General features: G+C 45.1%; 4 protein-coding genes across 5 annotated transcripts in view; 3 read left to right on the forward strand and 1 right to left on the reverse strand.

Annotated features, from left to right (window-relative positions):
• The first annotated feature begins 7862 nt into the window (after positions 1–7862).
• On the forward strand, positions 7863–13675 carry lrit2 (leucine-rich repeat, immunoglobulin-like and transmembrane domains 2). The gene is made up of 3 exons (XM_078199305.1): positions 7863–7900; positions 7978–8759; positions 12870–13675. Exons 2-3 carry the CDS (start codon positions 7991–7993, stop codon positions 13673–13675), a joined length of 1575 nt encoding a protein of 524 aa, XP_078055431.1. The 5' UTR covers positions 7863–7900; positions 7978–7990.
• Positions 13676–28704: 15029 nt separating this feature from the next.
• cdhr1a (cadherin-related family member 1a) lies at positions 28705–66693 on the reverse strand. The gene is made up of 17 exons (XM_078199306.1): positions 66633–66693; positions 65889–65984; positions 60756–60901; positions 59453–59503; positions 57003–57092; positions 56801–56887; positions 55702–55818; positions 53970–54113; positions 51826–51904; positions 50297–50397; positions 47182–47385; positions 42933–43085; positions 42679–42843; positions 38246–38313; positions 35368–35596; positions 32335–32589; positions 28705–29265 (listed from the first exon to the last, which is right to left on the reverse strand). Exons 1-17 carry the CDS (start codon positions 66691–66693, stop codon positions 28705–28707), a joined length of 2607 nt encoding a protein of 868 aa, XP_078055432.1.
• A 19587-nt stretch (positions 66694–86280) lies between these two features.
• LOC144480249 (ferroptosis suppressor protein 1-like) lies at positions 86281–121080 on the forward strand. Its single transcript, XM_078199519.1, has 8 exons — positions 86281–86455; positions 91954–92069; positions 92507–92626; positions 95786–95878; positions 106207–106315; positions 108787–108939; positions 115136–115336; positions 118895–121080. The coding sequence occupies exons 1-8, from the start codon at positions 86281–86283 to the stop codon at positions 119047–119049; spliced, it is 1122 nt and encodes a 373-aa protein (XP_078055645.1). The 3' UTR covers positions 119050–121080.
• A 3637-nt stretch (positions 121081–124717) lies between these two features.
• aifm2 (AIF family member 2) overlaps positions 124718–144179 on the forward strand; it is a 22734-nt gene continuing 3272 nt past the window's right edge. Inside the window, exons 1-8 of one of the 2 annotated variants that reach the window (XM_078199307.1) lie at positions 124718–124881; positions 129025–129219; positions 135875–135990; positions 136073–136192; positions 136325–136417; positions 138950–139058; positions 140159–140311; positions 144025–144179. The exon at positions 144025–144179 is cut by the window's right edge and continues 46 nt beyond it. In XM_078199307.1, the coding sequence (XP_078055433.1) occupies positions 129045–129219; positions 135875–135990; positions 136073–136192; positions 136325–136417; positions 138950–139058; positions 140159–140311; positions 144025–144179 (921 nt within the window). In that variant the 5' untranslated portion in view covers positions 124718–124881; positions 129025–129044. Of the gene's footprint in view, positions 125070–129024; positions 129220–135874; positions 135991–136072; positions 136193–136324; positions 136418–138949; positions 139059–140158; positions 140312–144024 lie in introns of both variants that reach the window. The other variant, XM_078199308.1, reaches the window with a different exon arrangement.

Below are 144179 nucleotides of genomic sequence, written 5' to 3' on the forward strand. Positions count from 1 at the left end.
TACAGACAAAGCATACCGTTCATAGAGAAGGAAAGGACAGAGTGCAGAATGTAGTGTTACAGTCATAGCTAGGGTGTAGAGAAAGATCAACTTAATGCAAGGTAAGTCCATTCAAAAGTCTGACAGCAGCAGGAAAGAAGCTGTTCTTGAGTCAGTTGGTACGTGACCTCAGACTTTTATATCTTTTTCCCAAAGGAAGAAGGTGGAAGAGAGAATATCGGGGGTGCGTGGGGTCCTTAATTATGCTGGCCGCTTTGCCGAGGCAGCGGGAAGCATAGACAGAGTCAATGAATGGGAGGCAGCCCAATTGGATGACTCTTGACTGAAAACAAATTAGTGCAGATGCTGGAATTTGAAACCAAAAGAGAAATTGCTGGAAAATCTCAGCAGGTCTGGCAGCGTCTGTAAGGAGAGAAAAGAGCTGATGTTTCGAGTCCAGATGACCCTTTGTCAAAGCTAAAAGGCATAGAAGGTGGGAGATATTTATACTGCAGGGTGAGGGAATGAAAGATGAGTCAAAGCCACAAAACCAAGGGGAAAGGCTGCTAAAGGCAGTGCACAGAAAGAATAGAAGGTGTGAATGGCCAAACGACAGAGAAGCTGAAATCAGAGGGTAAGCTGTGACAGATGAAGATGTGGGGGGAAGGGGGAGATGGGTGGGACAGTTTACCCTCTGAGGAACACCCAGAGGAAACCCACGCAGACAACGTGCAAACTCCATACAGACAGTGACCCGAGGCAGGAATTGAACCAGTGCTATCCACTGTGCCATCTGTACTTTGATCCATTGCTCAGTACAGTTGGATGTTTTCCTAAATTCAGTGAGAAATAAGTTCCTTGCAACAAGAGTTTCAAAAAATAGATACCATCCTTTCTTCATTTTTTTTGTATCATGCTATGATGTTGTTTCTGTGTCATTCTCCTCACGTTGTGCTTTAGATGAATGACAGACGCTTTATGTAACATTATGATCAACATCGTTTTTAATGTGACCTTTGTACTTCTGTTGAATGACACTCGTGTATCTTACTTATGTTGTGTATCTCTGAGATAAGTCTGTGGGTATTTTTACCACCAGCACTTACTGTTTATCTTCTGTGCTGTGATCTACAGTTTAGTGTTGTCTTGATGACTTAAGAAGAGTTTTGAAGATGTGTGTTGCATTTGGCTCAGGACTTTTGAACATTTGCCACTCAGGCAACACACACGTATCATCCGTGCAATAAATGTTCAAATCCCAGCAGCGTCTGAAAGCAGTGTTCCTCCTGATTGAAATGTTTATTGCCATGTGGAAAATGGTGATTATGGTCTTCAGACAGCTTTGTGAAAAACTAATGCCAGCTTGGTTAAAGCATTAACTATTTATCATCTGCACATCCAACTAACTCAAACCATGCTTGCTACATGTTGCACCATGTTGCAAGAAGTTATCTACCCTGAAGTTAGGCTCAAACAGCACCTTACACTTTGAGAGCAAACTGAAGCCAGTACAACTGGGGGGGAGGGCGGGGGCAGTACGGTGGCACAGTGGTTAGCACTGCTGTCTCACAGCGCCAGGGACCCGGGTTCGATTCCCAGCTTGGGTCACTGTCTGTGCGGAGTTTGCACTTTCTGCCCGTGTCTGTGTGGGTTTCCTCCACGCACTCCTGCTTCCTCCCACAGTCCGAAAGACGTGCGCGTTAGGTACATTGGCCATGCTAAATTCTCCCTCAGTGTACCCAAACAGACACCGGAATGTGGCGACTAGGGGATTTTCACAGTAACTTCATTGCAGTGTTAATGTAAACCTACTTGTGACACTAATAAATAAAATTAAACTTTAAACATATTAACATTGGAACAGGAGGAAGCCAATTGGGCCTGTCCTGTCATTCAGTGAGTTCATGGCTGATCTGTGACCCAACTCTATATACCCACCTTTGCCCCTGCATCCCTTAGGACCTTTGGTTAACAAAAATCTATCCATCTCAGATTTAAAACTACCCATTGATCTGACATTAATTGCCATTCATGAAACAGAATTCCAAAATTTACTATCCTTTCTGCGTCAAGGTTTTTTCTGAATTTCACTTTAAACAGGACTTGCTTTAACTTTAGACTATGCCCCCAATTCTTCATCTCCCCAACCAGCAGAAATGGTTTCTCAATCTCTCCTAACCCATTGCTCTTAGTATTTTGAAAACTTCAAGTAAACCACCCCTTAATCTTCGAGCTATCAGAAAATGCAGCCTGATAACAAAGTAGGACAATTTGTATCAGGTGTGCATTCATGTATGTAGAGGCAATGGTGAAACTGGAGCAAATCAAGCCTTCTACCTGATGAAAAGGATAGAAAACAACAAGTAACTGGCATAGTGGTATTGTCGCTGGACTAGTAACCCAGAGACCCAGGGTAATCCACTGGGGGTCCAGGATCAAATCTCACTACAGCAGATTTTGGAATTTAAGCTCAATAAAACATCTAATGATGACTGTTAAACCATTATCGATTGTCGTTAAAAACTCAACTCATTCACCATTGTTGTTTGGGGAAGGAAATCTGCCATTCTTACACGGTCTGCCCTACATGTGACTCCAGACCCACAGAAATGTGGTTGACTCTTAAATGCCCCCCCGAAATGGCCCAGCAACTCAGATAAAAGCAAAATACTACAGATGCTGGAATCTGAAACAAAAACAGAAAATGCTGGAAAATCTCAGCAGGTCTGACAGCATCTGTGGGGAGAGAATAGAGCCAACGTTTCAAGTCTAGATGACCCTTCGCCAGAGCTGTAATTGTCAGACTCAGCTCTGACGAAGGGTCATCGGGACTCTAAACGTTGGTTCTATTCTCTCCCCACAGATGCTGTCAGACCTGCTGAGATTTTCCAGCATTTTCTGCTATTGTTGCAGCAACTCACTCAGTTGTATTCAACCTCTACAAAGAAAATATGTCCCTAACAGCACTGTGAGTGTACCTACACCTCGGTGACTGCAACAATACAAGAAAGCAGCTCAGCACCATCTTCTGAAGGGCAACTAGGGATGGGCAATAAATATTAGCCTGGTTAGCAATGCCTACATACTGTAAAACCAATTTTTAAAAACATTTCCAGAAGACCTGAGGGGAGTGGCTTTTACCAAATCCTAAACGGTCTGTATGGTGTGTTGGGTGATGGTATAAATTTTTGTTTTGCTAAATTTGATTAATACATCCAGCTTGACTTTTACCTCTTTCTGTGAATCACTGGGCAGAACTCATACTTCTCACCGACAAACCTGGACTATCACTGCAGGCACTCTTGATTGAAGAAGGAGGCATATCTATGGAAGCTGCACTGTAAGTGTAGCTTGTAAAAGATTAAAACAACTTCCACCCGCTATCTGTAAGCTTTCCTCTGTGTATGTACGGACATGAGATAGTCAGGATTCGAGTTTGTGCCTTGGTTTCTTTTCTAACACCTTCCAATGAGTAGTTACATTCTCGAATCCATACATGCGAGGGAGATTATTTTCAAAGAAGCTGAATATAGGGTAATATTTTCCTATATGAAAAGAAATATTATGAACAATTATTAGTTGTAATACAAAATATTCAGCACTGCTAGATCCAGCCATCAGCCATGGACCAATGTTAAAAATGTTGGTGGAACATATGTATTGGGAATCATCACTGCACTCTACTCAATGCATTTCCCCATAATTTCCCCAATGAGTACTTCATCTTTTTAAGGCATTTCATTATCCACCGACATGTTCTGTCTCAGTTACCCACAACCTTGAGCTTGCGTAGCAGTCTTTCATGTGGAACTTTTCCAATGGTTTTCTGCAGGCTACCTTTTATCGCCAAGTCAGTGGGGTATAAATCTGAGGTTATCATGTTGAAACTCTCTAATGTTTCTGTAAGGCCACACATTGAATACGACCTTTGGATTGAACAAGGGGGCAAGCAAAGTCAAGGGGTGCAGAGAGGAGCAATGTAGCTGATCCAAAGTGTAGGACTGAGCCAAGGAGAGAATATAGAGCTTGATCCCTGCAGCCTAAAAGATAAGTGAATAAGAGGCGTGGAATGGAATGGCATGGAATGTAGTTAGTTCTAAGCAATGTTGCAAATTGAATTAAGGATACAGGACAAACAGACATAGGTACAATCTGGTATATAGAAAACTCAACTAAGGACCAAGTCCAGGGAGAATTTCTTTACATAGAGTGATCAATAGCTGGTATGGTTGAGTAGTGGAATCAAAGCTTCTGCAATCTTCAAAAGGCATTTAGATGTGGTCTTTGGGGGTGGGGGCGTGGGGAGGGGGTTGGGGTGTGAGAAGGGGAGGGGGCATGGAAGGGAGATATTAATTTCCTAAGGAAAGATGAGATAGAAGAACCAAATGACAGCTTTCATTATTGTGACCCAACATCTTCAAGAACAGACTAACTGCCTGATGATACCATGCCGTTTGTGGAATCTTCTGTGCTGCTGAGCATCACAAAACAATTCAATATGTGTTAAGTGCTTTGAGACATGGTTAGAGGCACGATAAAGTAGTATATAAATCCAAATCTTTCCTTATATTAAAGATTCAGAATTCATACTGGCCTGTGATTTTGGGTCCCTAGCAGAATGAGACATTTTAGCGTTGGGGACTGATACTCCTTGGTCATTTTCAGGCCCAGTCAAATCCTTCAAATTCACATCTGGATTGGTTCAATGCAGAATGAAGATTACTGTCCTTTCTCTACCCCATACTGTATCACAGAAAGTGCTCCGGTTTGAGATGTCTATGTTTCACATCAACTGCCTCCTTTCTTGGTCATTGACACTTTTATGTACAATTACATGTTGGAATTCTGGATTTATGCCACAGAATGTGGATTTGACCGTCCAACTAACTTCAATCAGGATTCTCACAGAAAACACCACCATAGAAGTTGCATTGGCCTGGATTTGAAGCCCTGACCTCAGATGTGAAAGTGTTGTTATTCATTTTAACCACCTTCTAACTCTCCTAAATTTCACGAAGCAATTGCTAGCTGACACTCAAGTCAGAGGGTTCCTTTAATGATCGCTGACTTCCAAGGTAAGCTTTTTATATCCTTTTGGGGTTAGGTTTGCCATTCTTAAAGAGTTTCAATGGCAGGTAGATCCAGCCATCCAGCCTGTTCAACAAGGAGTTCTGAACAAGTAGTTTAAATAGGTGGAGATGGTAGATCATAGAATCCCTACAGTGCAGAAGAAGGCATTCGGCCCATCAATTCTGTACCGACCACAATCCCACCCAGGCTCTATTCCCGTAACCCCACACATTTACCCTGCTAATCCCCCTGACACTAGGGTCAATTTAGCATGGCCAATCCACCTAACCCACACATCTTTAGACTGTGGGAGGAAACCAGAGCACCCAGACACAGGGAGAAAGTGCAAACTCCACACAGACAGTGACCCGAGGCCCTGGATCCCTGGCGCTGTGAGGTAGCAGTGCTAACAACTATGCCACTCTGCCACCGTGCCACCCCTAAACGGTGAAGCAAGGGAGGGCATAACAAAAGTAACTTTCCCCAGGTCAATTCAATTGACAACAATTTATTCCACGTAACACTGTGCACTTGTCAAACACAATTTTGTCTGTATATACAAGGTGGCAATGAAGAAATTGTCTCCCTCAGCAATACCCCTCTGATCCACAAAGCCACATGGATTAACCTTTATTGGAAAGGGTCAATAATCTATTGGGAGTTTGTCACTGTGGCTTTCATTCATTTTCGACCAGAGGTTGTTGAGTTTCATCCATTTAAAGCCCTTATAAACAGCAATACAATGACAGTGCTCCACTGGATGCTGCTTCGAATCCCATTTCCTGGCATTGCTTCCCATTGATTATTCCGCATGTTGTAGACTTGAGCCATAATAGTGATGAATTAACTGCATAAATTGGCCTGGTGGATTAATTTCAGTGTGATTTCCTGGGCAAAGTACAAAGTTCTTTAGAGGAGTCCTCACTGGAGGGAGCTATCTGACCTGTAAATAAATAAAAGTATGACCTTCTCCTTCCTACTCCATGTCCCTGTACCGGGACCTGTGCACCGCTATCCCAGATTGGACAATTCCAGCCAGTTAGGGGCCAGCAGGATTGATCCTACCGAGCGTGGTTGCTGTGCATAAATACATCCTAACGTGGCGTGACCGCCCTTTCATCCCCTTGTGTTTTTGCCATAGTTTCCGCAGTGATATAGACAAATGAAGCAGCAAATTTAAGAACAGCAAGGTGTCACAAATCACAATGAGACAGATGACTAGTTATTCTATTTTCATCCTGTCAATGTAGACAAGAGTATATCAGGATACCACAAAATTCTTCTTGTCCGGTTGCGCTGACAGACAGTGCTTCTGTTTAACACCTTATCAGAGAGATGGCATCTCAGACAGTGCAACATTACTTCAGCATTACAATGAAGTGTCGGCCTCGAGGGTCCGTGCAAGTCCTGGATTCGGGTTTGAACACAAGATTTACTGACTCAGAGGTGACTGCGACAAAACAATACGGCACGGTGGCACAGTGGTTAGCACTGCTGCCTCACAACGCCAGGGACCCGGGTTCGATTCCTGGCTTGGGTCACTGTCTGTGTGGAGTTTGCATGTTCTCCCTGCGTCTGTGTGGATTTCCTCCGGGTGCTCCGGTTTCCCCCCACAGTCCAAAGATGTGTGGGTTAGGTGAATTGGCCATAGTAAATTGCCCCTTACTGTCAGGGGGACTAGCAGACTAAATATTTGGGGCTATGGGGATAGGGGCTGGGTGGGAGTGTGGTCAGAGCAGACTTGATGGGCTGAATGGCCTCCTTCTGGACTGTAGGGATTCAATGCTTTGTGGGTTCTATGAGTACAAACTGATGCCTTATTTTGTAGAATGCACAAAGGTCACAGCTTATTTCCCTCTGGTTCACACAAAGGGAATACAGGTGGAGGTCAAAGGGTGAGATGCCCTCTGGAGAGGGTCTGACAGCACCATTCATACGTTTGAAAGTCAGATTGAGACCCAGTCTTCTAGTTTTATTGGCATTTTTAATGCGTTGAACCAGCTGGGCAGAATGTAGTGGCATGAGGCCCATAGATGTTTGGACCTAAAATTTCAGCATTAACCTCTTCAAGAGCAACTGGTGTAGTGTGTACATGGCAGCAGTGACTGCCCTCCAAGAGTAATCCATTGGTTGTTAAGCGCTCCCAGATCTGAGGTGGTGAATAACGCCATACAAGCAGCCATAGAGACTTATCCCAGTTACCTTTTGCAGGAATTCCTAAATATTTTCCCAGAAAGAGCTAACCTTAAAGATTTTAAGCTGCAAACAATATGTTGTATAGTTAGCAAAAGGCTCTTGTAATTTGCAAGTTCAAGCCCTGGTAGAACGAGTATTATATCAACAAAACAGCAGAGGAGTTAATCAGGGACTTTTACTGCTGTCTATAAATTGTATTTGAGGATTTGGGAGCAGCAGATAAAGGTGATTATACATTTTAGTTTAAATCTCGCATGCTGGACTTTATTTCGTTTGTGAATTGAATTCAGTAGAGATTTGCTAATCGATTCAAAGATGTACTGCTATATTTCAGAACACTATGCAATACTTTTACATATCGAATCCAATCGATTCCAATCGAATGCGGCTGCATGCTGTTTTCTCTGTAGAATTATCTTTCAGTTTCTTCGCCCACACATCTTGCCTCCAAGCGCTACGTCAGATGAAGATTACTCTTAATGAGATTGGATATAATCTCAAATTGCGTCTGGTGCAAACACAAACGCCTTGCCTCCATTTAAGGGAGAATGGATACGATTTGGAACATTTTCTACCTTCTCCTCGCCTGTGGCACTGAAGGAACAGTTATGTCCTGTGTTCCAGAGTGTTCCTGCAGGAATGATAGTTTCGGAAGGTGAGTGAGACTCATTGCATTGTTAGCTGAATAATGTGGGGACAGATATATTTCAAGTTGGTTTTTTTTGTTTGCAGAAGTTTGATTTGCATGTCGCCCGCCTTGCGAAGGATACCGGGGGATATCCCACTGGATGTTAAAAAGATCAGGATAGAGAATTCCCAGTTGGCAGAATTACCAGGCGGTGTTTTCTCCGCGGCCCGTGCCTTGGAATACCTGTGGCTCAATTTTAACTCCATCACACTCATGCATGCGAAGAGTCTGCAGCATTTGCATAATCTGTCCGAGTTGCGGCTGCAGGGGAACAAGTTGCTTTCAGTACCTTGGACAGCTTTCCAGGACTGCCCCGCTCTCAGGATCCTGGATCTCAAGCACAACAGACTGGATGTCCTTCCAGAGCACGCCCTGCGGTATCTGACCAACCTCACCTACCTGGACCTCTCGTCCAACCAGCTGACCGTGATCTCTGCGGATGTGTTCTTAAACTGGCCGGTCTACCAGAGTACACAGCAGCCTGGGGGGGCAGGGAGACATGTCCCCAATGCTGTGCTAGCTCTGCATGACAACCCCTGGTTCTGTGACTGCCGCCTCAAGGGTTTCGTCCACTTGGTCAAATCCATCAGCCCCCCCATCATCCTGATGAACTCTTATCTCTCCTGCTCGGGCCCCGAATCCAGGGCGGGGAAATATTTCTACGACGTGGAGCTAAAAACTTGTTTCAAACCGTCGGCAACGGCTGACAACACGAACCTTACTGTCCCCTTCGGAGAGAAGGTGCATCTGACCTGTGAGGCGACAGGAAATCCTACCCCCACAGTCTGGTGGACAAATGGTGTGAAAATCATTCGGAAATTTAACGGTATGGCCAATAATCAATTGTCAGTGTCTGAAAGTTAGCCATTCTTGTGAAATGTTATAATCTTTTAATGAGATGGATTTGGATCTAACAGAAGTTTAATTGACAGGAAAAAAATGCATCACTGGATGTAGAAAGGAATATCATTGTGGTTATTGACAAATAATATTGCAATGATTTTCATTGAATCTCACTTCCTGCAAGAAACATAGAAACTAGAAGCAGGAGTAGGCCATTCAGCCCTTCGAGCCTGCTCCGCCATTCATTTTGATCACGGTTGATCATCAAATTCAATATCCTGATCCCCCCCTTTCCCCATATCCCTTGACCCCTTTAGCCCCAAATGCCATGTTTATTTCCTGTTACACTTGCATAGAATCATACAACCCCTACAGTACAGGACATGGTCATGGTTTGGCATGGTCAATCCACCTAACCCGCACATCTTTCCCTGACCCATTTTTATAGAATCATAGGATCCTACAGTGCAGAAGGGGGCCATTCAGCCCATCGAGTCTGCACCACCCATAATCCCAACCAGGCCCTATCCCCTTAACCCCATGCACTTACCCTACCAAGTCCCCCTGACACTACGGGGCAATTTAGCATGGCCAATCCACCTAACCTGCACATCTTTGGACTGTGGGAGGAAACCGGAGCACCCGAAGGAAACCCATGCAAACACGGGGCAGAATGTGCAAACTCTGCACAGATAGTGACCCAAGCCGGGAATTGAACCCAGGTCTCTGACGCTGTGAGGCAGCAATGCGAAGCACGGTGCCACCGTGACACCCACAAATTCTGTTGATAACAGCCATATTGTTATAAAACAGCAGACCCAAAGCTCATCAGGAGGAAAGCTTTGAGATCTGTAGATGTATGAATGTAAATTTCATACAATACATAATTGCAAACTGTTCTCTCAGGATCGGTAGTGGGCTGTTTGATAGAAATTTATAGGGATTGATTGCAACAATAGGTCAACAACTTTAACTGTATCGTGTGACTACTGTGGGTTGATAGAAAGTGAACTAGATAGGCCTTAGACTTACTTGTTCCTCTGTTCCTAAACAATATACTGATTTGTCAGAACATGCAGTTCGCTATTCAGTAATTCTGCTGCTCTGACCTCAGAATCAATAACATCACAAGCCAGTGATAATCGAACTGGTCCAGTTACCCGCAGCAATGTAATATTTCATGAAGGCAGTTGAGAAAGGTAGAGCTTGTTCTTTTTGGATTTAATTTACCATCGTGTCAGTGGACATCATTCTCTCTCTCTCTTTGCTGTCCGTTGTGCTACTGCTTTTGTGTCACTGCAAAGTGAGCTCAGATGCACAAAACAACAATTTCACCATTTTCACTCGGGATTCAGAATTCCTTCAAATTTCTGAGCACAGTTAAAGTGAGAGCTATGAGATCAGCTTGACTATTTAATTATGGCTCATGTGGGTTTTTGACCCAATGTGGTTTAGTTCCAACCCAGGACATAGTCATAGTTGAAAAGTAACCAAATAGCCCATAGGAGGACTTGGGCAATTGAAACAAACACAGCAAGTTTGGAGAGGCCCCATTAACCAATCTGCTCCCTCATTAATTCCAAATTAGTTACAGGCGATATGGTGGCACAGTGGTTACCGCCGCTGCCTCATAGCACCAGGGACCCGGGTTCAATTCCGGCCTCGGGTCACTGTCAGTGTGGAGTTTGCACATTCTCCTCGTGTCTGCGTGGGTTTCCTCCGGGTGCTCCGGTTTCCTCCCACAGTCCAAAGATGTGCTGGTTAGGTGCATTGGCCATGCTAAATTGGCTCTAGTGTCAGGGTTATTAGCAGGGTAAGTATGTAGGGTCACGGGAATAGGGCTTGGGTGGAATTGTGGTCGATGCAGACTCGATGGGCCGAATGGCCTCCTTCTGCACTGTAAGGATTGTATGAGGAAAGGCTCAGTCTGTAAAATCACCCTCAGTAAAAGACCCCTTTTTCTTGCAGTCAATGTGACCCGCAGTACAAAGCAGTGAAGACTTTGATTTATAAATGCTTGAATTCTACTGCTCCACCCACCACCGAATCGGAGCGGGTGAGGGGCGGAGAACGGAAATGTCCGTTGACCTCAGGCAGGAATTTCCGGTCTCGCTTGAGCAAGGCCGTTAAATCCCGATAGTGTCTTTTACAATCACAGAACACCCCAAGCACTTTACAGACAATTAGACACTTTTGAAATGTAGTCATTGTTGAAATGTAAGAAATGTTGTGCCCAATTTACACAAAGCAAGCTCCCACAGACAGCAATCTGATAATGCGAGAGGATCTGTTTTTATCATGTTGATTAGGGAATAAATATTGACCAGGACCCTGAGGGATAACTCCCCCATTGTTTGTCAATGTAGTACCAAGGATCTTGTACATCTACTTGAGGGGGCAGACAGGATCTTGTGTTTTACATCTTATTTGAAAGACAGCACCTCAGGCAGTGCAGCACCCCTTCAGTTTGGCATGTATTGGAATGCCAGGTTAGATATTCGTGTTCAAGTCTCTGAAGTGGGATTTGGACCTGACACTGAGGCAAGATTGCTACCAACTGAGCCATAGAGGATATAACAAATGCACTTCAATGGATGTCCTAACTAACTAATCAATAAACTGAGTAAAACTTATTTGAAAAGGAATGCAAAGATGTTGGAATGCAGAAAAAGACAATCAATTTCTCCCATCTCACTCTGTCAAACTTCTGTACCTGAACTGATTATAATTCATCTCCTTCCTCTACTTATTAATGAATCATTGAACTAAATGTATTTCAGTTACCTAATCTGAGCAATTTACCATAACTAGATAAATGTCAATACAAAAGAAGGTAGTGAGAATTGGAAGAATGACCCATGGATAGGCAAGAGCAGTATTAATGGAAGCCTTGTATTTCTTTTATATTTGTGTCTGAAATTTGCACGGCTATGATTCTATGACACTGATAAAGCCGTTTTTATTGCCCACCTGCAATTGCCCTTGGAGTTTGGTGGTTCTTTTTTCTGATGCAGCAGAATTGTTTTGACTTCAAGGAAAGAAAGGAGGGACAGAAGTCATAGAATCCCTACAGTGCGGAAGGAGACCATTCAGCACATCGAGTCTGCACCGACTACAATCTCACCCAGGCCCTATCCCCATAACCACATACATTTACCCTAGTTAGTCCCCCTGATACTAAAGGGCAATTTAACATGGCGAATCCACCTAATCCGCACATCTTTGGGCAGTGGAAGGAAACCGGAGCACCCGGAGGAAACCCACGCAGACACGGGAGAATGTGCAAACTCCAAACAGACAGTGACCCAAGCCGGGAATTGAACCCGGGTCCCTAGTGTTGTAAGACAGCAGTGCTAACCACTGTGCTACCATGCCGACCCATGTATGTGATTGTTGTACATGGCCCAATTGATAAGTCTCCGCACTATTTTCTATCTCTGAATGGCACCACTTTCTTAATCCCTCCCAGAGAGATTGAACAGATGACATAGAAAATATGGACTAGGAATGTTAAAGTAGTGCAGCAGTGACACCTAGTAAGAGTAACACTTCAGTAAGACTAAGCTACCACTCAGTGTACTGATGCACCATTGTTTCTGTCAGTCATGAGCTTGAAGTGGCTCAGTCTCAGAATGGATGCAAAGCAAGTGGGAGATGTTCACTTTTGTACAACTGTCACCCATGCCTTCAACGGCAAACTCTTGCGCTGAATAAAGTGGCTAAAATAATTTAAATAATCACTGGGAAAATGCTATTGTGTCAGGTAAAGCTCCATTTTGAGCTATTTCTTACAAGGTGTGTTTTAGTTACCCAAAGCAAATGGACATCCTGATTGGGAAATAAATAAAAAGTTGGTTTTCCTTACGGAAGGAATCTTCATTTGTCCTACCTGAAAGCTTTTTTGTGAGGGGAAAAAGACAGGCCAAAAGATAAACCTACTGTGGCTGGAGTTCAAATCTTTATTATTGTACTTTATGATTATGGTGGGGGCCTTGGCAATATTTATGCAGTCTATATAAAAATAATGTGTGTGTTTTTGCATGATCAATTATGGAAATTGTGTAAATAAAACACACCTTTACATTAATTACAGTGTCTGTCACAAATATCGATGAAGAAAGAGTGAAGTCGGAGCTAGTCATTCCATCAGTCCACAGTACACATGAGGGGAGTTACCTGTGTATTACTGCTAACTACCTTGGGAACTCATCTGTCCGGATTCTGGTGAATGTTTTAACTCCGGAAACTTTGCCGGCAGCAGCGTCCTTATCCCCTTCGTCCTCGGAAGAGGAGAATGTCTATGTGGATGTCAGGATTGCAAAGCAGACGGTGTATGGCATTACGCTGGAGTGGCAAGCTGCAACTGTGAACCCTGCTGAAACCTGGTACACATTGCACTTTGGCAAGTTTGAGGACACCGAGAAAGAAATGATTTATATTGGACCAGGAGTGAACACCTACTCAGTCAATGATCTGTCTCCAGCAACAAAGTACCAGGTGTGTGTGACCTTGAGGAACCAGCTTCCAAAGAGAAGTCAGTGCATTATATTTATCACGGGCAACGATATCAGTGAATTGGAGCAACGGGAGAAGCTCATTCACATCATAGTTATAGTGTGTGCCATGGTGTTGGCAGTCCCGGCTGGAATGTACGCCTGCACCACAGAGAACCACTTCAGCTGCTTCGACAAGTGTGGCAAGTTTTGCCGAAGACACAGACGGGGAGAGAAAGTCCTGAAGAGGGGGACGCAAGATGTCACTTTTGACAGCTTGCAGACAGGCAGCGATGCTGAACTCTGCAACAGAAGCTCCAAGGAGGACAGGAAGAGGCGCAAAAAATCCGATGACAAAACCCACAAGGCCAAAACAGAGCACAAGAATAGTGACGAATTGTATTAGGCAAGATCCGCTTGTTTTAGGCTACAGCATTTTTTTTATTCGCCAGTGGATATTTTATCATCAGGGCTCCATGCCCTGACTGTACTGTACATCTGTTCACAATATGGCACAGTAATTGTGCTCTGTGTTAAAGCACACCCATCTGTTCCTGTCAATTATAGACACACACTTGGCATTTAGGTTAATTGCCATTGACAAGTAGAGCAAAAATCTTATACAGGCAAGCTGATCTCCTGCAACATTGTACAAGCAAAGGTTTTGTGTCCAGGTGGCGTGGGGTTAGAGGCTAGGATACAGTTTGACCAGGGTACACGGGCATAATTCAGTCCCGACACTTTAAATTTTTGTATCTAACATTTGTACTGTTTATGGGCGGCACGGTGGCACAGTGGTTAGCACAGGTGCCTTGCAGTGCCAGGGATCCGGGTTCGATTCCCAAATTGGGTCACTATCTGTGCAGTCTCCTACCAATGATGGGATTGATTAACTCATGTTCATCTGTGTGGGTTTCCTCCGGGTGCTCCAGTTTCCTCCAAAAGACATGCTGGTTAGGTGCACTGGCCACGCTAAATTCTCCCTCAGTGTACCCGAACAGGCACTGGAGTGTGGCGACTAGAGGATTTTCACAGTAACTTCATTGCAGTGTTAATGTAAGCCTACTTGTGACACTAATAAATATTTTTTAAAACTTATAAATAGTGACACTCCTAATGAGTTGGAAAGCAGAAAAGTTGAAGGCTGAGTGCAGGCTGAGGAACAGGGAGATTAGAACTAGCGGTCTATAACATCATGACTAGTATAATAAGTTTACATAGGTGATTTCAATTATAAGCATGGGCATAGAAATTAGAGTCATAGAGTCATAGAGGTTTACAGCATGGAAACAGGCCTTTTGGCCCAACTTGTCCATGCCGCTCATTTTTTTAAACCCCCAAGCTCGTCCCAATTGCCCACATTTGGCCCATATCCCTCTATACACATCTTACCCATGTAACTAAATTAATAATGGAATGAACGTAGATGTAGGATTCTCCATATGATTTCTAGATATATTCATTATACTTTACTCATTTCCTATCAAGGAATTTATTTTATTCCTGTCAGTGGATCATTTTTAGCTCTATTCTGCTTTGTTGCAAAGGTATTTGATCAAAAACATTAATTCAAGACATGGTCTCTTACTTTTCCCACTCAGTGTAAAACAGGAAGATTAGGGTGTGCTGACTAATGTATGGTTGTTCAGGTGAGTCCTGTAAAACAACTACCAAAAAGAGGTTGACAGTGGTATAGCTTGCAAACTTTCAAAAGTACTAATAAAGACACTTGGATTAAAAAAACGTTTTTTAAGTTGCCCATTACACCCTGAATAGAATTTTTTCATCAACCCAATTTTTGATTAAGTTAATGCTATTAAATCAACCCTCGACATAAATCCTTTCAAAGGGAGAGATATTCCAAGCCAGCAATACAGCAGAGAAACAAAAACACTTGAGGAGTCAGAGACGGAGCGTGTAGGTACAGCACAGCAAAGGGATTGATCTGCATCACTGCTCACCCAAACAGCATAAAGTAGCAGGTGGGCAAGATGGTAGAAGTTTAGTTAAGAAAGTAAAAATGATGGGATTGATGAACTCATGTTCATCTGGGATCAAATCAAGGAAGCAGTCAAGCTAAACAAACATTAAGTCAAAAAAGCAAAGCAAGGGAATACTTTGCCCTTTTGGTGAAATGGATGGAAGTTCAGCTGCTTGGTTTATTGGCATTGAGGTAATCAAGGTACATGAATTTGTATTTTACCATCATTTAAAAAGACATGAAGTACTAACCTGGGTGAAGGGGTTATAAGGAAATGATTGAGATGGAATAATGTTTATTCACTTTAGGTCCAGTTGGAAAAAATGAAAAGAAAAAAAATATATATATAAAGTAAATGGAAGCCAACATTTTATGGAAATAAAATTTATTCACGAACAGGCGACTAGGGGATTTTCACAGTAATTTCATTGCAGTGTTAATGTAAGCCTACTTGTGACATTAATAAACTTTAACGGTAAAGGACGGATAATAATGAGTTATTCAGAGTTGAATTTTAAGGACAGTACGGTGACACAGTGGTTAGCACTGCTGTCTCACAGCAGCAGGGACTCAGGTTCGATTCTCGGCTTGGGTCACTGTCTGTGTGGAGTTTGCACATTCTCCCCAGGCCTGTGTGGGCTTCCTCTGGGTGCTCCGGTTTCCACGAACACTCCAAAGATGTGTGGGTTAGGCGGATTGGCCATGCTAAATTGCCCCTTAATGTCAGGGGGACTAGCTAGGGTAAATACGTGGGATTATGGGGGATAAGGACCTAGATCGGATTGTGGTTGGTGCAGACTTGATGGGCCAAATGGCCTCCTTCTGCACTGTCGGGATTCTATGATTCTATAACATCATGTTTAATTGGTTAAAAATACTGAGAGGAAAATATGGACTACAAACTCTTAGATTAACAATCTGGTTATTGAACAAGATAAGATGCACTGGAGTGTCTGTACAATAGGATTAGATGGGATAAGTTGGGAGAAAGCACATGTGGAGCATAAACAGCAACACATTGCATATATTAATTGTGTGCAGTTTTGGTCTCCTATTTTGGTGTCCTCACCTGAGGAAGGATGTCCTTGCTATAGAGGGAGCACAGTGAAGGTTTACCTGTCTGATTCCTGGGATGGCAGGTATGTCATATGAGGAGAGACTAAGTCGGCTAGAATTATATTCATTGGAGTTTAGAAGGGTGAGAGGGGATCCCATGGAAACTTATAAAATTCTAACAGGGTTAGACAGGGTAGATTTAGAAAGAATGTTCCCAATGGTGGGGGAGTCCAGAACTAGTGGTTATAGTTTGAGGATAAGGGATAGACCTCTTAGGATTGAGGTGAGGAGAAATTTCTTCACCCAGAGGGTGCTGAATGTGTGGAATTCACTACCGCAGAATGTAGTTGAGGCCAAAACGTTGTCTGATTTCAAGAAGAAATTAGATATAGCTCTTGGGGCGAAAGGGATCAAGGGATATGGGGGAAAAGGGGGGCATCAGGATATTGAATTTGGTAATCAGCCGTGATCAAGATGAATGGTGGAGCAGGGTCGAAGGGCCGAATGGCCTCCTCCTGCTTCAGGTTTCTATATTTCTATATCATTCTATTAATAGCTTTGTGCCCAATAAAAGTTAAGAGCACAATATCACCAATGTGAAAAAGTATAAAAAAGTGCTGTCAAGAATGAATATATTTAACAATTTTCTATGATCATTCAATAAAAGTAACATGTGTGGAGCTTGACAGGGATCCAATACATTTATTAATTATACTCAATCTACTTCCTAAATACTCTCAAATGTAAAAAAAAACTTTAATATACACCCCGACTCAATAACTCAGATGCCCATCTATTATCGTCCAAAATTAAAAACAGCTCCTTCTGTTTTGTCTCTTTAAACATTTAGGAAATATGGAATTAATTTTCATAGAATCATAGAAATCCTACAGTGCAGAAGGAGGCCATTCGGCCCATCGAGTCTGCACCGACCACAATCCCACCCAGGCCCTACCCCCACATGTTTACCCGCTAAGCTCTCTAACCTACGCATCTCACGATTCTAAGGGGCAATTTTTAACCTGGCCAATCAACCTAACTCGCACATCTTTGGACTGTGGGAGGAAACCGGAGCACCTGGAGGAAACCCACGCAGACACGAGGAGAATGTGCAAACTCCACACAGACAGTGACCCGAGCCGGGAATCGAACCCAGAACCCTGGAGCTGTGAAGCAGTAGTGCTAACCACTGTGCTATCGTGCCGCCCTATTTTAAGACATCATTAATATCTGGCTTTTCTTTGCCTTGGGAAATGGCTATTTTCTATGGGTTTGTTTGGCCAGTCTTTGTAGTATAATAAATTTGATGAAATTACTATGAATTTCACAGCACGGAAATATGCCATTTGGCCCATCTGGTGTGTGCTGTTGTCCACATGTGCCTCCTCCTCCTAACTTATCCCACCTAACCCTATCAACATATTATAGAATCATTGGACTCACTCATGCAGCAAATGAAATCTGTTTTTGGCCAAGTTTTGCTGTCTTTTGTTTCCAATTATGGAATGGTAGACAGAGAGAGACAGAAACTGGGTTATAGGCGGCACAGTGGCACAATGGTTAGCACTGCTGCCTCACAGCTCCAGGGACTTGAATTCGATTCTCGGCTTGGGTCACTGTCTGTGCGAAGTCTGCATGTTCTCCCCATGTCTGCGTGGGTTTCCTCCGGGTGGTGCTCCAGTTTCCTCCCACAGTCCAAACGACGTGCTGGTTAGGTGCATTGACCATGCTAAATTCGCCCTCTGCGTACCCGAATAGGCGACTAGGGGATTTTCATTGCAGTGTTAATGTAAGCCTACTTGTGACATTAATAAACTTTAACGGTAAAGGACGGATAATAAGTGCTGAAACCCAATATCCATTGGAAATAGCTACATTCATCCTTGGAGGTTTAAACATCTGATTGCCCATTTGGCAGTAGTTCCTGGGGAGAAGGCCAGTGTTACCTTATCTGCAGCTGGATCATAATTTCACTGCCAGCGGTACCAGCCTGTCAAAGAGAAAATCCTCAACCATTCAGATTTTTACAGCCTCCAGTCACTTTGTTGGCCATTCAAAAACTATAGAATCCTACAGTGCAGAAGGAGGCTATTCAGCCCATCAAGTCTGCACTGACCACAATCCCACCCAGGCCCTATCCCCATACGTTTACTCTAGCTAGTCCCCCTGACACTAAGGGGCAATTTAGCATGGCCAATCCACCTAACCTGCACATCTCTGGACTGTGGGAGGAAACCTGAACACCCGGAGGGAACCCACGCAGACCCGGGGAGAATGTGCAAACTCCACACAGACAGTGACCCAAGCCAGGAATCAAACCCGGTCCCTGGCGCTGTGAGGCAGCAGTGCTAACCACTGTGCCACCGTGCTGTCCTGATCCGCTTACAACTTCTTCCACCATTCTTCTAATGGAAGGAGAATCGTCCACAGTTCCTCCTCCTGATCACAATCCACAAACTTCTGATCTGAGTGCATCTTTGGACGTCAAAGCTCATAGTCAGACGTGGTTGTGATGTCCGCAATGATGGAATAGCTGAGCAAAATGCTTTGGCAAAGCTTTACAGGCAGGGTTAGATAGCCCATGGAAGCAGGTACTTGTGACAAATCAACTCCTTTAAGAGATAGTAGAGGAATAATTGACATGCAAAAAAACATAAATGCACAAATAAATACACAAATTTTCACAGTACCTTCATTGCAGTGTTGATATAAGCCTACTTGTGACACTAATAAATAAACTTTAAATATATAAGAGGAAGAAGTCAAAGTGTGAATAAAATAAATTTAAATAATAATAAAACCTAAGATATTAAACTGAGAATGAAACACAAATGATAATAATTCTGAGCACAGTTTGTTGGTGAAACCATGTTGTATTTAAAGGTATGTGGTTTCACTTGAACAAAGTTATGTGGGTCAGGTGGGATTGGCCATGCTAAACTGTCAGGGGGGACTAGTTAGGGTAAATGCATGGTGTTATGGGGATAGGGCCTGGGTGGGATTGTGGTCGGTGTAGACTCGATGGGCTGAATGGGCTCCTTCTGCACTGTATGATTCCATGATTCTCTGAAATGAGAATGCTTTCCTTTGGAGAAATTTGGCTCAAAATTGATCATTAAAATATCAACCGCTTTGACGTGAAGATTGGATTTTTCTGAAATGCTATGGTAGAGTAAATGTAGTTTGACTAAAATCAATCTGCCTCAAAGGGAAGATGATGGCTTTGTATAAGAGCATATTGAAATAAAAGGACATAGAAGCTGCTTACACAGTCTCATCTCACTGATCCACCATCAACTAAAATGTAGGTTACGTCCGGATTAAAGTTCTGCCATTTGTCAGGCTTGCCTCCTCAGGATATAGTGACTGAAGCATTTTAGTATAACATGAGCCTGTTATGAACTGCAACATAGAACAGTACAGCCCTGGAACAGGCTCTTCGGCCTACAATGTTGTGCTGAACGTGACACCAAATTAAACTAATCCCTTTTGCCTTGGTCCATATCCCTCTGTTCCTTGCATATTCCTGTGCTTATCTAAAAGCCCCTTAAACACCCCTATCGTATTTGCCTCCACCACCACCCCCGGCAGCGCGTACCCGACACCTACCACTCTCTGTGTTAAAAACTTGCCCCTCACATCTCCTTTGAACTTTCCCCCCTCTCACTTTAAGTGTATGCACCCCCGAGTATTAGACATTTCAACTCTGGAAAAAAGATTCTGACTCTCAACCCTATCTATACCTCTCATAATTTTATTCTAATTTAAATTCTATCAGGTCTCCCCTCAGCCTCCGCCGCTCCAGAGAAAACAACCCTAATTTGTCCAGCCTTTCCTTATAGTTCATACCCTCTAATCCAGGCAGCAACCTGGTAAACCTCTTCTGCACCCTCTCCAAAGCCGCCTCATCCTTCCTGTAATGCGGTGACCAGAATTGAACGCAATACTCTTAAGTGCGGCTGAACCAAGGCTGTTAGTTGAAGGTAGGGTTTGCTTAACACACTGAACCAGCCCTCGTAGGTTCATAATAACCATCTGCTTGCTATATCTTGTGTAAACTGCATAGACTGCATTAGGTCTGATCTATTGCAGATTTAAAGATGCAAATAATTTAAAACAAATGAAGCATATCTGCTGATTATTTTCTGTAAGATTTTGTCATTACCTTATGGAATCATAGAATCCTACAGTGCAGAAGGAGTCTGCACCGACCACAATCCCACCCAGGCCCAATCCCCATAACCCCATGCATTTACCTTAGCTAGCCCCCCCCCCCCCCCCGACACTAAGGGGCAATTTCGCATGGTCAATCCATCTAACCCACACATCTTTGGACTGTGGGAGGAACCCGGAGCACCCAGAGGAAACCCACGCAGACACAGGGAGAATGTGCAAACTCCACACAGACAGTGACCCAAGCCGGGATCCGAACCAGGGTCCCTGGCACTGTGAGGCAGCACTGATAACCACTTCACTACTGTGCCGCCCATAGCTGATTCATAATTAGAAATAGAGATCTACACTCTCCCCATTCCCTAGGAATTCTGCTGTTCATTTTGGATTAGTTCTTAAATGTCTGAATACTTACTAACTAGTTACAATTCTTTTGTTTCTGACTGTAATTCTAAATGCTCACTAACAGATGATCTAATGATGTACCCTACTCGCTACCTGCTGCATGGCAAAGTGAGTCGTAAATCTAACATACCATCAGAAGACAGGTATGCATAAATTCAATAACTTCCACCATGATACCACACACTAATCACTCCCAGTGATATTGCATCGTTACTTCGAACACCATTAAAATCTTAATATTGATTTCAAATCATGGAAAGCATCACAGTAAAATCAAACATTGTCCTGCTTATAACCTCAAGGTAGGTTTTCCATTCAGTTCTTTATTTGGCATTCAGAGGGTTTATCATATTGCACAATGATACAGAAATGAGATGCACCTACATATATGCAACAACAATGGGAACTAGCACTTACATAATGCCTTTGAAATGTCCCAAAGTGCTATCAAACAGAATTTAACAACCAGCCACATATATGATGTTATGGCAAGTTTGGTTAAGGAGCTCGGTCTTAAGATGCATCTTAAGGAGAAGGGAAAAGTAGAACCAGAGAGGTGGATGGAGCGAATTCTAGAGCTTAGGTTCCACTACATGCAAAAAATGCACTTTGCAAAAGGCTCCAGGATAATGGGTTCTAACTCAAAGAAGAAGGGGCCAAAGCGGGATGATTGAGAACTTGGACAGACAGATACATTTGATGGAGATCCAATGGTCTTTGGCCTTTGGCCGGAACTCTACCACCTCGCCCGCCCAGAATCGGAGCGGGCAAGGGTCCAACAATGGAAATCTCTGTTGACCTTGAGCAGGAATTTCCGGTCTCGCCCGAGCAAGGCTGTAGAATCCCACCCTAAATTTAAAATCTAGTGAGGCAGAGGTCTTTATGAGGCAATTCCAAAAATTAGAATCCAGGCTGCTGGGTGGGTCAAAAGGAAGGGGGGATGTACCAGGGACTGGAGACAGAGATACAGAGTGGAGAGAGGTGGGATTGTAGGGTTAGAAGTGATTATGGTGATAAAGTGGGAAAGGGCATAAAGAGATTTAGAAAACAAATAGCAATCTGGGACAAAAAAAAACCTCTGAGATGAAATCAGTCAGGGTCTCAGTGGGATTACAGAGCTATTTTCCCGATTCCTTCTTTTTTGCAATTATTCGGCAAACTCTGTCACATTAACCACGGTGAGCATGCTGTAAACAAAAAGGTGATAATAGATTTGGAACATGGGTCCACTGAAAGTGAATGGAGTTAATCTTCAGGATGCTAAATAGAAATTAATCTGCTCCTGTCTGCAGATTGGAATCAGCACAGATTAATGAAACAAGAACCTTTCTGACTGCTACCTGAAATGATTTTCACAGTCTCAACTTTTCTTACTAATATGAGGCAACAAAGCTGTCAGTATCAAGGTATAAATTAGGAATTATTTGACAGCAAAGATAACTTCTGCATTGGAATTATGCCTGCCAAGTGATAGGCGATTTTTAAAAATTCATTCATGGGTCATGACCGTGACTGGCTGGCCAGCCAGCATTTATTGCCCATCCCTAGTTGCCCAAGGGCAGTTGAGCATCAACCACATTGCTGTGGAGTCACATGTAGACCAGACCAGGTAAGGGTGGCAGATTTCCCTCCCTAAAGGACATTAGTGAACCAGATGGCTTGTTCCAACAATCAATGATGGTTTCATGGTCATCAGTAGATTCTTAATTCCAGATATTTTTAATTGAGTTCAAATTCCACCATCTAGCCGTGGCAGGATTTGAACCTGGGTCCACAGAGCATTAGTTGAGTTTCTGGATTAACGGTCTAGCGATAATGCCACTAGGCCATCGCCTCCCCTAGTCTGTGGCTTACTCCTGGGTGACTAACTTAAAATGAGTCGAAAGGCCTCCCTCAACTGTAATTATCTTGCAAAACAATAGACTTAAAATCAGAAACACAGATCCTAAAGGTCAGTGACAAACGGCCCAAATTCCCAGGAAATTTATTCTGCCTAGTGACCCATGAGTATCCAAATGATTTAAAGATAGGATATTGTGGATGCTGGAAAAGTTGAAATGAAAACAGAAAATGCTGGAAATTCTCAGCAGGTCTGGCAGCTTCTGTGAAGAGAGAAACAGAGTTAACTCTGTGACCCCCACATTCTGATCTGAAATGTTTCTCTCTCTACAGGTGCTGCTTGACTGCTGATTACTACCAGAATTTTCTGTTTTTATTTAATATTCTTACTTATATATTTCTAAAGAATTGATTAGGCTTCAAAGGTCAAATCCATATTGAGGAAAATTAAATTCATTCTTTACTATTCTCAATCCAGTGGACAAACACCTTCATATATTTTGATGGCCCATAGGTCAAGCCTTAAAAATGGATAACATCGAGAGATAAATCTAGGGGAAGGTTTCTCTAGTCTCATCTCAGGTGGGACCCGTCACGAATGACGATGGAAAATTTCAACCCAGTGTTTATTCTGACTGAAGATAAATATTTTATGGAAATACCATGTTTTCTTTACCTTGCCTCCTGCAACCCCACTATCCCTTGCTTCCACTCCAAAAAAACAGACTTAAACGTGGTAAAATTTGGACATTCACCAGTAAAGTATGATGAGACTAAAGTTGACTTGTAGATTTAGATGTCAAAGTGTAATCTGCACAGTTGGGTGGCATGTCATTAACAGAGTCTGTGTTCTCATCCGAGGCATCTTGGCTATTGACAACAGAAATCCAGCACCCATTGCCCCCATGTTTTGTGCCATGCCTGGCTGAATGAGATATTGGGTGCAGGGTGTGGCGCTATGTTGCATTTTCAGTACGAACAACCTTCATCTTGATGCCTGCAAATTACACCCCAAAATCTCTTTCAAGTATAAATTGATTTGATTTGATTTATTATTGTCACATGTATTAGTGTACAGTGAAAAGTATTGTTTCTTACGGGCTATACAGACAAAACGTACCATTCATAGAGAAGGAAAGGAGAGAGTGCAGAATGTAGTGTTACAGTCATAGCTAGGCTGTAGAGAAAGATCAACTTAATATATGGTAGGTCCATTCAAAATGGCAGCAGGGAAGAAGCTGTTCTTGAGTCGATTGATATGTGACCTCAGGTTTTTGTATCTATTTCCCGATGGAAGACGGTGGAAGAGAGAATGTCCAGGGTGCGTGAGGTCCTTGATTATGCTGGCTGCTTTTCCGAGGCAGCGGGAAGTGCAGACAGAGTCAATGGATGGGAGGCTGGTTTGTGTGATGGACTGGGCTAGGTTCATGTTGATTTGTAATATGTTATTGATAAGATATGTTCTATCCCTTTCCAAGAAACACATTCCCATAAACAAGTGCATAGGTCTCAAAGGTGGCACTTGTAGCACTCTTGTCTCGGAAACAGAAGGTCACAGGTTCAAACCCCACCACAAAGTCTTCAGAACATATTCCAGATAGCACGGTGGCACAGTGGTTAGCACTGCTGCCTCACAGCACCAGGGTCCTGGGTTCAAATCCGGCCTAGGTGCACTGCCTGTGCGGAGTTTGCACATTCTCCCTGTGTTTGCGTGGGTTTCCTCCGGGTGCTCCAGTTTCCTCCCACAGTCCAAGGACGTGTGGGTTAGGTTGAGTGGCCATGCTAAATTGCCCTTTAGTGTCAGGACTAGCAAGGTAAGTACATGGGATTGCAGGAATAGGGCCTGAAATTGTGGTCGGTGCCGACTCGATGGGCCAAATGGCCTCCTTCTGCACTGTAGAGATTCTATGTTCTAAAATAAACGGGGTGGTATAGTGGTTAGCACTGCTGCCTCACATTGCCAGGGACCCGGGTGCGATTCCTGGCTTGGGTCACCTTCTGTATGGAGTCTGCACCTTGTCCCCATCTCTGCATGGGTTTCCTCCAGGTGCTCCGGTCTCCTCCCACAGTCTGAAAGGTTAGGTGCTGGTTAGGTGTATTGGCCGTGCTAAATTCTCCCTCAGTGTACCCAAACAGGCGCTGGAGTGTGGCGACTAGGGTATTTTCACAGTAACTTCATTGCAGTGTTAATGTGAGCCTACTTGTGACACCAATAAATAAAACTGCAACTAACATTCATCTGAAACAAACACATATATATGCAATACCACATGGACTGCACCAGTTCTGGAAAGTGGATCATTAACACTTTCTCAAGGGCAATTAGGAATGGGAAATAAATGCTAGCATGGTCAGCGATGCCCACATCCCATGAATGAATAAAAACAGTCATTGCCAGATCAGAATTTATCAAGATGTAGAGTTTATTTATCAAAAGGATGTCAAATACAAATCAACATGTTTAACACTGGGAAGGTTAAAGTTATGTGCTCACGAGATCCGTACTGTATATCCCATTGCTACTCTCTCACTATCTCAGCTTCATTGGTCATGTTGTTTGGTAATGTTTTAAACAAGCTGGAGAGAAGGAGGGAGTTGGACTGAGATCTCTATATCTGCCACTGAAGACTGTTTGAGGTGAATTGGTTGCACAAATCCATCATCGTTCCAATTTCAAGACAAGACAAAAGCATTATTCCATCTGCTGGCCACTAGTTGAGTCCAAAAACTTAGTTCTTTTACCATCTCCCCTACAACATTGATTACAGGCAAGTTAGAAAGTATCAAACTTCCTCAGCATTACCTTCTCCCCCTTCCCCTTTTCATTCTACCCACACTGGCCACTGGATAAAGGATTAAAAGGAATTTCCTCCAATCTCCCACCAACTTCTATCATTGTTCCTAATGGTGGGGAGTCCAGAACTAGGGTTTGAGGATAAGAGGTAAACCTTTTGGAACTGAGGTGAGGAGAAATCTCTTCACCCAGAGGGTGGTGAATGTGTGGAATTCACTGCCACAGAAAGTAGTTCCAGCCAAAATGTTGTGTGATTTCGAGAAGGAATTAGATATAGCTCTAGGGGCTAAAGGGGGTCAAGGGATATGGGAGGAAGGGGGGAATCAGGATATTGAATTCGGTGATCAGCCATGATCAAAATGAATGGTGGAGCACAAAATCACCACGGGCACAAATCACCAAATCTATCAAATCACGGTGGCACAATGGGTTAGCACTGCTGCCTCACATCGCCAGGGACCCGGGTTCAATTCCGGCCCCAGGTCACCCGTCTGTGTGGAGTTTGCACGTTCTCCCTGTGTCTTCGTGGGTTTCCTCCCACAGTCTGAAAGACATGCTGGTTAGGTCCATTGGCCATGCTAAATTGACCCTCAGTGTAGCCGAACAGGCGCTGGAGTGTGGCGACTAGGGGATTTTCACAGTAACTTCATTGCAGTGTTAATGTAAGCCTACTTGTGACTAATAAATAAACTTTAACTTTACCACATATTCACTGCTGCCTCACAGCGCCGGGGACCCGGGTTTGAATCCCGACTTGGGTCACTGTCTGTGCAGAGTCTGCACGTTCTCCCCATGTCTGCGTGGGTTTCCTCCATGCTAAATTGCTCCTTAGTGTCTCAAGATATGCGGGTTTGATTGTTAAATTGCCCCTGAGTATCAGGAGGACTAGCAGCATAAATATGTGGGATTACAAGGAGAGAGCCTGGGTGGGATTGTTGTCAGTACAGACTCGATGGGCCAAATGGCCTCCTTCTGCACCGTAGGGATTCGATGTTTATATGTTTCTGTTTCTCTCCCCGCAGATGCTGACATTTCCCAGCATTTTTTGTTTTATTTCAGATTTCCAGCATCCGCAGTATTTTGCTTTTAGTTTCTATCGTGGAGACTTTATTCTAACAGACAAGAGAAACATAAGAACTGGAGAAGGTCTTTTAGCCTCTTTTAGTACCAATTCCACCATTCAATGAGATCATGTCTGATCTGTAACCTAACTCCACATACCCACCTTCATCCCATTACCCTGAATGCATCATATGATATCCACAGAATATGGTCAAGTTAACAGAATGTATTTAAACAGAACACCATCAGGCATTAGATCAATATTACCAATGGGAGGTAGGTTTCTATAATTGAAACATAGGGCGGAATGTTACCGGCACGTTCGCCCGAGTTCCGTACGAGAATGCCGTTCTCCAAGCCTCGCCCGACCCCGGAATCAGGACAGGCGTGTCGGTAAAATTCCAGACATACTGCATATCTTATTCAGCCCAAAAATATTATAATCCTCTTTCTTTAAGGATGTGCTGGAATATTTTCCGGCAGCAATCTTCAGGAGTGGGATTCGTTTGCCTCTTGACAAATTGGATTGGTTCAAATTAAAATGTAGGTCACTTCAGATGCTGCTGTCTGCTTTTGATCATTGATGCCAGGACTTTTAGCAAATTGATCTCTGAAAATTATTTTGTATGCATTCATGTAGAAGATTGGAAACATTCCGGGGTTGAAAGGAGGGAATTTGATTTGATTCATTATTGTCACATGTTTAAGTATACAGTGAAAAGTATTGGTTCTTGCGCGCTATACAAAGCATACCGTTCATAGAGAAGGAAAGGGTGGAGAATGTGGTGTTGCAGTCATAGCTAGGGTGTAGAGGAAGATCAACTTAATACAAGGTCGGTCCATTCAAAAGTCTGACAGCAGCAGGGAAGAAACTGTTCTTGAGTTGGTTGGTACGTGACCTCAGACTTTGGTATCTTTTTCCTGATGGAGGAAGGTGGAAGAGAGAATGTCCGGGGTGCGTGGGGGTCACTGATTATGCTGGCTGCTTTGCCGAGGCAGCAGGAAGTGTATTCAGAGTCAATGGACGGGAGGCTGGTTTGAGCGATGGAGTCGATGGAGGGTATTGTCCGATATGTAAGTCAACTTGGTGGTAGTGCAGTTGAGCAGTGCGTTCATTCACTTCTGACGCAATCTCACTTTAACAGACTATTCAGGACAAGTCAGTTTCCCACTCCCCTCTGCGCCCTTTGCTTTTCCACTCACTCCAGCTCCCAATCTCCCGCTCACTATTCCGTGCATTTGTTATGGCAGCATGCAGAACAGTCCGCACATTTTGAAAGTTGATTTTCCTGTTCTGGGGGAAGCTGCAGTAACTGATGTTTCAGTGTAGGCATCACTATTAGATGGAAACTAGAGGATGTCATCCTATAGATAGGTCTACTTATATTCAGGTATATTTACTTATTAGTGTCACAAGTAGGCTTACATTAACACTGCAATGAAGTTAGTGTGAAAATCCCCGAGTCGTGCCTGTTCAGGTACACTGCGGGAGAATTTAGCATGGCCAATGCACTTAACCAGCACATCTTTACGGACTCTGGGAGGAAACCGGAGGACCCGGAGGAAACCCACGCAGACAGGGGGAGAACGTGCAGACTCCGCACAGACAGTGACCCAAGCTGGAAATCGAACCCAGGTCCCCGGCGCTGTGAGGCAGCAGTGAATATGTGGTAAAGTTAAAGCTTATTTATTAGTCACAAATAGGCTTACATTCACATTGCAATGAAGTTACTGTGAAAATCTCCCAGTCACCACACTCCGGCACCCAATTGGGTACACTGAGGGAGAATTTAGCATGGCCAATGCACCTAACCAACACGTGTTTGGGACTGTGGGAGGAAACTGGAGCACTCGGAGGAAACCCACGCAGATACGGGGAGAACGTGCAGACTCCGCACAGACAGTGACCCAAGCCGGGAATCGAACCTGGGTCCCTAGCGCTGTTAGACAGCTGTGCTAACCACTGTGTCACCGCGCCGCCCCGGTGTACATGACGTTGTGCCTTTATAACCTGTGGAACCTTTGAACTTTGTACAATATATTTTTTAAAATATGTTTCTGACAGGATTAGAAATCATCCATGTAATCGCATCACATACTTTATTTGATAGTGGCAAAACATTTTTCATAAGTACAATTTGGAAGCATCTTCATTCATTTTCTTTTCCAGGCGTTGTTTCAGCTCTGATACCAGGGCATTGCTGATGTTTGATGTCCTGCCTTTGGACTGATGTGTGCTATGACGCGGGGGATTGAGCGATTCCGACACTGTAGGCAGACTCCAATCCGGCTTGCTGAAAGTGGTCGGGAGCGTAGATACTTGGGGAGGAGGCAGTGGTGCACATGGCAATGCCAGCGGGAGTGGTGGGTGGCTACCTTTAACGCTCACGTTCTGAAAATGGTGGTTGGCTTCGGAAACGGTGAGAGTGGTTGATCTTTTGCCAGATTTCTTACTCTGGAACCACCCAGACTTGCGAGTCTTTGATTTATGGTGTGGTCTTTTCTTTATCACGCGCCTCACTGGGCCGACGCGATTGGAATTTTTATTCCGCCAAAACATAATGGTTGAAATTAAGATTGTAAGAATCACGAAAAAGCAAACTATCCCTGCCACTACTCCTAGGGCTTTCATGGGATTATCTTTAGATTGTAACAAAAAGTCTGCCATGTGCCCTTTGCCTGAAGTCTGTAAAAGAGTACAAAGAAAACAATTGATTTAGTCCCTGGGACTAGGTTCTTCATTTGTACAACACATCTGTACGGTTCATTAGATATTCAGGTATCATTTTCTCAAGTGTATAAAAGTCACACTCGTTCTTGGTTCCCTAGAGCAGCATTAGTCACACTCAATCCGTCTACACTGGGGTGCCAAGTTCAATCGTTTGAGAATTAAGTTTAACTTTGCTTCTCAGCGAAAAGAGAATCCAGTTCATAAGATTCTCAGCTAGTGTGGAATGTTGTTTAATTTACCTATTGCTCCTTTAGTGCATTTTAGAAGTTTTTTTTTCCCTTCCGGCTTATAAGGCTGTCCCTGACCTGGATTATCCCGCTGAGTGTTCGAGAAACCATCTGCTCCTTGGCCGCTGGCCAATGCCAGCTTTAAGTCACTCGTTAAAGACACGTGCCAGCTATCCAGGGTGGCTCACGCTGTGAGGCGATCGGGTGATGAGAGGTTTTCCATATGGGAAAGCCCTGCTGCATATTGAGAAGGCGTCCACATTGCGCTTGGTGACACAGCACAGCTTCTCTGCCCTGCCTCCTGATATCCACCCAGTGCAAGGTTAATGGGCAGAGATCATCATAATGCAAAGGTCGGAGATTCCACCCACTAAAGGGGAGGCGTAGTGGTATTGTCACTGGATCTGTAATCCAGTGACCCAGGGTAATGCTCTGGATACTTGGGTTCAAATGACAGATGATGAAATTTGTTTCAATAGAAATCTGGAATTATGGGTGGGATTTTCCAGCCATGCTGGCCCCGAAACCGGAAAATCCCGCCCGAGGTCAACAGACCTTCCCATGGTCCGCCCCTCGCCCGCTGCGATTCGCGTGGCGGGCGGAACGGGAAAATTCCCCCCTAAGAGTCTAATGATGACCATGAAACCAGTGTGGATTTCATTAAAACCCATCTGGTTCATTAATGTCCTTTAGGGAAGGAAATCTGTTACCCTTACCTGGTCTGGCCTACATGTGAGTCCAGACCCACAGCAATGTGGTTGACTCTTAAATGCCCTCAGTGATGGACAATAAATGCTGGCCCAGCCAGCGATGCCTACATTCCATGAACGAATATAAAAAAACATCGATACTTTCCATTGGCTTGTGTTCCTTTGCATTACTCTGAGTGATTTCACTGCACAGGAAGCCATCACATTTCCATTTATTACTTCTGTACTCTTTTACAGACCTGCACAGTATTTAGTATTGGTAGAGGGAAGGAAAGTTTTGTTTTTGTGTCTCCTCTGGCTTTTGTGGAGGTACAGTCCTTTCCCATCAAAGGAAGGACATTAATCAGTCGCTTTTCTCTGTCCCGTTCTCTTGACAATCTTTCGGAGCTTGCTGCGTGGGTGTATTCTAGACCTTTTCACAGTTTTCCAGAACATCAGACCAGATATAATTACAGTGAGAGAAACGATGAAGGTGACTGTGCTCACACAAATCCTAAATATTCGCCATGGCTGGTTCCTTAGGCCCAAAATATAAGAGTTTAGCCTTGATTTAATCTGGAAGTGTTAAAACATTGGATTTCAGTGACAAAGATCCAAGTGTTTAGTCAAATTGGTGTACTGAAATCAACTTGTATAACTGAATGACACTCAGCCCAATGCTTATGTTTTAAAGTAGCCTGGTTAACCTTGGACCAGTAAAATAGTATCAACAGAGTATCAGGTTAAAGGTTTCACTTTGGGTTTCTATCTTAATTTCATTTGTTTAAAGTTCGGGTTAAGAACACAAGAGTAAAAGTTAATTTGAAAGGTTATTGCCTGGGTTTAATATTTACCCCACTGAGTTTGGGATTAGGGCTTGCTGCTTGCCAGCCCAGATTTGCCTCCCATTTACTGGCAAGGGCAGAAGAGGAAAAAACATGGCCAATAAGGAGAACTTCCAATCATCACAAACACTTCCGGGCGGCACATCAGGTGGCACGGTGGCACAGCGGTTAACATTGCTGTCTCACAGCGCCAGGAACCCGGGTTCGATTCCCGGCTTGGGTCACTGTCTGTGCGGAGTTTGCACATTCTCCCCGTGTCTTTGCGTGGGTTTCCTCCCACACTCCGAAGATGTGTGGGTTAGGTGGATTGGCCACGCTAAATCGCCCCTTAGTGTCAGGGGGACTAGCTAGGGTAAATGCATGGGGTTATGGGGATATGGCCTGGATGGGATTGTGGTTGGTGCAGACTCGATGGGCTGAATGACCTGCCTGTGCACGGCAGGATTCTATGACTCTAAAAAGCTGCTGTCAAAAGGGCTTAAAATTCCATCTCTCAAGGTGTAAGTTTCACCCAATTCAATGAACATTTCTTTAATTCTGTAACAACAACATTTATTATAATTGGCTGTATATTGTGGAATGAAATGCAAACCATAACTGCTCATGACAAATCGTTAATAAAAAGAAAGATTTGCATTTATAGAGTGCTTTTCATGAACAAAGCACTTTACGGCCAATTAAGTACTTTTGAAGTCATTGTTATGATGTGGGAAATTAACAAGTGATGGGAACCATGTAACTCCATGATAGGGTGACATACTTCATGGCATGTCTTTGGCCTGACCAATAAATATTTCACATGTGGCTTCTTATGTGAATTTGGAGGCAAGCTTAACACTGCGGCCTTCTTGCAGAACTGTTTCTATTTACGCCTGGAGAAAAAAAATGGTGGCTTCATCTTTGACTCACAGGTAGCCTGAATAACTCTGGGCTGGTATGAGAGCGGAAAGTAAAACTTCCTGCTGGCACTTTCCACCTAATTCTCCTTTGTCAAGACCCACATTGCAGAAGAAGGTACCCTTAGATCTGCATTGGCACCACAAAGTGGGCACATGAGTTGCCCTAATATGGAGTCAGGCCATGTCAAATCTATCTAGGGGCATGGATTGATAACCAAGAGGTGCAAAATTTGATGGCAATGTTCTGTTATTCTGAATTACTGATCACTGGTTAGCGAATTATTCAAACCTGTCAGATTGTGGCATTTCATTTTTTGCATTCTCGCATAGTTTACATGGATACCTTCCGGGAACAGATACTTACCTCCTCTGTAATATCGATCCTCACCACAGCGGTCGTGCTGAATGAAGGAGAACCTCTGTCCTTAGCTTGCACCACCAGTGACCAGTGACATTCCTTGTTTCTGGTGATGTTGTGAATGACCGCCAGGGATTTGATGTAGGACTTCAGCGCAATCTCTCCCGTGGCTTGGTTAATGTCAAAGACGTTTGCAGGATCAGCCTGCATGATCGAGTAATCGACAATGTTGTTCGGCTCTTCTGCGTCTTCGTCTATGGCCTGAAATAAAAGTTTAATACGTGTGATGCAATTCATCAGAACTCTCCAAACACTCACATCAAGTGCAAGATAGAAACATAGAAACATAGAAGATAGGAGCAGGAGGAGGCCATTCGGCCCTTCGAGCCTGCTCCGCCATTCATCACAATCATGGTTGATCATCCAACTCAATGGCCTAATTCTGCTTTCTCCCCATAACCTTTGATCCCATTCGCCCCAAGTGCTATATCCAGCCGCCTCTTGAATACGTTCAATATTTTGGCATCAACTACTTCCTGTGGTAATGAATTCCACAGGCTCACCACTCTTTGGATGAAGAAATGTCTCCTCATCACCGTCCTAAATAGTCTACCCCGAATCCTCAGACTGTGAGCCCTGATTCTGGACACCCCCACCATCGGGAACATCCTCCCTGCATCCACCCTGTCTAGTCCTGTTAGAATTTTATAAGTCTCCTCATTCATCTGAACTCCAGTGAAAACAATCCTAACCTAGTCAATCTCTCCTCGTGCATCAGTCCCACCATCCCCGGAATCAGCCTGGTAAGATATTGTCACCAGCATTACACGTTACATAACTGAATTGCAAATCTTTTTCCTCTGTGCAGTTTGAAAAAACAATTTACCCCTCGATTGCTACTTGTTAATTCTAATAAGATTCAGATAAGACATCAAGGATTTCTCCTCCGTCTCAGCTTCTGTCGCTGCCAACCAGCATTAGGACAATTGGTCATAGAACTCTTGGAAGGCACCATCTTCACATTTTATTGCTTGTAAATAATCATGCTCTTGTTTTGTAGGAGGTAGACCTGTAATGTACTTAAACTTCACTATGGTCTGTTCTCAGTTTGGTAATTTTGTGATATTTGGGCTCCGTCTCTGAGCGCATCCTCCACACTTTCACAAGTTGGGGGTTTGATTCCTCTCGCATGTTCTTTAGCGGTCTTGTGAACGAAACATGAAGAACACAGCCACACACATTCTGTCCCGTGCTAAACCGCAAACACTACTGCTCCTGTCGTGACTATCTCTGCTGCTTTAACCTGGTGTTGTTAAAACTCTTACTGTGCTTGTACACCCACCAGCGCAGAACACGTTAACACAACATCGAGGGCCAAAGGGCCTGTACTGTGCTGTACTGTTCTATGTTTCTATGTTTCTTCTTGTTTTCAAATCACTTTATGGACTTACTCCAAATCCAATGTCGCATTATATGCCCTCTGTTCTTCCAACTGTCCTCTATATGTGTGACCTTTCTATTCTTTGTGCCAGATCTTTCAGCTAGCATTGCACATCTCTACACACTTTCTGCACCTTTCCATCTTCATATTTCTTGCTGCTCTCAAATATGCCTTAAAACCTCTCCCTGTGTTAAAACTTTCTCTTCTCAGTTAAACCTCTCACTCTCACAGTTAAACCTCTCACTCTCTCAGTTAAACCTCTCTCTCTCTGTTAAACCTTTTTCTCACACACAGTAAAACCTCTCTTGCAGTTAAACCTCTCTCTTTGTCTCTCACAATTAAACCTCTTTCTCTCTCTCTCTCAGTAAAACCTCTCTCTCTCTTGCAGTTAAACTTCTCTCTCTCTCATTTAAAGCTTTCTCTTACACAGTTAAACCTCTCTCTCTCTCAGTTAAACCTCTCTCTCCCTCAGTTAAATCTCTCTCTCAGTTAAATCTCTCTCTTTCCCTCTCTCTAAATCTCTCTCTCACAGTTAAATCTCTCTCTCTCACTCTCTTTCACAGTTAAATCTGTCTCTCTCACTCTCTCTCACAGTTAAGTCTCTCTCGCTCTCTTTCTCACAGTTAAACCTCACTCTCTCTCACACATTAAATATCTCTCACAGTTAAACCTCTCTCTCTCGCTCTCTCTCTCACAGTTAAACCTCTCTCTCTCTCACAGTTAAACCTCTCTCTCAAAGTTAAACCTCTCTCTCACGCAGTTAAATCTCTCTCTATTGCACTCTCTCTCACAGTTAAACCTCTCTCTCTCATTTTTAAGTCTCTCTCTCTCACAGTTATGAGCCTCTCTATCATGTTTTCTCTCATGGTTAAACCTCTCTCTCATGGTTAAATCTCTCTCTCAGTTATGTCTCTCTCACTCTCTCACACAGTTAAATTTCTCTCTATCGCACTCTCGCTCATAGTTAAACATCTCCCTCACACAATTAAATCTCTTTCTCTCTCTCTCTCTCAGTTAAATCTTTCTCCCTCTCTCTCTTTCATAGCCTCTCTTTCTCAGTACTGTGAACATTCTCCCTCACCTCCTGATTAGTGCAATCCAATGCTAAAAGGCATGTTGCAATTTCAATGTGCAATGTCATTCGTGATTTGGAAAACCATTGACGATAACCTTCTGGTCTGGTGGGCTATATTCAAAAACTATTCGTAGACACCATTGTTAACAATAAATAGCCTACTTTTAGGAATGATTGTACTTGTTGCACCGTGCATTGTGGACCTGCAGTCAAGTGGGTGATTTGCCAATGTGGCTTTGTACTGGCCACAGGAGGTGGGAGATGGAAGTTTGTGGTGAATCTTCTTTCAAACCTTCCCCTATTGTGTTGGAACTCTGGCGGAGGTTAAAAGCACACTGCCTTAGCTGCAAGTCCAGAGCCCATTGTTCAGTAATATTGCATTTCGATGTCAGACAAGCATCTTTCAGTCAAAACTTCAATGGAAGAACTGTAATCTCCGCAAATGTTGATGTTATTGGACTACCCACATAACTGTACATTGGGAGGCAACAACATATTACATTCTTCAGATCTCGTTTCTTACCTCAACTTTGACAGGCGACCCAATGATCATAACTTTCTCCAAAATATTCTCATTAAATTCTGGGTAGTGGTCATTTATATCCAGAACTGTTACAAAGACCTCTGCCAAGCTGTGTTTCCCTTCCCCATCATCAGCTTTGATGTAAAAGTTGAATTTAGACTGGACTTCTGCATCCAGGACTGCCCAGGGCTGGGTGTATATAATGCCCGTGGTGGGGTGAATCAGAAATCTGAAAAATAAGAATTTGGAGTGAAGTTAGAGGCTGGGCTATAACTGCACACGGACAGTGAAATGTACTGAGCGTTGTGGGAAGTCACTGTTTTATTTTAGTTTTTATTTTACCATTTTTAGGTCTAACATTCGCATAATATTTTTTATTTTTATTAACATTCTCACACTGGATAAACCCTGTGAAAACCTATCATGTTACATGTGCTGCTCTGCTTGTCAGAGTGTGTGATTTAGCTAACCTTGGCAGAGTCTTACTTCGTTAACATTGCATGATCAGAGGTTAGAACCAATTAGTGTCCTTTGCAAAACCTTTGCAGATGTGTTTAATTAAGCAGTGAATGTAAATAGGCGTTCTCTAGAGTAATGAATAATAATAGTGTCAGAACAATAGAAAGGGAGAGAGACTGGAAGAGAATCATCTGGTGGAAGGAAGATTGGCAACATCTTGACTGTAAGACTGAGAGAGAAAGAGAGAAAGAGAGAGAGGGTGAAAGAAACTGAAAAGCTGGTGTACATTTTGAATGAACTCCTAATAAACTCTTACAATTTACCACGAGGTATCAGTGAATTCTTGAACCTAACACCATCTACCTTGTCACATTGTTGGATAAAACCAAAAGTTTGTAACAGTTAACAGACCATTACACTGGTGTCCCGCACGTATCCACAGTCCTCTCCTATTTCTCATCTACATGCTGCCCCGGGCAACCTCATCCAAAGGCACAGCGTTAGTTTTCATATCTACGTTGGAAATCTCACCAGCTCCTCTCTCGACTCCTCCACTGGTGCCAAATCATCGGAGTGGAGGAGCAGAAATCCCCTCTAATCAAATATCGGGAAGACTGAAGCCATTGCTTACAGTCTCTGCTGCAAACTCTGTTCCCTAGTTAATCTACCAACCCCATCCTTCTGTCTGGTCAGCAGTTTGAGATTAAGTCAGTCCGTTTGCAACCTTGGTGTCACATCTGATTCCAAGATAAACTTACGACCTCACCACTAATGCCATTGTTAAAACTGCCTAATCCTACCCTCTGGTACGTTGTCCGACTTTATCCATCTCAACTCATCTGCTGCTGAAACCCTCCCTCGCGCCTTCATTATCCTTGGACTCAATTATTCCAGTAAACCTCTGGCTGACTTCCCTCATTCTACACTGTCAGTAAGCTTGAGCTCAACCAAAACTGTGCAGCCTGTTATCTTAATTCACAAATCTCCCATTCCCTATCGCCCCAATGCACATTGTCTCCTAATCAAGCAACACCCTGATTTTCAATTTCTCATCCTTGTTTTCAAAGCCCTGCATGGCCTCACTCCTCCCTATCTCGGCAGCCTCCTCCAGTTGCACAACCTTCCTAAATGTCCAATCCTACATTGCTTGGGAGGATGGTGGAGGCGGGATGCCTCACATCCTTTAAAAAGTACCTGGATGAGTACTTGGCACGCCATAACATTCAAGGCCATGGGCCAAGTGCTGGCAAGTGAGGTTAGGTGGGCAGGTCAGGGCATTGCATGTGTCAGTGCAGACTCGATGGGCCGAAGGGCCTCTTCTGCACTATAATATTCTGTGACTCTCTTGTGCATCCCCAATTTTAATTGTTTTAATTGATTGTCAATGACTTCAGTTGCCCAGGCCCCAAGCTCTGGATTAATTTATTCTTTCATGGCGTGTGGGTGTGCAGTGCACATCCTTAACTGCCCTTGAAATGAGTGGCTTGATGGGCCATTTCAGAGGGCAGTTAAGAGTTCCCCACATTGCTGTGGATCTAGAGTCACACATAGGCCAGATCAGGCAAGGATGGCAGATTTCCTTTCCTTCGGGGGATTAGTGAACCAGATGGGTTCTTATGACAATCAATCATAGTTTCATGGTCAGCATTACTGAGACAAGCACTGGCAGCATCTGTAAGTATGTCACAAGTAGGCTTACATTCACACTGCAATGAAGTTACTGTGAAAATTCCCTAGTCGACACACTCCGGTGCCTGTTCGGGTACACTGAGGGAGAATTTAGCATGGCCAATGCACCTAACCAGCACGTCTTTTGGACCATGGGAGGGCAAAAGAAGCACCCGGAGGAAACCCATGCAGATACGGGGAGAACGCGCAGACTCCGCACAGACAGTGACCCAAGCCGGGAATTGAACCCGCCTCCCTGGAGCTGTGAGGCAGCAGTGCTAACCACTGTGCCACTCTGTGGACACAGTAAGAAGTTTAACACTCCTTACTGTGTTTACCCCAGTCCAACGCCGGCATCTCCACATCATGACCACCCTGTGGAGCCAGGATTACTGTGTTAATCATGACATCACATAAAAAAGTGATGCATTTTGAGGCAATTTAAGTTAGACTGGGAAATAAGTGAAAAACATACAGACTTGCCGGGTACGTTTGCCGGAAGCCAGTGCATCCGTCAAGAGAAGAGCTACTGAAACCCAACCAAAGGTTCATGCAATTTTGACCTTCATTTCATTCAATTTTGGCAAGAATTATCTTGGGCGGGGCTGGAAAATTTGGAGAGAAGCCGAAAGTCGGTTGACTTTGGATGGGGATTTCTCATCCCATCACTTAGTTCTGATTGCAATGACCACATGACTTAACCTTCCAACTACCCCTTTGGAATTAAAGGCAAATCAGAAATGCGACTTACAGATCAGCCTCTGTTCCATACATTGAATATTTGACTTCTCCCCACATTTCTGAGTCGGCATCATTTGCCTGTGAAGACAATCAAAGATTAGAATAATGGCAAGGCAGATGTTATTCATATAATTATTCCCCTCCAAGCCACTCACTGCCCTGATTTGGAAATATATCGACTGTTCCTCGCAGTCGCCGGGTCAAAACCCTGGAATTCCCTCCCTAGCGGCATTGTGGGTCAACCCACAGCACGTGGACTGCAGCGATTCAAGAAGGCAGCTCACCACCACCTTCTCAAGGGCAACTAGGGATGGGCAATAAATGCTGGCCTAGCCAGCGACACCCATGTCCCACGAATGAATAAAGAAAATAATGATCCATTTCGTAGCTAAAGACAAACCTGCTGCAAAAAATAAAGAAAATCGCACCTGGCAGTTGTTAGAATGTAGCCGGTGACAACATTGTCTTGGAAGTAATGTGACCAATGGTAACAAGCTGTAAGGGTCAGCTGACCCAGTAAACCAATTACAGAATGATGTGATGGTCAGCTGACTCACTATAAATAAGAACCTGTTGGGAATTGCGGGGAACTTGGATTGGCCCAGGGCGAGGCTCCAAGTTTGGAGTAATGAAGTTTCTCTATTAAACCCTTTCTTTGATTTATAAGTTGGAGTAAGTTTTGTTTTATTTTTATTGTCTGCATTTGAAGAGTTCCTTCCGAAGAAACAGCAGTCACTGACACCATCCATCATGTGGTGTGGTTATCTGAGTTATCGCCTTACCATCTATCTCTCCCGTCCATATTCCATTGGTTTGGTTTGTAACATTTAAAACATTATATCAGAGCACTCGTGGGCGTTGGACTTAATTTGAGAATATATCAATCGATATAAAAGTGAACAAGAATTAGAGTGAGGGAGGAGATTTATATTGCAGTCTGACCATTTCAATAGGTTGTTGGGTACGATTGTTACCCGGATAGACTAACAAACCATGGGTCACAAGTTCAAACTCCACCAGAAACATTTGTGAGTAAGCACCAGACGATGGCAATAATACCCCTGGACAATAAATAAAGATCTGTGGAAGAAAATAGAGGCCCTCAAAATGTGGTTGCTAAAAATTCCATATCGAGACCACATGACAAATGAAGAGGGGCTTTGATGTAACGAGAACAAAAATAACTCTTAAAAAGTGACATCCCAAAATGAAAATGTCAGGATTTTGACCATTTGATCAGAGCTGAAAAACGACAACGATTATTTCTGGAGGGTAAAATGGAGGGCAGCACATTGAGGGGTCGGCCGAGGTGTAGTTGGATGATGGACGTCACAGAGCGGTTACAGATGAACTACAGTGGGCGTGTGAAGATGGAGCAAGACAGATGGGTGTGACACACCATGACAGTAGATCTCCTGGCAGGAGTCGCGACAAGCAGCAACAGGAAGATTGCTAAATGTCTTCAGACTATTTAAGTATAAAGGGCAACGCAATAGAGACCCAACCCTGTCTTCATCTGATATCCACCATACATCTACTTGGGAAGAGCAGTTTCTGGATAGGAGTCGGGAGTTGTACACTGGCTCAAAGAACAAAGAACAAAGAACAGTACAGCACAGGAAACAGGCCCTTCGGCCCTCCAAGCCTGTGCCGCTCCTTGGTCCAACTAGACCAATCGTTTGTATCCCTCCATTCCCAGGCTGCTCATGTGACTATCCAGGTAAGTCTTAAACGATGTCAGCGTGTCTGCCTCCACCACCCTACTTGGCAGCGCATTCTAGGCCCCCACCACCCTCTGTGTAAAAAACATCCCTCTAATATCTGAGTTATACTCCGCCCCTCTCACCTTGAGCCCGTAACCCCTCGTGATCGTCACTTCTGATCTGGGAAAAAGCTTCCCACCGTTTACCCTAGCTATCCCCTTCATAATCTTGTACACCTCTATTAGATCTCCCCTCATTCTCCATCTTTCCAGGGAGAACAACCCCAGTTTACCCAATCTCTCCTCATAGCTAAGACTCTCCCTACCAGGCAACATCCTGGTAAACCTTCTCTGCACTCTCTCTAATGCCTCCACGTCCTTCTGGTAGTGCGGCGACCAGAACTGGACGCAGTACTCCAAATGTGGCCTAACCAGCATTCTATACAGCTGCATCATCAGACTCCAGCTTTTATACTTTATACCCCGTCCTATAAAGGCAAGCATACCATATGCCTTCTTCACCACCTTCTCCACCTGTATTGCCACCTTCAAGGATTTGTGGACTTGCACACCTAGGTCCCTCTGTGTCTCTATACCCTTGATGGCTCTGCCATTTATTGTATAACTCCTCCCTACATTATTTCTTCCAAAATGCATTACTTCGCATTTTCCAGCCTATCTATATCCTGCTGTATTGCCCGACAATGCTCATCGCTATCCACAAGTCCAGCCATCTTCGTGTCATCCGCAAACTTGCTGATAACACCTTCTTCCAAATCATTTATATATATTTTCCCTTCCCTCATAGCTTTGCAAACAATCATAGCACACCCTAAGATCTGCTAACTCACCACCACAGAATTTTCATAGGCTGATGAAAGAGTAAAGCTAAAGTTGATTAGTCACAAGTAGGCTTACATTAACACTGCAATGAAGTTATTGTGAAAATGCTCTAGCCGCCACAGTCCGGCGCCTGTTCGGGTACACTGAGGGAGAATTTAGCAAGGCCAATTCACCTTTGGACTGTGGGAGGAAACCGGAGCGCCCGGAGGAAACCCACACAGACATGGGGAGAATGTGCAAACTCCACACAGACAGTGACCCAATCCGGGAATCGAACCCTGGTCCCTAGCATTGTGAGGTAGCAGTGCTAACCACTGTGCCACTGTGCCACCAGAGATGGGTGGGTTAAGTGCCGTTGGTCAGTGTGGTCGGTTTGCCAGAACTTTTCCACCCCTTAGCTATTTTTTAGAATTGTGGTAGTTAAGGCGATCTAATCAGGCTCCTCTCCCATGCCGACTGAAATTTCTCTTGTCTACAGGTCTGCCCCTCATTGCAACTGACATATGGGCAATGAAATGAGGCAGCCTCCAGTGAGAGGGGACAGCCTCCAGTGGGAGGGGACAGCCTCCAGTGAGAGGAGGGCAGCCTCCAGTGAGAGGGGACAGCCTCCAGTGAGAGGGCACAGCCTCCAGTGAGAGGAGGGCAGCCTCCAGTGAGAGGGGACAGCCTCCAGTGAGAGGGCACAGCCTCCAGTGAGAGGAGGGCAGCCTCCAGTGAGAAGGGACAGCCTCCAGTGAGAGGAGGGCAGCCTCCAGTAAGAGGGAACAGCCTCTCGTGAGGTGAGATAGCCTCCAAGTGGGAGATGAGGGGCTGTGGTGGGAGGCAGCACTCACCCCACTTGGGACCATGCTGGGGTTGCCAACCCTCTAGAACACTGCTGTGCGCAACTCGGGAAAAAAATCATCGGGACATTAAAGAAGATTGTTTTTATTTGTCATTTTCTTTGACCATTTCTCTTTGCCAGATATAGAATAGTGAAAATGGGTGGTGGAGGGTGGGGGGTGGAAGGAGGCTGTTTGTCCGACAATCAAGCATCATCTAATTGGGTAATGAGTAATTTAGCTTTCCAAGTAGCGTAGGAAGGCAGTGCATTACTTGGATGTGTTGGCCGACTAATGGCTGAAGCAGGGCAGTGGGGGAGGGGGGGGAAATAATGTGATGGAACCTGCAGAAACACATTTAATTATAATTAATTAGTACCAAGATGCTCCCCATGTTGACTGTCAGGCCATTGGCGCAGACACGCTCACAGCTTGGCAGGTATTGCCAGTTTTCAATCAAATTTAATTTACTCAGAGTTCTGAGGGTGCCCATATTGTGAGATGCACCCTCTCAGTAATGGCACAGCAGCACCCCCCGCACCCTCTCCTATTGGCCCTGCAGCCTCGGGAGCCCACCAGTACCATCCTTAATTGGCTGGTGAATGGCGCCCTCTGGCCACTAAAATTGGTCAGTTTCTCATAAATCGGTTTCCAACACAACACAGTGTCAGCATCCATATTTGATCCCAACATTGAGGATCTCAACCTGTAATGACTTCAGTTAGGCCACTGAGGTTGGCCTATTGGAGTATGAGCTCCCTGATTAAGGATCCAATTGATGGGCCAATCAGGGAGTCTTTTCCTTGTATTTAACCGGAAATGTCAGTTCCTCTGACACTCCCGGAGATGGACTGCTGACTGATAGCACTCTGCGAGTTTGGAAATAAAGGGATTTTGGTGAACGGACCTCTGCCTCTAAAGACTTATTGCACAACTCCAAACAGAAAGTCCAGCTTTGGGTGCCAAACCTGGGACTGGCTGATCCAAAAGGTTAGTTTGCCTTTGCCAGCCGATTCACCAGGGCTGCAACTTACGAGAAATATTTGCAAGATTATCACATACGTGTCCTCCACTTACAGTAACACATATAATGGGAGTGCCCCCGGGGGAGTTCTCAGGGATCCGTGCAACATAGAAGTCGGAAGTAAATTTCGGAACGTTGTCATTGGTGTCCACCAGTTGAATGATAATGTCAGCTGTGGAACTGAACTTCTCTGGAGTGTCCGATTCAACTGCAAGGAGCTGGAGGGAAGAGCAATGGTATCTTATTGAAGTTGCAAAATCTCCATATAAAAACAAATTTGACAAATCCTACTTCATATCTTACATACCTTAAAATTAAACACTTGGAACTTTTCATAGTCAATAGCAGTCGAGTTCTCCACTATTATCGTGACTTGCGCTTCATTGAGGACAGTTTGGGGAATAACTCGGAATATACCTTCAGGGCCCAGAAGCCTGAGATTAAATTGTGCGTTTGTTCCCTAAAGTAAAAAAGACACAATGTTGAGGGATCATAGAATCCTACAGTGCAGAAATAGGCCATTTGGCCCTTCGAGTCTAAACCCATCTCCATAACCCCATGCATTTTATCCTAACTAGTGCCCCCTCCCCAACACTAAAGGGCAATTTAGCATGGTCAATCCACCTAACCTGCACATCTTTGGACTGTGGGAGGAAACCGGAGCACCCGGAGGAAACCCACGCCAACAAGGGGAGAATGTGCAGACTCCGCACAGACAGTAACTCAAGTCAGGAATCGAGCCTGGGTCCCTGGCGCTGTGAGGCAGCATAGAGTCATAGAGGTTTACAGCATGGAAACAGGCCTTTTGGCCCAACTTGTCAATGTCGTCCCTTTTTAAAAAAACTTCTAAGCTAGTCTCAATTGCCCGCATTTGGCCCATATCCCTTGATATTCATCTTACCCACTAACTGTCTAAACGCTCTTTAAAAGACAAAATTGCACCCGCCTCTACTACTACCTCTGGCAGCTTGTTCCAGACACTCACTACCCTCTGTGTGAAACAATTGCCACTCTGGACCCTTTTGTATCTCTCCCCTCTCACCTAAACCTATGCCCTCTAGTTTTAGACTCCCCTACCTTTGGGAAAAGATATTGACTATCTAGCTGATCTATGCCCCTCATTATTTTATAGACCTCTATAAGATCACCCCTCAGCCTCCTACACTCCAGAGAAAAAAGTCCCAGTCTATTCAGCCTCTCCTTATAACTCAAATCATCAAGTCCCAGTAGCATCCTAGTAAATCTCTTCTGCACTCTTTCTAGTTTAATAATATTCTTTCTATAATAGGGTGACCAGAACTGTACACAGTATTCCAAGTGTGGCCTTACCAATGTCTTGTATAACTTCAGCAAGATGTCCCAACTCCTGTATTCAATGTTCTGACCAATGAAACCAAGCATGCCGAATGCTTCCTTCACCACTCTATCCACCTGTGGCTCCACTTTCAAGGAGCTATGAACCTGTACCCCTAGGTCTCTTTGTTCTGTAACTCTCCCCAATGCCCTACCATTAACTGAGTAAGTCCTGCCGTGGTTCGATCTACCAAAATGCATCACCTCGCATTTATCTAAATTAAACTCCATCCGCCATTCGTCAGCCCACCGGCCCAATTGATCAAGATCCCTTTGCAATCCGAGATAACCTTCTTCGCTGTCCACTATGCCATCAGTCTTGGTGTCATCTGCAAACTTACTAACCATGCCTCCCAAATTCTCATCCACGGTGGACCCAGCACCGATCCCTGAGGCACACCGCTGGTCACAGGTCTTCAGTTTGAAAAACAACCCTTTACAACCACCCTCTGGCTTCTGTCATCAAGGAAAATTTTGTATCCATTTAGCTACCTCACCCTGGATCCCGTGAGATTTAACCTTATGCAACAACCTACCATGCAGTACCTTGTCAAAGGCCTTGCTAAAAGGCTAACCACTGTGCCACTGTGCCGCCCCTATGTTCACTGATGCCAGCATATTAAGCATATTCTCAGGAAAATATTTTGAAAGCCTTTCCTTCCCCTGTCGCTTGGGATGGAGGAAGTCCTGAAGATTCCTGGGCAGTTTTCGGAATAGCGTACGGTGATGGTGTCAATGGTACACTTTGACACTTTGAGAAATGATTTAACAAAATGGTTTTGTTAGTCGGTGCAGCTTTCCCTTTTAGTATTTAATGCAGAGAGGTTTTTATTCATGAAACCTCTGAGTGATTACTGACTTTTTAAAAATATAAAACCAGGTTTACTTGACGTCTAAACTTGGCTCAGTCAGCGAAATTCAGAGTGGCAAACCCAAGCCAAAAACCGACTATCTATTGAGTTGGTTTTAACCTCGCCATACGGCTGGCAAACAGCCTCCAGTCTTCCAACAGAACGTCAAGGCGAATGAGGACACCCTAATACCACAAGGCCTTACTACCAAATGAACAGGCACTGCACACTCACTGCCGGGCCATTGGGCAGCACGGTGGCACAGTGGTTAGCACTGCTGCCTCACAACACCAGGGACCTGGGTTCGATTCCCGGCTTGGGTCACCTTCTGTGCAGAGTCTGCACGCTCTCCCCGTGTCTGCGTGGGTTTCCTCCAGGGGCTCCAATTTCCTCCCACAGTCCGAAAGACGTGCTGGTTAGGTGCATTGGCCATGCTAAATTCTCCCTCAGTGTACCCGAACAGGCACCGGAGTGTGGCGACTAGGGGTTTTTCCACAGTAACTACATTGCAGTGTTAATGTAAGCCTACTTCATAGAATCCCTGCAATACAGAAGGAGGCCATCTGACCCATCAAGTCTGCACCAACAACAATCCCACCCAGGCCCTATTCTTGTAACCCCACACATTTACCCTGCTAATCCCCCTGACACTAGAGTCAATTTAGCACGGCCAATCAACCTAACCCGCACATTTTTGGAGTGTGGGAGGAAACCAGAGCACCCGAAGGGAAACCCACGCAGACACGGGGAGAACATGCAAACTCCACACAGACAGTCACCCGAGGCCGGAATTGAACCTGGGTCCCTGGCGCTGTGAGGCAGCAGCGCTAACCATTGTGCCACCGTGCCTTACACTTGTGACATTAATAAATAAATTTTAAAACTTTTAACACCATGGCACAGAAAGGGTAGTAGAGGTTTGGTAATTAAATAGTTAATATTAATTTGGAGACTAAATGACTTTTGTTAAGAAAAGGTGTTAAGGATCATTGCTGGTGTATGGAGTTAGGTTACACATTAACAAAACAGGCTTGAGGGGCTAAATGTTTTCATTCTGTTCCCATGTTCCTCGATATTTTTGGTTTGACTTTCATGTAATCTTTCAAGCATATTGTAAGTCCAGTCATAAATGTCCATTGCAACCTTTCTAACTGTTAATTACAATGGGGAAACCAATTGCAAAAAGCACAGGTACTTTATCCCAGTACACTTACACCCTGCTATATTTTAAAGGGATGTACCATCTCCAAAACAGAAAGAGTACATGTTCTCCAAAATTAGGTGATTTGTAGAGAAATTTGTAGGGTGGCACGGTGGGACAGTGGTTAGCACTGCTGCCTCACAGCGCCAGGGACCCGGGTTCAATTCCCGGCTTGGGTCACTGTCTGTGTGGAGTTTGCACGTTCTCCCCGTGTCTGCGTGGGTTCCCTCCCAGTGCTCTGGTTTCCTCCCACAGTCTGAAAGACGTGCTGGTCAGGCGGATTGACCCGAACAGGTGCCAGACTGTGGCGGCTAGGGGAATTTCACAGTAACTTCATTGCAGTGTTAATGTAAGCCTTACTTGTGACTAATAAATAAACTTTAAAAAAAAAGAAATAATCCAGTACGGATTGAATAGATCCAGTTTCCAATGTCATGTAGGTCTGTCTGACAGCAACCCATGTAATCCAAGTAGATCAGCGGAGAATACTCTGGTAATAGCAAGTATTGGGTACAAAACACTCACCATGATTTATGTAATAAATTGGCTGATATGAATAAAAGCCAAGACTCCACTGCAGATATTTTAATGCTACCCAAGTAACAAACGTTTTAAAGTATGTTTTGAACCAGTAGATGGCAATACATTCATGAAATAATTTCAAAGAGGTGCTAGCAGACTATTTTGCAATTCCATCTAAAATGGGATTCCTATCCAAAATGTTGCCCTCTCTAATATAATCTGTGATTCACTGTAATTTTTAGACTAGTCCCACTATTCTTCAGCTCCCCAAATAGCAGAAATAGTATTTCAAACACTCTTATAAAGTTTATTAGTCACAAGTAAGGCTCGCATTAACACTGCAAAGAAGTTACTGTGAAATTCCCCCCGTCTCCACGGTCCGCCGCCTATTCGGGTCAATGCACCTAACCAGCCCATCTTGCAGTATGCGGGAGGAAACTGGAAACCCACGCAGACACGGGGAGAACGTGCAAACTCCGCACAGACAGTGACCCAAGCCAGGAATCGAACCTGGGTCCCTGGCGCTGTGAGGCAGCAGTGCTAACCCACTGTGCCACCGTGCCGCCCCAAAGTTGAAAACTTGAATCAAACCACCCTGTATACTTTGACTGCAAAACACGCAGACCCACCTGATCGGAGTCATTTACTGTTATCTTCAGCCCGCGCAGTATCTCTCCTGCAGCTGGGTGTTCATACATTGTGATCTCAAACTGTGACTGCGGACCGTTTTCACTGTAAAAGGTGGGCCGATGGTTGTTGAGGTCCACCACTTGGATTGTTACCATCGCTGTCATAAACACCGGTACGTCAGCATCAGCATTCATTTCGGACGCCTACGGACAAACCACAGCAGAAGGGTCAGCGTGAGTTGTGTCTGTATGGTCATGTTTCACTTTGTATAGAACTTGAAATAAGGTGCGATTGGTGTGATGGCCCAGGGCTCAGGGTTGCTCCGTGAAATAGAACCAAAGAAAGCCTACAGTGCAGAAGGAGGTCATTTGACCCATCGAGTCAACAATCCCACCTAGGCCCTATCCCCATAACCCCACATATTTACCCCGCTAATCCCTCTAACCTATGCATCCTGGGACACTAAGGGGCAATTTAGCATGGCCAATGCACCTAACCCGCACATCTTTGGATTGTGGGAGGAAACCGGAGCACCTGGAGGAAACCCACGCAGACACGGGGAGAATGTGCAGACTCCACACAGACAGTGACCCAAGCCGGGAATCGAACCCAGCTCTCTGGAGCTGTGAGGCAGCAGCGATAACCACTGTGCCACCGTGCCACCACTGTGTCACCCGAATAGGGTGACGTGTCTCCTCAAAGTGGCCCAGCTCTCACTGAGTTTACCATTTCAGTTGCTTTTCTGTGGAAGTCCCAAGTGAAGTCAGGACGTTTCTCCATTAGAAACGTCACTCTGAACTACTCTGAGGTAGCAGGCAGCATCAGAGTATCCTGGAGGAGTCTGCCACCTTGGCTGCTTATAGTGTAAGGCGTGGAGACACGCTTCAAGGAGATTTTAATCTTTTTTGCCTCTTAGTGATTTCTTTGGAGATCGAAGACCATCACAATTCACACTTCCACCTTTTTAACAATTATCATTCATATGGGATGTTAAACCATGGCACTAGATCAATGAAAAGCAGAGGAGGCCTGCCCACTGGCCTGGTCACTGTGTTCCCCTTAACCAATAGCAGGGAGACAAATTATCTGGTCACTATCACAGTTTACTGTGCACAATTTATTTGCGCTTAATTGACTAAAAAACATCTTGGGACATCCTGAGATTGTGAAAGGTGCTATATAAATGCAAGTCTTTCTTTCCACACCCTCTTAGTCTTTGCACAAGTTTCCAACTAAGAGCAGGAACTTTCTTCAGTCCTCAGCCGATACTGAGCCAAGGGTGGGAGGGTGGGGGGTGTGGGAGGGGGTGTACGACAATGATCCACTCATAGAGTCATAGAATCTACAGTGCAGAAGGAGGCCATTCGGCCCATCAAGTCTGCACCGACAACAATCCCACCCAGGCCCCATCCCCGTAACCCCACATATTTACAACCCTCCCAACCCCCCTGTCACAAAGGGGCGACCTATCATGGCCAATCAACCTAACCCGCACATCTTTGGAATGCACCCACTCACTACATCTGCTTTTCTCCCTCTGGGAAAGTCCGTCACCTCTGCCTGAAACCTCAGCAGTTGCAGAATCACAGGGATGCTATTTTCTTCACTATGGGGCAGTGTGCTGAATTGTTAGCAGACTTCCTTCTCTCTTAACAAAGTAGTCAGTCACCAATATTGCTAAGTTACTTTAGTTATATTTTGATGCAATTAACAGAACTTATAATCCTTGATTATTCTGCAATCATCTTCACAAGATTTCTTCACTAATACCATGGGTGCAAACACTTTGTTATATTCTATATATATGTAGATTTAAGTTTCATTTCAGACAGGAAGGATCATTAAATTATACTTCAAATAGCACTGTTTGAGACATTAAGACACTCAGACTTTTACACTTGTATGAAATGTAAAGGTGTGTGCGTCTTAATGTCTCAAACATTAATATGCAGTGATGCGCGATAAATCACACAGGAGGCAGGATGTACCCGGGAGATAAAGGCTTTTATTGCCAACAATAACAGAGCTACTATATACAATATACAATCCCAGACTAAAGGGTCACCAGGCAGAGCAGTGACCTTTATACCTCTCCCAGAAGGCGGAGCCAACTGGGGTGTACCATAGGACTATATTAACAGGTAGAACAGCCCAACCCTAACCCCAACAGTAACATATCTACAGACTCATAGTACTGGCCAAACCATGGCTCAGCACTACCTGGTGGTAACCAACAATGGTTCACCACATGCAGCTCATTCCATGATGAGACACACTCTGGAAGGAGAGTTTGCTGAAAAATCATAGGCCCCAATACACTCTAATTCTTGCATTTGTTAATTTAGATGCACAATGTGATAACCTCCCCGCCCCCCCATGACTTGCTTGGGGAATCACTGATTGACCTCCCTGTAGAACTTGTTGAATATGAGCTCTCTGAGGATCGGTAAATAATTAACCAGGTGGAGTTCGTATACCGAGCCCCTTATAAACAATGGACTCCTGAGTGGGTCCATTATTCCTTCGTCCCGGATGGGACCTGTTTGTGTTCACCACAGACTTGTGGTCTTTGCTTCACTTTATTTTGTGCAATAAAGCGCTGTTCCTTTGCAGCCGACTCCTGGATACAACACATGGGTGGCGCAGTGGGCAGCACGGTGGCACAGTGGTTAGCACTGCTGCCTCACCGTGCCAGGGACCCGGGTTCAATTCCCGGCTTGGGTCACTGTCTGTGTGGAGTTTGCACATTCTCCCCGTGTCTGCATGGGTTTCCTCCGGGTGCTCTGGTTTTCTCGCACAGTCCAAAGATATGTGGGTTAGGTTGATTGGCCGTGATAAATTGACCTTAGTGTCAGTGGAATTAGCAGGGTAAAATATGTGGGGTTACGGGAATAGGGTCTGGGCGGGATTGTGGTCAGTGCAGACTCGATGGGCCAAATGGCCTCCTTCTGCATTGTGCTGGCAAAACCCACTCCTGCAATCAGTTCAACAATGCCTTCATGCCTCTGTTAAAATAGTGACACCAAACATTCCATCCAACCACACTAAGTATTCATGCACCTGGATTTATAAAGTAACTCCTATGTTAAAATGCCAGGTTTTATTACGGCCTACCCGAATAAGAAGTTTGTAAACATCCTTCTGGAGGAGTTTTGTAGTTTGTAGAAGGGTAATAACTCCACTGGTGCTATTTATGTCAAAAGATCCATCATTTCCTGTTAAGAAAATGCAAGGTATTGATAAATGTGGACAATACTCATATCATACTTGTCTTTTACAAGCTGAATTTTACCGAACTAATCACATGAATTGCCTCCCTCATCCCTCATTCCTTCAAGTGTGCCATTTAACCAAGGACACCTCACTTTCAGCAGCAAGAAAGATGCTTGTTCCATCTGCACATCCTGTTCAAGGAGTCATCTTTTCACATGCTTTCATTTCTCTGACTTGACAATGAGAGCAAGAGAGAAAGAAGGTCAGAAGGGAAGTTGGACTCAAGCCCTGAGATTGACTGAATAGCTGAGGAGCGAGTGCAAGTTCCTGGGTGAGATTTTCCAGCCACGCTCGCCCCAAAACCGGAAAATCCCACCCGAGGTCAACGGACATTTGCTCGGTCTGAGTCCCGCCCGCTACGATTCCTGTTGCAGGCATGATGGGAAAATTCTGCCCCCTGATTTGGAAGTTCGCGGCAGTTGAGGTTCAACCAGTGTGTTTACTAATTAAGGACCAGGACCAGGGGCCATGCCACAGATCAGGTGGACAATTCCACGCTCTGCAAAGACTTTTGTATTTATTTAGTGTTTTCACAACTGCCAGATGTCTCAAAGCTTTCCACGGCCAATCAAGTACTGTTGAAGGGTAGTCACCTAAGACCAACACTGTGGACGGGATTGTATGGCCTCGCTCGAGCCGAGACTGGAAAATCCCCACCCGAGCTAACGGACATTACCATTGCCCACCCCTCACCCGCTCCGATTCCGTGGCAGGCGGGCCAGTAGAATTCCGGCACATTTGGAAAAGGCGACTGTGAGAAACCCCAGGGTCGGGCAGTCCTGTTGGTTTCCCTTTTATTTCTTACACACTGTCCGCAGAAAAAGATGGGAGCAGCAGAAAGGGCCGGGACATCTCTGCTTCAAGAACTGAATATTTCTTTGTCGCTCCAACAATACAGAAAACTGACCTCATGATATAAGATTTCAAGCAACTAACTTTGTGACCTGCAGAAAGTTCATTCTTCAAGAGAATCCTGAAAACCACTTGATTCTGACAGTGCGACTTATCTAAACTGCACTACAGGCGTGAAGATAACTTTCCCATCAGACCTGCAAGGACAATCACGTGTGTTATGAACAGCCCCTTTTGTCAATAACTTGTAAAAGTGCACTATTCTCTTCAACCGTATTTTCTTCGAGTGTGTTTTTGTGTGCTGTAGTGTTAGACTTCCGGACAAGTTCATGAATAAACAATCCTCTTTATTCGAACCCACAAAAACTTGCTGCTGACTATTCAAATTGTCCACACACTCTCAGGCTTAAGGAACACACACATCTTCCTTTCAAAAGATTACTGGTTATGGACAATGGGAAAGGAAACAGAGATTTGAGCAGTTCTCTCTCACCCGATCATTGTGCAATTTCACTTACCATGTGCAATGGTGTAATGGATTGGATTGGGGTTCCCAAGATCCCCATCAGAGGCCATCACGCTAAATACTTCCGAACCCTAACAAGGAAGTAAAAATAGTATGTATAGTTTAGTATGTAGTATATATGAAACTTCAAAATGCTTTTTTTGTTGACCTGCATGATCAACTTGCTTCTTTTTCCTCAAAGTTCTGATTACTTCATTCAATTTAATTTCTCTGGGTTTCCTGTCCACATTTTATCCATTACACTAAATATCAGCCTCATGGAGCCTTCTTAGCAGATTCTACCCTCCTCTTGGCACCTCTAAACTACAGGTACTCACAGGTACAAATGTGTTTTTCCATACCATAGTTCAGTCCACAAGCGATAACTATCACATCATTATTTATTTACTAGTGTCACAAGTAGGCTTACATTAACACCGCAGTGAAGTCACTGTGAAAATCCCCTAGTCGCCACACTCCGGCGCCTGTTCGGGTACACTGAGGGAGAATTTAGCACGGCCAATGCACCCTAACCAGCACATCTTTCAGACTGTGGGAGGAAACCAGAGCATCCAGAGGAAACCCACGCAGACACGGGGAGGACATGCAGACTCTACACAGACAGTGGCCCAAGGCCAGAATTGAACCTGGGTCTCTGGCGCTGTGAGGCAGCAGTGCTAACCACTGTGCCACCCATCCTAAGCATCAAGCTTTTCCAAGTCAGTGATTATTTCCCTTTAAAATGTCTCTGCAGCACAGTCAACAAATTCACCTAGAGTTGTTGCTAAGTTATCTTATCTATTGTTTGCTCTTCTTTGAGTTATGCTACATAAAAGAGGACTTGCCACTTTCTGACCTGCCACATAACCAAAGCAATAATGCAGGTGTTAGCCACAGCTCAATAGTAGCAGTGTCAGCTCTAGAGCAGAAGGTTGTGGGTTCAAGTCTGACTTTAGGGTCAAGGCATAACCTAACCTGATGAACCTAACCTGATGAACCTAACCTGATGCCTCAGCATGAGACTTAGGGGCTGTTGATTTTTAGATGTTTAAACCAAAGCCTGTCCATTGTACAGGGGCTCCATCTGAAATCAAAAGACAGATTCGAGAAAAACATAAGGGACCACAGTAATAACATTTCGGAACCGGTGTTTCCTGGGATACATATATATGATTGTATTAATACAACAGCAGTAAAGCAGCACTACTCCAGCATTACTGCTGTAATTTTAAAGAATTCTTGGGTTCCAGGGTGTTGAAGCAAAGTGACACAGTGGTTAGCACCGCTGCCTCACAGTGCCAGGGACCTGGGTTCGATTCCCGGCTTGGGTCACTGTCTGTGTGGAGCTTTAACATTCTCCCCATGTCTGTGCAGGTTTCCTCTGGGTTTCCGGTTTCCTCCCACAGTCCAGGTTGACTTACCATGCTAAATTGCCCCTTAGTGTCCCAGAATGCATATATTAGAGGGATTAGCAGGGCTAATATGTGGGTCTATGGGTGGTATTGTGGTCAGTGCAGATTCGATGGGCTGAATGGCCTCCTTCTGCACTGTAGGGTGTTCTATCATTCTATGCATTAGTCCAAGTGTTAATTCTTAACACTAGTGTTTGAATAAACTCTAATTATTTATTAGTGTGTTTTCTCGCTTATTCATTCCAATTTTCTACTCTCTGTTCTTTATGAACCTGCAAGAATGCAGAATCTGCCTGCCATCCAATGCACGTACATGGTTTAATGATTGTGTAAGAACAGGAGAAGGCCAACCAATCCCTAAAGCTTGTCTTACCATTCAGTTTCGTCATGACTGCTCTGTATCTTAAACTTTTACCCAAACACCTTGATTCTGTAACGCTTAATATTCCTGCCTAACAAAAATCTGTCAATCCCCATTTTGCAAGTTTTTTAATCGGCAGAGATTCAAAACCTTTTTGGAGAAGGGAATTTCAGATTTCCATCACTCGTTGACCAAGTCATGAAAGGAATGATTGGTAAATTCTTCTCACTGGCTCGTCAGCTGGAGCTAATCTTCATCTTACCGAGGCTTTGCATTTCTCACAAGAGAAACTCAACCTTCTCAACCGAGACCTGAACAGCTGTCAAATGTACCGATGGCCACTTACAATAATGGACGTGCGACGGGTTACAATCCACTACTTACAGGCTTTGTATTCTCATACACGTGTCCAAAATAGGGTGTGCCGGAGAATATGGGCGGAGTGTCCTGAATATCCGCAACGTTGATCGTAACGGTGGCTGTGGAAGAGCAAATTCGATACTTTCCTCTCAGCTTCCCGCCTCCGTCCTGAGGTAAATGTAAAATCACATTTTCATTTCTTACAGAAACAACGGACTCGCTCAGCATGTTCCCCCCTCGATTCACACACACACACGCGCGCACACACACGCACACGCGCACACACACACACGCACACGCACATAAAGAACAAAGAACAAAGAACAGTACAGCACAGGAAACAGGCCCTTCGGCCCTCCAAGCCTGTGCCGCTCCTTGGTCCAACTAGACCAATCGTTTGTATCTCTCCATTCCCAGGCTGCTCATGTGACTATCCAGGTAAGTCTTAAACGATGTCAGCGTGCCTGCCTCCACCACCCTACTTGGCAGCGCATTCCAGGCCCCCACCACCCTCTGTGTAAAAAACATCCCTCTAATATCTGAGTTATACTTCACCCCTCTCACCTTGAGCCCATGACCCCTCATGAACGTCACTTCTGATCTGGGAAAAAGCTTCCCACCGTTCACCCTAACTATCCCCTTCATAATCTTGTACACCTCTATTAGATCTCCCCTCATTCTCCGTCTTTCCAGGGAGAACAACCCCAGTTTACCCAATCTCTCCTCATAGCTAAGACCCTCCATACCAGGCAACATCCTGGTAAACCTTCTCTGCACTCTCTCCAATGCCTCCACGTCCTTCTGGTAGTGCGGCGACCAGAACTGGACGCAGTACTCCAAATGTGGCCTAACCAGCGTTCTATACAGCTGCATCATCAGACTCCAGCTTTTATACTCTATACCCCGTCCTATAAAGGCAAGCATACCATATGCCTTCTTCACCACCTTCTCCACCTGTGTTGCCAACTTCAAGGATTTGTGGACTTGCACACCTAGGTCCCTCTGTGTTTCTATACTCCTGATGACTCTGCCATTTATTGTATAACTCCTCCCTACATTATTTCTTCCAAAATGCATCACTTCGCATTTATCCGGATTAAACTCCATCTGCCACCTCTCCGCCCAATTTTCCAGCCTATCTATATCCTGCTGTATTGCCCGACAATGCTCTTCGCTATCCGCAAGTCCAGCCATCTTCGTGTCATCCGCAAACTTGCTGATTTCACCAGTTACACCTTCTTCCAAATCATTTATATATATCACAAATAGCAGAGGTCCCAGTACAGAGCCCTGCGGAACACCACTGGTCACAGACCTCCAGCCGGAAAAAGACCCTTCGACCACTACCCTCTGTCTCCTATGGCCAAGCCAGTTCTCCACCCATCTAGCCACTTCTCCTTGTATCCCATGAGCCTTAACCTTCTTAACCAACCTGCCATGTGGGACTTTGTCAAATGCCTTACTGAAATCCATATAGACGACATCCACGGCCCTTCCTTCATCAACCGTTTTTGTCACTTCCTCAAAAAACTCCACCAAATTTGTAAGGCACGACCTCCCTCTTATAAAACCATGCTGTCTGTCACTAATGAGATTGTTCCGTTCTAAATGCACATACATCCTGTCTCTAAGAATCCTCTCCAACAACTTCCCTACCACGGACGTCAAGCTCACCGGCCTATAATTTCCTGGGTTATCCCTGCTACCCTTCATACACACACACATACACACACACACTGTAAAAATGTCAGTTTACCTTGGCTATAATGGTAACAAAATGAGCCCTGGACTTCTCAAAATCCAGAGTCACACTTGGCTTTATCCGGAGGACCCCACTGTACCGATCCAAAGAAAACTTGCTTTTACGCATGTTCTAGAAGAGATGAAGCAGAAGGTGCGTCAATTCAGGGACAAATGATATTCTTTCAGGGGATGTGGGCATCACTGAGAAGGCCAGTATTTGTTGCCTATCCCTAATTGCCCTTGAACTGAATAGCTTGCTAGGTCATCCCAGAGGGCAGTTAATATTCAACCACATTGCTGCGTGTCTGGATTCACATGCAGGCCAGATCGGGTAAGGATATAACTCCTAATTCTATGAATTGAATTTAGCTACTAGGGTGGGATTTGAACCCATGCTAGCAGAGCATAATCCGAGGCCTCTGAATTAATACCCTCATGACATTTCCACTCTGCCACTATCATCCTTTATTGTGCCAAACAAAATCTAAGCAGTAAAAAATTGTTCAGTCATGAAACCAGAAGTGATTTTTATTTAACAAAAGCTAAGTTCCAACTCAAAAATTCAAAAATAGACAACTATATTTTTTTATTCATTCACGGGACATGGGCATCGCTGGCTGGGCCAGCATTTATTGCCCATCCCTGGTTGCCCGAGGGCAGTTGAGCGTCAACCACATTGCTGTGGCTCTGGAGTCACATGTAGGCCAGACTAGGTGAGGATGGCAGATTTCCTTCCCTAGAGGGCAGTAGTGAACCAGATGGGTTTTTCCGACAATCAACAATGGTTTCATGGTCATCAGTAGATTCTTAATTCCAGATTTTTCTTTTATTGAATTCAAATTCCACCATCTGCTGTGGCAGCATTCGAACCCGGAATTTAGCACGGCCAATGCAGTTAACCAGCACATCATTCGGACTGTGGGACGAAACCCGTGCAGACATGGGGAGAACGTGCAGACTCCGCACAGACAGTGACCCAGGCCGGGAATTGAACCTGGATCCCTGACACTGTGAGACAGCAGTGCCAACCATTGTGCCACTGTGCCACACTGTGTAAGTGTGAGGATATTTTCACAAGAAAAGTCAGAAATTGTGCATTGGAGGAAGAATACCTGTAGGAAGTAGGTGACACTGCCTCCGGATCCATTGTCCTTGTCCACTGCATATACCTTGAAGATGCTGCTACCTGAAGGTGTGTTCTGGCAGAGCCCAGCCCAAGGCAAAAAAACATTGGTCAACACAAGCTTTGCATTGAATATTTGTCAGTCACCAATTAATTCTATAAGGAAACTACAGTTCTTAAAAGCAACGTACCTCAGGTACATTAATGATGTAGGGTGTATTAATGAATTCTGGGCTCTCGTCATTAGCATCTGTTACAAGTATTCGAACCTTTTCGACAACCTGTGAACGCAAAAGGCTCATTGACTACCATTCTTCACTAAAAGAAGATGTTACCCAAAATCCCACTTGGAAAGAATTACAGAACAAAACCATCATGCAAATTCTATGCTTCACAGATGCTAAAAACGATAACTGGCGCAAGTGTTTTCCCTTGAGGATAATTTTGACAAGAATTCCACCAGTGATCATATAATCCCTACAGTGCAGATGGAGGCTATTCAGCCCATCGAAGCAGCACTGACCACAATCCCACGCAGGTCCTATTCCCGTAACCCCTCATATTTACCCTGCTAATCCCCCTGACACTAGGGTCAATTTAGCATGGCCAATCAACCTAACCCCGCACATCTTTGGATTGTGGGAGGAAACCAGAGCACCCGGAGGAAACCCACATAGACATGGGGAGAACATGCAAACCTGAGGCCGGGAATTGAACCCAGGTCCCTGGCGCTGTGCAGTGCTAACCACTGTGTCACCGTGCCACCCGCAATGATGCTGAATGTGCCTGAATAGTTTAGTTCTGGGGAATAATACCATGCAATTACATTGTTTCTCGGGCAAGGTTTCTCAGTACAAAGCAAGTACTTCGAAATGAGAGAGAATTATACTGCAGGTGTAGTTCTCACATCAGCTCATGGGCTGAATGTATTTGAATGATTTTGAGAACCGGAGTGTCTATACTGGCCACCTCTCGCTATGGTCTGTCAAAGAAATTGTAATGAACCACAACATTACTTCGAATCAATTTTAAATGTTACAAATCACTGAAACTTCTACCCAAAGCCATATCAAAAAGAAAAGAAATGTAAAGCAGCTGAAATACTTTAAATTTTGCTTTCTAAAGGATATTGCAGACTCATAATGGTTGCTGTTTTTTTGCTTGTAAGAGTATTATCCTCTTCCAGTACTTAACGTATATGCTACCCATCTGTGCAAGCTCGCAAGATTAGAATGCAGAAAGCTAGCAGTGGAAAAGCCTCGGATGAGATTACTGAGACCCTGTATTTAATACAGGTCGCTTCCGTGTCAAACCACGCAAATGAGTGGCAGAAATTGTCAACTGCTATTCCGGCTAGAACATCTGCTACCTAGAGTTTTGCCTCTTTCCCACCCTGACTGCTTCACGTATCTCCTGGATCTTGTGTATCTCCTCGTACACGACATCCATTTTCTCCATGCACTTACCCCACTCTCTTTTAGCCTCACTCTCTCGGTACAACAGAGAGAAACGTGGCAGAGAATGGACATCTTATCCGCTCATTCTGTAGCTTTCCTCGGGATGAGTGACAATGAGAGAGTGGTTGCCAGGATAGTGATCCTGGTATGAAGCAGATAGTTAGATGCAGACACAAAAAACAGAAAATGCTGGAAACTCTCAGCAGGTCTGACAGCAGCTGTGGAGAAAGAATAGAGCCAACGTTTTGAGTCTGGATGACTCCTCTTCAGAGCTCTTTTATCCACGCGGGTTCTGACGTTGACTCCAAACGTTAGAAATATAGAAGCATAGGAGTTAGGAGCAGAAGAAGGCCATTCGGCCCTTCGAGCCTGTTCCGCCCATTCGTTACGATCATGGCTGACCATCCAACTCAATAGCCTAATCTTGCTTTCTCCCCATAACTTTTGATCCTAAGTATTATATCTAGCCACCTCTTTAATACATTCAATGTTTTGGCATCAACTACTTCCTGTGGTAATGAATTCCACAGGCTCTTTGGGTGAAGAAATGTCTCCTCATCTCCGTCCTAAATGGTCTACCCCGAATCCTCAGACTGTGATCCCTGGTTCTGGACTCCCCCCACCATTGGGAACATCCTCCCTGCATCTACCCTGTCTAGTCCTGTTAGAATTTTATAATCGCCATGAGCTCCCCCCTCATTCGTCTGAACTCCAGCGAAAACAATCCTAACCTGGTCAATCTCTCCTCATACATCAGTTCTCTCTCCACAGATACCTTCAGACCTGCCGAGATTTTTCCGCATTTTCTGTTTCTGTTTCAGATTCCAGCAGCCGCAGTTTTTTGCTTTTATCTTAGAGCAGTTAGATGCAGTCATTGAGTTGGAGGCAGGATTTCAGGTGAAGATGGAGTGGTGTACGTGGCGATTGAAGCAATCACATTTAAGGTGAGCAGAAGATTAAATGAGGAAATGAAAAGCACTGGGATCTGTTAAATAATTATTTGGTCACCAACACCTTCATCCAGCTGAAGGTCAGTTACCAGCTGACAATTGGTTATGGTAATGTTTCAATGAATGAGCATTATATCTGTAGCTATTAGGGTCCTCATTAAGAATTACTGTGCTTGTTGCACAGACAATGTCCCAGACCATTGCTTAAGTACAAGATTCTTTGTAATGTCTTACTTTATTCACACTGTCTGAAATGCTGACCAGTACTTCAATCTCATCTTCTTCCTGCAAAACAAAATCAAACACACTGAGATGTTATTGAATAAAATTAATGGTTAATCTTCCCAATGTGTCCCCTCAGGATGGACCTTCGATCACCAAGACCGTACTTTGGGATATCACCCCCTTGATCTGAAGACTGTGTATGTGATCCGGAAATAGGCCTTTCCCTTTGGGATTGTGTGTTCTGTTACAATCAGATTAACTGGAGCCCCGCTGTTGGTCCCCAATTTGTTCCAACAAAGGCTTAGGTTTCTTCTTCAAGAGGATATGCCTTTTCCAAATCCAAATGTGTTTAACTAAGTTTAAGTTTATTTTATTAGTGTCACAAGTAGGCTTACACTAACACTGAAATGAAGTTACTGTGAAAATCCCCCAGTCACCACACTCCGACGCCTGTTTAGATACACTGAGGGAGAATTTAGCATGGCCAATGCACCTAACCAGCACGTCTTTTGGACTGTGGGAGGAAACCGGAGCACCCGGAGGAATCCCACACAGAGAACGTGCAAACTCCACACAGACAGTGACTCAAGCCGGGAATGGAACCCGGGACCCTGGTGCTGTGAGGGAGCAGTGCTAACCACTGTGTCACCGTGCCAGTAAAAGCACCTGCTTCTATCTTATCTATTTCCTCATAATTTTATATATTTCTGTAAGCAGGGAGGTTGTTTCCACTGGTGGGTGAAATTAGAAGTAGGGGGCATAGCCTCAAAATACGGGGGAGCAGATTTAGGACTGAGTTGGGGAGGAACTTCTTCACCCAAAGGGTTGCGAATCTGTGGAATTCTCTGCCCAGTGAAGAAGTTGAGGCTACCTCATTGAATGTTCTTAAGACAAAGGTAGATAGATTTTTGAACAGTAAAGGAATTAAGGGTAATGGTGAGGGGGCGGGTAAGTGGAGCTGGGTCCATGAAAAGATCAGCCATTATCTTATTGAAAGGCAGAGCAGGTTTGAGGGGCCAGATGCTCCTAGTTCTTATGTCCTTATGTTCTTATGTTTCCAGGAACTCTCACCCCTCTTGTCCCTTTGCACTCTTGCTATCCCAGTCCATAGTTGGATAATTGAAGCCCCCCATTATAATGATTGCACCATTCTGTGATTTCTTTGCAACTCTGGTTCTCTACATTCCTTCCACTAGTTGGTGGTTTATGTAGGATAGCAACCAATGATTCATTGATTCTATGATAAAAATCAATGCCTACCAGCATTGAATTGAAAAAATTGATAACAAAATGAAACAGCAAACAGCCTGACCTCTCTGTCCAGCTCCTCCAGCAAAGTGACATTCCCAGTTCGTGGTTCCACTGCAAAATAGCGCTTCCCTCCGGGTTCAAAGGTCATGCCATAAGTGACCGCATTCCCCTCTGGATCTGTGCCATTTAGCGTGTACAGATGTGATCCTAGGGAGGAATTCAAAAATTATAGAGTGTATACCAGCAGAGCAACATTTTGGAGATCGATTTCCAATTGGGGTGTGTTAATTCGGAGTTAAGCTTTAGTCCTCTTATTTAATATGTGTGAAGGAACAAACATGTTTAGTCAGTGCACAAACTTATCCTTTTTGCTTCAAAATCTAACCTTTAAATATCAGATTCAGCTTGTTTATTCCAAATGGTTCAGATCCTGGATGCAGTTCCAGTTCTGTTATGGAGAGGAGGCCTGCGAGTGAATTGAAACCATTGGGGCAGCAAGATTCATTATCTGTAGCCAGTTTCGGTAATGTGATCACATGATCAGTACTTCCACTGAATATCATAGAGTCATAGAAACCCTACAGTGCAGAAAGAGGCCATCTGGTCCATCGAGTCTTCACCGACCACAATCCCACCCAGGCCCTACCCCCTTATCCCTACACATTTACCCGCTAATCCCTCTAACCTACGCATCTCAGGACACTGAGGGACAATTTTAGCATGGCCAATCAACCTGACCAGCACATCTTTAGACTGTGGGAGGAAACTGGAGCACCCGGGAGGAAACCCACGCAGACACGAGGAGAATGTGCAAACTCTTAATGTGCACAGTGGTTAGCACTGCTGCTTCACAGCTCCAGGGACCTGGGTTCGATTCCCGGCTTGGGTCACTGTTGGTGTGGAGTTTGCACATGCTAAAATTGCCCCTTAATGTGCACCTTAAAAAGTTTATTAGTCACAAGTAAGGCTTACATTAACATTGCAATGAAGTTACTGTGAAATTCCCCTCGTCGCCACATTCCGGTGCCTGTTTGGGTCAATGCACCTAACCAGCACGTCTTTCAGACTGTGGGAGGAAATCCACACAGACACAGGGAAAATGTGCAAATTCCACACAATGACCCGCACTGGGAATTGAACCCATGTCCCTGGCACTGTGAGGCAGCAGTGAAAACCACTGTGCCACACCTGTTGATCAGGTGAGTAATAGATAATGAGAAACCAAGCATTGTACACCTACAAGAAAGAGGTTAAATTTAAGCAATTTGAAAACAAATTGCAAGCTGAGGCAAAGGTGGGTTGCAAAATTGACCATGCTGTGTTATATCCATAACCCTAATCCACATTCCTCTTTTGTGAGCTTCCATTGAGTCCCATTTATTATCCGTTAAAATAATGTGCTGCATAGCAATGCAGCTATGGGGAATGCAAATTTGAGTGCAACATCATCTGAGGCAGGTACCAGCTGGGTGTTAAACCCACTGTTATATTGGGGCGGCATGATGGCACAGTGGTTAGCACTGCTGCTTCACAGCTCCAGGGACCTGGGGTTCGATTCCCGGCTTGGGTCACTGTTTGTGTGGAGTTTGCACATTCTCCTCATGTCTGCATGGATTTCCTCCGGGTGCTCCGGTTTCCTCCCACAGTCTAAAGATGTGCTGGTTAGGTTGATTGGCCATGCTAAAATTGCCCCTTAGTGTCCTGAGATGCATAGGTTAGAGGGATTAGCAGGTAAATGTGTGGGGGTAGGGCCTGGGTGGGATTGTGCTCGGCGCAGACTCGATGGGCCAGATGGCCTCTTTCTGCACTGTAGGGTTTCTATGATTTTATGATATTCAGAACATTAAACGTGGACTGTATTCAGTATATAATTATCTGGAACTGTCTTTCCTTCTAAAAATGGACACTAAAAGGCTGCTGAGATGACTGCCAAGGTGAGGTGACTTTCTGTAGACACAGAAGTACCTCAAGTCTCTGGTAACTTTCTAATTAACTGGCCATGGATGGAGTACCCCCTTGAATAGACATACCAAGATGAAAACCATTTGTGGGATCCACACCTCCCATTGTTTTTGGACAAAACTCAAACTCAATGGACTCTCAGATCCACTGCCTCCAAGCTCGATATCAGGGATATCCATTGCCTGCTGAAGTCCAGGTCTGAGGCGTTGAAGTCACCAACTAGCCCTGACCTATACAAGAAAGCCAGATATGATCAAGGGAGATTTATCAAAGATGCCAAAAGACAATACCGGATTAGGCTAGAATCTCAAGCGAGCCACATGGACCCCCGCTGACTATGGCAAGGTCTGCAAGGCGTAACAGGCTACAAGATGAAGGCATGTAAAATCAGCAACACCAATGCACCCCTCCCCGATGAGCTCAAAGCATTCTATGTCCGTTTTGAGCAAGAGGTCAGCGAGAGCACACCCTCCATCCCGGAAGCCTCGGACGAATCTGCATCCAAGGTCACTATTGCCGATGTCAGAGTAGCCTTCTCAAAAGTCAACCCACGGAAAGCAACTGGCCCAGGTAGGGTAGCCGGACGAGCACTCAGATCCGCCACAGACCAGCTGGCGGGGGTATTTGCAGACATCTTCAACCTCTCTTTACACCAATCTGAGGTCCCTATCTGCTTCAGGAAGATGACAATCATCCCGGTACCAAAGAAAAGCCAGGCAGCGTGCCTTAATGACTATTGGCCGGTGGCTCTGACATCCATCATTATGAAGTGCTTCGAAAGGTTAGTCATGGCACAAATCAATTCCTGCCTATCAGCGAGCCTGGATCCACTACAGTTCACCTACCGCCGCAACAGGTCCACAGCAGACGCAATCTCCCTGGTCCTACATTCAACCCTGCAACACCTAGATAACAAAGGCACTTATGTCAGACTCCTATTCATAGACTACAACTCAGCCTTTAACACCATTATTCCTATGAGACTTAATTCCAAACTTTGTGGCCTGAGGCTCAGCTCCTCCCTCTGCAACTGGATCCTAGACTTCCTGTCCTTCCGTGCAGACACTATAGTTAAGGAAGCCCACCAACGCCTCTACTTTCTCAGGAGACTAAGGAAATTTGGCAGCTACGACTCTCACCAACTTCTGCAGATGCACCATAGAAAGTAGTCTTTCTGGTTGCATCACAGCTTGGTATGGCTCCTGCTCTGCCCAAGACCACACGAAACTACAAAGATTCGTGAATGAAGCCCAGTCCATCACTCAAACCAGCCTCTAATCCATTGACACTGTCTATACTTTCTGCTGCCTCAGAAAAACAGCCAGCATAATCAGGTTCCCCATGCACTCCGGACATACTCTCTTCCATCTTCTCCCATCGGGAAAAAGATACAAAAGTCTGAGGTCACGTACCAACCGACTCAAGAACAGCTTCTTCCCTGCTGCCATCAGACTTTTGAATGGACCTACCTCGCATTAAGTTGATCTTTCTCTACACCCTAGCTATGACTGTAACACTATATTCTGCACTCTCTCGTTTTCTTCTCTATGAACGGTATGCTTTGTCTGTATAGCACGCAAGGAACAATACTTTTCACTGTATACTAATACCTGTGACAGGCTGCGGCTACACTTATTCAGGATTCAGAGCACCCCAATTTGGTGAGCTGAGATTTGCGTGGCTGCTTGTATTCTAGATGTAGACTTACCCATTGACAGCACCTTATGCCGATGGAGCAGGAACTCATACAGATCTGCGAGAGCTGCAGCTCTGAGATTGGCCGCTGACCTTGGGACCCTCTGATTGCTGTAAATCAGCATCCAAAAGGCCATCCACTCGAAGAGAATAAGGTGTGAACATGTTCATCATGAGGTGATAAATAAGTAGTGAGCTCTAAGCACATTAGCGCTTTCATACAGAGAGTGTGGACTGACACTCTCCCACTTACTACCTAAGTGCCTCTCTAATTGGGTCCATTGGAAGTGTGCATGTTACTCCCACAAATGCCCTTTGCTACCAACAGTAGGAACCAGAGAATTGTGCACAGACACTCTTGACTTCCCAAAATCTGTCATAATACCCGGAAAATTGGGAGTGTTGTGAATCATTTCCAAACTCCATGGCCTAGGGCTCGGCTCCTCCCTCTGCGACTGGATTCTAGACTTCCTAACCCACAGACCGCAATCAGTAGGGATAGCCAATGACACCTCCTCCATGATTATACTCAACAATGGTGCTCCGCATGGCTGTGTCCTCAGCCCCTTACTATACTCCTTACACACCTATGACTGTATGGCCAAATTCCCCTCCAACTCAATTTTCAAGTTTGCTGATGACACCACCGCAGTGGATCGGATCTCAAACAATGACAAGACAGAGTACAGGAAAGAGAGAGAGAATCTGGTGAACTGATGCGACAACAATAATCTCTCCCTCAAAATGAAGGAGATAGTCATCAACTTCAGGAAGCGTGGTGGAGAACATGTCCCTATCTACATCAATGGAGGTGAAGTGGAAATGGCCGAGGACTTCAAGTTTCTAGGTGTCTTGATCACCAACAATTTGTCCTGGTCCCCCCATGCTGACACTATAGTTAAAAAATCCCACCAACCCCTCTACTTTCTCAGGAGGCCAAGGATATTCAGCATGTCCGCTACAACTGTCACCATTTTTTACAGATCCCTTTCTGGGATGCTACAACTTGATATGGCTTCCGCTCTGACCAAGAAAGCAAAAAACTACAAAGAATTGTGAATGTATCCCAGTCCATCACACAAACCAACCTCCCATCCATTGACTCTGTTTACACTTCCTGGTGCCTTGGAAAAGCAGCCAGCATAATCGAGGACCCCATATTCTCTTGCACCTTCTTCCATCGGGAAAAAGATGCAAGAATCAGAGATCTTAAGAACAGTTTCTTCCCTGCTGCCATCAGACTTTTGAATGGACCTACCTTATATTAATTTGATCTTTCTCTACACCTTAGCTATGACTGTAACACTACATTCTGCACTCTCTCCTTTCCTTCTCCCCTCTGTACTCTATGAACAGTATGTTTTGTCTGTATAGCACGCAAGATGTTCATTGTGTCCCAATACATGTGACAATAATAAATCAAATCAAATCAAATCAGGAATGTTCACACATGTGTGCAGTTTAACATGTCATCCTCCTGTCAGTGATTACTGGGAACAAGCTTTACAAAGTTTACCTGTGAATCTCGAACACATACCTATAGGCGTGTCCTCGGGAATGCTCAACATGGCCATGTTTCCATTGGTGCTGTTTGGTGCATTGTCATGGAAGTAAGGAGCGTAGTCTGCTTGAACTGAGGGGAAATTCAACTCCATGTTAACCACCGGCTTGTCCAAGACTTTTAAATCATCAAACGCGACGCAAGCATGTGGATCTCTGGAGGCCACCTAGCACAATCTTCTCATTCAACATGACGATTCAAAATCATTCCTAAACATGGTCGCAAAATCTAGTGGCTACCAAATTTTGTTCAGAAGTAACAAGAATAATACGGCCACCAACGTCTTCATCTAGAAGCTGTAGATAACTCAGTCAGTGTAATGAAATATAAACACTTATAAATTGTTGCAAAATGTTGTTATTTTAAATAGGTTTTCTTCCAATTTCTTAGGCTTTCCAAGTATTTACTGAGAAAAATGGTGAATGGAGTGGCAATGAGGAGGCAAAACGAAATGGAGAGATATCACCCAATGGTCAGGCAATGTTAAATGTGATAATCTACTGAACAGTCATCTTACAAAAAGCTAAACCACATTCAGCGTTAAACGTTAATATAATTTAGTTAGAAGAAATTGATACTATTGCTTGAAATAAACATTTGGATGATGCACTCCCGAATGTACGTGGTAATTACTCTGAGGATTATTGGGGATTATGCAACTTTGGTCATTGCAATTCAGACTTCATTTCAAATATATAAATGTAGATAAGATGTACTTACGGAGAGAGATGTATGTCACAGCGAAGAGGATGGGTTGGTACTGAAACTCCGCATGCTTCATTATAGCAAAGCAACAAGAGTTGATCTTTCTGTAAGTAATATTGATGTTATTCCGGAGGCAGCATCCTGGCAGCTGGTTGTCAGGAGCTGCAGCTGGACAGAAGGAGCAGCAGCTAAGATTTTAATCTGATGACTCAATGTTCCGAGCAGACTCGAAGCTGCTTTCTTGGATAAATCCTTCATGCAACTGACAACAGACTTAATCCCACCATTTACATGATTGGGAATCATACAAACTAGCAGCTGGAGGAGGCCATTCGGCCCTTCGAACCTGCTCCGCCATTCATTACGATCGTAGCTGATACCCCGATCTCAATGCCATGATCCCGTTTTCGCCCCATACCCCTTGATGCCATTAAAATCTTTTTTTAAATTATCTATCCCCTTTCTTGAATGTATTCAGTGTTTAAAGTTTATTTATTAGTGTCACAAGTAGGCTTGCATTGACACTGCAATGAAGTTACTGTGAAAATCCCCTAGTCGCCACACTCCGGTGCCTGTTCGGGTACCCTGAGGGAGAATTTAGCATGGCCAATGCATCTAATCAGCATGTCTTTCGGACTGTGGGAGGAACCTGGAGGAAACGCACGCAGGCACAGGGAGAACATGCAGCCTCCGCACAGACAGTGACCCAAGTTGGGAATCGAACCTGGGTCTCTGGTGCTGTGAGGCAGCAGTGGCCTCCACAGTCTTCTGTGTTAGAGAATTGCAAGGTTCACCATCCTTTGTGTCAAGACATTTTTCCCCATCGCAGTCCTAAATGGTCTACCTTGTTTCTGAAACTGTATCCCCTGGTTCAAGATTCCCCAAACCAAGGAGAACATCCTCCCTGCATGTAGTCTGCATTCTTGCTCTTCCCAAAACAAATTCCCAAAAATGTGTGGAGTCACCACACTAACTTCTCCCATTTTGGCCAGATTACGGGACACTGCTGGATTTTCATGAGGCATCCTCCAAGTAAGCAATGCAAAATAATGACAAATAGAAAATAGCAATAACAGATACATGTTTTATTATGTGAAGGAAAAGTTTCTGGAACGCGATTCTTTAATTCTTTGGATATCTTTTGTTTCTGTGTTTGAAGGAATCTGATTGAGATTTTGGCGTTAGAAACAGAGACATGAGTCAAAATCTTCCTTCCAGGGATGGGAGTGCAAAGTTGGGACAATTCCCAGCCCTGAAATCCCGACCCAGGGGAAAGTGACCCAGAAGGTTGGATTTTCAATCCCATTGGAAATTGGAATTATGGCAGGCAACCCCCAGGAGGAGTGCGAAGGCCGCTAGGTGTGGTGGTGAGCTGGGTGGAATTCCTGCACTGGCACCATGTCAATGTCTTTTTAAAAAGACAATGTAACATAGAACAGACCTCCAGCCCTCAAACCCCCTCACCGCCCTCCCAACGTACTCCCCTTACCCAATCCAGACCAACCCATGCCACATCATTCCCCACCCAGTTCCATTCCCTACCCTCCATGCTAACCTATGACCTTCTACTCACCCCCGACCCTTCATACCCTCCATGCCAACCCATTTGCCATGGGCCTTTATAGCGCCAATGTCAACTTCATGCCAATTCATGTCCCCCAACCATTACCTTTTGCTCTGCCATACCTTCTCATCCAGCATCCACAATGTGATAATGGTAAATTGTGAAATCAGTCACGCAGCACTAATCCAGTAATGATAACCTTCAGGCTTGTATCAACAGTCAGAGTGAAATAGCAAGCATTGATTTTAAAAACACTGCAGACAAGTTTTTTTACTCAAATATTTAAATGGCAGAAGTTTCAAATGCCTTAACAGCTTGACAACCGTTTGACAGTTCCTTTTGACATCTCCAGTTACCTTGATAGTTCCAAAAACAGTTCCAGTGAGTGAATGAACTTCTTTCACATTCATACCCACTTTTAACAATTCCAAAAGTCACCTTATCTCTGCCAAAGGGCAGCTTACTTCTCCATAAGGCCACCTGTCCTCCCCAAAAGGATGGCCTAGGACCATATCTGAAAGCGTACATTACCTCTCCAAAAGTGTACCCACTGATTGAAGCAACTCTACAAATTTTAGACGTGCTCCTATCACGTCATGTCATATTTCCCACCTGTGGCAGATCGTAGGACCCATGCTGAGAGAAGGTAAAATAACATTCTTGAGTGTCAACTGATGAGGACGGCACGGTAGCACAGTGGTTAGCACTGCTGCTTCACAGCTCCAGGGACCTGGGTTCAATTCCCGGCTTGGGTCACTGTCTGTGTGGAGTCTGCACATTCTCCTCGTGTCTCCGTGGGTTTCCTCCGGGTGCTCCGGTTTCCTCCCACAGTCCAAAGATGTGCAGGTTAGGTTGATTGGCCATGCTAAAAATTGCCCCTTAGAGTCCTGAGATGCGTAGGTTAGAGGGATTGGTGGGTAAATATGTAGGGATATGGGGGTAGGGCCTGGGTGGGATTGTGGTCGGTGCAGACTCGATGGGCCAAATGGCCTCTTTCTGCACTGTAGGGTTTCTATGATTCTATGATTCTATGAATTCACTGTTTCAATAAAACCCCACTCAGGTTAATAAATATCCAATCATTACATTTATCTTCCTTTAATCCCTTATAAAATCAAACTTTGGAATTCATAGTCCCAGTTCAAAGGCTCCATCAAGACTACTTGGAGCTGTCAATCAAACTGTGAATTGAGACGCACCACACTGTGACAATGGAAAATTGTGAAGCACTAATCCAGTAATGATAACCCTCAGGCTTGTGCCAACAGTCAGAGTGAAATAGCAAACGCTGATTTTTAAATCACTGCAGGCAGGTTTTTTTAATCAAATATTTAAAGGGCAGGAGATTCAAATGCCTTAACAGCTTGACAACTCTTGACAGTCCCTTTTGAAAGTTCCAGTTATCTTGACAGTTCCAGTAAGCTTAACAGTTCCAGTGAGTGCATGCACTTCATATGCACACTCATGCCTACTTTGAACAATCCCAAAAGGCCACTTACCTCTCCCAAAGGGCATCGCACCTCCCCAAATGTATGTCCTAGGACCATATCTGAAAGGGTACATTACCTCTCCAAAAGGATATCCACTTATTGAAGCGACCCTACAAATTTTAGACCTGCTTCTACCACATCACGTTTCATTTCCCACTCGTAGCTGATGAAAATCCTACATGACTGGAGGCATCTCCTGTATTTATATAGGGAGCTGCCCCTGTGCACAACAGATGTGCTATTTGGAACCCACCCTCATTCCCCAACCCCACCCTGTGAAACGGGACTTCCAGATCTGCACCTCCACAACCGTAGTTGCAATGATGGAGAACTACCCCCTCAGAATAAAAATTCATGCCATCTTCTTTCTCTCTGGCGCATCATTTGCTATTAGTTTTACACCTAAAGGGATGCGATCTTCATTGAAAAAGAAGCGAAGTAAATGTGTGCTGAGTGAAGGCGGGATGGATGTCACGGTGGAGGAGGTCACCGACGGGCGGTGGAGAAAGGGAAGGTGGATGACTGTCAGCTGGAGCCCACCCTCCCCGAGTCCCTCGATCAGACACCAAATGCCCTTGAACGAGGGACCTCCCCCGGAACTCTGCAAGGAGGTTTGCTTGTCAGCCTTCCCGCATGCTGGGTTCCCCTCCCGCCACTGGTTGAATATCTGCCGTGGCAGGAATGAGGCCTTAGATGGGTAATAATTACACACTCGAGAGCCTCAATTAGTGTCCGGACACCAAGGACATCTACAAGCCTTCTAATAGCTGACAGCTATTAGCAGTCTTTTCCCCTGGTTACTGTGGCTATGACTCATCTTTTATTCCCTCCCCCTGCAGTATAAATATCATGATGTGGAGATGCCGGCGTTGGACTGGGGTAAGCACAGTAAGAGGTCTCACAACACCAGGTTAAAGTCCAACAGGTTTATTTGGTAGCAAATACCATAAGCTTTCGGAGCACTGCTCCTTCGTCAGATGGAGTGGATATCTGCTATGGAGTGGATACAGATATCCACTCCATCTGACGAAGGAGCAGTGCTCCGAAAGCTTATGGTATTTGCTACCAAATAAACCTGTTGGACTTTAACCTGGTGTTGTTAAAACTCTTACTGTATAAATATCACCCACTTTCTATGCCTTTTAGCTTTGGCAAAGGGTCACCTGGACTCTAAACATCAGTTCTTTTCTCTCCTTACAGATGCTGCCAGACCTGCTGAGATTTTCCAGCATTTTCTCTTTTGGTTTCAGATTTCAGCATCGGGAGTAATTTGCTTTTATTATTCCTGCCTTCCTGCCCCAGATTTAATCACGTGGAGTCAGGAAGGTTGCTGGATAACCACTCTATCCCCTCCCACCCACTAAATCCCCACCTACCTCTAATCCTGGGCATTCAATCCCAACAAACATTCCAGGACTGTGACTTTTCATCAGAGCAGAACTTATAAGCGTTCCATGGGACAGTGTAATCATTTGTAAGGCATTCACAAGACAAATACAAATTTTAAAAAGTTTTTTTATTACTATCACAAGTAGGCTTACATTAACACTGCAGTGAAGTTACTGTGAAAATCCCCTAGTCGCCACACTCCGGCGCCTGTTCGGGTACACGGAGGGAGAATTTAGCATGGCCAATACACCAAACCAGCACTCCGACAGTCTTTTGGACTGTAAGAGGAAACCGGGGCACCCGGAGAAAACCCATGCAGATACGGGGAGAACGTGCAAACTCCACACAGACAGTCACCCAAGCCAGGAATTGAACCCGGCTCCCCGGCGCTGTGAGGCAGCAGTGCTAACCACTGTGCCTCTATGCCAGTTAGGATCAATTGATCAATGACCAATAATAGGGTCTCTGTTCCAGCACTAACAGAAACATGCATTAACCTTTGCTCTGGCTCTTGATGAGCAGAGTGTATTCGAATAACGTTTAATTAACCTGGCGACAAATTTGGATTATATCAGAGTCTTAGCTCAGTTCACCTTTCGATGACCTTGTTGGTGAGCGTTAAGCAGCCAATAAGGTAAATGTTTTTGTTGAAGCCGTTTGCTTTTTAAGTTATCCCGAGATAAAGATCAGACTAATCTTCTCTTCAATTAAATCCTGGACCGTCATTTTGTTACAGTTTGTTCACCAATCCCTTCAAAGCCAGCTAAAAATGGGGGCGGCACGGTAGCACAGTGGTTAGTACTGCTGCCTCACAGCGCCAGGGACCTGGGTTCAATTCCTGGCTTGGGTCACTGCCTGTGTGGAGTTTGCATGTCCTCCCCGTGTCTGTGTGGGTTTCCTCCGGGTGCTACGATTTCCTCCCACGGTCCAAAGATGTGTTGGTTAGGTGCATTGGCCGTGCTAAATTCTCCCTCAGTGTACCCGAGTAGGCGCCGGAGTGTGGCGACTAGGGGATTTTCACAGTAACTTCATTGCAGTGTTAATGTAAGCCTACTTGTGACACTAATAAATAAACTTTAAATGTGGAAATACTTCATAGTATCCCTATAGTGCAGAAGAGGCCATTCAGCCCATCCAGTCTTCACTGACTCTCTGACACAATATTTTACCCAGGCCTTCTCTCCTGCCCTATTCCCGTAACACTGCACATTTAGCATGGCAACACGTGCTAAGCATACACATCTTAGGACACTAAGAAGCAATATAGAATGGCCAATCCATCTAATCTGCACATCCTTCTACTGTGGGAAGACACTGGAGCATCCGAAGGAAACCCACGCAGAAATGGGGAGAAAGCTCAAACTCCACAGTGACTCAAGGCCGGAATTGAACCTGGGTCCCTGGCGCTGTGAGCCAGCAGTGCTGACCACTGTGCCACCATGCCGCCCCGAGTCAATGACAATTCTATGGATCTGCAGTCACGTGTAGATCAGACCAGCTAAAGATGGCAGATATCATTCGTGAAGCAGCTGGGTTGTTACAACAATCAGTGATAGTTGTTGCGGTCGATATTACTGAGGCGAGCTTTATATTCCAGTTGAAATCATGATGACAATTTTAGTTTTAAAACTATTGCAGCTTATAACAGTGTCAGTTCTCTGCATATTGCAATGCCTGACAACAATGTACAGATACGGCTGTTACCTTCTTGTGTCTGTGCATACAAAGGCAGTCGGATTTTGGGATTCTTTGATCATTTTTCCACAGTGAGAGATTGGGAAAAATATATATATATTGGTGTTCTGATGCCAAGTTTTTAAAAAATGCAGTTGAGCTAGATTTCGAAATCAGCTTGCGAAATGGCATCTCCCGATTTAAATCATGTTTTTTATTGTTCAGCTTTGTCATCCCATTTGTACAGATTTTTTGCCATGATGCAACCAGTGAATTTATTCCAAAAAGAATTGCTTAATTCCTTGTCACCTTGATGGGACCGAAGATGCCTTGTTAAAGCTTTGATGAATGGTAATACGGTCTGATTGCTACACCTCAGATAATCTCACGTGTCATCTTTTTTTCTCTTCAAATCGCAAAGAAGAAGACAGCAGAGGGCGGCCATTTTCCCCAGGTGACTGCCGTTTCCATGGTAACCTCCAGCCACATTGTTCTAATGATGCATGCAATAATTATTAATGGGAACAGATGGTGGGTGCGTTATATTGAAAATAAAGTCAGATGAGTGACTATTCTTGGAAGGAAAATCTGGAAAATCCATGCATTATTGCGATGTCCTGCACAAGAGACAGAAATTGCTTTATAACGTCAAACAGATTGCATTGTTGCATTTTCTTCTCGATCCGAACAGCACAACCTCAGCATCAATGTGTTTGGTTTCCTATCCAACAGTGGGGCAGATTGACGGACTGACCCACTTACCTGTTGGGTGAATAGACACTAGAAGGCCACGGGTGGTGGCCCTTGAGGACAGGCTACAGCACTCAGGAAGAGGGAAGGCCGAATATTGGAGCTTGAGGGGAGGAGAGAGACAATGGCAGGGGAAATGGCTGAAGTTGGAGGCTTCAGGAGAAGTTTTTTTTTAATTCTTTCATGGGATGTGAGGGTCACTGGCAAGACCAGGTTCTGTAGTCCATCCCTAATTGTCCTTGAGATGGTGATGGTGAACCACCTTGTTAAACCACTGCAGTCCATATCATCGAATTCCTCCAGTGCAGGAAGAGGCCATTCAGCCCATCGTGTCTGCACCAACTACAATCCTACCCCATCCCCGTAACCTCACATATTTACCCTGCTAATCTCTCCAACCTACGCATCCTGGGACACTAAGGGTCAATTTAGCATGGCCAATCAACCTCACCTGCACACCTTTAGATTGTGAGAGGAAACCGGAGAACCCGGAGGAAACCCACGCAGACACGGGGAGAATTACCCAAGCCCGGAATTGAACCCGGGTCACTGGCGCTGTGAGGCAGCAGTGCTAACCATTGTGCCACCGTATATGTGAAAGTAAATGATATAGTTTAATATACATCTGGAGCGCTGCTTCAAACTAATTCATGACATAACATCAACCTGGTAAAGGAGGGAAAAAGAGAATTTTCTTTCATACAGCGCTTTTCATGAACTCAGGATGTCGATGTGCCTCACAGCCAATGGAATACTTTTGAAGTGTAATACAGTTGCAGTGTTGGGAAATGTGGTAGTCAAATGCGCACAGCAAGCTCCCACAAACAGCAATGAGATAAATGGCCAGGAAATCTGTGTGAGGGCTGTTGGTTGAGGGGAATGGTTAACGCTGTTGTTCTTCAGATGGTGCCATGGAATTTTGTCCATCTGCCTGCAAGGAGGTCAGAGCCAAGAGTTAGCGCCTTCAACATGGCAGCAATGCTCCTTCAGCAATCCACTCAACTGTCAGCCTGGATGATGTGCTCAAATGTCTGGGGTTGATCTTGAACTCACAGGGTGCAATCTTACTGGTTTGCCACGCTGGTCGCTTGGCCTAGTGAGCTGGTAAGATTGGGCGAGAAGCGAAAAATCAGGTTCGTGCCAGTTTCTCGTCTCTCACTATCTTACCGGCCCTGTTTTGCTGGCGAAATATTAATAACAAGATTTATATGTCATTAATACGTCCCAGACGCTATTGCCTCGTCATTTACCTTAACCCCCTCGCCAGTCAAGGTCCTCACCAGCGAGAATCACAGATGGTCCCCAACAACAGGGACCTGATGTGGTGGCTTTGCTGGTGGGAGCAGAGGCCATTGAAGTCTGGGGCAGGTAGTGCGCATTAGGAAGTGCCAGTCTGGCACTGCCAGCCTGGCACCCTGGCCCTGCCCACCCGGCGCCCTGGCAGACAGGGTGCAGGACCTGAGGGGTGGGGCCTGGGGGGTTGAGCATGAGAAAGGGAAGATCCTGATGGGGGAGGCAGGGGGGGTCTCCATAGGGGGAGATGGAAGGGAGAAACTCTGCAGGCGGGGGAGGTTGATCGATTGGGGTGGAAATTGAGGGGGGGGGGCTGACTGGCCGGGGGCTGGGGGGGGGGGGGGGGTGATCAGCCAGGGTGGCAACTGGTGTGGGGGGGGAGAGGCGATCAGTCGGGGCAGCCTTCAGGGGGGAGGTGGGTTGAACTCTGCAGGGGTGGCGATCGGGAGTGGGGGGAGGGTGAATGACTTGGACTGCGTCCGGGGGGGTTAGGGGCATGGGGGGGGACAATATCCGAGGCTACAATCAGGCAGTGCGGCGATTGAGGGGGGGGCAATCGGTCGAGGTGGTGATCGGGGGAGGTGGGGGGGAGGTGGCTTGAACTCTGCAGGGGTGACAATCGGGAACGGAGGAGGTGGGATAATGGCTTGGGCAGAGTCCGGGAGGAGGGTGGGGGTGTGATGTCCGGGGCGGCGATCAGGCAGGGCAGCGATGTCCATGGCGGGGGTGAGGGGGAGTGACAGGACTTCTCCCGGTGCACTGCATGTGCACAGTATTCTGGGAGATCGGGGCGCCTGCGCAATGGCGCCCCTAGTGCTCAGCAGCTGGCTTCGCAGGCAGGCTGTGGCTCCACCACCCCCACACTCCCACCCCACAAGAATCACATGATGGTTCCTGTTTTGCACAGGAGTGCCACAATCCCCGTTACTCACCTCGCTGAAAAAGCTGGCGAGAAAACCTACCACTTCCCCGCCCGTATGACACTTCGAAATGTGTTGAGAAAATTCTGCCCACAATCTCTCTAAATTAGAAAGGCGAAAAGTCCCACTGAGCCACAGCTGGCATCAAAGACAGATGTAGAACTGGCGTCAGGAAGAACACAGGGATCTGACTTGTGGGGCAAAGACTGGAGAACTGTTTCAGAGGCAGTTGGATCCTGCGGTTGGGGCAGCTAAGTGGCTGAAAGCAAATAGGTCAACTAGACTCCCTCATCTGCATTCTATTCTTGTCAAATTTACAAACAAACCTGTAGCAAGAACAGTATCCATAAACTCTTCCCAAAATATATATGAAGGTCTTCCTTTCATAGAATCATCGAATCCTTACAGTGCAGAAGGAGGCCATTCAGCCCATCGAGTCTGCACCGACCACAATCCGACCCAGGCCCTATTCCCCCAACCCCACATATTTATCCTGCTAACCCCCCTGACACTAGGTTCAATTTAGCATGACCAATAAACCTAACCCGCACATCTTTGGAGTGTGGGAGGAAACCGGAGCACCCGGGGGAAACCCACGCAGACACGGGAAGAACGTGCAAACTCCACACAGACAGTGCCCCAAGCCGGGAATTGAACCCGGGACCCTGGCGCTGTGGGGCAGCAGTGCTAACCACTGTGCCACCGTGCCGCCCTTTTTCATTGACGTTTCTGAGTTCTCTACACAATGCTACAGTTTGAATCCTACATTTACCACAGATCGTTGGTTCTATTGACACGATTCACAGACTCAAACTAGCCAAAGCCATTGGGGTTATAGAATCCTACAGTGCAGAAGGAGGCCATTCGGCCCATCGAGTGTACAGAATCCCACCCAGGCCCTATCCCCATAACCCCATACATTTACCCTAGCTAGTCCCCCTGACACTAATGGAGAATTTAGCATGGCCAATCCACCCAACACGCACATCTTTGGAGTGCGGGAGAAAACCGGAGCACCCGGAGGAAACCCGCGCAGAGGTAGAGAGAATGTGCAAACTGCACACAGACAATGACCCAAGCTGGGAATCGAATGCGGTTCTCTGGTGCTGTGAGGCAGCATTCTGCCACCGTGCCGCCATGCCGGTTATTGTAGTTTTCTTTGTTGGAGACTCAGAGATCCATTGCCCAACTTCTAGGCCACCTTGTATCTCAGGTTCAATGGACTGGGTCTTTCTTTAGTGCTTCTGCTTACCCAGTTTTTTAGTGCTTTAAGATTTTTCCCACCTGTACGTACCCAGCACTCTGGTAGGCTGAACAACACTTAAATAAACAATGGATGTCCAGCAACTTAGCAAATCAGAGTGGCTGAGAGTAATGATGTCAACACTGATCACGAGACTTGAACCATACAAGGAAATGAAAGTGGCTGAACTACAGCTAACATCTTGTTATAGGGACTTTAACGCTTCACTGTTGGGTAAGATAGAGTTTGATTTTTAAGTGTACTCTGAATAAGAATACATCAAAACCCAGCAATAGTCTGTGTTCTTACTTAAGGTTTTAAAATTTTCATCCTGGCTTTCAAATCTCTCCATCAACTCATCCCCTTTCCATCCTCTCTGTTCCCACGACCCTCTGAGATCTCCAATTCTGGCCACATGCGCACCCATAGTTTTCATCACTTTTTAAAGTTTATTTATTAGTCACAAGTAGGCTTACATTAACACTGCAGTGAAGTTGCTGTGAAAATCCCCTAGTCGCCACACTCCGGCACCTGTTCGGGTACACTGAGGGAGAATTTAGCACGGCCAATGCACCTAACTAGCACGTCTTTTGGACTGTGGGAGGAAATCGGAGCAAAAGTGGCACAGTGGTTAGCACTGCTGCCTCACAGCACCAGGGTCCCAGGTTCAATTCCGGCCTCAGGTCATTGTCTGTGTGGAGTTTGCACGTTCTCCCCGTGTCTGCGTGGGTTTCCTCCGGGTGCTCCGGTTTCCTCCCACACTCCAAAGATGTGTGGGTTAGATTGATTGGCCATGCTAAATTGACCCTTAATGCCAGGGGGATTAGCAGGGTAAATGCGTGGGGTTACGGGAATAGGGATTGGGGTGGGATTGTGTTCAGTACAGACTCGATGGGCCGAATGGCCTCCTTCTGTACTGTAGGGACTCTATGATGATTCAGCCAGAGGAAACCCACATAGATGTGGGAAGAACGTGCAGACTCCACACAGACAGTGGCCCAAGCTGGGAATGGAACCCAGGTCCCTGGCACTGGGGGGCTGGGGGCTGGCACACAGACTGGGGGGCAGCAGTGCTAACCACTGTGCCACACTCCACCATCAGCTGCTACACTTCCAGCTGCTTCAGTCTCTGAAATTCCCTCTCCAAACCTCTGCCTCTCTACCACCGCACCCTCCAATTCACCACAGAAACCTAGAATTTTGACTAAGATTATGGTCATGTCTTCGTATCTGCTTATGTGACATGATGTCAAATTTCATTTGATAGCACGCCTTTGAAATGCCTTGGGGCGTTCTACTTGTGCTAAAGGCACTTTATAAATAGGAGTTGTTGTTTTTGAAGACAGCTTGCTTGCTCCTTAATGGGCCGTTTTATACCTACCATCACACCCAATAATTCTAATCTCCTTCATCCATAAATCCGATGATCACCTTTACTGCGAGGGTTGCTGTGTGTTTGTATGTGGCACTTGTTGGAGCAGTGGTTCCCACTAAATCTCTGTAACTTCAGCTTGGCAACGGAGGAATCTTGATTTGATTTTGATTTGATTTGATTTATTATTGTCACATGTATTGGGATGCAGTGAAAAGTATTGTTTCTTGCGCGCTAAACAGACAAAGCACACCGTTCATAGAGAAGGAAAAGAGAGAGTGCAGAATGTAGTGTTACAGTCATAGCGAGGCATCGAGATTGGCATTGGGATGGATAGTGCTGACTTTAGGAGGACAGAGACAAACTGGTGAAATGGGCAAGCATATGCCACTGGAAATCTATTGCAGAGAAGTGTGAAGTGATACAGACATTGGCAGCAAGAATGAGGAGAGGCAATAAGAACAGGTGGCCAGGACAGGAACAGAGACACACAAATATTTAAAGATAGCAAAACAAGTTGAGAGGACTGTTAACAAATCAGATGGGATCGCTGGCTTTATTAATAGAGGGCTGAGCACAAACACAAGCAGGTTAGAAAAACCTTTGTGCAACACTCATTAATAGGCCCCTTTGTGTTCAATTCTGGCAATTTTAAAGATAGAGTAAATAAAAAGGAAAGTGTTCCCTGTGGCAGAGGGTCGGTAAACAGAGGACACTGATGGGGGTGGTACAGTGGTACAGTGGTTAGCACTGCTGCCTCACAGCGCCAGGGACCCGGGTTCAATTCCCGGCTTGGGTCACTGTCTGCGTGGAGTTTGCACATTCTCCTCGTGTCTGTGTGGGTTTCTTCCGGGTGCTCCGGTTTCCTCCCACAGTCCAAAAGACGTGCTGGTTAGGTGGATTGGCCATGCTAAATTCTCCCTCAGTGTACCCGAACAGGTGCCGGAGTGTGGCGACTAGGGGATTTTCACAGTAACTTCACTGCAGTGTTAAAGTTAGCCTACTTGTGACACTAATAAATAAACTTTCAGGTGATTGGCAAAAGAACCAGAGGTGACATTTCACACAGCGAGTTATTGTGATCTGGAAAACACTGCCTGGAAGCGCAGTGGAAGCAGTAACATCAAAAAGAGGATTAGAGAAATAATTTAGTGAAGAAAGTGTTCAGGTCTACGGGGAAAGAGTAGGGCACTCAGACTGATTATGTAGCTCTACCCAAGACCTAGCACAGGAATGACAGGCTGAATGGCCTCATTCTGTGCAATGTCATCCTATGACTACATGATAAGCCTGATTAGTAAGGATCGTGTGAGTGTCAACCAGAAGGGAGAATCATCTTACAGTTTGTGGGAAGACTAAAAAAGTAGTGAAGAAAGTTCAAGATGCTAAATGTCTGTTCCTCCCTCCTCCTCGTCATTTACAATCTCAGATAATTGCACTGGCCTAAAGGTGCTGATTACTCTATCCTGAACAAATTATTCGATACCTCCACCTGTACGTTTGAAGTGCGTCCTCTCACACCTTCCCACTCTAAGATATTGAAATTTAATCTCAAAGGCACAATTGTTTTTCCAAATGATTTCTATGCTCTTGTATCCAGAGAATCAAATAATATCAGTCTTTATATATCAGTCTTTACCATCTGAAGCTTGTCCAAAGGTTTACTTTGCTTCTTTTGATTATTGTAGCTAAAAAAATCAATCTATTCCCCTTCTTTCCTGCACCTTTTGCAGACAGATCATACATGAAGCATCCTGGCATCTAACTGCAAAGCTGACCCTTACTGAAGGTTACCGATAATAATATTGAATTGTAGGAGAACAAAATTAAATGTGTAGTCATGGATTGATCAAAGATAAATGGTGCTTCTCGCTTTCTACTCACACACCGCAGTGGGAAGTCCTTAAAAGGTATAACTTGGTGTCCATTTGTTTTTGAGGTGGACTAGCTTCTCTTACTCCTCATGTGGTGATCCCTGCACCCACCCACCCCTCCCCCCCAGTTCTGTACATGTCCTGGGCTACGTTGTATCTGCTTAATTATCTGAAGTTACATCACAATGGCCTGTGTTGTTGGGGCAATGGAATTTTGAAGAGTGTCTGAGGTTCTTAGCAGTAAGTGTCTTGGGTGTGAGCCAGTAGTTGAAGGAAATCCATTTATACAACATGGATGGGTAAAGAGGCAGTGGGACAGCATCTAAACGAGTGAAAATGCTGTACCTAAAGTGTGAGGACATCTTTAGTGTCAGATGGCAAACAAACTCTTGTGCGACGAATGTCAAACAGGACGCGATGAGTTAAGAGACTTTGATTCCGTGAGTAAACCTGACTATCTGACAGTCCAAAGATGTGCGGGTTAGGTTGATTGGCCAGGTTAAAAAAATTGCCCCTTAGAGTCCTGGGATGCGTAGTTTAGAGGGGTTAGCGGGTAAAATATGTGGGGGTAGGGCCTGGGTGGGATTGTGGTCGGTGCAGACTCGATGGGCCGAATGGCCTCCTTCTGCACTGTAGGGTTTCTATGATTTCTATGATTCTATCTGCAATGGTTGTTCACAATCTATACATGGTAACAAAGGAAAGTACAGCACAGGAACAGGCCCTTTGGCCCTCCATGGCTGCGCCAATCATGATGCCTGCCTAAACTAAAACTGTATGCATTACGGAGTCCATATCCTTCCATTCCCATCCTATTCATGTATTCATCTAGTTGCCCCTTAAATGCTACTATCGTACCTGCTCCCACCACCTCCCCGGGCAGCGCGTTCCAGACATTCACCACCCTCTGTGTACAAAACTTGCCCCACACATCTCCTCTAAACTTTTCCCCATGCACCTTAAACCTACATCCCCGAGTACTTGACTTTTCTACCCTAGGAAAGAGCATCTGACTATCCACTCTGTCCGTGCCCCTCATAATACTGTAAACCTCTATCAGGCCACCCCTCAACCTCTGTCGAGAACAAACTGAGTTAATCCGTGGGGAGAAGTGCCACGCAGTGACAGTTTGATGGAATTCCAAAACTCAAGACCATACTAATGATGAAAGAAAGCATTCCAATTGACTCCAAATTGGACAAGTACCAAATAAAGGGCCAAACATCACAGGAATGGGACTGCAGGCAGACCTTGTTAGAAAATAGATCTCACACCTTCTGTCCTCATAGTCTCCTTTCGCTAATTCCAAATACGACATTCCCACAAACTACGCTTTTGTGCTTTTTGGATGTTGCTGTTGCAGTAAAAGGGATCAAATATTAGGGATATTTGTAGACAAAGTCACGTTTCTTTGTTTGTTCCTTTCATATCTTCATACATCAGCATAACTTTCTGTTCCTTTCTGCCACATTTGCTTATCTAGTTTCCAGTTACATGTAGTAGTGGACATTCATTTGATGTCCTGCTGCAGTAGAGTGGTGCTGTCTGCGAAACCAATGGGCAGGTTTGAAACCCCCAGTTATGCAGGTTTCACTCTGTGTATTGTGTGGATCTGAGCCAGGAATTCAACTCACACAATTCCGGATTGCTGCAGCTTTCTCCCTCTCTTTGTGTGTGAAATATTGGAAAGAACTACAAAAGGTCGTGAACGTAGCCCAATCCATCACGCAAACCGGCCTCCCATCCATTGACTCTGTCTATACTTCCCGCTGCCTCGGCAAAGCAACCAGCATAATTAAGGACCCCACGCACCCCAGACATTCTCTCTTCCATCTTCTTCCATTGGGAAAAAGATACAAAAGTCTGAGGTCACGTACCAACCGACTCAAGAACAGCTTCTTCCCTGCTGCTGTCAGACTTTTGAATGGACCTACCTCGCATTAAGTTGATCTTTCCCTACACCCTAGCTATGACTGTAACACTACATTCTGCACTCTCTCGTTTCTTTCTCTATGAACAGTATGCTTTGTTGTATAGGGCACAATATTTTTCACTGTATACCAATACATGTGACAATAATAAATCAAATCAAGAAGTAATCACTGTTAATTAATGCTGAATTCTTTTTTAGATATATGCAGAAATATATTCCCATCAACTTCATAGGCAAAGATAAGTCTTGAATTGGTGAGTTTGAACACTTTTTGGGGCTAGACAAACATATGTAGAAATCAAAGTAATGCTGTTGAAAATACAAGTAAAGCTTTTGTTCTATATTGGCTTCATGGATAAATGCACAGCATGCTATGTGGCAACCCAACTTCAACCCTTCTTTAGAACATTGAACATAGAAAGCCACAGCACAAACAGGCCCTTCGGCCCACAAGTTGCGCCGATCACATCCCCACCTCTAGGCCTATCTATAGCCCTCAATCCCATTAAATCCCATGTACTCATCCAGAAGTCTCTTAAAAGACCCCAACGAGTTTGCCTCCACCACCACCGACGTCAGCCGATTCCACTCACCCACCACCCTCTGAGTGAAAAACTTACCCCTGACATCTCCTCTGTACCTACCCCCCAGCACCTTAAACCTGTGTCCTCTCGTAGCAACCATTTCAGCCCTTGGAAATAGCCTCTGAGAGTCTACCCTATCCAGACCTCTCAACATCTTGTAAACCTCTATCAGGTCACCTCTCATCCTTCGTCTCTCCAGGGAGAAGAGACCAAGCTCCCTCAACCTATCCTCATAAGGCATGCCCCCCAATCCAGGCAACATCCTTGTAAATCTCCTCTGCACCCTTTCAATGGCTTCAACATCTTTCCTGTAATGAGGTGACCAGAACTGCGCGCAGTACTCCAAGTGGAGTCTAACCAGGGTCCTATAAAGCTGCAGCATTATCTCCCGACTCCTAAACTCAATCCCTCAATTAATGAAGGCCAGTACGCCGTACGCCTTCTTGACCGCATCCTCCACCTGCGAGGCCGATTTAAGAGTCCTATGGACCCGGACCCCAAGGTCCTTCTGATCCTCTACACTGCTAAGAATGGTACCCTTCACATTTAATTGCCTGCCACATGCAATTAAATGCTCGCTGGGTGGAGTGGAGGTCAGTGTCTTATTGACCAGATTGTTAAGGTTTAATGGTAATCATATTGTTGAGATTGAATGACAATCACATTGTTAAGGTTTAATGAGAATTACATTGTTGAACTGGTGAATGGTATTTATGCACCTATAAACGGGAATAGCTGAGACCCTGGGCAGGGGTTGCCCAGTTGGGTTGGAGAAGTGTTGACTGTGAATTAATTCAAAGAAGCATCTTGGGTTTTACTTCACCAACTGGCATGGATCCAATTAACAAAGGGCTACAGGTTTCAGACTTATGTCCCTTCCTCACCGCTGGTCGCCAGGGCAGCCAAATAAGGGATGGTAGTCTCAGTCTTCCGTGAGAGTAGGACAAGAGTCTTTCAATCCTGGTCTGGTCTCTTGCCTATTTAGGTGCCATCCTGCTACAATACCATCTGAATTTTCCTGGGGCTCCCTAGCTAACTCCCACCTGTTACGGGAAAACACATTGGGCATTGATCAGTCAGTGATGAGGGAACAGAGCTTGCCACTGACAGTTGCCTATACTGTTTTTGTGGGCTTCTGAGGGGAAACTTGCTGTCATTGGATACCCTCCACAAAGGATCTGTGGCATTTCTAATCACAGCAGGGAACAGTGAGGTACTTCAACCTGTCTGATTAAAGAATTCCCCTGAAACATGCAGAGTCCAAAGTAAGAGGCATAAAGCTGGAAATATCAATTAGATTTAAATCCTAAATAGAAAATGAAATAAAGATTGGAAAATAAAGATGTAATTAAGACAGGGAGATAAACAAAACATTTTTTTTTAATTATTAAATTCCAAACACCTCCAAAAGAATGAGATTCCACACTTGTAAAATTAAATTTCCGTTGCCAGAGCTCTTGATTGCCAGAAACTATGCAACCAACACACTGTTAAAAAAATTATTTACTCATAAATGCATTAGCCTGAACTTTTTTTCTGGTGGGTTTAGAGGGTACACTGCTCAATGTCAAGTTTATCAGTGAGGGAGCCACCTAGTTCAACCTATGGTTTCACAGTGCGTTAAGTACTCCAGAAGATGCTGTTTGATTTATTCCATTGTAACCATGAGTGCTTTTAGTCTGTTATTATTACTGCAAAAACTGACCAATTGACTCTCAACCCATAATACAGGGCTATGGCCACCGTCATGGTCAGTTATCTCCTCCTGACCACATAGAGATGTAATAAAGAAAAGAAATGACACTTAATGTCCACATTATATTTGTGTGACAGCTGCTTATCTATGGTAAAAAAATATTTCCCCACCCAAACAGGCTGTGCCATAGGTAATTTTCTATCCTGTATTATTGCCATAATTTGATATATTCATTCATTCATTCATGGGACATGGGCGTCACTGGCTGGGTCAGCATTAATTGCTCATCCCTAGTTGCCCTTGGAGGGCAGAGAGTCAACCACATTGCTGTGGGTCTGGAGTCACATGTAGGCCAGACCAGGTAAGGATGGCAGATTTCCTTCCCTAAAGGACATTAGTGAACCAGATGGGTTTTTACAACAACCGACAACGGTTTCATGGGAAATGCAAAGTATCGCTGGAATCTGAAACAAAAACATGGCTTCACGGTCATCAGTAGATTCTTAATTCCAGGTATTTTTTATTTGAATTTAAATTCCACCATCTGCTGTGGTGGGATTCGAACCTGTGTCCATTAGCTGAGTTTCTGGATAAATAATCTAGGTACAATGCCACCAGGCCACCGCACAATGAGCATGAATCTCGGATGCCGTAAATAGTCATTGATATGCTTCTTTGAATGAGCTGTAGCTTAGTGAGTAGCACTCTCACCTCTGAATGAGTTGATGTCCTATTCCAGAGTCTTGAGCACATATCAAGGCTGACACCCCAATGCAGTGCTAAGGAAGTGCTGAACTGTTGGAGGTACCATCTTTTGATGAGATGGCAAAACATCTGCCCTTTCAGGTGGGTGTAAAAGATCTCATCGCACGATATCAAAGGTAAGTAAGGGAGTTACCCTGATGTCCTGGCCAATATTTATCCCTCAACCAACATCACTGAAAAAAGCAGAGTATCTGGTCAACCAACTTCCCATCCATTGACTCTGTCTACACTTCCCGCAGCCTCGGCAAAGCAGCCAGCATAATCATGCACCCTGGACATTCTCTCTTCCACCTTCTTCTGTCAGGAAAAAGATACAAAAGTCTGAGGTCACGTACCAACCGACACAAGAACAGCTTCTTCCCTGCTGCCATCAGACTTTGAATGGATCTACCTTATATTAAGTTGATCTTTTTCTACACCCTAGCTATTACTGTAACACTACACTCTGCACTCTCTCCTTTCCTTCTCTATGAACGGCATGTTTTGTCTTTATAGCATGCAAGAAAAAATATTTTTCACTGTACACTGATACATGTGACAATAATAGATCAAATCAACATAGAAACATAGAAACCCTACAGTACAGAAAGAGGCCATTCGGCCCATCGAGTCTGCACCGACCACAATCCCACCCAGGCCCTACCCCCATATCCCTCCATATTTTACCCACTAATCCCTCTAACCTACACATCTCAGGACACTAAGGGCAATTTTTCGCATGGCCAATCAACCTAACCCGCACATCTTTGGACTGTGGGAGGAAACCGGAGCACCCGGAGAAAACCCACGCAGACACGAGGAGAACGTGCAAACTCCACACAGACAGTGACCCAAGCCGGGAATCGAACCCAGGTCCCTGGAGCTGTGAAGCAGCAGTGCTAACTACTGTGCTACCGTGCCGCCCAAATCAAATCAAATCATTGTTACATTGCTGATTTCCATATCTTTCTACGCAAAACTTGGCTGCCCAATTTCCTACCTGACAACAGTGATTTACACTTCAAATGTTGTCCATTCTTTATAAAGTGCTTTTGGTATGGGGTCATGAAAAGTGTCAGTTAAACGTAAGTCTCTTTTTTTGATGCTTCCACTTTAATATATTTTTCAACAGACGTCATGGGAGCGAAACTAACTCTCAGCGATGCTGACCACGTTGTCATTGTCGGTGCTGGTTTCGGAGGGATTGCTGCAGCTAAGCAGTTATCATCCTACAGGATCCCTTACACGCTGATCGACATAAAACATGCCTTCCATCACAACATGGGGGCCCTTAGAGCATCGGTACAGAAAGGTAAATCACTGGAAAATAGCCCAGAAGGAGAAACCAGTAAAACTTGGGAAATGGCTGGGAATGGTCTAAACTGGAGTTCCATTTTCATAGAACATAGATCTTAGAACCTGTACTAAGTTCACAGAGACAGAAGTCCCTTCACCAGAATCCCTTTTACAATTCCAGCAGCAGTACACAGGGTGCTATCAGTCAGCAGTCTACCTTCAGGAGTGCCAGAGGAACTGACACACCCTGGTTAAATACGAATTAAAGTCTCCCTGATTGGCCCATCATTTGGCCCCTTAATCAGGGAGTTCGTATTCCAATAGGCCAACTTCAATGGCCTGATTTAAAGTCATTACAGAATCCCTACAATGCAGAAGGAGGCCATTTGGCCCATCGAGCCTGCACCGACAACAATCCCACACACGGCCTCATAACTTCACATATTTACTCAGCTAGTCCCCCTAACACTACGAGGCAATTTAGCATGGCCAATCTACCTAACCCGCACATCTTAATGTATACAAGACCAGTGCAGACCAGTCAATCAGCCACTTCCCATATTTTTCTGTTTTTTATCCTTCTGGGAATGATTCCTAAATCTTGACATTTACTGCAGCTGTGGGTTTCAGCGAGTGAAGGTCTATATCAAAGCGAAGTAAATACAAAGCTGCACTAGAACTAAGAAGAGTGCAAGACTTTGAGCTTGTTACTGCCATGAGTTGAGTCTTTCATTTGCAAAGCATTAATTATTTCAGGCTTTGAAGTAATAGGCATAGCTCTCAGTGTGTTCATTGGCTGCACATTTTAACATGTTGCTCTACCTGTGGAAGAAATGGATTGGGAGCCAAGCTCCTCATGAACATTTTTAAGAGCTCCATCATGCAGAGCATCCTGTTGAGAGCGATGGGCTGGAAATTATGCTGGTATGGAAAAATGTGTGGTCTGTAAATTGCGGAATGCCAGTCTGATGTTAGTACTGGGAAATATATTCAAGAGTATTTCATTGTTCCAGTAATGTTCTGAAGAACATTTTTTTTCTATTCATTTGTGGGACATGGGTGTCACTGGCTCGGCCAACATTTGTTGCCCATCCCTAGTTGCCCTTGAGAAGGTGGTGGTGAGCTGCCTTCTTGAATCGCCGCAGTCCATGTGCTATGGGTTGATCCACAATAAGAAGTTTAACAACACCAGGTTAAAGTCCAACAGGTTTATTTGGTAGCAAAAGCCACACAAGCTTTCGGAGCTCTAAGCCCCTTCTTCAGGTGACTCACCTGAAGAAGGGGCTTAGAGCTCCGAAAGCTTGTGTGGCTTTTGCTACCAAATAAACCTGTTGGACTTTAACCTGGTGTTGTTAAACTTCTTACTGTGTTTACCCCAGTCCAACGCCGGCATCTCCACATCATTGATCCACAATGCCATTACGGAGGGAATTCCAGGATTTTGACCCAGCGACTGTGAAGGAACGGCGATATATTTCCAAGTCAGGATGGTGAGTGGCTTGGAGGGGAACTTGCAGGTGGTGGTGTTCCCATGGTATCTGCTGCCCTTGTCCTTCTGGATGGAAGTGGTCATGCGTTTGGAAGGTGCTGTCTAAGGATCTTTGGTGAATCGCTTCAGTGCATCTTGTGGATAGTACACACTGCTGCTACTGAGCGTCGGTGGTGGAGGGAGTGAATGTTTGTAGATGTGGTGCCAATCAAGCGGGGCTGCTTTGTCCTGGATGCTGTCAAGCTTCTTGAGTGTTGTTGGAGCTGCACCCATCCAGGCAAGTGGATGCCACAAAGGCCTGTAAGTGTGATTTTAGAAGCAATACTTCATGCCTCATAATTTAATTTCTTTCAGAGTTAATCAATGAACCTTGTCCATTCAGGTAGATGTAAGTTACTAGCATTTTCCAAGTTGCTTGATTAAATTCTGCCTGCGAGGCTTCCAGGGAAGGTTAAGGCTCTTGGAATTATTGGCAATGAACTTCCTGGTTTTGAACAGTGGTTTGGAAATAGAAAATAGTGAGTCTGGCAGAGAGGAAATGCGAACAGGCAGATCTTTGCAATGGCCTGTTCTAGGCTCCCCTGTTCATAAACTACTGGGAGGAGGTCAGTATTTGTATAATCATATTGTATAAGTGAAGAGACCAGGTGATTGATCTAGTGAAAGTTGGCAGCATTCGAATGGATATGTACAATTACACAGATCCAATACAGAATGAGATGTGAAATTTAATGTGGTTATAAATGTACCAGCAGGTACAGAATGCGATGGATGGAAACACTGGCAGATGTGAGAATGGAAAGTTTAAGTGTGTTTACTACCCATTGATTGAAGGTATTCAGTCTGTGCATTGGTTAGCAACCAGGCTAATCAGATGCTTGCATCCATATGGACATATGAATTAGGAGCAAGAGTAGACCACTTGACCTCTCAAGCCTGCTCCACCACTCAATAGGATCATGGTTGATCTGATTGTAACCTCAATCCCACATTCCTGGTAACCTTTCACCCCCACACTTTTCAAGAACCTATGTAGCTCTACCTTAAGAATATTCAACGACTGGCTGGTATTTTACGACCCGCCTGCCCAAGGCCAACAGAGAATGCCATTCTGCGAGCCTCGCCAGCCCCGATTCTGGGGCGGGTGGGGTGGTAAAATTCCAGCCTCTGCCTCCACTGAGGCACGGTGGCACAGTGGTTAGCTCTGCTGCCTCACAGTGCCAGGGACCCAGCGTGGATTTCCTCTGGGTGTTCTAGTTTCCTCCTACGGTCCAAAGATGTTTGGGTTAATCATAGAATCATAGAAACCCTACAGTGCAGAAGGAGGCCATTCGGCCCATCGAGTCTACACCGACCACAATCCCACCCAGGCCCTACCCCCACATATTTTACCCGCTAATCCCGCTAACCTACACATCTCAGGACTCTAAGGGGCAATTTTTAACCTGGCCAATCAACCTAACCCGCACATCTTTGGACTGTGGGAGGAAACCGGAGCACCCGGAGGAAACCCACGCAGACACGAGGAGAATGTGCAAACTCCACACAGACAGTGACCCGAGCCGGGAATCGAACCCGGGACCCTGGCGCTGTGAAGCAGCAGTGCTAACCACTGTGCTACCGTGCCGTTAGGTGGATTGACTGTGCCCCTTAGTGTCAGGGGGTCTAGCTAGGGTAAATGGATAGGGTTATGGGGATAGGGCCTGGGTGGGATTGTGGTCGGTGCAGACTCGATGGGCCGAGTGGCCTCCTTCTGTACTGTGGGATTCTAGGATTCACTGCCTTTTGATGAAGAGAGTTCCATTTGATGCTTCTTTGAACAGTCTTAATCTCCAGCAAGCTGTGGTTGCACACTGCGTGGGAGAGAAATAATTTCTCCTCATCTGTCTTAAATGAACGACCCCCTTATTTTTAACGGTGCGCCCTCATTCCAGATCCCCACAAAACAGCACATCCTTTCCACATCTACCCTGTTATGACCCCTTGGAATCTTAAAGATTACGAACAAGTCACCTCTTACTCTTCTAAATTTCAGTAGATAGAAGCTTAATCTGCCCAAACTCAAAGGACATTTAATTCTAAATTTAAATTTTTCTCTGTGTAATTTATTGCTAAGACCATAGTTGGAACATCCATAATATAGTGCTTCTACCTTCAAAAGGACACTGGTGTGTTGGAAATGGTCCAGCCAAGTGAGGTAAGGATATTAACATGCAGCGCAGTTAAAAACTAACAATTAAAAAGTGTTTTAATCTATTCATTAAAATATTATGAAAGAATAGATATAAACAGGACACTGGACTTCGAATATAATTCTGAAATTATCATGCGTCCGACAAGATCAGAAATTAAAAGCAAATTTCATAGTTAGAGGACTGTACATCTTAGGAGGCATGGTTAGTGAGTTTGCAGATGACACCAAGATTGGTGGCATAGTGCACAGTGAAGAAGGTTATCTGGGGTTGCAACGGGACCTTGATCCATTGGGCCAATAAATGGCAGATGGAGTTTAATTTAGGTAAATGTGAAGTGATCGTAGTAGATCGAACCAGGGCAGGACTTACTCAGTTAATGGTAGGGCTTTGGGAGAGTTATAGAACAAAGAGATCTAGGACTACAGGTTCATAGCTCCTTGAAAGTGGAGTCACGGGTGGACAGGGTAGTGAAGAAGGCATTCGGCATGCTTAGTTTCATCGGTCAGAACATTGAATACATGAGTTGGAACGTTTTGTTGAAGTTGTACAAGACATTAGTAAGGCCACATTTGGAATACTGTGTACAGTTTTGGTCACCCTATTATAGAAAGGATATTATTAAACTAAAAAGAGTGCAGGAAAGATTTACTAGGATGCTACTGGGACTTGATGGTTTGAGTTATAAGGAGAGACTGGATATCCAGTTATAAAGAGAGTCTGGATATCCAGTCTCTCCTTATAACTCAAACCATCAAGTCCCAGTAGCATCCTAGTAAATCTTTCCTGCACTCTTTCTAGTTTAATAATATTGTTTCTATAATAGGGTGACCAGAACTGTACACAGTATTCCAAATGTGCCTTACTAATGTCTTGTAGGAGGCTTAGGGGTGATCCTATAGAGGTCTGTAAAATAATGAGGGGCACAGATAGGGTGGATAGTCAACATCTTTTCCAAAAGGTAGGGGAGTCTAAAACTAGAGGGCATAGGTTTAAGGTGAGAGGGGAGAGATAGAAAAGGGTCCAGAGGGGCAATTGTTTCACTCAGAGTGTGGTGAGTGTCTGGAACGAGCTGCCAGAGGCAGTAGTAGAGGCGGGTACAATTTTGTCTTTTAAAAACCACTGAGATAGTTACATGGGTAAGATGAGTGTGGAGGGACATGGGCCAAATGCGGGCAATTGGGACTAGCTTAGTGATAAAAACTGGGCGGCAAGATCAAGTTGGGCCGAAGGGCCTGTTTCCGAGCTGAAAAAAAGAGAAAAGAGATCTTGTGTGGCAATTATTTGCTGAATTTGGCTCACAGTGTTAAAACCTATGGGATGCTGTTTTGGGGAAGGTGTGTTCTTAGAGTTAAGGAAAATAGTTAGATTAGATTGGGGGTAATTTAAGTCTACTCTCTGGTTAACCATTATCGTAGTTTAATTGTAAATGTTGTTCTTTATTGTTGCCTTTCTTGTGTGTTTTAAAGTTTAATAAATATTTTGTCATTCGATAATTTGCAACAAGACTGGACCCTTTCCTCACTGGGCTTCATCTCTTTGCTCATATTTTTCCAAATTGCAAAAATAAACTGTTAAGAACGGGCGTTCCAAGTTTCCCTTCTGTGATTTGAGATGTCCTTGCATTGAACATCAGCGGGGTTCCAAACGGAAGCAATGTGACAAAGTTTTGCTACTTTATAGGAGTTATATGAATGCAAGTTGTTTTGCCAAATTGTGCATGATTTCTTTCAAGCAACGACTGTGGCAGGTGGTAGGACCTTTCCCTGTCCGTATTATTCTTTATTCCTAAATAACTTATTTTTCACAGCGTGTGTTTTTTTTTTAATTTAGGATTTGCAGCCAAAACATTCATAGCTTATGATGCCACGTTCAAAAGAAACTTCAAACAAGGCAAAGTCAGTGATATTGATTTGGAAGGACAAGATGTTATAATGGAGAATGGGGAGGTAAGCATATTATTTCACACAGAACAGTACAGCACAGGAACGGGCCCCTTGGCCCATGGTGTTGTGCTGAACATGGCACCAAATTAAACTAATCCCTTCTGCCTGCCCTTGATCCATATCTAAAAGCCTCTTAAACGCCCCGATCGTATCTGCCTCCACCACCACTCCAAGATGCTTACCACTCTCTGTATAAAAAACTTGCCCCTCGCTTCTCCCTTTGAACTTGCCCCTTCTCGCCTTCAGCGCCTGCCCCTTAGTATTAGACATCTCAACTCTGGGAAAAAGATTCTCACTGTCAACCCTATGCAAAATATGAATGAAATTTGTGACCTCACAGCAGCTAATGAAGGTAACATATCTTATATTTTATTGGCTTTTAAGCTAAATATCACATATTTCTTTTGAACGAATGTGTTGTCTTTTCCTGTGTTTTAAAGGTCATACATTACTCTTATCTGATTCTGGCGACTGGGAGCACAGGACCATTCCCTGGGAAGTTGATTGAGCCAGTTAGCAGGGACACTGCCATCCAGATGTATGAAGACTTAGTGAAAGAGGTAATTCTGAAGAAGGTTGCAGAGAAACGTTAAGTAGAACAGCTCGATTATCTGAGCTGCTTATGAGGTTGTCTCCATCTATTGTTGTCTGTTTTGCTGTCCTTTCATATGAAAGAATGGAACATGGAAAGTCCCTCTGGAACACCTGTAATGAATCTTATCATTCACTTACTGAATCTCTTGAGAGAATCTTAGATATCATAGAATCCCCGCAGCACAGAAGGAAGCCATTCGGCCCATCAAGCCTGCACCGACAACAATCCCACACAGGCCTCATTCCCGTACCCCCACATATTTACCCCACTAATCCCCCTGACACTAAGGGGCAATTGAACATGGCCAATGCACCTAACCTGCACATCTTTCGGACTGTGGGAGGAAACCGGAGGAAACCCACGCAGACACGGGGAGAATGTGCAAACTCCACACAGACAGTGACCCGAACCAGGAATTGAACCTGGGTCCCTGTTGCTGTGAGGCAGCAGTGCTAACCACTGTGCCACTGTGGCACGGTGGCACAGTGGTTAGCACCGTTGCCTCACAGCAATGGATGTCCAGCATCTTCTTCCATCCCCAGAGGTCCAATAATGTGGGTCTGGTCAGTACTCCAAACCCAATGGGAGCAATTTTCACTGCCAGCTACCAGTTTCTTATTTGGTAGTTAAAGAATAACTCAGTCGTCCCATTGATGCCCAACTGGGGCAATTTTCAGGTTGGCATTTAAATGGATCAGTTTGTTTGGGCGGCATGATGGCACAGTGATGAGCACTGCTGCCTCACAGCGCCAGGGACCCAGGTTCAATTCCAGCCTCGGGGCACTGTCTGTGTGGAGTTTGCGCGTTCTCCCCGTATCTGCGTGGGTTTCCTCCAAGTGCTCCGGTTTCCTCTCACAGTCCAAAGATGTGCAGGGTAGGTTAATTGCCTATGTTAAATTGCCCCTTAGTGTCAGGGGGACTAGCAGGGTCAAATATGTGGAGTTATGGGGATAGAGTGGGGTTGTTGTCGGTGCAGGCTCGATGGGCTGAATGGCCTCCTCCTGCACTGTAGGGATTCTAGGGGTTCTATGTATTCTATGTTTGTTTCCACTGGGATTCTACTTCGATGTGCGAGTCAAGGTCCGATTTCGCTTGCAGGACCATGAGTGCGACCTTGAGATACAAAAGAGGTAGAGAGTGGAGTACTGCAGGGTCAGAGATGCAGAGACACTGACATCTTCCTACTCAGGTGAATGTCAAAGGTCCCCATTACTATTTTGAAGAAGATCAGGGAATTTATCCCAATTTCTCTGGCCAATATTTATCCCTCAATCATCGTGACAATATAGACAGATTTCACAGGTTATTTCATTCCTGTTTGCGGGAGTTTGCCCATTATAATTTAACTGCCTCCCTTCCGACATTACAACAGTGATTTGACTTGAAGAAGTATTTAATTGGCTGGAAAGAGCTTTGAGATAGCCTATGGTTAGGAAAGGCGCTATATAAATGCAAGTCTTTGGGCACAAACTTACCGGCTGTTTACGCCACACTCCTGTTGCAGCAAGGTCGGAGAATTTGGCGGCCGGCCCAATCTCCGTTCACTGTGGCGGGGTGGGAAAATCCCACCGGTGTGGACGGTGGTAAGATTCCGGCCTTTCTTTTTACGAGCCCTCCGCCCACTCGTACCAGCCAAACAGCGACCCCTGAAGGAGGTACTGAAGACCACTCAAAGAACAGGCATTTTAAATTGTTACCTTGATGGGGCCATAAAGCATTTACTTTTGTCAAATTCCAAACCATTTTAGAAATGGAAATGTCTGGGCTGTTGATGCTCCGTTGTTATACTCACCTTGCGATTGCACCCACTGCCACCCGCTCTGCATTTCCCCAGTCGAGGTTAAGTGAAACCCAAACGGGAAACAGACCAGGCTTCCCATGCCAGCTTTGGCTAGGTGGCATGGACATTTCACACAGGAGGCGAAAACATTGTCCCTCGTGTCTCTCCCTGGTTTGGTGTACTTTGTAACATCAGTACTGATTCAGTTGGTAGCACTGTCCGCCTCTGAGTCAGATGGTTGTTATACAAGCCCCTCTCTAGACCCAGAGACCCATACTCCAGTGCAGTGCTGAGGGAGTGCAGCACTGTCAGAGCTGCTGTCTTTTAGATGAGATCTCATCACATCTCAACCAACATCACTTTAAAAAGTAGCTATGGCTTGTCACTATCGCATTGCATTTATGATAATGACAAGCAGTGCACAAATTGTGCTTCTGGCATTTAAACAAGGGCTATACTTTGACCGCAAAGCATTGACTGCAAAGCAAATTTGGGAGAGCCCAAAATTTTGAAAGGTAATATATATATGAATATGAATGTAGCCCAGTCCATCACGCATACCAGCCTCCCATCCATTGACTCTGTCTACACTTCCCGCTGCCTAAGAAAAACAGCCAGCATAATCAATGACTCAATGCATCCTGGACATTCTCTCTTCCACCTTCTTCCGTTGGGAACAAGATACAAAAGTCTGAGGTCACATACCAACCGACTCAAGAACAGCATCTTCCCTGCTGCTGTCAGACTTTTGAATGGACCTACCTTATATTAAGTTGATCTTTCTCTACACCCTAGCTATGCCTGTAACACTACATTCTGCACCCTCTCCTTTCCTTCTCCCCTATGTACTCTACGAATGGTATATTTTGTCTGTAGAGCACTCAAGAAGTGGAAGGAGATGGCCTAATGGTATTATCACTAAACTATTAATCCAGAAACTCAGCAAAATGTTTTGGGGACCCGGGTTCGAATCCTGCCACGCCAGCTCTTTGAATTTGAAATCGATTTAAAAAATTGTCCGGAATTAAGAATCTACTGAAGGCCGTGAAACCATTGTCGATTGTTGGAAAAATGCATCTGCTTCACTTAAGTCCTTTAGGGAAGGAAATCTGCCGTCCTTACCTGGTCTGGCCTACATGTGATTCCAGACACACAGCAATGTGGTTGACTCTCAACTGCCCTCCATACAAGGGCAACTAGGGATGGGCAATAAATGCTGGCCAACCAGTGACACCCATGTCCTGCGAATGAATATAAAAAATAATACTTTTCACTGTATCCCAGTACATGTGACAATAATAAATCAAATCAAATGCAAGTTCTTTCTTTCTCTGTTCTATCCAGATTCAGAAAGCTGAAACTATAGTTGTGGTTGGAGGAGGACTTGCCGGCGTTGAGTTAGCTGCAGAAATCCGAACAGACTACCCTAACAAAGAGGTAATACGAAGCTTCAGACACACATTCTGTTCAATGATTCATTACCTTGTATTAGTGGTTGATGTTTCCTCACGTAAGTGTGCTGATACATTCGCACGTCTTAGTTTAGAAGGTGCTATCCTCAACATTTCATTAACGAAGTGACATTTTAAACAACTAGGTCTATTTTTCACCTCTTTCCTGTTGGGTTCGGTGCAGAGCGAGTGAGAAAGCCTTATTATAGCTCGGAATCTTGAGCGAGGCTTTGATGAGAACGCACTTGTGGTGAGATAGAAACATACATAGAAGATAGGAGCAGGAGGAGGCCATCTGGCCCTCCGAGCCTGCTCCGCCATTCATCACGATCATGGCCGATCACCCAACTCAATAGCCTAATCCTGCTTTCTCCCCATAACCTTTGAGATGATCCATGTTCAGTGTTCGTCCTGTGCCCTTCACAAATCTAAGAACTGAAGCTTATCCGTCTGAATTAGCCTGCTCAATATTAATGGGAAAAGTATAATATTATCAAGTGGCTCAATTGGGACAACTGGAGGGAGTTTAAATGGAAGTGGGATTCAGGTGGGCAGTGGTATGGGCAAGCACCACAGCTTACTGATGTTAATTCTTGGGTGTCATCGGTAAGCCACGGGTCAGCTGTCCACCTGATGTGGTACCTGGGCACCGGGCAGGAGTGGATGCTGGAGGCAGCAGACAGCGCCAAAGGGGAGCTAAGAACATTGGCATTTCGGGAGAGTGAGAGTTCAGGATAAGGCACAGCTCAGCTTTCTTTGTGAGGCCCAGGGTAGCACACCGGTCCCTCCAAGCCTGGCAAAGAAGTATGAAAGAAAACAGAACTCAGATTGGCGCCGACGGTGCAGCAAACTCTTGCCACGCTCAAAACTTGGCACGAAAGGCCCGAGGCTTCCACACGCAAGACAGGCTTAAATTTGCAGTCAGGTCCTAGATTATGTAATCAGATTTCAACCTCTACGCTTCAAAAAGGACCCCATTGGTGTCCGATGGGTATGTTTGGTCCCTGCTTGGAAACAAGTTAAAATGGACGACGGTGGGATCCAGGTGAGACATCCACAGGTAAGTCAGTGATTTTAACCATCCACTACTCAATCTCCATCCATCTGGTTGGGTTAAAGTCGTGAGATTAACATAAAAATGATAAATGACTAAAGTTAAACTAATCAATTTTCCTTCAATATGGCAGTGACTGTGAGATAGTAGAGTCGTAGAGTACAGAAAGAGGCCCTTCAGCCCATCATGTCTGTGCTGGTTATCAAATACCTATCTATCCAAATCGCGCATTTTCCAGCATTTGGTCCATAGCCTTGTATGCTATGGAATTTCAAATGCTCACCGAAAGGCTTCTTAAATGTTGTGAGGGTTCCCACCTCTACCACCCTTTCAGGCAGCGAGTCCCACCACCCTCTGGATGCAAACGTTTTTCCTCAAATTCCCTCTAAATCTCCTGCTCCTTATCTTAAATCTATGCCCCCTGATTACTGACCCATCTACCAGAGCAAAGGTTTCTTCCTATCTACCCTATCCATATTCCCTCAGCCTTCCCTGCTCCAACGAAAACAACCACAGTCTAACCAGCCTCTCTTCATAGCTGAAATGCTCCAGCCCAGGCAACATCCTGCTGAATCTCTTCTGCACGCTTTCTCGTACAATCATGCCCTTCCTGTAGTGTGGCAACAGCCAGTTCTCTAGCTGTGGCCTAACGAGCATTTTATACAGCTCCATCATAACCTCACTGCTCTTAAATTCCATGCCTTGGCTAATAAAGATGTGGAGATGCCAGCGTTGGACTGGTGTAAACACAGTAGGAAGTCTAACAACACCAGGTTAAAGTCCAAAGAGTAAAGTTAAAGAAATAAACCTGTTGGACTTTAACCTGGTGTTGTAAGACTTCTTACTCGGCTGATAAAGACAAGGATCCCATATGCCTTCTTTAACCACCTTATCTACCTATCCTGTTGCCTTCAGGGATCTTTGCATCCCAATGTCCCTCTTGTCCTCTGTACTTCCCAGCATCCTACCGTTCATTGTATATTCCTTTGCCCTGTTAGTTCTCCCAAAATCCATCACCTCAAACTTTTGTCAGATAGACCAGCCCGTCTATATCATCCTGTAATCTAAGGCTCATAGAACATAGAACATTGTACAGCACAGAACAGACCCTTCGGCCCACGATGTTGCGCCGAGCTTTATCTGAAACCAAGATCAAGCTATCCCACTCCCTATCATCCTCGTGTGCTCCATGTGCCTATCCAATAACCGCTTAAATGTTCCTAAAGTGTCTGACTCCACTATCACTGCAGGCAGTCCATTCCACACCCCAACCACTCTCTGCGTAAAGAACCTACCTCTGATATCCTTCCTGTATCTCCCACCACGAACCCTATAGTTATGCCCCCTTGTAATAGCTCCATCCACCCGAGGAAATGGTCTTTGAACGTTCACTCTATCTATCCCCTTCATCATTATATAAACCTCTATTAAGTCTCCCCTCAGCCTCCTCCGCTCCAGAGAGAACAGCCCTAGCTCCCTCAACCTTTCCTCATAAGACCTACCCTCCAAACCAGGCAGCATCCTGGTAAATCTCCTCTGCACTCTTTCCAGCGCTTCCACATCCTAAAGAGCTCCTTGCTCTTTACTACACCACCAGTTTTTGTGTTGTTGGCTCTGTCTTTACCTTAATGGGAACGTTTTGCAATTCATCAAGAGGTTCTGAATGTGCCTCTGTTCAATCATCTGTGTTCCAAACCCCTGAACGGATGGATATTAGCTGTGTCGAGCCTGACACTGGATTCCGGCTGCATCAATGTCACCTTAAGGCAAAGCTTCAAAATTCAATCCTATTCTCTAAGTGCCTCCAGCAAGTGGAAATGGGACTCTGACCAATTTTTACAGATGCACCATAGAAAGCATCCTTTCTGGAAGGTATGCCTTCTGCTCTGACGAAGACTGCAAGAGACTACAAAAGGTTGTGAACGTAGCCCAATCCATCACTCAAACCAGCCTCTCATCCATTGACTCCGTCTACACTTCCCACTGCTTCGGAAAAGCAGCCAGCATAATTAAGGACCCCACATACCCCGGACATTCTCTCTTCCACCATCTTCCATCGGGAAAAAGATACAGGAGTCTGAAAACACATACCAACAGATTCAAGAACAGCTTCTTCCCTGCTGTCATCAGACGATTGAATGGTCCTACCATATATTAAGCTGATCTTTCTTTACACTCTAGCTATGACTGTAAAACTACATTCTGCACTCTCCACTTTCTTTCCCTATGTACTGTATACTTTGTATAGTGCGCAAGAAACAATACTTTTCACTGTATCTCAATGCATGTGACAATAATAAATCAAATTAAATATCTTACTTTCGATCATAGAATCCCTGCAGTGCAGAAGGAGGCCATTTGGCCCATCAAGTCTGCACTAACTACAATCCCACCCAGACCCTATACATTGACCCGAACAGGCGCCGGATTGTGACGACTAGGGGAATTTCACAGCAACTTAATTGCAGTGTTAATGTAAGCCTCACTTGTGACTAATCAATAAGCTTTACTTTACTTTATTTTACTATTCCCATAACCCCACGTATTTACCCTGCTAATCCCCCTGACGCTAAGGGGCAATTTAGCATGGCCAATCAACCTAAACCGCACATCTTTGGACCTTGGGAGGAAACCGGAGCACCCGGAGGGAAACTCACACAGACACGGGTAGAACGTGCAAACTCCACACAGATAGTGAGTCGAGGCCAGAATTGAACCCGGGTCCCTGGTGCTGTGAGGCAGCAGTGCTAACCGCTGTGCCACCGTGCCATCCCACGGGATTCCGATTTCCAATAATTCCAATTATTTTCGTCAATATAAGATGATTTCCTGTTTCCAAACCATTTCAAATTGTAAGTTTTAATTGGTTCATCCTGCTATTAAAATAAGCAACACTGGGTGTGTTGTATTAGGCTGCAGTTTCCTTCCCGTGGTGACAGCTTATGGCAGCATGAGTAGATTTAATGGAATCTCGACCATTAGCTGAGTAAACCCAACATGAACAGCAGCACCTCTGAGCACCAGGGCTGCCAACTCACAAACTATTTTTGCCTCTTGACAGCCTCAGCACAGATGTAGTCAGCGTGAGTGTTCTTTGACTTCCTTGTGCCATATGTTCCACATTATGACAGCAAGTACGCAATCATTCGGTGTGCAAAGTAATTACAGGCTTCTTTTTTGAGACGACCCTTGCTGCCACGGGTGACCACTTTTGCTTTCCAGATGGTTTACCTCCTTTGTACTTGTTCTCATAATCTCTTACAGGGTGAAGACCTGTTCCCACCTCCCTTTACCCATTGACACTCATTGCCTTCGTCATCCACTGGCGCACAAACTCATTAAAGGTTTTCTTTTCCAGGTTTGAGTCTGGGTCCTGGGGGAAACCAACATTTTTTTACCCTCAGAGCTTTTATAACACAATACACATGGTTAACATTTAACTCAACATACATACATACTTTATCAGAATGAGAACGACTTAAAATACAGGGAAATCTTTACATTAGTGAAATCTAATGTAGACAAGTGTTTTATCACAGTGGTTGTTGTCTGAGCTTGGGGCAAGTTCTTCCAGGTAACCCTTAAAGGTGGAACTTGGATGGGAACCTGTCTTTCTAAAAGAGGTTCTACATAACATGGAATTCCTCCAGACGCAATGAAGCCTTGTCTTTTTGAGTGGGGGCGTCACTCCACAGAGCAAAAACTGGTTCATTTGGGGCGGCACGGTGGCACAGTGGTTAGCACTGCTGCCTCACAGCGCCAGGGATCTGGGTTCAATTCCGGCCTCGGGTCACTGTCTGTGTGGAGTTTCCACATTCTCCCCGTGTCTGCGTGGGTTTCCTCCCGGGTGCTCTGGTTTCCTCCCACAGTCCAAAGATGTGCGGGTTAGGTTGATTGGCCATGCTAAATTGACCCTTAGTGTCAGGGGGACTAGCAGGGTAATTATGAGGGGTTATGGGAATAGGGCCTGTGGTCAGTGCAGAATCGATGGGCCAAATGGCCTCCTTCTGCACTGTAGGAATTCTATGATTCTATAATTTTGACCCAACCTTTCGGACGTGGTCATGGTAAACTTTATAAATCTCGAGTTTAATTTGGCAACATAAAAAAAAATTCCCTTCTGAATTTTGTCACAAGTGCCTTGTTTCCAGCTCCTGACTGATGTATATTTGATTCCTGACCAGAGTGGGGGCTGAGCTTTGTGGAGCCTGTTGGAGTAGGCCGGACGGCGGGCAGGCGGGCTCAGGGTATCGCGTCGGAAAGCCACCCGTCAGAAACCCGGTGGCGGGAAAGAGGTCCCGATTATTTGGGCTGTGGGAGAGGGAGGAAGCAAGCGGGAAACTCACCCCTCAATCAGGCGAAACCTCAAATTTTCCAAACCAACAGTTTTAATGTAATTCACCGGGATTTAGTGCTGCCTCCCCAATGAAATGAAGCTGAGATGAGTTTGCTCTGCCTTCAATAATCTGCCCTTTGAACGTCTGTGACTGAAATGTGACTCAGCTGACTCAGTGTGAAGAGCTGTCTTGACTTGCAGGAGAGGGAGTCAGAAGGAGCCGCATTGTCAACAGAGATGTTTCACTCTGTGTTAAAATCCTGAGTGGTGCAGTCTGAGTTAGGCAGTGACTAAGACTAAAGTGTGAGTTCTAAAGATTAAAGGGACAGCGCATAGCCTAAGGACAGATGGGTCGCTCATTAAAGCGACATTACGGCCGGAATTCTCCCAACAAAAAAGTCTCAAATTCATGTGAAAATAGGAGTAACTCTCACTGGTTTATTTAGCAGGATTTTCAGTGTGAATCTCCCGCACTCTGAGCATTGCAGACTGCCCCAGCGGGAATCACATTGTAAATCAGGAGGTGGGTCATATTCCCGCTGGAGAGGCCGGCAGCATAGCGCTGAGGGGGTCACTGCGCATGCGCTGATCTGTCAGCACAGAGATTGGCGCATGCGCAGTGGCGCCACGCTGCCGGCCTCCCGATCAGCAACCCCGCTTCGTTGCCCCCCGACCCCCCCCTACCCCCCGATCGCTGGCCAGCCCCGTGACCCCCACAACCCCGCATTGCTGCCCCTCTGACCCCCAACCCTCCCGATCGCTGGCCAGCCCCGTGACCCCCCCCCACCCCACAATCGCTGGCCTCCCGGAACTGACCGGGCAAGCCCCGATGTGTCTCTCCCCCCCACCCCCACCCCCCGCCCCAACCCCGGCCCCGACCCCGGCCAGCCCAATCACTGTCCTCCCTCCCTTTGCCTGCGATCCTCTGGCAGAGTGGCAGCGGGCCCCCCCCCACCCCCACCAGCCAGTCCCCGAATAGACCCCATCCCCATTAGGCCCCATCCCCCTGATCCCACCCCTAGGCACTGCCCAATGCAGTACCAAGGTGCCCTTTGGGCATTGCCAGTTTGCCCCTTAGGCAGTGCCAGTGAGCCAGGCTGGTACTGACAGGGTGGCTTTGCCCAGGTGGCACCTCCCTTACCCCCCGACCTCCTGGGGGGCCTCCATGGCCTCTGCTTCCTCCAGCGGGGTCGGGTCGCGAACTCCCCACAAGTGGGAAGCTGTTGTAAACCCCGCTGGAGGGACCGACTCCTGGCGGGGCGGGGGGCGGGGGGAGTGTGGGTGGGGGGATGCTAGCGGGCCCCGGCCCTTGATGGATAAGCGAGATTCCTCCTCACCCGCCATGCCAGCATTCGTAACCCGGCATCAGATATGGACCAACCACTCTGTTCACCTGTCAACTTCCCTGTTTCCAGCTCTGCCCCTGTCAGTGGACTAATCCCCGCTACTGCCCCTCTCCCCCATCCTTGGATGTCTCCTGACATTCTGGGCCCCTTAGTCCTGCAAACATAATGAGTGGAAAAGTGAGTGTCCAGTGATACTGAGGTGAATTCCTTACTGCCAGCTGGCTCCCTGGCCTCATGAGATGTCAGCTTGCCCGGGTGTCCCTCAAATCCTCGCACCCTTTAAAGATGGCGCCCTCTCCTGCAAGGGCATCAGGTGATGCGGGTTCCCTGACATCAGAGCCACCCCCACCATGTGATCCACGTCACACGTATTGAGGAGCTTGCCACCTCGTGATCCAATTCCAGGCAGCCATTTTCTTCCTGTGCCAAATCCCTGACAATTTCTGTTACAATGATAATCCGGCCCAGGGTATCAATCAGCTCATTACTGGACATCTCTCCAGTTGCTGTATTTTTCATCCAAACTTTCTTGAGGTCATGTTCCATAGAACATGGAACAGTACAACACAGGAACAGGCCCTTCGGCCCACCATGTCGGGACAACATGATGCCAAATTAAACTAATCCCTTTTGCCTGCCCTTGGTCCTCTATTCATTGCATATTCATGTGCTTATCTAAAAGCCTCTTAAACACCCCTATCGTATCTGCCTACACCACCACCCCCGGCAGCACGTCCCAGGCACCTACCACCCTCTGTATAATAGAACACTTGCCCCCCACATCTCCTTTGAACTTTCTCCCTCTCACCTTAAGTGCTTGCCCCCAAGTATTAGACATTTCAACTCTGGGAAAAAGATTCTGTCACCCCTATCTACGCCTCTCATAATTTTACAGACTTCTATCAGGCCTTCCCTCAGCCTCCGCCGCTCCAGAGCAAACAACCCTAGTTTGTCCAGCCTCTCCTTATAGCTCACACCCTCTAATCCACTCATGATTTTTGGTTTTAATCAAATTCCCCTCCAATATGTGCAACCTATCATATTCCTTTTGACTTTAATACCCCCAGATATTACTGGTGCATCTCTGGAGGGGTGGTAAGGTCGTTGACGATGCTGTGTGATTTGAGTGTAATATTAAGAGGTCAGCAGTGATATCTCCCAGTGCCCACTATCAAAATTACGGTGGCACAGTGGTTAGCACTGCTACCTCACAGCGCCAAGGATCTGGGTTCAAATCCAGCCTCGGGTCACTGTCTGTGTGGAGTCTGCACGTTCTCCCTGTGTCTGCGTGGGTTTCCTCCGGGTGCTCCGGTTTCCTCCCACAGTCCAAAGATGTGCGAGTTAGGTTGATTGGCCATGCTAAATTGACCCTAGTATCAGGGGGATTAGTGGGGTAGATCTGTGGGGTTACGGGGATAGGGCCTGGGTGGGATTGTGGTCGGTGCAGACTCGATGGGCCAAATGGCCTCCTTCTGCACTGTAGGGATTCTATGATAAATAAGGATCAGCGGCTGAGATACAGAGGATGTTTGACCCTTGTGAAATCAAACATATCTGCTGAAACTGTCTTCAGAGGCAGGTGAAGGGGCTAGAAATTGGAGTTTGAAAAAGGGATAGGATGTGTTCCTTTAAAAATGTAAAACTTTCCATAACCCATCAATAGATCTTTCAGGCACAGCGTTTCTCTCCTCCCTATCGTGTGCTGCTTTATCTACTTAGATATGGACATTGTTTGTTTCTTAAAAGACATATGAAAGAACAGAGCAGATTTTGTGTTAAACTTCAGGGCTTAATTTTCTTTGGGTTTTAATGCACTGATTAATGATGAATTCTTGTCTGCATGATTGCCCATTGCAATTCTGTTTGGTGCACTAAGGCAGACTTTCATCTCTTTCCATATTTAGTTATTCCTGGAACGAGTCGCTAGTCTGTCGCCAGAGTCTTATAGCCTGAGGGGCGCCATTCCACAAGGCTGACCAGGAGTCTCTCCCACTCTTACCACCAGCCATTGGCATGTTGGAAGGATTTTTGCAGGTTGACACTCAACCCGGGCGGCACGGTGGCACAATGGTTAGCACTGCTGCCTCACAGCGCCAGGGACCCGGCCTTGGGTCACTGTCTGTGCGGAGTCTGCATGTTCTCTCCGTGTCTGCATGGGTTCCCTCCAGATGCTCCGGTTTCCTCCCACAATCCGAAAGGGTGTTGGTTAGGTGGATTGGCCATGCTAAATTCTCCCTCGGTGTACCCAAACAGGCACCAGAGTGTGGCGACTAGAGGATTTTCATAGTAACTTCATTGCAGTGTTAATGTAAGCCTACTTGTGACACTAATAAATAAACTTTAAAACTTTAACCTGTTTGTCCGTGTTATGAACGCACCTTCCTTGGCCATCAAGTCCTGGTCTGGGACTCAAACCCAGAGCTTCTGGTTCAGAGGAAGGGAAACCACCCACTGTGCTACAAGACCTCACTGCATGATTGTAGCAACCATTAACCTCACTTCAAATTCACCAAAGATCCTTCGACAACACCTTCCAAACACATGACCACTTCCATCTAGAAGGAGAAGGGCAGCAGAACACCATCACCTGCAAGTTTCCTTCAAAGCCACTCATCATCCTGACTTGAAAATATATCGCTGTTCCTTCGCTGGGTCAAAATCCTGGAATTCCCTCCCTAACGGCATTGTGGGTCAACCCACAGCATGTGGACTGCAGCGATTCAAGAAGGCAGCTCACCACCACCTTCTCAAGGGCAACTAGGAATGGGCAATAAATGCTGGCCAGCCAGCGTCACCCATGTCCCATGAATGAATAAACAAATAAATAAATTATGGGCAGAAACTTTATGCAATTACATTAACCAGTACACTGTCAAGAAGGCATACGGCATGCTTGCCTTCATCGGCCGGGGTATTGAGTTTAAAAATTGGCAAGTCATGTTGCAGCTTTATAGAATCTTAGTTAGGCCGCACTTCGAATATAGTGTTCAATTCTGGTCGCCACACTACCAGAAAGATGTGGAGGCTTTGGAGAGGGTACAGAAAAGGTTTACCAGGATGTTGCTTGGTATGGAGGGCATTAGCTATGAGAAGAGGTTGGAGAAACTTGGTTTGTTCTCACTGGAGGTTGAGGGGAGACCTGATAGAAGTCTACAAGATTATGAGAGGCATGGACAGAGTGGATAGTCAGAAGCTTTTTCCCAGGGTGGAAGAGTCAATTACTAGGGGACACAGGTTTAAAGGAGATCTACGAGGCAGATTTTTTACACAGAGAGTAGTGGGTGCCTGGAACACGTTGCCGGGGGAGGTAGTGGAAGCGGATACGGTAGTGACTTTTAAGGGGCGTCTTGACAAGTACATGAATAGGATGGGAATAGAGGAATATGGTCCCCGGAAGGGTATGGGGTTTTAGTTAAGTCGGGCAGCATGGTCGGTGCAGGCTTGGAGGGCCGAAGGGCCTGTTCCTGTGCTGTAATTTTCTTTGTTCCCTTTGTTCTTTGTACTAGACATACCACAGAGACAATTAAACTGGTTAATGTGTACAGAACTCACATAACCCTCTTTCTGTTGTTTTACAGGTAACCTTGATTCACTCAACTTATGTTCTCGGCGACTCTGAGGTTTTACCCAGAGTAAGAAACGGAGTAAAGGAAATCCTTATCAATAAAGGTGCTCACCTTCTATTAGGTAACATCACATTAGTCAGCAATACTTACTGTAGAAAAGAGGCTGTTAATTAGGGGAATGATTGAACTGTGTTGTGTGAAGGCGCTATTGATATTTAGACGGGCTGTTGTAATCTGAGATGTACTTTCTTATTAATTGGTTCACTATACTTACCAAAAATGTTTGGAATGATTTTATTTGACGTAAAATTTGTCTTCCTCTCTGTTCAGTAGAACTTTTTTCCTACATTTGACCTTTTTCAAACTAAGATGTTTATTTAAATAAGAAATGTTTAATTTCCTTCAACTTTAGAAGGACTTAAACCCTGAAGTTTAACACACTATAATTTGTTCGACACGTTAGAGAATCAAGCTTACTTTTATTCCTGTCTTTTGACATGTATTTTATGACTGGAAATAATTTTGCTTATCTAAGTGAGCAGCGTAAAGTGAAGTTTATTTATCAGTCAGAAGTAGGCTTACATTAACAGTGCAATTAAGTTACTGTGAAAATCCCCTCGTCGCCACACTCCGGCACCTGTTCGGGTACACTGAGGGAGAATTTAGCATGGCCAATGCGTCTAACCAGCACGTCTTTCGGACTGTGGGAGGAAACCGGAGCACCCGGATGAAACCCACGCAGACACGGGGAGAACGTGCAAACTCCACACAGACAGTGACCCAAGCCGGGAATCGAACCCAGGTCCCTGGCGCTGTGAGGCAGCAGTACTAACCACTGTGCTATCGTGTCACCCACACACTTCACAAAAGAAGTGGAATTTGGGGTTTAAAGATCGACTGATGGTTAATGGAATGGCAAAAATGTTCCATAAGTGAATTGTTTTCAATTTATTTGCCCTCGAATTCAGAGGGCGTTGCAGTTAATACTATTCTTTTCTTTGTGGAATTGTTTTGCAGGAGGGAGCTGCAGGATGTTGCACCATTTTTAATACCCCCCTGCACACAACCCCTTCAACAGCAACCTCGTTATTATTTTAGAGCTAGTTTTTTTTTGATTCAGTTCATTTGGACTGCACCATGACCACACTTGGCTAAGAAGATGTTGAATGACTTGTCTCCATGTCTGTACCGATGGTATTAGAATCATAGAATAGAATCATTCTTAAATCCGGCCAACTGTAGACAGGTGACCTCCCAAGCCAAGGCTGATTCCACCTCTAATTTTCCTTCCTTCTTTGGAGGGAAGTAAGATTCTGCACCCTGTTCCTACAGTAACATGTAGCTGATGGAGTGTAGTCTTCGTGAAGACTACCACTCCTTGATACAGAACTACCAATATCCCAGTATTGGGGAGGTGATGGCCTAGTGGTATTATCACTAGACTACTAATCCAAAGATTCAGCTGATAGTCTGGGGACCCGGGTTCGATTCCCGTCACGGCAGATGGTGGAATTTGAATTCACCTAAAAAATATCTGGAATTAAGAATCCACTGATGACCATGAAACCATTGTCGCTTGTCGGAAAAACCCATCTGGTTCACGAATGTCCTTAAGGGGAGGAAATCTGCTGTTCTTAACTGTCTGGCCTACACGTGACTCCAGAGCCACGTGGTTGACTGTCAACTGCCCTCGGGCAACTAGGGTTGGGCAATAAATGCTGGCCAGCCAGCGACGCCCATGTCCCATGAATGAATAAAAGAAAAACTGCAACAACCTCACCAAGGCCAGTCCTCCAATACAACATTGCTTCATCAAAGCAAAGGAAGGGCTATGAACTATAGAACTAGAACTATAGAACCCTACAGTGCAGAAAGAGGCCATTCGGCCCATCGAGTCTGCACCGACCACAATCCCACCCAGGCCCTATCCTCATATCCTTACATATTTTACCCACTAATCCCTCTAACCTACGCATCTCAGGACACTAAGGGGCAATTTTAGCATGGCCAATCAACCTAACCCGCACATCTTTGGACTGTGGGAGGAAACCGGAGCACCCGGAGGAAACCCACGCAGACACAGGGAGAATGTGCAAACTCCACACAGACAGTGACCTGAGCCGGGAATCGAACCCAGGTCCCTGGAGCTGTGAAGCAGCAGTGCTAACCACTGTGCTACCGTGCCACCCTGCTTACTGTATGTCCCCTGCTTACAACAAATCAAGGCCTGTGCGCTGGGCCTACATTACCCATGGTCTAGCCTGAGTGCGGGTTTTAAACTCCTGCCACTCGTCTCTCATAGAAACTAGAAGCAGGAGGAGGCCATTCAGCCCTTTGAGCCTGCTCCGCCATTTATTTTGATCATGGCTGACCGTCAAATTCAATACCCTGATCCCCCCCTCGTCTCATTGCTCGAGCTCCCACTCACTCAATAGGGGAAGTCGAATTCTACAAAGCCCACAGGAAGATCTATTAATGACGCCCCGTATCTTTCACCTTGGATTGGTTCAGGAAATGACAGTTCGCTGCGAGAAGCAAGATCGTCTGATAATCTGATGGAATATTTTGCGTTTTGCTCTTTTTTTTCAAAAGGACAGAAAGTCAATAACTTGGAAGAACTGATTGTGAACAAAGTGCAGAAAAACATGAAAGTGTTGACAAACAAGGGACAGGAGATTATAACAGATATGGTCATCTGTTGTACTGGAATAAGGATTAATTCCTCCGCCTATTCCAACGCCCTCAGTAAGTTCCACTTTGGGTATGTTGTGGTTTGTTAAAGTTGTCAATTTTTCTAAGGCATGGGTTGTGCTGAATCTTTGTTCTTTATTTCATGTGACACGCACTCCATTTTCATTTGCAAAGCCTTGGCTGAATATTACTGTTGAAATAAAGAGTCTTAGCTGCATGGGATTTGCATTTATGTATGATCACATGCGAAGAATTGCTCCATCAAAATCGCTGCAGCTCTGAACTATAAAAAGGTTACTTTGTCAAATACTAGTTGTTTCTCTACTTAATACCAGCACAATGTCATCTATGTATTCATAATTTGTTTTAAAAGTTGCCTTACAGGTTTTCCATGAGTTTTACGTATACTATGCAAATGTTGCATAATCACATATCCACTTTTTTCCTCAATCTATCAACAATTTAAAATTCCCATAGTTAATTGTCAAGCGAAGTTAAATAGGCACAAAATATTCATGGGCTGCATGCACACGCTGATTAAGAATGTGACCTTTTCCTTTGATGTGGAAATGCCGTAGTTGGACTGGGGTGGGGCACAGTAAGAAGTCTCACGGGTTAAAGTCCAACAGGTTTATTTGGAATCATGAGCTTTCGGAGCACTGCTCCTTCATCAGGTGAGTGGAGAAGTGGATTCACAAACACGACATATATATAGGCAAAGGCACAATTGCCAGATTCTAATCATTATCTTACAATTGTGTCCCTGTCTATACATGCCTCTCCACTCACCTGATGAAGGAGCAGCGCTCCGAAAGCTCGTGATTCCAAATAAACCAGTTGGACTTTAACCTGGTGTTGTGAGATTTCTCACTGTACCTTTTCCTTTGGATATGTTAGTGAGACCAGTGAAAATAAATTTAGGCCCCTTGGGGGACAGGAGAGAAGAAATTATAATGAGGAGGACAAGGAAGCGACAGAGAAGTAAAACAAATACCTTGTATTCGTGGTATGAGATAAAACAAATGTACTGTGTGGAACCAAGGGTTCCAGTAATGAGAGTGAGAAGCTTAAAATCATTAATATTGGTATTCTATGGGATCTGTACACTAATCATGGAAAGTTAACGTACAGATACAACAAACTATTAGGGAGGCAAATGGTATATGTCAGTCTTTATTGCAAAGGGGTTGGAGTGGAAGAGAAAGAAAGTCTTGCTACAATTATATTATATTAGGGCGGCATGGTGGCACACTGGTTAGCACTGCTGCCTCACAGTGTCAGGGACCCGGGTTCGATTCCAGCCTCGGGTCACTGTCTGTGTGGAGTTTGCACATTTTCCCTGTGTCTGCGTGGGTTTCCTCCCACATTCCAAAGATGCGCGGGTTAGGTTGATTGGCCATGATAAATTGCCCTTTAGTGTCAAGGGGATTAGCAGGGTAAATATGTGGGGAGAGGGCCGGGGTGGGATTGTTGTTGGTACAGGCTCGATGGGCCGAATGGCCTCCTTCTGCAGTGTAGTGTTTCTATACTGAGCTTTGGCAAGACCACATCTGAAATATTGCAAACAAGTTATTGGAGAGATCACTTGCACATAAAAATGACCTGGAGGCCAAAAGCCTAGGATTTTAAGAAGTGGCGGTGGAACTATTGGATACAGCGATGTTGATCTTCCCGATTTCTCAGACTATTCCTGTGGACTGAAGGGTGACAAATATAACCTCACTGCTCAGGAAGGGATGGAGAGAGAAATCAGGGAACTCTTGGCCCAGTTAGCCTGACATCAGTAAGAGGACGAATGCCCAAATCTATTACTAAGGACATGGCACTTGGAAAATCACTATGACCAGGGAGAAGCAACACTGTTTTATGAAAGGGAAATTGCGCTCGACGAACCTATCAGATTTTTATGAGGATGTCACTAGTAGGATCGATTGGGGGAAACCAGTAGATGGATTTTCAGAAGACTTTCAATAATGTTCCACACAAGAGGAAAGTTTAACAACACCAGGTTAAAGTCCAACAGGTTTATTTGGTAGCAAAAGCCACACAAGCTTTCGAGGCTCTGAGCCCCTTCTTCAGGTGAGTGGGAATTCTGTTCACAAACAGAACTTATAAGACACAGACTCAATTTACATGAATAATGGTTGGAATGCGAATACTTACAACTAATCCAGTCTTTAAGAAACAAAACAATGGGAGTGGGGAGAGCATCAAGACAGGCTAAAAAGATGTGTATTGTCTCCAGACAAGACAGCCAGTGAAACTCTGCAGGTCCATGCAACTGTGGGAGTTACAAATAGTGTGACATAAATTCTGATTCTAGGATCGCATGATAAAGACTCAGGAGGAAAAAAGCAGAAATATTTATGTGAATCCTGGCCACACAAGAGGGCCAGGATTTTCCCTGGGGGCGTCCCTAGGGGTGGCTCGGTTACACAGTGGTTAGCACTGCTGCCTCATAGCGCCAGGGTCCCGGGTTCAATTCCCGGCTTGGGTCGCTGTCTGTGTGGAGTTTGCACGTTCTCCCCGTGTCTGCGTGGGTTTCCCCCAAGTACTCCGGTTTCCTTCCACAGTCCAAAGATGTGCGTGGCAGGTTAAGTTGATTGGCCATGCTAAATTGCCCCTTAGCGTCAGGGGGAGCTAGCTGGGGTAAATGCATGGGGTTGTGGGGGATAGGGCCTGGGTGGGGTTGTGGTTGGTGCAGACTTGATGGGCCGAAAGGGCCTGCTTCTGCACTGTAGGATTCTGTGATTGTATGAAGAGGTTGTTACACAAGATTCAGCCTCAAGTAATTGGCTTCACGTCATTTGCATGATCTGAGGATTGATTAACAGACAGAAACTAAAGAGTAAAAATGGACAAGTAATTTTCACGATAGCAGTGTGTAACCAACGGAATGCTATGAGGATCAGTCCTTGCGCCTCAGCTATTTACAATCTGTATCCATGACTTAGGTGATGGGATCAAGTGTAATATATCCAGTTTTACTGATCATGCAAGTGTAAGTGTGAAAGTAATCTGTGGGGAGAATACAGTGAGTCTGCAGAGAGAGAGAGATCAGTAAAGTGACAGATGGGAAATAATTTGGGAATAAAATCTTCCATTTTGGTATGAAAAATGGAAAAAGAAAATGTTCTACAAAAGGTGAGAAACTAATCAATATTGGTATTCTGTGGGATTTGTACACTAATCACAGAAAGTTAACGTGTAGATGCAACAAACTATTATGGAGGCAAATAGTATATTTATTGCAAAGGGGTTGGAGCAGAAGAGTAAGACATTCTTGCTACAGTTATATTATACTGAGCTTTGGCAAGACCACACCTGAAATATTGCAAACAATTTTGGTCTCTTAACTAAAGAAAGATATACTTGCCTTAGAGAGGCTGCAATGAAGGTTCATCAGACTGATTCCTGGGATGAGAGAGCTCTCCTATGAGATTGAGTACAGTTCGTATGGGGTTTTCTCTGGAGTTTAGAAGAATGAGAAGCAATCCTATCGGAAAATGTAGGCCAGAATTCTCCAGCCGTTCCTGTCCCACCACTGCCAGCGAGGACGGAGAATCTGGCGCTCAGCCAAATCTCCGTTCACCGCAGCGGGACTGGAGAATCCCATTGGTGTGAATGGCTGGAGAATTCCACCCATTAACTTCTTAGTAGGCTGACAGGGAAGATCCTGGCTGGCACGTCGAGGATTAGGGTCAGGATAAGCACCGGACCATTTGGGACAGAGATGAGAAGGAATTTCTTTGCTCAGAGGGTTGTGAACCTGTTGAATTCTCCAGCACAGAGCTCTGTGGATGTTCAGTCACTGAAATATCTTCAAGGCTGAGATTGATAGATTTTTGGACGCTAAGGAAGTGAAGCATATGGAGAGAGTTGATCTAAAAGTCATGATGTGGAGCTGCCGGCTTTGGACTGGGGTAGGCACAGTAAGATGTCTCACAACACCAGGTTAAAGTCCAACAGGTTTATTTGGAATCATGAGCTTTCGGAGCGCTGTTCCTTCATCAGCTGAGTGGAGTGTTGGTTTCACAAACACGGTACATATAGATAAACCCCATCAACCAGGATCTTGGGTTCATGTCACACTACACGTAACCCCCACCATTTGGATTGGGTTTGCAAAATCCTACTAACTATCCTGGCTTGAGACAACTCACACCTCTTTAACCTGTGATTATCCCTCTCTCCACTCGCACTGTCTGTACCTGTAAAGACTTGATTACCTGTAAAGACTCGCATTCCAACCATTACCTTGCAATTGTGCCTCTGTCTATATATGTTTGTGAAACCTACCCCTCCGCTCATCTGATGAAGGAGCAGTGCTCCGAAAGCTCATGATTCCAAATAAAATTGTTGGACTTCAACCTGGTGTTGTGAAACTTCTCTCTGATCTAAAAGTTCACCGTGTGCCTATTAAATTGCATAGCAGGCTTGAGGATACAAGTGGCCTACTGACTCACTTTTTGTGGTGGAACAGGTTTGTATGCCATTACGATATAGACACAACAGCAGGTCAGAGGCTCGGAATTACACAGCTGATAACTCACCTCCTGATCCCTCAGATAGGGTTGCCAACTGCAGCTGCGCCTAGACCCGGAGATGTCAGCAGAGGGACTATCACAGGAAAACAAGAGCTTTTGCATTTCTTTTTTGCCATATCACTGTCATATTGTCATATACTGGGAAACAAGCTTGTGACGGATTTAATTGAATTGGCGACAGGTGGACTGCAAAGGTCAAAAACAGCAATAAAGGAGGTGTGAAGGCAAATTGTTTGATATGGTGATGGACAGGGATGATGTGGAGATGCCGGCGTTGGACTGGGGTAAACACAGTAAGAAGTTTAACAACACCAGGTTAAAGTCCAACAGGTTTATTTGGTAGCAAAAGCTTGTGTGGCTTTTGCTACCAAATAAACCTGTTGGACTTTAACCTGGTGTTGTTAAACTTCTTACGATGGACAGGGAGCCAGGAAAGCTGATATAACAATTTACATGAGGCAAATAAAAGAAATGGTTTAAAGTTGGCTGTTGTATTTCAAAAGAAACATATACAATTGGAAGATTGTAAATAGATAAGGCAAAATAGTGTATGTTTACTTTTAAAATATAGTGGCCACAAAGTGATAAAAGGTGGCAGATCGATTGTAGAAAAAGGAACTTGGGAACTTTTAAAGGGTTGTAGATTGATGGGTGGCACAGTGGTTAGCACTGCTGCCTCACAGCGCCAGGGACCCGGGTTCGATTCCTGGCTTGGGCCACTGTCTGTGTGGAGTTTGCACGTTCTCCCCGTGTCTGTGTGGGTTTCCTCCGGGTGCTCCGGTTTCCTCCCACAGTCCAAAGATGTGCGGGTGAGGTGCATTGGTCGTGCTAAATTGCCCCTTAGTGTCACGGGGACTGGCAGGGTAAATGCATGGATTTACGGAGAAAGGGTCGGGTTGGGAATTTTGTCAGTGCAGACTCGATGGGCCGAATGGCATGCTTCTGCATTGTAGGATTCTATGTGGGGGAGGGATGGGCGGGTCCAGGAAAAACAGGATTCAGAAAATTCCAATGTTTGGATTCATCTGTGGAAAAGCCGGGCGCTTGTGGAAAAGTTGTTTAGATCATGTTAAGGCTCCGTGTAGTTTCAGTTCAGTTTTTTACTACACTACAAATTTTTCCGCCTTAGGCAAATGTTTAGTTTGCCGAATGGTTGCAACAGCCCTGAGAGCGAGGGCAGCGGACACATGGGAAAACCACCACCTGGAGACTCCCCTCCGAGCCGCACGCCATCCTGACTTGGAAATATCTCGCTGTTCCTTCACTGTGGCCGGGTCAAAATCCTGGAACTCCCTCCCTGACAGCATTGTGGGTGTACCTACACCACAAGGGCTGCGGCAGTTCAAGAAGGTAGCTCACCACCACTTCCTTGAGCAACTAGGATGGCAGCAAATGCTGGTCTGGTCACATTCCATGGTCACATTCCATGGTCACATTCCATGGCTGCAGTCCATGGAAGAATTCTTTGAAAGTTAGTCATCAGGTAGCTTCTGCTTGCTTTTCGATAGTCAATTGAGACATGTTCTTTGTTTGTGTGTAAAGGCCCCTGGCCCATTTTTGTACATTCCGATCTGCTGCGGTAGACTGACCCAGGACAGTCATTCTGCTCCCCCCAGCGATGTTTATAGGTGAGGTGTTATAGCGACCGTCAGGGCATTCACTTAGTCGTGGGATACTTCATTGTTTTCTTTTTGTTTTAACAGAAGATAAACTCAATGAACATGATGCAATAATGGTCGATGAATATCTGAATGTGAAAGGGACGAAGATTGTTTTTGCGATCGGGGACTGTGCACATGTGAATGAGCATAAATCAGCTTACACTGCTGAATTCCAAGCAATCGCCTGTGTGAAAAACATCATCCACAGCCTTAAACACCAACCTATGGAACTGTACAAACCAGGTAAACATACTACCAACACTTAGCTTCGGATGCTGCACCCTTGATGGTTCAATATCAACAACTTGTATTTATTTAGCACCTTTACTGTACTAAAACACCCAAAGCATTTCACAGAGGTGTAAACAGACAATATTCGACATTGAGCCACGTAAGGATATATTCGGAGAGGTGAGTGTTTAAAGGAGAATCTTAAAGGAGGAGAGGTTTAGGGTGAAAATTCCAGAGCTTCAGGCCCAGACAGCTAATGGTACGGTCACCCAGCAATTAAAATCAGGGATGCTAAGAGACCAGAGCTGGAGCAGCGCATAGAAACATAGAAGATAGGGAGGAGGCCATTTGGCCCTTCGAGCCTGCTCCGCCATTCATCACGATCATGGCTGATCATCCAACTCAATAGCCTAATCCCGCTTTCTCCCCATAACTTTTGATCCCATTCGCTCCAAGTGCTATATCCAGCCGCCTCTTGAATACATTCAATGTTTTGGCATCAACTTCTTCCTGTGGTTAGTAATGAATTCCACAGGCTCACCACTCTTTGGGTGAAGAAATGTCTCCTCACCTCCATCCTAAATGGTCTACCCCGAAACCTCAGACTGTGACCCCTGGTTCTTGCCTCCCCCACCATCAGGAATATCCTCCCTGCATCTGCCCTGTCTAGTCCTGTTAGAATTTTATTAGTCTCTATGAGATCCCCACTCATTCGTCTAAAGCACTGAGAGTTCAGAGGACTGTAGGACTGGAGGAAATTACAGAGATAATGAGAGGTGAAACGATGGAGGACCAATCGAGATGTCACCAAACTTGGAACCAATGTAGGTCACCGAACACAAGGGTGTTGGATAATCGGAAGTTAGGATTTGGGGAGCAGAGAGGCAGATCTGCTCAAGTTAATGGAAATGAGAAACTGGAATTGCAAACTCAAGGGAACAAATGCATGGATGAGTTGAGGGAGAAATGCGGACAATACTGGGAGATGGAGGAGGAAAGTGAACTACCCAATGTGGAAAGAAATCATAATGACAGCAAAGTTCCATGAATTCCTCTTCTATGCTGGACTTAGTTGATTGATTATATTATGTTGGATGAATATCTTTGTCTGACAACTGAAAAGATCTTCAATGATCTTAAGTTGTTTAACTCTGTTTCTAGTGTATACCAGAGTCATAATTCAATGATCTCGATTGCTGTTTGTCCGTGACCATCTTACTGAACCCAAGAGGCCAAAAGCAAAGGTTTCACCTGAAGAAACCTTCAAGAGGGCGTTCAAGGAAAGGTGGACCTATATTGCCTGAGGATTGAAAGATCCCCCAGGAGCTCTGGAATGTCAAACACCTTTTATTTATTCTGTTGGTACAAAATGTAGCTGCGTGCCAAAATGCAATGTAGCCAAGGCCCATTAAAATATTCAGGAATAAGTATCTCACCCTGAGTGTATGAGCTGGATATACAAATCAGTGGAAAATGATACACTGGGGCAGGAGGGAATAGCTTTGTGGCTGGCGGTAATGGGATCATGGGAGAAGAACTCCTTCAGCTGCGACGCCAACCTCTTCCTTCTAAACGATCCTTACCTCACATCTTCCCGTGCAACTGAGTTGACAATGCTCAAAGCTGACTGCATGTCAAGTGTAGAGTGGTCACCACAAATAGTAACAACCATCATATTGTTGAGTACAACATTTCAGAAGGCCCTGAATCTAAATGACTTTCTCTTCGCCCAACACCTGGATGTCACTCAATATTGGGAAACGCTCCATGTTTATGGTGGTCATGGGGGATCATCAATAGATCTCCCCGTGGGCCTTGTTGAATATGGGCTCCCCTATCAGGCAAGTCAATTGGGCCAGTGGGCTGACGAATGGCAGTTGGAGTTTAATTTGGACAAATGCGAGGTGATGCATTTTGGTAGATTGAACCAGGGCAGGACTTATTCAGTTAATGGTAGGGCATTGGGGAGAGTTACAGAACAAAGAGATCTAGGGGTACATGTTCATAGCTCCTTGAAAGTGGAGTCACAGGTGGACAGAGTGGTGAAGAAGGCATTCGGCATGCTTGGTTTCATCGGTCAGAACATTGAATACAGGAGTTGGAATGTCTTGTTGAAGTTGTACAAGACATTGGTAAGGCCACACTTGGAATACTGTGTGCAATTCTGGTCACCCTATTATAGAAAGGATATTATTAAACTAGAAAGAGTGCAGAAAAGATTTACTAGAATGCTACCGGGACTTGATGGATTGAGTTATAAGGAGAGACTGGATAGACTGGGACTTTTTTCTCTGGAGCGTAGGAGGCTGAGGGGTGATCTGATAGAGGTCTATAAAATAATGAGGGGCACAGATCAGAGAGACAGTCAATATCTTTTCCCAAAGGTAGGGGAGTCTAAAACTAGAAGGTATAGATTTAAGGTGAGAGGGGAGAGATACAAAAGTGTCCAGAGGGGCAATTGTTTCACACAGAGGGTGGTGAGTGTCTGGAACAAGCTGCCAGAGGTAGTAGTAGAGGCGGGTACAATTTTGTCTTTTAAAAAGCATTTAGATAGTTACATGGGTACGATGGGTATAGATGGATATGGGCCAAATGCGGGCAATTGGGATTAGCTTAGGGGTTTAAAAAAAAAGGGCGGCATGGACAAGTTGGGCCGAAGGGCCTGTTTCCATGCTGTTAACCTCTTTGACTCTGTGATTCTATGACTCTAAGTGGAGGCTCACCCAATCAGGATAGAACAGCGGGGGGTTTAAAACCAGCTGCCTTGGGACCAATCTACACTCTGTAGCCGTTGAAAGGTGTTTAGGTATCACTATCAATAAAAGGGTGATTTACGATGGAAGACTGGCCTGGGGAAGATTATTACAATCCATCATCCATTTTATATTTTTTAGGGCTGCACAGTGGCACAGTGGTTTGCATTGCTACCTCACAGTGCCGGGGACCCGGGTTCAATTCTAGCCTCAGGTAACAACAGTCTGTGCGGAGTTTGCACGTCCTCCCCATGTCCGCATGGGTTTCTTCCCACAAAGATATGTGGGTTAGGTTGATTGGCCATGCTCAATTTCCCCTTTGTGTCCGGGGGATTCGCAGGGTAAATCCACAGTGGTTAGCACTGTTGCCTCACAGCGCCAGGGACCCGGGTTCAATTCCCGGCTTGGGTCACTGTCTGTGTGGAGTTTTCACATTCTCCCTGTGCCTGCGTGGGTTTCCTCCGGGTGCTCCAGTTTCCTTCCACGGTCCAAAGATGTGCAGGTTAGGTTGATTGGCCATGCTAAAATGTTCCTTCATGTCCCAGGATGTATAGGTTAGAGGGATTAGCGATGTAAATATGTGGGGTTGTGGGAAAGGGCCTGGGTGGGATTGTTGTCAGTGCGGACTCAATGGGCTGAATGGCCTCTTCCTGTAGGGATTCTATGATTCCATGCTTCCTGAGCTTTTCTAGTCTTGCCAAAGTGGTCGTAATGAATATAAAATGTTCATAATAAACTTAACAATGTAAATCATTTATCCCCTGACCCCTGATCCCAGTGACTGGTGATGGTTTCTGTTTGCTCTTCTTTATCTCAGGTGCTCCTTATATGTTGGTGACAATGGGTCGGAACGATGGCGTTGGCCAGATGTGTGGCTGCAATGTTGGGAGGCTAATCGTGACGTTCATCAAGAGCAAGGACCTACTGGTTAAGACAAGCTGGAAAAAAATGGGCCAACGGATGCCACACTGACGAAGTTTAAGTCCCACAGTATATAATTATATTCTCCCTTTCAATAGTGTGTCATTCAATGACCCAGCGCCAAATGTTTCTTGAATCCTTTCAATTTCTATGTATACTTTTAAAGTTTGTGTTATATAATAAAAGTCAGGGATCAGAGCATGCAGACATAATTCTGTGCTTATTTTAAATCATAGATTTAGCCTGACTTTAATTTATATTTTTAAATAGTTAAATAGTACAACCTGTCCAATTTGAGAGGCAGGATGAAATTGAACTCTTGCTCCTGGGAGGCTGCATTGATACCAAAGCAACAGATTCTAATCACAGTCTGAGAATTTACAATTACCATAATGGACGAAGATAATTAGACTGTAAAAAAAAAGTGATAACACAAGGGACAAACATTGAGTTGCATTTTGTAAACAGGAAATACATATAAATGCAAGATGTTATGGAAAAGGAGGCAAGGTATTAGAGCAACAATGTTGGAATCTATTTCAATCTCGCACAACCCCTGTGTTCTCTCGATATAATGCCTCCTGCAGAAGTGTCTATATCCCTGTATATTCCCTAGAGAACTGGCATCTATTGTATCTATCTATGGCTAGCATTAACATCTGAAAGACAGTACCTCAGAGCGTGCAGCACTCCCTCAGCTAAGCACTGAAAGTGTCAGCCTAGATTTTGTGCTCAAGTGTGGGACTTGAATGTACGCCCTTCTGACACAGAGACAAGCAAACTACCACTGAGCTAAGGCTACACATCGCATCAGTTCATCCCTATTACATCAATAACAATACTAAATATTATCTCCTACCTTGCTGGTGCTCAGACAGATCTGTCTTCCTGCGTCTAATTCACTTCAATATTCCAGACGAGAAAAAAGTTCCTTGCATTGGACAAAACTTTTGTTTCTTATATGACTTCAAATAAACAAAGCTGGCTGAAGTATTAAAAATACTTTTACTTTATAAGGAACACTCAACACAGAAGAATGGCATGCTTGGAAATTGGCTAACTTTAGTTCAAATTTATTAGTTCAGATCTTTTCTCTTTTTAACCTGATTTCACAAATATCTGTTGCCTGCAGCCACTGCTCTGTGCACCACACCTTCCAGCCAATGCTGATTTGGAAATTGTATGCCTTCGCAGGTAAACAGAAAGCTATTGCCAGGGTACCAATAGAGGTGTGCTCCTGCAGTATATTGTGGGAAGAACAAGATTGACATTTGTATCACAAAACAGGGAACAATTTAACAGGATGGCTGTTTAATTTTATTACATCCACACAGTCTACAGCAAGACAATAGTTAATATAAGCGTCGCAAACATAACAAATCTATTCGTTTTGCAAGTAGAATTAGTTGGACTAAATTTATTTAATTAGGTTGCAGCCACAGCAGTTTACCTGGCCATTCAACTCATTTGCTATTTCTTACTGTAAGACTTTGGATCTGGGGTCCTTTTGTGATAGCCCAAGGTGATGAGGTGCTATATAAATGCAAACTCATTCTTTCTTAGATTGAGCAGAGCATAGTTCATTAATATTCACTTTCGTGCGTTCCAGTATATGTTTGACAATGTTATCCCTTTCTGTTAATTAATTGACTCGTAGCTTTTCCTTTTTAAGTCTGCATCTTGTATGAGGTTAACGTAAAAGTGAATGACCTTTTTGATTGAAAGCATTGCACCTTCCTTTCCTGTTTACTGGTTCTGCCCTCTATACATAATCAATTGATCATCTGCAACCTCTTTTCTTACTTCCAGCTAAGACTTTGTCATGACTAACACTATCACGGTACACATCGAATGCTACTCCTTCCATATTTGTACATTTCACTGTTCCATATATTACTATACCCTGCCAGGACTGTTTGGTTATGTGTTAACTATTTTGAAGTCAATCTTAAATTCCTATTATACAATTCTTCCTTCAAATTACTTCCTGCTTCTGAAATCCAAAGTTTTCCTTTATTTATCCAGCTTAGGACACTGCTCCAGGCAATCGTAATCCCTTAATCACCCTTTACTGTCATGTCCTTATAACCTTAGCAGCCTGTAATCAAATACCATTTCTAAAGTAGAGGAACCAGATATTGATCAGAAGAACTGGACTAATCCGATCAGGAGAACTCAGCATACAAGAAAATTTGAAGGGATGCAAGGAGAGAAAAATTTGATTTGATTTGATTTATTATTGTCACATGTATTAACATAGTGAAAAGTATTGTTTCTTGCGTGCTATACAGACAAAACATACCGTTCATAGAGAAGGAAACGCGAGGATGCAGAATGTAGTCTTACAGTCATAGCTAGGGTGTAGAGAAAGATCAACTTAATGCAAGGTAAGTCCATTCAAAAGTCTGACGGCAGCAGGGAAGAAGCTGTTCTTGAGTCGGTTAGTACGTGACCTCAGACTTTTGTATCTTTTTCCCAAAGGAAGAAGGTGGAAGAGAGAATGTCCGGGGTGCGTGGAATCCTTAATTATGCTGACTGCTTTGCCGAGGCAGTGGGAAGTGTAGACAGAGTCAATAGATGGGAGGCTGCTTTGCGTGATGGATTGTGTATTGTATCCCTTTTGAACCAACTCACTAAACAACAGCAATCACACAATGGCCAATACCTGGTAACGTTTGCAAGAGTAACAGTTCTTTTTATTTAGATGTTGGCATCTCTAACTGGGCCAACATTTATTGCTCATTTCAGGGGTCATTTAAGAGTCAACCACATTACCGTGGGTCTGGAGTCACTTGGCTGTGGGCCAAGTGTTGGTAAATGGGATTAGGTGGGAGTTCAGGTGCTTCTCGCGTGTTGGTGCAGACTCGATGGGCCAAAAGGCCTCTTCTCCACTGTATGATTCTATGTAGGCCAGACCAGGTAAGGACAATAGATTTCCTTCCCTAAAGGACATTAATGAACATTAGATGAGTGGCGAATTGACTGTTTTGTGACCATCCTGTGGTGGGATTCGAATCTAGGTCTCCAAAGCATTACTCTGGGCCTCTGGATTACTAGATCAGTGACAATAGCACAACACCACTGCCTCCCTCATGATTGTTCTATTGCATTCCAGCAATTCCATTGATTGCTGGTAAACATACGGCCAACTTAATTGCTCTGTCTTTAACAGAGCCCTGAATTAATAGGAAAGAAACAACTTACGCTTATACAGTGCCTTGCTCCATGACAACAGTGACACACTTTAGAAGTACTTTGAAGGCTGGAAAGTGGACATTCTGAGGTTGTAAAAGGCTTCATAGAAATGTTTTTCTTTCCCTTTGTCATTTGGAGCTAAAACTCTTTACAACGGATGGATTATTTTTGGAATGTGATCTCCAGTGTAATCAAGGCAAATGCTGTAGCCAGTCTGCACGCAGCAAGATACCCACAAACATCAAATGAATGAATGAGCTTAGTAGGGTTGATGGGGGAGGAATGTTGGTCAAGGCACCAGTTGAAAACCACACATTTCTTTGAATAATATTGGCTGATTGATTGTCACACGTATTGGGATACAGTGAAAAGTATTGTTTCTTGCGCACTATACAGACAAAAAATAGCGTTCATAGAGTACCTAGGGGAGAAGGAAAGGATAGGGTGGAGAATGTAGTATTGCAGTTACCGATAGGGTGAAGAGAAAGATCAGCTTGATGTGTGATAGGACCATTCAAAAGTCTGATGGCAGCAGGGAAGAAGCTGTTCTTGAGTCGTTCAATACGTGACCTCAGACTTTTGTATCTTTTCCTGAAAGAAGAAGGTGGAAGAGAGAATGTCCGGGGTCCGTGGTGTCCTTTGTCAGGATTATCTCTAAGCAGCTATTGTCCTGACCATTTGGATGTTTTATCCAGCAGGTCAGAAGAACTGTAATGTTGACCATGAACCAGCAGAGGTTAATGCCATGGTCCAACAGAGGTGGTGCCGGGGGGGGGGGGGGGGGGGATCAGGGATCAGCAGTGGATTCAGTTTGTCGGCAGAGAAACGAGAGGCAGTGGGAGACCCAAAAGCAGCAAGCCCAGGGTACTAAAAGAGGTAAATCCACAGGATCAGCGCAAATGACAGGACGATCCAAGGAGCAACTCCAGGGAGGTGAGAAGCACACAAGTTCAGGAGTGACACTGCACAATCCCGCAACAAGTTTCAGATTAAAGTGCAGAATGGGAATGGGGACAGTGATATAAAAATTCAACAAATATATTATCAAGATCATAATTGCCAAAAAATTTCAATAAGATCTTCAACTTATTGTCAAAAGCCTGGAACACCCTTCCTAACAGCACTCTGGGTGTACCTACACCAGATGCACTGCAGTGGTTGAAGGCAGCCAGTCACCACCACCTTATTAGGGGCAATTAGGAATGGGCAATAAGATGCTGCCCTCACTAGGAATGCCCACAACCCACAAATGACAAAAAAAAAATTAGCTTATATTAATATTTATAAAATTGGCTCCTTTAAAACCTCCCTTATAAGACATCATAGTGGCAGAGGGGTCAGCACTGCTGCCTCACAGTGCCAGGGGCCCGGGTACGATTCCAGCCTTGGGTGACTGTGCGGAGTCTGCACGTTCTCCCCGTGTCTGCGTAGGTGTCCTCCGGGTGCTCCAGTTTCCTCCCACAGTCCGAAAGATGTGCTGGTTAGGTGTATTGGCTGTGCTAAATTCTCCCTCAGTGTACCCTAACAGGCGCCGGAGTGTGGCGACTAGGGGATTTTCACAGTAACCCCATTGCAGCATAAGCCTACTTGTGACACTAGTAAATAAACTCAAACTTATCTATGGCAGGCAGATTCAAGTAACAATTTGAGCTGGACAGTATGCTCCATTTTAGCCACATAATCATTTCAGGGTTAATGTAAACCTATTTGTGACACTAATAAATAAACTTTAAATTTAAACAGCCCTCCTCAATAATGCACTGTGAATATAAGTCGTACACAGTGGAATCATAGAAACCCTACAGCACAGAAAGAGGCCATTTGGCCCATCGAGTCTGCACCGACCACAATCCCACCCAGGCCCTACCCCCATATCCCTATATATTTACCCACTAATCCCTCTAACCTACGCATCCCAGGACACTAAGGGCAATTTTAGCATGGCCAATCAACCTAACCCGCACATCTTTGGACTGTGGGAGGAAACCAGAGCACCCGGAGGAAACCCACGCAGACACGAGGAGAATGTGCAAACTCCACACAGACATCTGCCTTAAAGGGCCGCCAATAGATCTAACCCTGGTTCAACTAGTCAGTTGGAGTTAAGTGAGTTTGTAAGTTAGTGCTGAACCTTGAGGTGGTGGCTGGATTGACTTTTCCTGGAAGTGCCCCACACCAAGTGTCACCAGCACCAAGTACTGGGAGAGCTGGCTATAGCAGATTTTTTTTTCAAAAATATATTTTATTCATAGATACTCTGAAATAAACCATTACAGAAGACATTTCCCATCATGACAAACAGTGCAAAAAAGGCCAGTCATATTTACAATACTTTACTGCTCAGTTACAAGACATTACATTCATTACAGTTCAGTTCTTCAAACTATTTACATTCATCACATTTCACTGTGTGCTGTTGTTTTTACAGATTAGCACACAGTTAAACACATAGCAGAATTAGCTGTGGTTAGTTCAGACCTCCCCCTCTTCAAGGGCGTTGGTCCGAAAGCAGTATGCCCGGATCGAATCAGGAGTGAACACTATGCTGGCAGAGTTGTAATTGGGTCCTGGGTGTGTGTGTAAAAGCAAGAGGTAGGAGAGGAGTTTCACGTGATTGAGCAGCGACTGTTTCCCCTCCGGCAGCTCGTGTTTTCAGGCTGCTTAGTGATCACAGGGGCTCCTGGATCGGTGAGTTGTGGCTGCGAGTCGTTTCTGACACCGCGGTCTTGCTTGAACTGTGTCCGCGTTGGTTTCGCAGGTTAGCCGGTGCAAAAGTGCCTCTGCTTCCAGTGAAACTGGCATTACAGGACATTAATTCCTGCGACATCTTTTGAGCGTTTGTATAACTTCTTAAATGCACTAGGGATTGCACTTTGGTAAGTAAGTAAGTTTCAATCAATTTCTAAACGCAAATACAGCAACAATTCCTGCTGTTGTATTGTAGGCAGGATTTTGATGCCCTCCTGTTGGCGATTGGACGCTGTGCCCCAGCAGTCCTGTACAGTCAGAATAATCCCGTTTTAAACACACATTGCACCAGACCAGTTGGGGGGTGTCATTTCTGTGACAGCTCATGTTAAGAGTTGCCAAATCCCCAGGAGTGACCGAGAGTCCCCAGTAATTGAAAGGCAGGCAGTTCTGGATAGAAGGGGGAAAAAATAAAGGGGACAGTAAATTAAAATTGGGTGTTTCTAAATCTTCTTTGAATCCTTTCTTCTTGCTTTAAACACAAAGTCTGAGCTTGGAAAAGGGGCTATTGATTAAAGTTGACATACAGTTTGACAACTGTTCACTTTTTGAATGATGTGGTGGCACAGTGGTTAGAACTGCTGCCTTGCAGTGCCAGGGACCTGGGTTCAATTCTGGCCTTGCGTGACTATGTGGAATTTGTACATTCTCCCTGTGTCTATGTGGCTTTCCTCCAGGTGCTCCAGTTTCCTCCCACAGTCCAAAGATGTGCAGGTGAGGTGGGTTGGCCATGCTAAATTGCTCCTTGGTGTCCCAAGGTCTGTTGGCTAGATGGTAAATGTGTGCTATTACAGGGAAAGGGCAGGGGGGGAGGGAGGGTCTGGGTGGGATGCTGTTTTGGAGAGTCAGTGCAGACTCGATGGGCCTCTTCCTGTTCTTGTCGGGATTGTATAGTTCTGTGGAGTGTGCCATGAGGGTAGACATATTGGTGGTTGAGTGGTGCAGTAAGCCCAATGAGTGGGAGGGAGGGTGTGTGGTTGGTTAGATAATGAAACCTCCAGGAGTGGCTGAAGGGAGAGACCTATTGTTGAAGTTGCCTTGCGCCCATCAGGATGGGGGCAGGGACGCCAAATATCTTTCCAATTTGTCTAGGTCGTCTGAAATTTAGTATTCTTGCATTTGTCCTGATGAGTACAAGATGGAAAAACTTCAGCAATATTCATAGAATCCCTCCATTGCAGAAGGAGGCCATTCGGCCCATCGAGTCTGCACCGACCACAATCCCGCCCAGGCCCTATTACCCGTAACCCCACATATTTATCTTGCTAATCCCCTGACACTAGGTTTAATTTAGTGTGGCCAATCAACCTGACCCGCACATCTTTGGAGTGTGGGAGGAAACTGGAGCACCCGGAGGAAACCCATGCAGACACGGGGAGAACGTGCAGACTCCGCATAGACAGTGACCCGAGGCCAGAATTGAACCCGGGTCCTAGTGCTGTGAGGCAGCAGTGCTAACTAACTAACTACTCTGCCACCGTGCTGCCCATAATGTGTCTCTTTCCAGCAATATACAACCACTGACTGAGTGACTGTCAATTAGAATATTTAGTTTGGTCCAACATAGTAAACTTTGTTTTTCTTTGGTGGGGTCTCCCCTTCAAACCAATCTGTGTGTGTGTGTGGACTGAAATCACCTAGCTGTATCGATAAATCAGAACTGGACTCTTCCTGGTCTAAATGACTCAGCTATTTGGAGTTTTTTTTAATAAGCAGAAAACAGGTAGACAATCGTCAGTCTGGGTGTCTCCTCATGGTTTTGCCCTTGCTCCTCCAATGTCACCAGCAACTAATGGAAACTGAAACATTGCAGAGGAAATTTGCCTGGTCTGGAGCATTTTGGCCATGGGGAGAGGCTGGTTAGGTTGGTGTTGTTTTCTTTGGTTCAGAGAAGGCTTGATTTGAGGCAAATAAAATTGAGGGATGAAGGTTGGATAAGACTTTTTTTCCTCTTGGTAGAGGGGTCAATAACCTGGGGGCATAGATGTAAGGAAAAGGGGATTGGAGGAAAATCTTCTTCACCCAGAGGGTGGTGGGAATCTGGAACTCGCTGCCAGAGAAGCATTTGGATGAACATTTGAAACGCCATGGCATACAAGGCTATGGACCAAGTGCTGGGAAATGGGATTAGAATAGATGGGTGCTTGTCTGCATCAGCCAATATGATGGGCTGAAGGGCCTCTTTCTGTGCTGCGAAAGTCTATGAATGTATTTTAGCAGAGCTACCGTCCTGGGCTAACCTCAAAACTTGGGATGTATTTTGCAGTGACCTCTTTTTTATTTTCCAGAGAGAGAGAGATAGCGGTGTAGTGGTAATGTCACTGGACTAGTGATCCATAGGGCCAGGCTAATGTGCTGGGGACATGGGTTCAAATCCCACCACGGCAGCGAAATTCAATTCACAAATCTGGAATATAAAAGCTAGTTTCAGTAATGGTGATCATGATGGCTATTGTTGTCTGAAAAACCCATCTGGTTCACTAATGTCCTTTAGGGAAGAAATCTGCCATCCTTACCTGGTCAGGCCGACATGTGACTCCAGAGCCACACCAATGTGGTTGACTCCTAACTGCCCTCTGAAATGACCTAACTAACAACTCAGTTCAAGGGCCATTAGGGATGGGCAATAAATGCTGGATTTTGTCAGCGATGCCCACATCACACGAAAGAATACATGTTAAAAACCCTCTTTCCACCTGCTATCTATGGGTTGGGTTGACACATTGGTGATGTCAGGGAGATGTACAGAACGGAGTGATCAGAGTTAGATGCCAGATCTTTCATTTCTCATCTTGTGCATAAATAACTTGGATGCAGTGATAAAATGATGGACATTAGTCAGAATTGTTAATGGATAATCCAGTTTGAACAGAGGTTGCCCACTGTGATATGAAGCCAGCATGTGGGAGGATGAACTAGATGGGTAGAATGGCCACCTCCTCAGTTTTAATCTGGTTAGTCGTGGAGTCATTCCCTTTTCGATACCCCAGTTGCTGATAACTTGTCACGTTGATATGGTGGCTGCAGTGATACGATGTGAAATAACATTCATCAGATTCTCCTGGGTGCATTTCTGAATTGTAAAACTGGCGTTGACTGTGCCTTGCTCAAAGGCCACAGCCTGAGAAATAGTCATGTCACACAGGTGCTTCTCTGTGTTTGGCTGGGTGGCTGGAGTATTCTGTATCGCAGGGTAGACCCCTCTGAGCACAGTCTCTTATCCAGATGTACGCATGTTAACAGAGGTGGAATGGAGGGGGAGGGGGGTGGGGGGAGCAATTAAAGGCCACATCACCCCAAACAGTTTCCAGCTTTGCATCACTGTTTCCAATCCAATTAACAATGGGATCTTGAAACACTATTTTATGCAAACTTGCCTTTGTGAAGTGGAGTCTCCGGACAGTCAATAGTTTGTTTACTCGGCACTAATGTGAGGCACTAAATCTGCCCCCGAGGATTATTTTACCTGGTGCATGTGTGAATTCTCATATGCTGCCAACAGCATTTGTAACAATTCTTGTCTCTTAGCACTGACTGGTGCATGGACATTCCTGACATCAATACAGTTCCTTAGTCCTACGGCCTCTATATATGAGCCAAATGCAGGCAATTGGGACTAGCTTAGTCATTTTTTTAAAATAAGGGTGGCATGGACAAGTTGGGCCAAAGGACCTGTTTCCATGCTGTAAAACTCTATGACCTCGAGTCACACTGACAGCTCCACTCTATATGGGCGGGGGTTTACAGCCTCACTCGTCCCAAAGCCGTACGAATTCCGCCTGAGGTCAATGGACCTTCCCACACTCCGCCCCTCGCCCGCTCCGATTCCCGTGGTGGGCACGTGCAGTTGCTTTTGTTGTGTTTGCGACCTTTGATATAATTAAGTGTTTAGAACAAAGGCTCATTTCTTGATGTTGCAGAACACAACTGGCAGGAGTGGAATTTATTAATACTTAAACCATTGATATGTTTGTGATGTACAGAGGTTATTAATTATAATGTGCATATCAATTACTGGAACATTAGATATTCAAGCAAATGCTCACTTTACCCCCCCCCCCATTTTTGTTTTCCTTTCCCTAGACCCCCTACCCAGAAGAACCATGGGGGGGACAGTATCTGTGGATGAGAGCGTCCACGTCGTGATTGTTGGTGGCGGCTTTGGAGGGATTGCAGCAGGAAATCGGCTGAAGTCGTACAGAGTGCCATTCACGTTGATCGATATCAAAGATGCTTTCCATCACAACCCAGGAGCCCTCAGAGCATCAGTGGAAAGTGGTGCGTTAACAGAAAACTCAGCTGCGGGTTAATTGTGGACTGAACTCAAATGAATTCTGGTATAATGAACCAGCAAACATTTGGAATAAAAGGGGCTGTAGCAACAATTGGCTGAGTCACAGGAAACCGAGTAGTGGTTAATGGTTTTTCAGACTGGAGGAAGTGATGTTCCCCAGGCAGGCGTTAGGACTCCTGCTCTTCCTTATATATATATGTTAATGGGCAGCACGGTGGCACAGTGGTTAGCACTGCTGCCTGACAGCACCAGGGACCTGGGTTCGATTCCCGGCTTGGGTTACTGTCTGTGCGGAGTCTGCACGTTTTCCCCAGTGTCTGCATGGCTTTCCTCCGGGTGCTCCAGTTTCCTCCCACAGTCCAAAGATATGCGGGTTAGGTGCATTGGCCCTGCTAAATTGCCCCTTAATGTCAGGGGGACTAGCTAGGATAAATGCATGGGGTTATGGGGATAGAGCCTGGGTGGGATTGTGGTCAGTGCAGAACAGATGGGCCAAATGGCCTCCTTCTGCACTAGAGGATTCTATGACCTAGACACAGGTGTTCAGGGCCCTAATTCAGCATAGAGGGAGGTGATGACCGAGTGGTATTATCACTAGATTGTTAATCCAGAAACTCAGCTGATGTCCTGGAGACCCGGGTTTGAATTCAGCCACGGCAGATGATGGAATTTTAATTCAATTTAAAAATATCTGGAATTAAGAATCCACTGATGACCATGAAACCATTGCTGATTGTCAGAAAAGCCTGTCTGGTTCATTAATGTTCTTTAGGGAAGGAAATCTGCCTTCCTTATCTGGTCTGGCCTATATGTGATTCCAAGCAATGTGGTTGACTCTCAACTGCTCTCCAAGGGCAACTAGGGATGGGCAATAAATGCTGGCCAGCCAGCAACACCCATGACCCACGAATGAATTTTTAAAAAAATTGCAGAAAATACAAAACTTGGAAGCGTGTGAACTGAGGAGGATAATGTACAATTTCAAAAGGAAGTTGGAATGGGTGGACAAGTGGCAAATGAAATTTAATGCAGAGAAGTGTGAATTGGTTCATTTTGGTAGGAAGAACATGGAGAGACAGTATAAAGGTACAATTCTAAAAGGGGCCTGGGTGTATATGTGCATAAATCTTCAAAGATGCAGGACAAGTTGAGTGGTTAATAAAAACATATTTATCCTCGGTTTTATTAAAAGGCGCATAGTGTACAAAAGCGAGGAAGTTATGTTAAATGTGTATAAAACACTGGTTCAGCTTCAACTGGGGTATCACATTTTTTTCTGGGCACTGTACTTTAGGAATTTGGAGAGGGAGTGCAGAACAGATTCACAACAATGATTTCAGGGATGAGGAACATCAGTTACGTGGATGGTTCGGTGAAAGGAGATTTGATAGAGATATTCAAAATCACGAGGAGTCTGGAAGAGTTGTTGGGGAGATACTGTTTCTACTGGATCAAGATGAAGAGGGCACGGGTTTAAAATTGTTGACAAAAGAAGCACGCAAGGAAAAACACCTTCACACAGCGAGCGGTTAGGATCTGGAATGTCGTGCCTGAGGGTGTGGCAGAAGTAGGTTCAGTTGAGGAACTTGGAAGAGATCTGGATTATCTGAAAAGGAAGAATGTACAGGGCTATGAGGAGAAAGCAGGGAGTGGCGGTGAATTGTTCCTTCAGAGAGCTAGCACAGACATGACGGGCTGAATGGCCTCCTCCTGTGCTGTAACCATTTTGTGATGTGGTTTTTATTTTAACAATTTTCTGTTACGATCCAAGGGATTTTTTTTTTTAACAATGCCAAAGCTAATGAGGCACACAATCCCTGTGGTGCTCATCTCAAAATAGTGACCTTGAAGGTGCGACATTTCATAGGTGTCTTGGAAGAAGGGCATTGATGTTTTGTACACACCCAAAGCATAATTCCGTTCTCATCATGTAACAGAACGCTGGAAGGGTGGACAAGAACAAGAGCAAGGACATCCCCAGAGGAGACGATGTTTGAACAATTGCTTGATGTTTACATTCATGTTGGGAGATTTGAGTGATACGGGAGATACTGTCATTACTAATTGGGATTACTTGCTTCATAAATGCCGTTTGAATTTGTCTGTTTTTGAGCAACTGAGTAATTAACTGCAACGAAACAGCTTGACTAATTTTAATCCACTTGTAAAATTCTGCACCGGTAAGTGTGCTTTGAGAGCCTCTTGTTTTCAATGTCAATAGTTTTGTCTCGCGCAAAATAAACTTTGTTGCACTCCCTCGAAGTGGTGGTGGGGGGGGGGGGGGGGGGGGGTTAAGAGGGGAAGGGACAGCATGGTTAGCACTGCTGCCTCACAGCGCCAGGGACCCGGGTTCAATTCCGGCCTCGGGTCACTGCCTGTGTGGAGTTTGCACATTCTCCCCGTGTCTGCGTGGGTTTCCTCCGGGTGCTCCGGTTTCCTCCCACAGCCTAAAGATGTGCGGGTTAGGTGGATTGGCCATGCTAAATTGACCCTGGTGTCAGGGGGATGAGCAGGGTAAATATTTGAGGTTACGGGAATAGGGCCTGGGTGGGATCATGGTCGGTGCAGACTCGATGGGCCGAATGGCCTCCTTCTGCACTGTAGGGATTCTATGATTCATTGTTGAATGCCTGTATTCATAGGTTGGGCTCCCAGTCGAAAGTACAAGGAAACCAAAACACAGCTGCATGGATGAAGCCCTAGGTTAAATGAACTCTGGGAGGGTGTGGGGAGAGCAGAACTGGCAGCACGGTATTTACATACACCTATAAGTGACCAGAAAAAACGATTGTGAGATCTCTGCATGATTGGCCTGTTTGTTTTCCAATGTGGAGAAAGATGCATTCCAGGATGTGGGGAGTAACTAGTTAGCTCACATCCACCCACCATGGTGTCTGTCGCAGAGTTTGAATAATATTTAACCAAACTTGAAATAATAAAGTTCTGTTAGCTTTAGGATAGTGATGGAAAAGGATGAGTGGTGTCCCAAGGGTAAGGTGTTGGATTGGGGGAAGGCTAACTTTAGTGGGATTAGGCAGAAATTGGCAGCTCTTGATTGGGAGAGGCTGTTTGAGGGTAAATCCACATCTGGCATGTGGGAGTCTTTTAAGGAACAGTTGTTAGGGCTACAGGACAGGCATGTGCCTGTAAAAAAGGATAGGAAGGGTAGGATTCGAGAACCGTGGATAACCAGGGAAATTGAGGGACTGGTCAAAAAGAAAAGAGAGGCGTATGTTAGGTCCAGACAGCTAAAAACGGAGGGAGCTCTGGAGGAGTACAAAGAAAGTAGGAAAGAACTCCAACGGGGAATTAGAAGGGCAAAAAGGGGTCACGAAATGTCCTTGGCAGACAGAATTAAGGAGAATCCCAAGGCATTTTATTCATACGTTAGGAACAAAAGGGTTGTCAGGGAAAAAATCGGACCTCTCAGGGACAAAAGTGGGGAATTATGCTTGGAGCCCAAAGAAGTAGGGGAGATCCTAAATGAATACTTTGCGTCGGTATTCACAAAGGAGAGGGATGTGTTGACTGGGAGTGTCTCGGAGGGGAGTGTTGAACCGTTGGAGAAAATCTCCATTACAAGGGAGGAAGTGTTAGGTTTGTTAGAGAATATAAAGACTGACAAATCCCCAGGGCCTGATGGAATCTATCCAAGGCTGCTCAGGGAGACGAGAGATGAAATCGCTGGGCCTCTGACGCAAATCTTTGTCTCATCACTGGACGCAGGTGAGGTCCCAGAGGATTGGAGGATAGCTAATGTGGTCCTGTTATTTAAGAAGGGTAGGAAGGATCACCCGGGTAATTATAGGCCGGTGAGCTTGACGTCCGTGGTGGGGAAGTTGTTGGAGAAGATTCTTAGAGATAGGATGTATGCGCATTTAGAAAGGAATAAACTCATTAACGATAGTCAGCATGGTTTTGTGAGAGGGAGGTCATGCCTCACTAACCTGGTGGAGTTTTTTGAAGAAGTGACCAGAATGGTTGACGATGGAAGGGCCGTGGATGTCGTCTATATGGACTTTAGTAAAGCATTTGACAAAGTCCCTCATGGTAGGCTGGTGAAAAAGGTTGGATCTCATGGGATAAAGGGGGAGGTGGCGAGATGGGTGGAGAACTGGGTTGGTCACAGAAGACAGAGGGTGGTAGTGGAAGGGTCTTTTTCCGGCTGGAGGCCTGTGACTCGTGGTGTTCCGCAGGGCTCTGTATTGGGACCTCTGCTGTTTGTGATTTATATAAACGATCTGGAAGAAGGTGTAACTGGGGTGATCAGTAAGTTTGCGGACGACACAAAATTGGCAGGACTTGCAGATAGTGAGGAGCATTGTCAGAAGCTACAGAAGGATATAGATAGGCTGGAAATTTGGGCAAAGAAATGGCCGATGGAGTTCAATCCTGATAAATGCGAAGTGATGCATTTTGGTAGAAATAATGTAGGGAGGAGCTATACGATAAATGGCAGAACCATAAAGGGTGTAGATGCGCAGAGGGACCTGGGTGTGCAAGTCCACAGATCCTTGAAGGTGACGTCACAGGTGGAGAAGGTGGTGAAGAAGGCATATGGCATGCTTGCCTTGATAGGACGGGGCATAGAGTATAAAAGTTGGGGTCTGATGTTGCAGATGTATAGAACGTTGGTTCGGCCGCATTTGGAATACTGCGTCCAGTTCTGGTCGCCACACTACCAGAAGGACGTGGAGGCTTTGGAGAGAGTACAGAGGAGGTTTACCAGGATGTTGCCTGGTATGGAGGGGCTTAGTTATGAGGAGAGATTGGGTAAACTGGGGTTGTTCTCCCTGGAAAGACGGAGGATGAGGGGAGACTTAATAGAGGTGTATAAAATTATGAAAGGCATAGATAGGGTGAACGGTGGGAAGCTTTTCCCCAGGTCGGTGGTGACGTTCACGAGGGGTCATAGGTTCAAGGTGAAGGGGGGGAGGTTGAACACAGATATCAGAAGGACATATTTTACACAGAGGGTGGTGGGGGCCTGGAATGCGCTGCCAGGCAAGGTGGTGGAGGCGGACACACTGGGAACGTTTAAGACTTATCTAGATAGCCACATGAACGGAGTGGGAATGGAGGGATATAAAAGAATGGTCTAGTTTGGACCAGGGAGCGGCGTGGGCTTGGAGGGCCGAAGGGCCTGTTCCTGTGCTGTTTTGTTCTTTGTTCGAGCATTGAATACATTTGTATGACACAGGAAATAGTTAACAATACTTTATAAACTGTTTGCCTGAACGTTAAAGTGTTTGCACGAAAGCTTTTCAGCAACAAAAACATTTTTTTTGAATGCAGCAATTTTGACTTGATAAAAATCTCCCAAGGCATTTTGAGGTAAAACATGAAACTGAAACAGGGGTAAGTTTTTCACTCAGAGGGTGGTGGGTGAGTGGAATCGGCTGACGTCGGTGGTGGTGGAGGCAAACTCGTTGGGGTCTTTTAAGAGACTTCTGGATGAGTACATGGGATTTAATGGGATTGAGGGCTATAGATAGGCCTAGAGGTAGGGATATGATCAGCGCAACTTGTGGGCCGAAGGGCCTGTTTGTGCTGTGGCTTTCTATGTTCTATGAAACGCTTGAGGAGATACTAGGGCAAATGGCCAAAAGCTTGATTGAAAAGTAGGTTTTAAGTAGCCTCTTTAAGGAGGAGAGCAAGTTTGAAAGGCAGAGAGGTTTATAGGGCCTAGGCAACTGAAGACCTGGCCATCAATGGCAGAGCAATTAAAATTGGAGCTGCTTAGAAGATAGGAGCAGGACATTTGGCCTCAGGCTAAAGGGACGATCCTTTTAAAACAGATGAGGAATGTTTTCAGCCAGAGTGGTGAATCTGTGGAACTCTTTGCCGCACAAGGCTGTGGAGGCCAGGTCATTGAGTGTCTTTAAGACAGAGATAGGTTCTTGATTAATAAGGGGATCAGGGGTTATGGGGGGGAAAAGGCAGGAGAATGGGGATGAGAAAAATATCAGCCATGATTGAATGGCGGAGCAGACTCGATGGGCCGAGTGGCCTAATTCTGCTCCTATGCCTTACGGTCTATAGGTTGTGGGGCTGGAGAAAAAGTAAAGTTTATTTATTAGTCACAAGTAAGGCTTACATTAACACTGCAATGAAATTACTGTGAAATTCCCCTAGTCGCCACACTCCGCCGCCTGTTTGGGTCAGTGCACCTAACCAACACGTCTTTCAGGCTGTGGGAGGAAACCGGAGCCACCCGGAGGAAACCCACGCAGACACGGGGAGAACGTGCAAACTCCACATAGACAGTGACCCAAGTCGGGAATCGAATCCAGGTGCCTGGCGCTGTGAGGCAGCAGTGCTAACCACTGTGCCGAGAAGATTACAGGGAGACAAGGTCATGGAGGGATTTAAAAACAAGGATGGGAATGTTGCAATTAAAGATGTTGGTCAGCATTTACCATTTTGACTTCAGCTTTGAACAGCGAGTATGACGTCCCAATTTCAAGAGCAGACTATTGTTGACTCTCAACGTGCACACCAATTTGTAGGTTCATGGATATGACCAGAAATGCTGCAGTGGTTACAATTTCTTGCCCAATGGGGGCATGAATCTTTTACTTGGAAGATGCATTCTAACTCTCACAACATCGTACTCCAGTGTTGCCTTCCTTTCATCAGGGTTTGCAAAGAAAACATTCATACCATTCGCAAAAACGTTTGCAGAGAACTTCAAGCAAGGAAAGGTCGTTGATATTGATAGAGAAAAACAGGATGTTATTTTAGAAAGTGGAGAGGTAAGCATTGCATTGTTTCGGAAAAATAATTCCTATTGACCTTTAAGGTCCATATCACAGCACGCTGCTTTTATTTTTCAAGATCATACATTTCTCCCACCTCATTTTGGCAACTGGTAGCTCTGGACCATTCCCTGGAAAATTTGCGGAAGCAGTTACGATGGAGAATGCCATTCAGATGTACGAAGATCTGGTTGAAAAGGTAATGCTCTGTGGCAGGCAGGTAAAATGTGTTCTTTTTTAAATGATCCTTGTTAAATCTGTAATTTCCACTCTGGCTGTTCCGTAGGGATTCCTGTACTCTTGTTAAATTAATTCTTGTGTGTTCACACAGGTTCAAGAAGCTCAGAGAGTTGTTGTAATTGGAGGTGGATCTGCTGGGGTGGAAATGGCAGCAGAAATCAAAACCGATTACCCTGCCAAGGAGGTATGTAGCAGTGATTGTCCTGTGCATGGACTAAGGTTGCCGTTGCATGCTATCATACAAGTTGCTCTTTGGGGTAAAAATCACATTTTTCATAGAATCACTACAGTGCAGAAGGAGGCCATTCGGCCCATCAAGTCTGCAGCAACCACAATCCCACCCAGGCCCTTTCCCCGTAACCTCATGCATTTACCCTAGCTTGTGCCTCCCCTTAACACTAAGGGGTAAGTTAGCATGGCCAATCCACCTAACTCGCACACCTTTGGATTGTGGGAGGAACCCGGAGGAAACCCATGCAGACACGGGGAGAATGTACAAACTCCACACAGGCAGTGACCCAAGCCAGGAATCGAACCCTCCGGGGTTCCTGGCGCTGTGAGGCAACAGTGCTAGCCACTGTGCCACCATGCCGCCCCAAATAACCCTGTAGAGATGCCGGGGATTGAACCTGGGCCCTCGTATACATGCAAAGCATGCGCTCTACCACTGAGCTACACTCCCTACACATCCCCAGAGCGTAGCTGTTCTGTGATGCATTGAAGACAAATCGCAGTGTAAGTCTGTTTCATTCCAACATTTTGCATCCAAGTTCCACTGAGTTGAGTTACTGAATCGGATTGTCTTCAAGGTGCTGGAGGTCAAATATCATAGAAACATAGAAAACTACAGCACAAAACAGGCCCTTCGGCCCCACAAGTTGTGCCGAACATATCCCTACCTTTTAGGCCTACCTATAACCCTCCATCCTATTAAGTCCCATGTACTCATCCAGGAGTCTCTTAAAAGACCCTATTGAGTTTGCCTCCACCACCACTGATGGCAGCCGATTCCACTCGCCCACCACCCTCTGTGTGAAAAACTTCCCCCTAACATTTCTCCTGTACCTACCCCCCAGCACCTTAAACCTGTGTCTTCTCGTAGCAGACATTTCCACCCTGGGAAAAAGCCTCTGAGAGTCCACCCGATCTATGCCTCTCAACATCTTATATACCTCTATTGGGTCTCCTCTCATCCTACGTCTCTCCAAGGAGAAAAGACTGAGCTCCCTCAGCCTATCCTCATAAGGCATGCCACTCAATCCAGGCAACATCGTTGTAAATCTCCTCTGCACCCTTTCAATCTTTTCCACATCGTGGATCATCGTGATCCAGGATCATCCTGGATCCTCCCTCTGGGCGCTGATTGACTTTCCTGAAGTCTGTTTACCCTAAAGATTTAATTCATTTTGGGGCCCAAGATAGCCTAATTTCAGTATCTTATTTAACTTATCTGAAATTCCCCCTTAATAAAAAAATATTCAAATATCACCAGCGTCTCGGTATGTTAAAGCAATTTCTAAATATATAAATCTTCCTGGTATTATTTTGGATTGTTAATGGTTAAGTGGGGATGTCTTGTGCTGCCGTGGGTAGTGTCTCTGCCTCTGAGCTTGAAGCTCTCGAGTTCAAGTCCCATGCCGGAATTTGATGGCCAAGGAAGGTGTCAATAATGCAGCCAAACAGGTTGAGTATCAGCCTATAATTTCGCCCAACGCACCCCAGTAGCTGACGGTATGATCGGGAGAGACTCCTGGTCAGCCATGTGATGGAAAGAAAATTGGAGCCTCTACCATCACTCATGGATCCACTCTGCAACATGCGTGTAAAAGATGTTGCCATAGCAACTTGGACTCTTTGAAGGGTCAATTGGTTCAGAACCGTAGGGAGCATAGCACAAAGGAGGTCACTTTGTCCATTGTGACTCAGCTGACCTGGGTTATTCACCTTATCTATGCCCCTAATAATTTTATAAACCACTAAGGTCACCCCTCATCCTCTGACACTCCTTCACTCTTTTTTTACCAGCCTATTATGTTCATGCTTTTATAGTAATAAATAGGTAATTCAATGGACTTCATTCTCAGTTCAGCCCATTAAAGGGGATGGCACAGTGGTTAGCACTGCTGCCTCACAGCGCCAGGGACCCAGGTTCAATTCCTGCCTTGGATGACTGTGTGGAGTTTGTACATTCTCCCTGTGTCTGTGTGGGTTTCCTCCGGGTGCTGCGGTTTCCTTCCACAGTCCAAAGATGTGCAGGTTAGGTTGATTGGCCATGATAAATTGACCCTTCGTGTCAGGGGGATTAGCTAGGGTAAATACGTGGGGTTATGGGATAGGGTCTGGGTGAGATTGTTCCCAGTGCAGGCTCGATGGGCCAAATGGCCTCCTTCTGCACTGTAGGGATTGTATGACTCTTTTTTTTTAAACTACCCAAATAGTCCTGGTGCTCACTCTTTCTCCAAAGCTTCAATAATTTCTTTTTGAGTATATATTCAATTACTTTTTCGTAAGTTACTAGTGAATCTGACTCCTCCACTTTTTCGGGCAGTGCATTTTGAATGCTTTGCACATGAACCCAAGAGAAAGAAAAATGTTAAACTTCCGAGCCAGTGTAACTGGTTAGATTGGCCGAACATTTTCTGGCACTTTATGTAATCTGCTAGGATGCCTTATTTACAGCTAAATACATTCTTCCACAATGCTTTTTCCTTTTTAGGTAACGTTGATCCACTCAAGGATTGCTTTGGCTGATGTCCAGCTCTTACCCAGTGTAAGGCAAGGGTTGAGGGATATCCTCCTGCAGAAAGGAGTCATACTGCAGTTAGGTATGGTGCCATTAAGACTAGCAATGTGCAACTTCTAAAAGGGACAAAGGCCCTTTGACTTTTTTTTAGTGGGGGACAATCATTTACATTTTGGAGGAGAGGTGGTGTTTAAATTCTGTGCTTCTGGTACCCTTTGCTGTCCTGTTTATTGTCATGATTGTATATAAATCTGACACTTAGGGTGGAGGTGTGGGGGGCAATTGTACCAAGAATGCTAAATGAGCATGGAAACGGGAGACATTTGCGCCCATTATTTCAGCGAGCTTTGAAACACGATCTTATGTCACTTAGTGCCAAAAAAAGAGGCAAAGTGAGATTCACGCCAGTAGGGGAAGTGGACGGAGTCTAGTTTCACCAGAAAGCCAGCTGCTCACTCTGGAGTGCGCTATTGTGCGTGTGCAGATCTCTGTGTTCTGTGCAACAGAACAGTGAGATCTCTGTCCCATCCACCCCACACCCGGATATTGCCCCGATATCCACCCTGTTGCTGGTGACCATATGATGGGACTTGCTAATTATATGGAAATGATTATTTAAATCAGCCCCGTGCCCTTCCTGGGCTGAGGCTGATCACGTCGACAATCCAGGGCCGGCGAGAAACCGGGCGCAAATCCAGTTTTTTTTTTTTGCCTCTTCCACGATCTTACTGGCTCACCATGCTGATCGAACGACGTCGCGAGTCGGTAAGATTCCGCCCCTCCCCCCCCCCCCCCACCGCCCCCGGTCTGTGCCCTCAAATTGCAGCAAGTGTTTGAAATGCACAGCACTTCCATTGGACTCTGAAAGAAAGAAAATATCACTTAATATTTCTGGTGTTGACTCTTTCTCCAGAATCTGTTTCCAACAGAAGCTTACCTGCGTCAACGTTTCTGTTTTGGAGTCAGTTGTTGGGACTGAACTGGATTATGTCCTTTCCCCATCTGCAGCCTGACTTGCTTCCCAGAAGGTTCAGTCCACCTTGTACTTGCTTGACCCCTGACCTTGCCTGGTTTGGCCGCTGGTCCTGTGGACCTCTGACCCTCCCGGTGATACGTTATATCGCTCCTGAGAACTGCTCCTTCGACATTGCAATTGGATGATCATGTTCTTTTCCCAAATAGGGCAGAAAGTCATTAACCTGCAAGACCTGGTGATGAATGAAAAGCAGAGCGATATGAAAGTAGTGACTGACAAAGGGCTGGAAATCCTTACGGACATGGTCATCTGTTGCACTGGAATAAGGATCAACACTTCAGCATATTCAAATGCTTTTAGTAAGTTCTATTTCTAACCCATTTGATTAAGGTGCTGCTCTTTCATGTCCACAATGATGGAAAGCAATGGTTAAGATAATAATCAGGGGATGACACTATTGCATTAGAGCTCCAACAGTAATTGTATTCAAGATTAACATGTTTCATTTCACATCACAGGAACTTGCAGACAGTTTGGCTCCTCTACATTACCAAGAGCTGTTAGTTCATAGAATCCCCTCAGTGCAGAAGGAGGCCATTCGACCCATCAAGTCTGCACCGATCACAATCCCACCCAGGCCCCACCCCCAATCCCCTCAAGGTTAGGGTGAAATTAAGGATGGCCAATCAACGGTGGCACAGTGGTTAGCACTGCTGCCTCACAGCGCCAGAGACCCGGGTTCGATTCCCGGACTGTGCAGAGTTTGCGCATTCTCCCTGTGTGGGTTTCCTCCGGGTGCTCTGGTTTCCTCCCACACTCCAAAGATGTGCGGGTTAAGTTGATTGGCCATGCTAAGTGTCAGGAGGTTAGTAGGGTTATGGGGGTAGGGATGGGTGAGATTGTGGTCGGTGCAGACTCAATGGGCCGAATGACCTCCTTCTGCACTGTAGGGATTCTATTCTATGAACCTAACCCACACATCTTTGGGGTCCTTGGAACTCGCAGTGTTAACTCTGTTTCTCTCTCCTCAGATGCTGCCAGACCTGCTGAGCTTTTCCAGCATTTTCTGGTTTTACTTTTGGATTTGCAGCATCTGCAGTATTTTGCTTGTATTATCAATTTTTATTCCAGCCCAACCATGAATATTCAATTCATTGATGCCTTTGTAAACTGTGTGAAGACATAGAATTGTCAACTTGCCCTCACTTTATGTAAAACAGAAGGAGTCAATGCTCATTCCTACCACTTGCCCTGTCACAAAATGTCCAATAGGATTTAAAAATGACCACCCAAAGCGGTGCCCACCAATGTGGCTCGCTGATTAGGAACGTACAGATTTTGCCCAAATTTCAAATGGCTCTAACTGTAGTTCATTGGTCTAGGGGTATAATCCTCGCTTTGGGTGTGGCAATTAGCGAGAGGTCCTGGTTCAAATCCCGGGCGAGCCCTATACTGTCGTTTCCTATTGGGGCAGCACGGTGGCACAGTGGTTAGCGCTGCTGCCTCACAGCGCCAGGAACCCAGGTTCGATTCCCGGCTTGGGTCACCGTCAGTGTGGAGTTTGCACGTTCTCCCCATGTCTGCGTGGGTTTCCTCCGTGTGCTCCGGTTTCCTCCCACAGTCCAAAGATGTGTGGGTTAGGTGGATTGGCCATGATAAATTGACCTTGGGTTTGAGGGGATTAGCAGGGTGAATGTGTGGGGTTACAGGGATAGGGTGGGATTGTAGTCCATGCAGGCTCGATGGGCTGAATGGCCTCCTTCTGTACTGTAGGAATTCTGTGATTCTAATCTGTGTTTAATTAGATTACAGGACACGGGACATGGTACAATGGAGGAAGTGATTTCATGGGTATATGGGGTGGCACAGTGGTTAGCAATGCTGTCTCGTAGGGCCAGGGACCCGGGTTTGATTCCCGTCTTGGGTCACTGTCTGTGTGGAGTTTGCACATTTCACCCCATGTCTGTGTGAGTTTCCTCCGGGTGCTCCGGTTTCCTCCCACAGTCCAAAGATGTGCAGGTTGGGTGCATTGGCCATGACAAATCAACCCTAGTTTTGGGCGGGATTGGCTTGGTAAATGCATGGAGTTATGGGTATAGGGCCTGGGTAGGATTGTGGTCGGTACAGACTCGATGGGCTGAAAGGCCTCCTTCTGTACTGTCGGGATTCTGATTCTAATCGGTGTTTAATTAGATTACAGAATACATGAGAGTTTGGGGACGATGGAGAAAATGATTTCATGGGTATATATATTTGCAGACTTCAATGTGTGCATGGAAAGGATTCTGTCTAACCTTTTTGTGAAGTAGAGGTTAGCCCTCTTAAAGCACCTTTTTATCGTCTTCCTTCCCCACTGATTGTTTTGTGACCTTCCATTTCATCCTTCTCTCAGGGTAACTGGATCTTTTTATTCATGTATTGAAGGCTCTTTTGACCTGTGTTCCTTAAATGAATATCTGGGCCATGAACAGCTGGATGGAATTCTCAGTAAAATGAGAGCTCTTCTGTGCCTGGGTGCTGTTATGTTCCGATTGCTAGGCAACCCTCTTCCATCTATTCATTACTAAAAGCAGAAGATTCTGGTTCATCCTCAGATGGTGAGGGGGGGGGAAACGATGTTGACATTTCCAGTTGATAACCTTCCAGAACCGACTAAAGGTCATCAATCAGCCTGTGTTGGCCTGCATTTTTTTTTTTTGCCGTGCTAATAATGGCAAAACTGTCCGCACTTGCCATAATGACTCCGGGAGTGAGTCTGCTGACAGTGCAGAGTAGCAGTGAAGATGTTGTTAGTCAGTCAATGCTCTTCAATAAGGTGTACAGCTGAAGACTCCCAGAAATAGTGAATAAACGCTTCAAAAACCTGAAAAAAGTTGCACCTTGTTGAATGATGTGTATCTGAATTTTGAATAGTCTGCCTAACTTCATAATTACTGCTAAACACCCCAAAAAGGACCCGAAAAGCTGATTTATGTATTTGAAAAATGTCCGTTTTTTTGCACAATTAACAATTCCACATATTTTAAAAGCTATATATTTTCTTTCTTCAATAAAGTCTGCTTATCTTTAATTTAGCTTCTTTAGGACCAATTCTCTGACAGAATATCTTACTCAGGCCCTCTTTTTTTTTTTCCCCCCCATCCTATCTCTGTAACCCCACATATTTCCCTTGGCCAATCCATCTGTTTCACATCCTTTCCCCTATGGGGCGGCACAGTGGTTAACACAGCTGCCTCACAGTGCCAGGGAGCCAGGTTCGATTCCCAGCTTGGGTAACTGTCCATGTGGAGTTCTCCCTGTGTCTGCATTGGTTTCCTCTGGGTGCTCTGATTTCCTCCCACCGTCCAAAAGACGTGCAGGTTAGGTAGATAGGGTCAGTTTAGCATGGCCATAGTGTCAGAGGTACTAGCTAGGGTAAATGCATGGGATTATGGGGTTATTGGGATAAGGCCTGGGTGGGATTGTGGTCGGTGCAGACTCTGTCATAGAATCCCTATAGTGCAGGAGGAGGCCATTCTGCCCATCAAACCAAGTGCCATTTCTACTCCATGAGCTTTCAGTCTGTTAACAAAAGGTCTATCACAGGACCACATTGGGTGTGACCTATTTATGTCCCACTGAGAAGCTAATCATGAGCTCATAATTTAATATTGGGTATCACTGGCAAGGGCTGCTCTGTTGAGATAATGGTTCAAAATTCCCCACATCGAAGTGAACTGCTGCCTCCAATTTGTGTGGCCCCCTTTTTAAGTTAAAATGCCATTTTGTCAGCTGTATTTCACCCAATTCACAGCATTTTTCTGCAGTCTGTATAAGAAATATTACTCTGAGCAAGGAATTTGGTAATGTCACCCCTCTTTGGTTAAGAGAAACTTCAAAAGAAACCTTTTTGTAATCTAGATTTTGACATCTAAGTGGGGAGAGTTCTAATTTATCTGAAAATAGACTTCCTGTTAACTCCTCTGTTTGAGGTAAGATGTAACTACATTGCTCCTTCATGATGCGAAGTAAAGCGTGATCTGTGCATGTCTTAGAAACTGGAAATGTAAATTTTATGTTACTGTTTTCACAGAAAACCAGCTTGCTGAGGACGGTGCCTTATTAGTCAATGAGTATCTACAAGTCGATGGGATGGAAAATGTTTATGCGATAGGAGATTGTGCCCATGTGAAGGAGCCTAAAATGGCTTATCATGCGGGACTCCATGGTGTGGTCGCTGTGGATAAT

This window comes from Mustelus asterias, chromosome 28, assembly GCF_964213995.1.
Source record: "Mustelus asterias chromosome 28, sMusAst1.hap1.1, whole genome shotgun sequence".
Lineage (NCBI taxonomy): Eukaryota > Metazoa > Chordata > Chondrichthyes > Carcharhiniformes > Triakidae > Mustelus > Mustelus asterias.

Coding starts and splice junctions, on each gene's coding strand:
- lrit2 (XM_078199305.1), top strand. CDS start 7,991: ATGTCGCCCGCCTTGCGAAGGATACCGGGGGATATCCCACTGGATGTT. Junction 8,760..12,869: donor AATCATTCGGAAATTTAACG/GTATGGCCAATA, acceptor CATTAATTACAG/TGTCTGTCACAAATATCGAT.
- cdhr1a (XM_078199306.1), bottom strand. CDS start 66,693: ATGAAGCATGCGGAGTTTCAGTACCAACCCATCCTCTTCGCTGTGACA. Junction 59,504..60,755: donor TGGAGGAGCTGGACAGAGAG/GTCAGGCTGTTT, acceptor TTTGTTTTGCAG/GAAGAAGATGAGATTGAAGT. Junction 38,314..42,678: donor CTCCCATTATATGTGTTACT/GTAAGTGGAGGA, acceptor TTGTCTTCACAG/GCAAATGATGCCGACTCAGA.
- LOC144480249 (XM_078199519.1), top strand. CDS start 86,281: ATGGGAGCGAAACTAACTCTCAGCGATGCTGACCACGTTGTCATTGTC. Junction 95,879..106,206: donor CAGACTACCCTAACAAAGAG/GTAATACGAAGC, acceptor GTTGTTTTACAG/GTAACCTTGATTCACTCAAC. Junction 106,316..108,786: donor AGGTGCTCACCTTCTATTAG/GTAACATCACAT, acceptor TTTTTTCAAAAG/GACAGAAAGTCAATAACTTG.